Raw genomic sequence first — 125,504 nt, forward strand, 5'->3', positions numbered from 1 at the left:
CACTGCATTCCAAATTATTTTCCAAGTTGGAATTAAGCGTCATAAACATTAAATGTTTTGTTTTTCAATCAAACTCATGGATGGTATTTTGTCTCCCAGCTCTTTGGATCACTGAAATCAATCTCAGACACCTGGGATAAAAAGTTTGCCAGGTGAGCCCAATTAAAGGAAAACTACTTAAGAAAGATGTTCCACATTATTAAGAAGGCCACAGGTTTCAAGCAATATGGGAAAGAAAAAGGATCTCTCTGCTGCGGTGTTACGAACCCTGTTGTTAAAAATGCTCGTTTCATAAGGGTTCAGCAACATAAAAGGAAAATGCAAGGCAAAGAGCAGTTTAAAGCATTTATTTTTAGACTAACAAATGACTGCACAAACTCAAGTTCTCTCTCTCCGCATGTAACACACATTTTCTCTACACTAACGTCAACATAGACATACCAAACACTAACAAATAAAACAAAGTAGTGGCACAATACAAAGAACACCGCTTAAGTTGATCAGCCGGCTGGACATCATGACGCGCACGGAGTTCACCGCTGCTTGTCTCACCCTCCTGCACACTCCACTTATATGCTCAGCACGAGCCATCAGAGCAACGAACCACAGGTGCGCAGGGGAGGAGCCTACACTCAGAAAGAAACACCAATTAGAAGACGAGACAAACATACACACAAAAATACACAGGCAACACCCATAAGGCTGAGGCCGTAACACTTCTCCCCCTAAAGGAAGAATCAGATTTTCTTTTCTCTTCTCTTTCCTTCCTTAGAAGGGAAAAGAAAACTGATTCTGCATAAAATTACACAGAAAACTTAACTTAATCCGCGAGACAACGCATCTGCCACCACGTTGTCGGATCCTTTTTTATGACGGATCTCTAAATTATATGGCTGAACCATTAAGGCCCAACGCATCAATCGTTGGTTATGGTTGTACATTTTGCTCAGAAAAACCAGCGGATTGTGATCCGTATAAATGACGATAGGAGAAGAACTAGACCCCACATAAACGTTAAAATGTTGTAAGGCTAACAACATAGCTAAAGTTTCTTTTTCAATCGTTGAATAATTCAACTGATGACGGTTAAACTTAGCTGAAAAGTACGATACTGGGTGGCCTATTTCATCAGCACCCTCCTGCAGCAAGACAGCTCCCACTCCAACCGCACTAGCGTCGACCTCAAGCTGGAACGGACGAGTCACATCTGGAGCAGACAGTACAGGTGCACTGCAAAGGAGAGATTTTGCAGAAAGAAATGCCTGCTGGCACTCATTAGTCCAATCAAAACAAACTTTAGGACTACACAACTTGGTTAAAGAAGCAACCACACTCGAGAAATTTTTACAAAAGCACCGGTAGTACCCAACCATCCCCAGGAATCTACGTAGTTCTCTCCTCGTAGTAGGTACTGGGTAACTGAGGACAGCAGCCACTTTTCCGTCCAATGGCCGTACCTGACCGTTTCCAACCTGCTTCCCTAAATAGGTGACAGAAGCCTTAACAAATTCACATTTTTTTAGGTTTAACGTTAAGGAAGCAGCTTCTAATCGGCGAAACACGTCATGTAAGGTCAGCATGTGTTCAGCCCATGTAGACGAATAAATAACTACATTGTCCAAGTAGATATTACATTTAGGAACCTCGCCTAAAACTATGGACATTAAACGTTGAAACGTTGCGGGTGCGTTTCGCAGACCGAATGCCATACGTTTGTACTGCAGAAAAGCATCAGGGGTTACGAATGCGGAGATCTTAGAAGCGCGCTCGGTTAAAGGCACCTGCCAATAACCTTTCAGAAGATCTAACTTGGTGATGTATTTCGCACCCCCAAGACTGTCAATGCAATTGTCCATCCGCGGTAACGGAAAAGCATCAGCCACAGTGACGGAATTTACCTTTCTAAAGTCAGTACAAAAGCGTAAAGACCCATCAGCCTTTGGTACCAGAACGCACGGCGAGCTCCATGGACTATTACTCGGAACAGCGAAACCATTCTGCGATAAATACTCAACCTCACTTTTCAATGCTTCTCTCTTACTTATTGGGCAACGGTAAGCATGTTGCTTGATGGGTAATGCACTACCGACCTCGATATCATGCTGGATGACATTAGTACCGGGAGGAATGTCATTGAACAAAGTCGGGAAATTGTCTATCAGCTTCATTACGTCCTCTCGCTGTTCAGGCGATAGATAGGATAGTTGATCAGGAAGCGAAGATAAAACCTTAGAGTTTTCAAAACATCCTCCTCTTAAAGCATCCACAGATACATTCAACCCATCGTCCGCAGTATCGGTAGGCAAAGCATAAGCTAGCAATGAAACACGCTCAGTATTTAATTGTGGGGTCACCGGTTCACAAACCAAATTCTCAGTGTTCTCTTTTGGTTCGACACGACAAAAATATGGTTTCAACATATTCACGTGACATAAACGAGTTTTCGCCTCCGTTCTGGAGTGTGTAAGATATAATCAGTTTCATTCAACTTACTTTTTATCACGTAAGGACCAGAGAAACGCGCAGAGAGAGAAGATCCAGGAATAGGGAACAGCACTAGAACTTTCTCGCCTGGCAAAAACTTACGCACAACTGCTTTCCTATCGAAATGTTTTTTCATTTTCTTTTGTGACAGAGAAAGTGCCTCCTTCGCCACAGTACACGCATTGTGCAACCGTTCACGAGTATGTGATACAAAATCAAGGACGTTGGTCTTCGCAGACGAACCGTTACAGAGAAATTCCTCCTTTAACACTTTCAAAGGACCACGGACATTATGTCCGAACATAAGCTCTGACGGGCTAAACCCAAGCGAGTCATGTCGCGCCTCACGCACCGCAAATAAAACTAATGGAACTCCATCATCCCACTCATTCCCAGTCTCTATACAATACTTCCGCAGCACAGATTTTAATGTTTGGTGCCACCTCTCCAAAGCTCCTTGGGACTCAGGATGATAGGCACTTGATACCACATGAGACACCCCAAGAGCCTTTAACGAAGTACGGAGACACGAGACACAAAATTTGAACCCTGATCGGTTTGGACAGTTTTCGGCAACCCAAAAGTTGTAAAAAATTTGGTTAAAGCTTTAGTTACCGTCTTAGCCGTTATGTTCCGTAACGGGATGGCCTCTGGAAAACGTTTAGCCATGATTGTCAACAAATCTTGACAACCAGACTTAGCCAGAGGAAGTGGACCCACACAGTCAACTAGAACGCGCTCGAATGGTTCGCCAACTGCAGGAATAGGAAAGAGAGGAGCAGGCTATTCATCTATTCATAAGGGTTCAGCAACATAAAAGGAAACGCAAGGCAAAGAGCAGTTTAAAGCATTTATTTTCAGACTAACAAATGACTGCACAAACTCACGTCTCTCAAGTTCTCTCTCTCCGCATGTAACACACATTTTCTCTACACTAACGTCAACATAGACATACCAAACACTAACAAATAAAACAAAGTAGTGGCACAATACAAAGAACACAGCTTGAGTTGATCAGCCGGCTGGACATCATGACGCGCACGGAGTTCACCGCTGCGTGTCTAACCCTCCTGCACACTACACTTATATGCTCAGCACGAGCCATCAGAGCAACGAACCACAGGTGCGCAGGGGAGGAGCCTACACTCAGACAGAAACACCAATTAGAAGACGAGACAAACATACACACAAAAATACACAGGCAACACCCATAAGGCTGAGGCCGTAACAGCGGAAAAGCGTCAAATAGTACAATGCCTTGGACAAGGTATGAAAACATTAGATATTTCACGAAAACTTAAGCGTGATCATCGTACTGTGAAGAGATTTGTGGCTGATTCAGAGCACATATGGGTTTGTGCAGATAAAGGCATAATGGGGAAGGTTACTGACAGACAAATTTGTCAGATTAAATGTGCAGTGTGTGATTTTTAGCGGCATCTAGTGGTGAGGTTATGAATTGCAACCAACAAAAGTTACGGTGGCCGACAGGAAAATATAATATGTCATCGTCTGAGACAGCAGAGAGTAGCCAGTTCACCAAAGGATAAATTAAGAAATTATGTTTACTTAATTATTCAGTAAAACTATATGTTATTGCGAATATTATTGTTACTTGTTCATCATTGTGTCAGTGTTTAATGCGCTGAACTAGGCTTGCTTCCTTGCATGAAGAGCAACATAGTAAAAAAACGCGTGTGTCCGTTTAGAAACATGTCGGCACATTCAATGTAAGGACACTCGCGGTGTGTGTAGATAGAAACTGCTCATTCTAAGGTAATACAAATATAATGGTTCATTAAATAAGGTCTTTATACACCACTGAAAACTTATTTTTCAAGGTAGTGAGGAAACGCGCTCTGTAGCGCTGTGTGTTCGCTGTCGGCTACGCTAGAAACATGACCACGCAATATGTCGACCTCCATAGAAGGGGGTGCCCGTGGTTATGGAGATATAAATGTCTCATTCTAAGGTAATAAAAACAAAACGGTTCATTATGCAAGGTCTTTATACACCACTGAAAACATAGATATGGATCTTATATTGCAATTCTATCAATAGATCCTCAGAAATATTACACATTGCACCTTTAAGAGAGCAGCTGCTAAAATGCCATTACAAAGCAGAAAACAGTATTTGAAGCTGCTGATGCCTCCCACGAACCTCAATGTGTAGGATCCTCTAGAGGCTTACAGTTGTGCATAAACCTACTATTTGGCTACCCCTAACCAATGCTCACAAGCAGAAATGGTTGCAGTGGGCCCAGAAATACATGAAGAGTAATCTTCAAACAGTCTTGTTTACTGACGAGTGCCGTGCAACCCTGGATGGTCCAGATGGATGGAGTATTGGATGGTTGGTGGATGGCCACCATGTCCCAATAAGGCTGCGATGTCAGCAAGGAGGTGGCAGAGTCATGTTTTGGGCCAGAATCATGGGGGGAGAGTTGGCAGGTCCCTTTAGGGTCCCCTGTAGGTGTGTAAATGACCTCGGCAAAGTATATAGAGTTTATTTACATTTTCATTTTTTACATTTTTATTCATTTAGCTGACACTTTTATCCAAAGCGACTTACAATTGCTATATATGTCAGAGGTCGCACGCCTCTGGAGCAACTAGGGGTTAAGTGTCTTGCTCAGGGACACATTGGTGTCTCACAGTGGATTTGAACCCGGGTCTCCCACACCAAAGGCATGTGTCTTATCCATTGCGCCATCACCACCCCAAAAAAAGTTTATGACTGACCACTTTCTTCCATGGTACAAAAAAAGGACTGCCTACCGTAGCAAAATCATCTTCATGTACAGTATGACAATGCACCATCTAATGTTGCAAAGAATACCTCTGTGGCATTGACTGCTATGGGCATAAAAGGAGAGAAACTCATGGTGTGGCCCCCATCCCCCATCCTTATTGTGAATATCTCCTGTTGTCTGACAAGTTTGTTATGATTGGCTTTTCTTGACCTCTAAAGTGATATCTGATTAAGGCATAGTAGCAGTTATGGCTTGCTGGGCTTATTCAAGCTTAAAGAAAAAATCATTTCAATCTTGGGTGATTGTGTGATATAACAGGTGTTACTGGAGTTGTTTAGGAATTCTAAAGGGCTTATCCTGAGGGCTTATTCTCACCTAATACTTTAATACTCATTAAGGCCTGCCTCTGTGACTTCCACCATACGCCCTGATCTGCTACACAAGCCCCGCCCACACCGACCTGTCCATCTCAGCCCGAAGCCTAAAATATTGCCTAACTTTTTCTCTCAGCACTGTATTGAAATCCTTTATGCTTCTTTCAGGCATGTATCACTTTGTTTTTGTGATGTAAATTTGAATTTCAGGGTGCTCAAAACTGTGGTTTTAATTGATTACAGAAAAGATTTCTGTGGACGACAGTCAAGGAAACAAATAGAACTGACAGAAAGACAGTTACTCGTGCTGGTATGATCAAACCTCTATAACATTAAAAATTAAACTTTAGTGTGTAGCTCATCCTGCAGTGCCTGTGCTCCATGAATGATTCTTTAGTTTCAGTAGTCATGTCAAAGCAATAACTGAATCAGCATACTATCACCTGAAAAATATTGCAAGTATTAGATGCTTTGTTTCCAGTCAAGGCTTAGAGAAACTTGTGCATGCTTTCATCACCAGTAGAGTGGATTATTGTAATGGACTTCTCACTGGCCTTCCCAAAAAGACCATAAGACAGTTGCAGCTCATACAGAACGCTGAGCAGAACCAGAACATGAACACATCACACCAGTCCTCAGGTCTTTACACTGGCTGCCAGTTACATATAGGATTGATTTTAAAGTATTATTACTGGTATATAAATCATTCAATGGCCTAGGACCTCAATACATTGCAGATATGCTCACTGAATGTAAACCTATCACTCAGATCATTAGGATCACATCAGCTAGAAATACCAAGGGTTCACTCTAAGCATGATGAGTCTGCTTTATCTACTATGCTGGAACAGCTTCCAGAAGAGATCGGATGTGCTCCTACAGTCTCATTCAAATCCAGACTCAAAACACTTCTGTTTATCTGTGCATTTACTGAATGAGCACTGTACCACTGTTCGTCCGACTGTATTTTATTTTATGTTTTAATTATTCTGATTTCTTTTGATTATTTTAATTTCTTCTATGTAAAGCACTTTGAATTACCATTGTGTATGAAATGTGCTATATAAATGAACTTGCCTTGTCTTGCCTTAAATCATGTGTCTTGCTGATGGGAATTATGATTTTTATACCTAGAGGATGGTAATACACATTTTACCCACCCACAACAGCAATGCAGCGAGTTTTGCACTGGCTGGCAATCAACACACTTATTTTTTCTGCTTTACAATTTTCTGCAGGTAATTCATAATGTATGGAATGTAACATTAAACCCACTCATTAACCCCTTTCACACATACAGTATTTACCGGTAACAGATCATGCTGTGTGAACAGGACCTTTTCAAATATCCCGGTAAATTGGTTCCGGCAATTTACCAGAAAGGGAAGTTGTAACATTACCAGTAAATTACCGGTATATGTGCTGTATGAACGCGAAATGAAGATTACCGGTATTTGGCACATATGAGGTCAGAACGTGCTGACGTAAGAAGTGATTTGGGCCATTCATAAAATTGTGAAGCAGATGACGCGATTACTCAGCACTATTTACAAATGTCTTCAAATTGGAGTAAAACCGAAACTAAAGAGCTTCTCCTCGCCCGGGTGGATAAAGAGATTTGTGAACAACTGTAGGGGTCTCTTCTGGTTAATAACATCATCACAGAGTTTACCGGTATTTTGGAACTGATGTGTTAATGGTCTGTTACCGGTAAAAAGCCAGAACGCTGTTGCTTGTGTGGACATCATTTTTGAATGTACCGTTAAAGTAGTTCTGGCAATTTTACGGTAATTTACCGGGATTGCTGTGTGAAAAGGGCCTATTTACTTGCAGTGAAAGACTGTTCAACATTCAAAGTCTGTCTGCCAGTGATGTCATCATAACGGCCCTCTGATGTCATAATGATGTCTCCTCTCCGTCTCTCATTCTTCTGCTTTTATTCTTAATCATTTAACACCCTCAAACACTATTCTTTTGCTGCTGATTCCTTCAGTTAGGTCTTATTTTGTTGTAATCCTTTCCATTTTCATATAATTCCCTCTAAGGGCGTTTATCAGGACTTTTTCAGCATTGGGACATATTGTAGTTTTTCCTTGTATGTTCCCATCATATGTCTTGGATAAGATATTAAACCCACAATTTTGACGTATATGAAATCATATTATTTGTTTTCTTTTATCACAATTAAATGAGCACACAATGACTTTTACTTTGGTTTCAGAGGATTTTTGTCATTATCATGAAACACTGGCAATTAAGAAATATCACAGGCATTTCCCTAATCAAACGGTTTCAAACACGTCTCTTGGCAGTATTGATTTTAATTAGACTTTATCATGTTTTTCAAATAAGAAAGGGTCGGTTTCTCCAAGGCTAATGTGTCATGTATTCAGTATATGTCTGTGAGAGAGAGAAAGAGATGGAATCTGTGGATTTAAAACTGCAGTCTTCGTTCACTAAATTTAACATGAGTTTTCTGAAGTGTATCCATTTAAGCGTTGCGTCATCAACTGTACGCACCTGGGCGTCCATCTGTGTTTGTGTAAAATCCAATGAAGTGAAGGCTATAATGCTGCTGGACTGCTCTCCTGTGTCACTCCTGCTGTTTCAGTGTCATCTTTCATTAGAGCTGCCCTACACATGATCACGGTATTAGCAGGATCGGTTTAAAACACCGGCGGCCAAAACATCCAATGACACATGTCTCACTGCCCTACTGAGATGCATGTACAGATAGACAGGTTACCTTTTCTCTAAGCTGGGTGAGCTTTTAAGTCCTGGTTTGATTATGTGAGACGGTTAGTGTGGCCTTCATGTTTTGTAACATGGTTGAACCGTAAGGTTATAGGTTTTTATTAGATGACAAGACAGATAGATAGAAATACACAGAGAGAGAGTGAGAGAGAGATAGACAGACAGACAGATTGTTTTACATTGCTATAAAAGTTAAGCATCAACTTAATCAACTCATCAAAATAAGTTAAGCAATTTTCAACTTTTTATGTTATATAAGATTCAACTAATTTTTAAGTCAGTTAATCTAATTTAAGTTGAAACATCCAAGTTGATTGTACTTAAAACTTAAAAGAGAGAGAGAGAGGGATGGATGAATGAATATATATGGAGATGGATGGATAAATAGGATATATATATATATATATATATATATATATATATATATATATATATATATATATATATATATATGTGGATAGATAGATAGATAGATAGATAGATAGACAGACAGATAGATAGATAGATAGATAGATAGATAGATAGATAGATAGATAGACAGACAGACAGACAGACAGATAGATAGATAGACAGACAGACAGACAGACAGATAGATAGATAGATAGATAGATAGACAGACAGACAGACAGACAGACAGACAGACAGACAGATAGATAGATAGATAGATAGATAGATAGATAGATAGATAGACAGACAGACAGACAGACAGATAGATAGATAGATAGATAGATAGATAGATAGATAGATAGATAGATAGATAGATAGACAGACAGATAGATAGATAGATAGATAGATAGATAGATAGATAGATAGATAGATAGACAGACAGACAGACAGATAGATAGATAGATAGATAGATAGATAGATAGATATACAGATAGACAGACAGATAGATAGATAGATAGATAGATAGATAGATAGATAGATAGATAGATAGACAGATAGATAGATAGATAGATAGACAGATAGATAGATAGATATAGATAGACAGATAGATAGATAGATAGATAGATAGATAGATAGATAGATAGATAGATAGACAGATAGATAGATAGATAGATAGATAGATAGATAGATAGATAGATAGATAGATAGACAGATAGATAGATAGACAGATAGATAGACAGATAGATAGACAGATAGATAGACAGATAGATAGATAGATAGATAGATAGATAGATAGATAGATAGATAGATAGATAGATAGATAGATAGATAGATAGATAGATAGGAGTTTTAATACTCACACGCTATCAATTTGTAGTCAACCAGAAATGTTCTGCAGCTGCAACAATCCCCTTAATTTAAGAAATCCCTTCGCACAAAACACCCATATAATTATAACTAAGGTTTTCTTAACGGAAGGGGTTTGTTCCAGCTGGGCTTTATTGTTTAATATCCTAGAGTTGACAGTGACACACACGTGCTTTAACATCAGCCTCCCACCTAAACCTGTGTTTACTGGAGTCAGTAACACAATTTGCTCACACTCTTGTGAGTTGCGTGTGATAAGAAATAAATCTGTGAAGATGGAGGTGCTCGACCCAAAGCCCCTCACGAGGCCCAGCTGTCCGAGGAGCACGAGGAACGCCCGTCCTCTGCTAATCTCAGGCCTGCTCCTCCTGCTAGCGCTGCTGCTAATTGCTTGTGTCGTAAAGCTCTGTGACCCAAATAAGCCTTGCTCCTCAAAGCTTCTGGGATAAGCCCCACTTTACCTCACCAAACCTGCTTAATAAAACGTCTTATCCACACCAACCCCTCACCCATCATGCCTTCTGCTTCCTCTCACACATTTCTTCAGGCTAGAGAAGAGAGAGAGAAAGAACAAAAAAAAATAGCAGAGGATAATGGATGTTACGTTTCAACATAGAAGAAGCGTTGAGCTTGGATTTTGGATCAAATGCATCACTCTAGAACGACTGTAAACATCCATTAGTAGTGCATTTCTGTCAATGCATTTCGTGGTTTGTGTTTTTGTGTGGTTTGTGAAACTAAAGGATGAGTCAAAATTATCTTGTGGTATTCGACAATACAGATTAACCCGTGTTTAATGTGAAATACAATTATGGAAATACAATGTTAATTTAATTAGAAAGAGGCAAAAGCAATGGACTGACAGTGTTTGATTACATTTATTTTGTATTTGTGTTTATGAATTTACTGTTTCAACATCTGCATTCACATGTGTGCATTTTACATTTGTGCATTTTGCATTCACATCATGTTGGAATTACCGTAATTTCAAGATCCCAACTAGTAACAAATGTCATTGTTAAACTGGTGTGCTGGACTTTAAACTTTTACAAGGACAATTTAAACAAGGACTTTTATTTTGATAATTATTTTTGAGTGTTCCTTTGTTTTCCAATGGTTTCATGTTTTAAGAGGAAGTAGGCCATATTTCTTCAGTGCTTTAGTTGTGCAAGGTGCTCCATGTGGTTGCAGACTTCCAGCTTCATCTTGCCTATCAAAGCCCTTTGAAATGCAATATCTGTAAGTGATTGAAGCTGTATCTTCACATAATTACCTTATCTGATACTGGAGGAAAGACATGATCCCAAGAGTTTTGAGATTGAATACATTTCTCTGATTTGGTTATGATAAAGTGGATTTTAAGGATAAATTGCAAGCAATTCTCAATAAATGCTCCCTAGACTTAATCCTCCTGTTAATTGAAGAAGCCAGAAAGCAGAAGTCAGCTTTACAATCTCAGATTGAGAAATTGAAATCTGAGCTCACTCAGACAAAACCAGAGGAACACAGATTGTCTTTTGAAAATAAATTAAAAGAAGACCTTGATAAACTCAACCAAACTGAAACAAGGCAAAATAAAGAAATTTAAGCGAGACCGTAATGACTACAGTAATGTGTTTTATATACGGATGGGGTAAACACTGATGATGATGAGAACTATGATGAAGGTGATAGCACTAATGATCGTGACGAGGGATGGGAATTTTTTGTATGTGTATAGGGTGACCAGACGCCCTGAAAAATTCGGGACAGTCCTGAAATCTAAGCTGGTGTCCAGAATCCAGCTCTAAGTGTCCCGAAAATTATACTAAAGCAAAATAGTTATTAGTTATGATAAAACATTAAAAACTGTCCATGGAGGTTGAGTCGTCCTGCAGCGAGCCCCCGTCGGCTGCTCATTGGCTGCAGCATCTTGTTTGGTTATTTTTACAGATACCTTAGGCGCGAATTTAGATATGCATTGGTAAGCTCATTTTCATTCATTGTTTTGTTTCGTTGACATGGCTGGTGTACCGGACCCCCAACACGCCTCTGCAGGTACCGGGAGGACTGGGTGGGGAAGTATCCATAGTAGCCAACCCCCCCCGTCCCAAATTTTAGCCAATCTCTTCTGGTCACCCTAGATGTGTATGATGGTAATGCTTTTTTTGGAAGCTCGCCCCAGACAGCACAACCGCAGCACAACCGGAGCGGTGGAAAGCGGCGGACACCACCGATCACAAGGAGCCGGTTGAAGCATCGGCAGTAATTAATATCTCAAACATAATAATAATAATAATTCGTTACATTTATATAGCGCTTTTCTGGGTACTCAAATCGCTTTTACATGAAAGGGGGAATCTCCTCAATCACCACACATCCCCCTCTCTGATGATTGTGTCTATGTCCCATCCAAGGATCTTTCATTTTCTCCTACAAACTCAGGTCATTTGACACCAAAGTGGACCTCTATCAATTCTATAGGAGTTTACATTTGAAGGCCTGGTACTCCCAGAACGCACCAGCTACCTACTCAACCACCATGGTAAACTCTTCTTTTCGGCCTAAGTCTACCTGTTCACCTTGTACTACAAATCCCACATTGAATACCTTCACCAAAAAGGTGTCCTATGAAGTAGAAAAGCTTTACAGTAAAAAAAAAAAATCACACAGCATAATCTCACAAAAAAAAGAATCTCAAGCACTTAAATGGCTTTCGGAGAGAGATGATATAAACATAAAAAGTGCTGACTAGGGGGGTGCTTTCTGTGTGGGACAAGAAGAAGTATAAATGAAGCTCTTCGCCAACTAGATAATACTCAGTACTATTCAAAGCCCTAATCCAATCCAATGGACACTATGAGAAGAGAGCTGGAGCAATTGCTAAATGAGGCTAAATCACATAATTGGATCACTAAGAAAGAATATGACTTTTTGCTCTGTCAACACCTACGTTACTCTTCTTTTTATATTCTCCCTAAAGTCCACAAGAATTTGGAAAATCCACCTGGTAGACCGATAATCAGTGGGAATGACTCAATAACAGAACCTGCTTCCAAATTTGTGGATTATTTCATCAAGCCATTTGTTGCAGATTTGCCGCCTTATGTTCAAGATACTACACAGGTTTTAAAGAGAATTGAGCAAATATGTAATATAGGCTCCTGTATTATGGCCACAATGGATGTGGAGTCTTTATATAGCAATATTGTACATGACGCGGGTCTAGGCTTTAAAACAGATCTCTCATCCAGACCTGGGGCCGTATTCACAAAGAATTTTAAGGCTAAAAGTAGCTCCTAACTGGCGAATTTAGGAGCAACTCCTAAAAATAATGGGCGTGCCACTCATAACTTTAGGACTCCTAATTTTTTTCACTAAGAGTAATTCACGAAGCATTTTAGCCCTCAAAGTAGCACCTAAGTCTGGGACAGCTTAAAAGAAGTCGAGAGGACTCCTAACTCACTAAGACCTATTCACAAAGGATCTTAAAATCTCGCAGTCGTCCGGGGTTCGCGACACAAGCGGGAATGCTGCATTGATCTGCAAACAAATCCTCTCCCATGTCTCACGCGTAGTTTTGCTTGATATCCCAGTGTCGAATTTCCCTTTTAATATGTTTTTTTTTTTTTAGCACCAACTGGGCCAGCAGTAACTGATCCTGCGTCCAGTTGGGCTTTCTTTTCCGTTTTGGCGAGTTCATAATCCACCGTCATTCAACTATTACATTACTTCAATAGGAGCAACATTTCCTTGCTTTAAGTAGTCTATTTAGGCTATGACAGCTTGTTTCCGCCACAGAATGAAAAATAAAAAGGTAATTGCGACTTTTTATCTCACAATTGCGACTTCCTATATCTCGCAATTGCGACTTTATTTCTCACAATTCTGACTTCATATCTCGATAAAAGTTGCAATTATTTATTTTTATTTTTATTCAGTGGCGGAAACAAGCTTCCATAGGCCTACTAATAGGATGTCAATTAACCAAGCAAGTGTTAATGCAAGTGTCGTTTTTTATTATTGGGCAAGTGGCGGTTTCATTAGGGTATTAGGCTACCTTGATTTAATTTAATTGAATTCACCACTTTTCTCTCTCTCTCTCTCTGCCTTTTTAGAATTACACTTCACGGGGCCTGCACAAACATGTCATTATATATGCATTTCGATGACATTACTATTATTATTTTGTGTAGGACACAGACATATTTAGATGACGTAATTCCATGATTTGTTGCGTCTGTGTTATGTTCCGCATGATGGCCCTGTCATCTAACAACCAATCACCGTGATCATTGCGAGGAAACTCGTGCATGAGAATTGACGTCATCCATAGCAACGAAGACTCACTCTTAGTTTAGGAGTTGTCATTTTTCCTTACTAAGAGTAGGTCTGAAAGGCGTTGTGAATAACCTTTAAGAGAAAACTCCTAGCTAAAATATTTTAGTGTGATTCAGGAGTACTCCTAGTGGTAAAATAAAATTCTTTGTGAATACGGCCCCAGAACACTTGATGCCTCCCAGTGACTTTATTGTGTGACTTTATAGTGCAACTTACTGAGTGGACCTTAAAGAACAACAACATTTTTCTCTTTCAAGACAAATTGTATAGACAAGTAAAGGGGACCGCAATTGGTGCATGTTTTGCTCCCAATTATGCCCATCTGTTTTTAGGCTTGTGGAAGGAACTGTATATTTTCTCCCAAGATAACCCTTTTAAAGATAAAGTCTTGTGGTGGGGTAGATACATTGATGATGTGATTATGATGTTCACAGGCTCAGAAAAATAACTTGTAGACTTCCATGTTTATGTAAATATCTTAAATGAGAACCTTAAATTTAGTCTGGATTATGACTTACATGCCATAAACTTTCTAGATCTACAGATCTCAAAAGATAATGAGGGATTCTTACACACATCTATCTTCAGAAAGGCAACAGTTCGTAATACCATATTGCATGCAAATAGCTTTCACCCGCCATGGCTTACTTATAACATACCCTTTGGACAAATCCAGAGACTAAGGTGTATATGTGATACAGATCAGGATTTCCAAAATCAATCTATGGATATGCAGCGTTTTCGACAAAGATGATATCAAACCCAAACTCTCGTTCAAGCTCATAATAGAGCAAAATCACTTGAAAGGAAGAGCCTGCTTAAAGGATTAGTTCACCTCAAAATTAAAATTTCCTAATAATTTGCTCACCCCAATGCCATCCAAGATATCCATGTCTTTCTTTCCTCAGTGGAAGAGAAAATAAGTTTGAGGAAAACATTTCTGGATTTTTCTTCGAATAATGGACTTCAATGGCAACCAGCGTTTTGAAGTCCAAATCAATGCACAAGCAATAAATCATTGTACAGTAGGGATGGGAATCTTTAGGCAGCTCATGATCCGATCTAATTTTTTTCTTATTAATTAATCTTAATAACACTTAATATATGTATTTAATTACATGTGTAAATACATACTTTAAATTTTTTTTAAAAAAAATGTATATATATTTATATATATACTGTATATATAACACATTTAATTAAACCAATTACATGTTAAGAATTTTAAATGGGCTACAAACTAATTTAGCTTCCAAATATACAAGCTAGGAAATAAAGAGGAACAAAGAAAAACATTACAAGCAATAAACAAAGAGTGATTTCAGTATTTTAAAGTAGGCAGTCTCTACATTTTCCATTCAAGAGCTGGAGTAATTTTCCCCCTATACGATAAGCTGCATTCACACTAATGCACATATCTCTTTTGAAATTGTAAATGTAGTTTGTCCTGTTGGTTTAAGATATAACTGACCGTTTTTACATTAATTTTGCGTCAAAAGCAATTTGAGATGCAAGTACATTTAATCAATGAGTCGCTCACAGCCGCATGCATGAGTCGAGCACTCTTCACAAAGTGCGCGTAAGTATTTTAAAATGAAAGCAGCTTTCTCACTGATTTTCATATTTTTTATATATAAGCCAACTGAATTCCAAAAGACATAAATAATGCCTTTGTGGAGCATTTGTAAGGAAAATTCCGGCGGCCAAGACCGCGCACTTCAAGAGTAACATCAAAGCGGCAAAACCGCAATGAAGCCCGCGACTGTCCTTGTAATTCGCTTAAACCCCGAACTTTATGAATGCTTATTTTTCGGAAGGTTCGAGCGGTGTCGTGTGTGTGTGTGTGTGTGTGTGTGTGTGTGTGTGTGTGTGTGTGTGTGTGTGTGTGTGTGTGTGTGTGTGTGTGTGTGAGAGAGAAATTAGAAGCAAGCAGAATGCGGTTGTTTCTAAAGCACTCGAAGCGTCATCACACATCCGTGTTTAAAAACTAAGCTCAGACTCGATTCTGAAATTCTCTGAATCCATCCAGAATTGTTGGAGAGAGACTAAATAACACAGTATCACATACATAAAAAATAAACTGTTCTTTCCTGCATGCCAGACCTATGCGTAGCGTGTCAAGTTGATGCTTGATCTGCAGACTGCTTTTCTCTCGCGTGTCACGTGACCAGTATAATCGCAGCTTTTGTGGTTACAAAATCGCATTTCATGATATCGCGATATTATCGCAAATGCAATTAATCGTTCAGCCCTACTTTTTAACTACAATAGTTCGGATTGAGCTGATCTGCAACTCGCCGGGTACTACGTCATCACGTTGAAAGGTCACGCTCGAAACAAAACTTTTAGCTTTTAAAAGATTTAAACACACAGGATATGCACACGTCAGGACCATTTTAAACAATAATATGACACAAAGACATAAATATGTCATTCAACATACAATACAATTTGAACTATCCTCCTTCTCACGGTGACCTTTCAACGTGATGACGTAGTTCCCAGCGCGTTGCAGATCAGCTCAATCCGAACAATTGTAGTTATATATATATATATATATATATATATATATATATATATATATATATATATATATACACAGTATATATATATATATTATTTTTTTTTTAAATGACCTATCGTTTCGCTAGATAAGCCCCTCCCCCTGTGATCGTGCACAGCCGTTTCAAGCACTTATAAGACCTTTGAAAATGCATTAATTTGGACTTCAAAAGGCTGGTTGTCTTTGAAGTCCATTATTCAGAAATGTTTTCCTTATTTTCCTTATTCCTATAAGTTCCTCAGTGGAACTTATTTTCTCTTCCACTGAGGAAAGAAAGACATGGATATCTTGGATGGCATTGAGGTGAGTAAATTATTAGGAAATATTAATTTTGAGGTGAACTAATCCTTTAAGTCTAGACCCAAAAGAGTGTCTACTCAGAAACCCTATTTTGTCACTCATTACAGCAAGGAGGCTGTCCAGGTTAAATACATTATAAAGAAAAACTGGAACATTATTGAATGTGACCCGACTATATGGGAAATATTCACGGAGCCCCCTGGGATCAGCTTTAGGAGGGCCCCTACAATTAAAGACAAGTTATTAAGAAGTTACTCCCTGCTCCTAAATGTGAAACTTGGCTTCATCAACCCCCATGGAAACTTTCCTTGTGGTAATAGCAATTATTGTGAGAATATGACTAAAACTGACACATTTATGGATGTTTTCAGTAATAAGACTTACACTGTTAACAGTTTTATAAATTGCAATACTACCCATGTTGTCTATTGATTAGACGGTACTTGTGGCTGTTTTTACGTAGGCCTCACTAAAAGGAGACTAAGTAGCTGAGGTAGCTGAGCATAGGTATGCCATCTGGACAGGAAATATGATTATCCATTGGCCAAATATTATATAGACGCAAAACATGGGAGGGATTCAACATTACAAGTAGTCGGCCTTGAGGCTATTCGCCTTGATGCCAGGGCTGGGGATATAATCAAACGCCTTAAACAGAGGGGGGCATATTGGATCTATTCCTTGAGGCCCGCTAGTCATCAGGTCTCAATGAAGATTTTGACCTTTCACCCTTTTTGTAACTGTTGTGTTTCAATATTGACAGGGTATTGCTGTTCGTAAACGATGACTAGTTTTTGAATGCAATAGACCCATTTGCCATTTTTTGTAGCATTTTTGTCATATTGTGTGGAGTACACTGGATGTTTGTAGTTGTGTCACTCCTATTTTTCCACTTGGAGATCTCTCATTTGGTCTTGTGTTTGTATGGTTTAACCTCTGGCATTAGACATTACCTGAACTATTGCCTCTAGTGACCATTACAATGTTGCAAGAGTTGTGTGCCAGAGTGGCACACCTGAAATCAGCGCAACTAGAAGTATGACTTGATTCTGTCTGTTTGTTAGCAACACCCTGATGAAGGCCAGTGGGCCGACACACGTTGGTGTTTTAATGTTTTATCCATTAAAATAATAAAGGCTTTTAACTTCTGCATCCTACTGAGTGCCTGGACATGGATTTTTTCCAATTCTGTAAGTGATCGTTTGATTTTGTTTAGTGAGTATTATGAGTACTTTATTTCTGTGTTATGTTTTATAATTGAATGTGTTGGTAACTTTTGTAATGTAGCATTTAATTCAGCATGTTTGTTACCTTTTTCTACTCAAGTTTGCAAAGTATTAATCTATGCTGTTGATATACAACTGTATTGTTGTTGGTTCTTTGCCTTGTGTGTTTGAGAATGCTCATTTATTTGATGATTTATCTATTTTGTGAAATCCATGCTTGTGTTTTTTCTCTTCTTTGTAGTTTCACATTTTTCATGATTAAACTTCATAAATTGCACCTTCGTGGAGTTTATTGTTCAAGTGTTTAACGGCTGGATCACTTACAACCGTGAGGCCAGTGACAACTGGAAATGTGTAATTTAGTTTGATAAATCTCTGACTTTGTTGTGCCAGTAGCCACGTTTCCATCACCCTTCAAATTACGCAAACTGAAATTATGAATTAAAAATACGCCCAATGGAAACGCGTCAATTTTTCGAAATTTGCAAAAATTTATCGCAAAAACATTTTTATGCTCGCATGAGGGTTTTTTTCAGGCAATTCGGAAAATAAATATTTCGCAAAACGGCAATGAATGAGAGGTTTAGAATCCAAAGTTTTGCGCAAATCTGTAATGGAAACTCGCATATTTTCACGTTGGTTTTGGTTCATGTCTTTTATTTTGTAGTCATGGTTCCTTGTTTCCTGGTTTTGTCATGTGATTCCCTTTTCCTCATGTGAGCATGTCATGTGCTTTCATGTGTTTTAAGGCTTGTTCGACTTGAACCGGCGCTGCACAGACCGATCGGTTGATGACATCAAAGTACCGCGAGAGCGATTAGAGAGCAGACGGCTCCTTATGCTTTTGAATCGCTCTCGCGGTACTTTGATGTCATCAACCGATCGGTCTGTGCAGCGCCGGTTCAAGTCGAACAAGCCTATGTTCTCATTGGTTTGTTGTTTGATTGTTCACAGGTGTTCCTTGTTATCATTGGTCTTTGTGTATTTAAGCCCTATGTTTGTCCTGTTACTTTGTCGTGTATTGAAGTTTGAATGCTGTTCCAGCTTCCAGGATTATGGTTTCCAGGCAAGTTTCTAGTTTGTTTATTTTGTGGTTCATGCTTGGGATCATCACCATTATAAAAATCTGCACTTGGGTCCTCTACATTATTGTTTTCATCTGCTTCCATGTCAGCATCATTACAGCCATTGTTTTAAAACAACCAGAAATATTGTTAGTTAGCTGTATATGTATTTTTTATTTTCCCTGTAGTTTTACTTTTGATAAGTTTTAATAATGCAGAAAAAGTTTACATTTGATATGCAGTAAAACTTAAGGCAAAAATTGCATCAATATCAAAGTCAGATTCTTGTTGGCATCCTGAGTGTTACCATAGCAGCTTATTATTCCTGCATCTGAACATTCCAAATAGAATTTCTGAATTGTCGCGTAATTCCAACATGACATGAGCGTTACATTATGTTCTACGAAGTTCAAAAATAGTGTTACTAAAGTTATTGAAATGGAAACTACAACATCAGTACAAGCATTGTCATTCGAGAATGTAAAACTGTTGTTATCAATATTTTACTACGACAAATTTGTCTCTCCAATTACGTTTGTCTTTACAAGAACCAAAATAATCCACATGAATGCTATATGAAGTGCAGTAGTCTTCTGTGGTTGGTTAGACACGTTAACATGGAAGCACATTTCCGACACGTAAGAAAATAAATATATGCAGTTGTAAAACATAATTATGACACAAAGAGTCTAAAGTATGAAATAACGAGATGAAATTTCAAAATTGAGTATGTCATAATTAAAAATTTTTACATCATAATTATGACTTGGAATGTGATCATTTCGACAATCTTTTTTATATAATTATAAATTACAAATAAGTAAAATAAAATATGACTTTGAATGTCAATTATAATTTAATATGACATCATTATGACTATTTGTCATAATTATGACTTAGTATGTCATAACTACGAGTTAGTATGTCATTATGAATGTTAACCTTTTGTCATAACTATGATTTAGTCTGTCATTTTCTACTGTCTCATAATTTTGACGTACTCACAATTACACTTGTTATGTGAGTCATGATATTAGTATAGGCCTATGTCATAATGATATTAGTATAGGCCTATGTCATAATTTCAACTTAGAATGTGATCATTTTGAATATCTCATAACTTTTTATCCATAATTTGACAAGTCAAAATTAAGACTTGGTATGTCATAATTATTATTTAGTATGACATAATTACAACTTTTTATATCATAATTACAACTTAGTATGTTATATTATGTCAATTTCGACTTTTTATATCATAATTTTGATTTACTATGTTAATTTCGACTATCTCATAATTCTGGCTTTTTATCAATAATAGTTAGGCTATGAAAAGTCAAAATTACAACTTGGTATATCAATTATGATTTAGTAGGCCTATGTCATAATTTTGACTTTTTATATTGTAATTATGACTGTTATGACTCAGTATGTCATAATTTCTAATTTCCCCATCTAATTCATTTTTTTTTTTTTTTTTACTGCAAATGATCGTTTAGTAAAATTTCATTACAGCAAATCTCTCCTCAACAATCCTCTAAGCCAATCAGAACATCAAAGAATGTGTTGCAAGTCTCCTTTTTTTTCTCAGTTAGACCTTTTTTAGGACGCTGTTACACCGGAAGCACAGCTGCAGTGACGGATGTTTCCGGCCTCACACTCGCGCCCCCTTCTGGTTCACTGCCGCAACGACACGCTGTGAAGGAAAAGGCGTTTATCAGTGTGGGTGGGCTTCTAATAAATTCTCATATCCACCTTATTCCTGGCGAGCTTACTGCGTTTTGAATTATGGGTGGCACTTCTGGTTTGGGGAACTTCCATTAAAAAAAAAAAAAATAGTAAAAAAGAAACGAATCAAAATCATAAGGTTGCCCTACAAATAAAGCTGATCCGCAGTTTGACTAAATGAGGTATCAGTTTTCTTTCATGTTTTATTTAAGAATAACGTAACACTTGGTATTTTAACGTGACATGTTATAACAAGAATAGCAATTAAGTCACTGCATTCTTTTCCTCATGATTATTTCCTTTTGCATTCCGCTGTAATAGTATGAAAAAGCCAAAGTCAACATATACTGCACATTGGTGGTCTGTTCTCAACGATTTAATTTACGATATATGCCATTAATAATTCACTGGAACGCACAAAGAATCTCTCCTTTTTTTTTTCCCACAAATCCTCACGTCTCTTTCCAGGTTTGGTTTCACAGGTAAATACAATTTATTATCAGTAAAAATGACTGAAATCACTTTGAAATAGTATCACGCAATGCTGAAGTAGCTAAATAAAAAAAATATTAGACAGTGCTGAACCATGACATTTACACTGATTCTAATGCATTATTATGCCTATTTTGAGGCCATGATCTACAACAATGGCACCCAGATATTACATCAACAGTACCAATCAGACCTGGATCTGAATCTGGATCAGACCCAGCACCAAAACACTTTTGTAGTGAATCAAGAGTAAGGGGGTGTGTCCACTCATTATGGGGATGAGAGAGTGAGCAATCAGCAGTAGGGGGCGTGTCCTCTCATGATGGGGAGGAGAGAGTGAGCCAATCAGCAGTAGGGGCGTGTCCTCTCATGATGGGGAGGAGAGAGTGAGCCAATCAGCATTAGGGGGTGTTTCCACTCATGATGGGGAAGAGGGAGTGAGCCAATCAGCAGTAGGGGGCGTGTCCTCTCATGATGGGGAGGAGAGAGTGAGCCAATCAGCATTAGAGGGTGTTTCCACTCATGATGGGGAAGAGGGAGTGAGCCAATCAGCAGTAGGGGGCGTGTCCTCTCATGATGGGGAGGATAGAGTGAGCCAATCAGCATTAGGGGGTGTTTCCACTCATGATGGTGAGAAGAGAGTGAGCCAAACAGCAAAAGGGGGCGTGTCAACTCATGATGGGGACAAGAGAAGAGGCTTGTTCGACTTGAACCGGCGCTGCGCAGACCGATCGGTTGATGACATCAAAGTACCGCGAGAGCGATTCAAAAGCATAAGGAGCCGTCTGCTCTCTAATCGCTCTCGCGGTACTTTGATGTCATCAACCGATCGGTCTGTGCAGCGCCGGTTCAAGTCGAACAAGCCTATAGTTAACAATCAGCAGTAGTGGGCGTGTCCACTCATGATGGGGAGGAGAGTGAGCCAATCACCAGTAGGGGGCGTGTCCACTCATGATTGGGAGGATAGAGTGAGCCAATCAGCAGTAGGGGGCGTGTCCACTCATGATGGGGAGGAGAGTGAGCCAATCACCAGTAGGGGGCGTGTCCACTCATGATTGGGAGGATAGAGTGAGCCAATCAGCAGTAGGGGGCTGTCCACTCATGATGAAGGAGGAAAGAGAGAGAGCAAAATGGAGCTTTAAAGACAGACTGTAGAGAGATAGATGGCTGAGAGACATTACAAAGAGAAAAGCTCAGAGGAATATCACTGGGAAAAGAAGGATTATGATCAGGCAAGAGCTTTAGGACCCGCGTTAATATTAGAAAAGCTTTCCAACGCTGGAGAGACTGAAGCGGGAAGGCCTGAAAACGGACCCAGAGGTTGCATTGTTTCTGCTCCATTCGTGAGTAACATTGGTTTTGTGAGCTGCTGGCAACTAACAACCAACTCGGCTTGCTTGTATTGACTGATTTTCTGTATGTTTATTTTTTTTTGATTCCTTGTCTTTCGTTCATCATCTTCACTTTATTTTTCAATTTTAGGGGCGGAGCAATGAAGAGAGGGGCATATTTGTTTGGGTTGATTTCAAATATCAAAAGTGTTCAATAATGATTCGCAGAAATCACTTACTGCACGCACCTTTAATTTCCTTAATTTGCTAGGACGTTGGCATCCATCTAACTTCACTAGATTCAATGCATTTGAGCCAAAACAGCATTTGACCATTTGAAGTAGTGTGATTTAATGCACTGTCGTTGACATAAAAAACGTGTTTTCTCCTTCCTTTTAAAAATTGATCAGTCTGTTTATTTAATTATCTTAATTATGCACAGATTTAGCAGTTTTCCCTTGCTGTCAATGACTCCACAACCAGTTGAGTCGACCTCTGTTAGCGTCGCATTAGCAGAAAATAACAACGTGCAATAGACTATTATTATCTATTAATCTATCTATTATCTATAACTATCTTAAAGATCATCACCAACGCAAATGTTGCAGATTTATGTAACAAGATAAAAAACGAACAAGTCAGTATCAATAATAATAACAAAATAACTCGTGTCATTCAACAATAACAAAAACAACGTTGTATAATCAAAGAATTACATGTTCACTCGGTGTCACAATTTTATAAAACAGTCATTTTCCCCTCAGTATCACAAAAAGGTTTCCAGTGTTCAAACGTCACAACATTCATGCTGTCCATACGACATGACATTATCAGGGCGAACAGAGATAAAGGACCAAAATGAGCTGCTATGACAGGAAAATAACTGGCTAAATAATATTACAATTGGATACTGATGTAAAAATACACTAATTCAATATCAGGTTAAAAAAAATGTCAAACTAAAAGACAAACAAGCCCCATTCAGTGTTAAACACTTATTATCTCTTACAGTTCATGTAAATATCTGTGACACACACAGTATTGCTTGTTCATATACAGTCACTAAAACCTGTGAATTCCTGCATTCATCTAATGTTGCTTCATTGTCATCTACTCCTAATCCACAAGTCAGATATGATTAAAACACTAATATAATTTTCAGAAGCTGTATTATCATCAGGGTCCTTAATATCGACCTTAATATGTTAATAGCTTTACAACTAATCCGTCTCGTCAGAAACTCGAACACATGTACCCGTACAGTCACATCACCTCGCCTATTAAACTCTATTATTAGTGTGATCAACGTTCAGTAACTTCTTATTTACTTAGATAAAACATTTCTCAGGTAAAATAATACATTAAACTACAGAAAACAAGACAATGAAATCAATAAATAGCTCTAAAGTTATGAAATGACTTTGTATCTTGCTCTCACAATCCAAAGGCGTCACACATTTCAAACAAAACAAAACACATTTTAGTTATTATAAACAAAAAGGATGATTTTTATATCGTTTCTCTCTTTAAAAGCATGACCGATCAGCTTATAAATAAAATGATGCACATTCTCTCATACAGTTTTTTGAAATGGGTGTAAATTCAGACAGGTTCTCAGTTTGAGTTTTTTTCCTCTGTGCATCTCAAGCGTCTGGAAGATGTTGAGGATTTCCTCAGCAGTGGCGAGGAGAGTTGGGATACTTGTCCTTCAGGCTCTCCTTGAAGCTGCGGAAGAGGACGCGGTTCTTCCGGTTCTCCTCGTCCTTCCTGCTGTGAAACTCTCCCTGGACCTTGAAGCCCTTGTGCACCACAAACGCATTGCTCAGAACGGAGAACCGGTAACCAGCGACGTGAAGCTCACAGGCCTGAAGAGAAGAGAGTGAGGCAATCCGTGAGTAACTGAGCCATCAATGAATGAAGAAAATAAATTCATATTTTGCACCATAAGAAGGTTTTCAGGTCACATTGGTTATAGTCTACTTATTCTAAATATACAAATATAATATTCTAAACATTTATTATGATATTTATTTTTTATTGTCAGAGTTATATATGTATTAATATTAAATTAAAGCTAAGAATATTATATTAATTATTATTAATACATATACACAATTTAACAATAATTAATATAATATTCTAAATATAATATTCTAAACGCATATATGATGATAATTGAATAAATTATATCATGTATTATGTGTAGAATATTATATTACATATTAATTGTAATATTACTTTTTAGTGTAAGAGTTATATATATACAGTATATATAGAATGGTAACTCTTACAATGAATATTGTCAATCATAAATTTCAAGTGTCCCAGAAAAGGGACAAGAAATAATTACTTATGCAATGTAATTATATATTTTTTAATAAATTTGCAATTTGCTTTATTTATTTATTTTGCTTTACCATTATGGAGTGTATTATGAAGTGTAGAATAATGTGAAAAAAAAAGTTTAACATAAGGCAGCAACATAAAATGTTTGAATACATTCGCAAGCCACTGTATACACACACACACACACACACACACACACACACACACACACACACACACACACACACACATATATATATATATATATATACATGCTGTATAGATATTTTCATGTGTATTTAAAAAAAAAGAAAAAACAATGCTTTATTTTGCATGATTCTGCATTTAGCTAACTGATGATTTGTATAAACCCACTCACCTGACTGATCCGGTTGAAGCCGTACTGCCTGAAGCTCTCGTCGTAGAGAGGAACCGATCGAGCGCCGATGTAGAACGGCTCCCAGGGATCGGCCCAGTTTAAGGTGTACGCCACCTCCAGCGGCCCAGAGCTTCTGCTGGCCCGGTTGACCCACTGGGAGTAGTTAGTGGGAGCCTGACAGCGAGGGCACAGTTCATCGTAGAACGGCCTCACCTCCCCGACCTGATAGAGTTGCACCAGCTCTGGCTTCGACCCGGGCATTTTACGTGTGTGTCTGATCTCGAACGCTGGAAGAACGAGGACCTCGTCCGCAGCGGGTTCACGTCTCATTATCATGGTCACGAACTGGTGGTGCAAATTGGCACTGGGAATCATGTCGACGTCGATGACCAGGATGTAGGCCGAGTCTGTGCCGCTGCGGGCCACGTTTCGGAGAAGGTTGTTCGGGTACGAGACGTTGTTTCCAATGGCGTAGTTTTTATACTTGTCTCGGTGGGATTCGAGATTCGCAAAGACACCGGAACAGCCCTTCTCCTCGAGACCGGCAAAGTGCTCTCGATCCTGCTCTGGAAAACTGGCCATTTCTCCAGAAAGGCAAACCAGGTGGAAGTCAACCAACGCTTGAACTTGAGGGCAAAACAAGCTGAGGGCGTAGGCGAAGGCCGTCGCGAACTTGACATCTTGTCCGTGGGCGAATATAGCTATAGAAAGAGGATTCTGCCAGCGCTCAAGCAAATAGTTCAAATGGTGAAGGTTGTTGATAGTCGTGTGCGTGGCCAACGCCAGATGGTGCGATCTCGGATCTGCTCCTGGCTTCTGATTGGTGGAGAAGTCACTTTTGATTAGGTTCTTATACACACGATACTGTCCACTGCCATCGAAGATGCCGCCTGTGGATAAAGAGTATCTGAGATGTTCCCGTCTGGGGTTCTTCTCATCTTGGTTTGCAGTTTTTTTGGATCCGAACAGCTCTGAATACCTGTAGCGCTGCTGTTTGCCATGCAGTTTTGAAAGGAAAGACAGATATAAAAGCTGCAACAGTGCAACAATGAGAAGCGCACTGAGCACCACCTTAAACACTGAGCATTTTTTAGAGAAATGCATTACAATTACTGGTACCTTTTAGTGAATATCAATGAAATATTCTCAAATGGTGTCTATGGCTACAGTACACACAGATCAGCTAGGGTTAGCCAGGGCAACACTAGCTCTAGCTATGCATGCAGTAGACATTGCATTGACTTGCATTGCAATGCATTAAGATCTAGTGCATGTCAGATTGAGCGGGGATTGACTTGCATGTTTGGAAGCATGCGAAAGGACGCCCGTTAGACGCTTGTGAACAAGCAGAAGAGAACAGCGTCCGGGAAGAGCACGCACTGCGCATGCGTGGTTACCGTTCCGCTTACCGTAAACACCCTAGAACGGGCTCGTCTCTCTAAATGTGTTCTGGAATACGTCTGTGCGATAGTTTCGATTTTATAAACACTCCCTGTTATTAGCAATCATTCAAAATGTCAGTAAATACTCATTGCGCATCAAAAAGTAAGCGTTATTACCTAAATGCCACAATCAAAATGATTCAGTGCACTCAAATGGACGCAAGCGACGAGGTGGCCGAGTGGTTAAGGCGATGGACTGCTAATCCATTGTGCTCTGCACGCGTGGGTTCGAATCCCATCCTCGTCGTAAACTTTATTTTTTAATTTTGATAAATACGAGATTCCGGAAATCCTGCAATCTTATTGTACAATATGCTAAATATACTCAGCAAGCGCTAAGCTATACGAACAGATAGTACTTTCTGATTTTTCTACATGGTACCAGTGGCAGCTAATGGAAATGTTCTAGATAATGCCTAGGATTAAGTTTGAGGATGATCCTCACAAAACTTTTTCTGCAAGCTTTCTTCAAGGTAAATGTAAAAATACTTTTTAATTGTAATAATTCACAATTTATGTATAGTGCAACAGCAAAAATAAAGAAGTTATATATATATATATATATATATATATATATATATATATATATACACACACACACACACATACAGTAGCGGTCAAAAGTTAGGAAACATTACTATTTTAAATGTTTTTGAATTAAGTCTCTTGCTCATTGAGGCTGCATTTACTTGTAATATCAGTAATATTGTGAAATATTAGCTGCAATACTAAGCAGGACCACATGGACATGCCATCGGACCATTATACCAGTCTTGACCAGACTGCAAATATATACTATAATGATTAAACACACCAAAACACAAATGGAAAATAACATCATTCTGAATGTGTCGAGACTGAAGGAGGGTCGACGTCAGTTCCTCTGTCAAAGTGTTTGTGCTTGAGTGTTTGATAAAGACTTACCTTCTCAAAGTCCTATAAAAACACGCTTCTTCAGCAAATATCCATTATAAAACACTCCCCAGACATGCGACCATACAGAAATGTAAAAAATAAAAGCAATTAAATCATCGCCCGATTCGGATAAGATTTGAGGACGCTGATTGGCTAATTTTTATGTCATGTCATCAACATGTTCACAGCAATTGGCTAAACTGCTACATAAACCCGCCTCCTGTGGGCGATTTCTCTATAATATACATTGTTTCATGCACTTAACATGGTATATAAATATGGTAATCTTTCTGTATTTTAAAATATTACATGGAAATCGCATATTTATTTTAAAAACCCAATGACCGTTTTTCCAGTCAATTCGTGAGGCCAGTTTGTTAAAATATACTTAAACTCAACCCCATTTTAAATGTGTGCATTAAACAAAAATACAATTACATATATTTTGCATATAATTTTTTTACATTTAAAATGTCTAAATATGTGGTCACATTTGCAAAATTTCACAGCCAAAAGTATCTAGTGTCAGTAGTGTAATCGACCTCAAATATTTTCTTAAAGTACCTCCTCCTGAGAAATCATTTATTTACAGTATGGGGCTGCACGATTTAGTCAAAATATATAAACATTTCATCTCATAAAAAACAAACACATATATTGTACTGATTTTTTTTAGCGTTTAAGTGGACTCAAACTTCTTTTTAATTGTAATATTCCACATTTTATTCGCATTTTTTTTTTTATAAATCCAGTCAATTTTATTAGTTTATTCAATTGCTAACGCTATAAAAAATACATTACTAATGTAATAATACAATCATACTTGAAAATAAAAAAAATGAATATTTGATCATTATAATCTTTTTATTTCACACAAGTTAATAACTGATGGTGAACAGCCACACACACACACCCTTTTTATGTATTTTGCACCAACAAGTGTGTGAGCTTAGTGACGAACAGAACACGCAACACTGTGAAAAGATCTTGCTCAACTGTGCATTTTTAATTCAATAACCAAAACAACCACAAAAACAAAACAAACATAAGGCTTCGTCCTCAGACGTGACATGATAAACGATGGAGTAGATCTGCGGTCGACAGTCACAGATCCACGGTACGAGACAGTCGCTGGTCGTCACACTCAGCAAACACTAGTTATTACTTCAGTCCTAGAGCAGTGAAAGTCTAACCGTTTTTGAGTTTGGTGAATTTATGCAGTCCATTTAATCATGACACATCAATGGATGTTTAGTCTAGTTTTGTTGAATATTTATTTGCCATAAATGGAACTTAAAAGCGAATGCCGGGAAAAGTTTCTACACTCAGTGAAAACAAAGAAATGACACTGAAATGACTTGCTGAAATGAGTGTTTTATGTTCTAATATAATGAATGTACAAAATGTGACTTTCACTCTCTTTCGTGTGTTACGACTGGCATCTGTAAGACTAAATGGAAACATGCCAACTCAGTCTCTCCGCCAATATTAAAGCGCCAACGTTTTCCAAGCGGCATTGAAAGCAGCGACGCCCTACGAGACGAGCACTCCGGCGCCCCCTTTAGACCCTCCTCCTCCTTCGCTGTCTTTGGCTTGACTGGCGTCCGCTTTGCCCTGTTTCTCGTCTTCTCCCACTAATCGGATATTGTAGCGCTCGCGGTATTCCGTCAGCTCCCGTCCTTTAGACTGCATCTGTGTGTTCAGCGTCTCCACGATCTTCGAGATCTGATCGGACAGACAGAAACTGTGAGGACAAGCAGACATTTGTGGGTACGTCTACATTGATCCGGACACATTTGAAAACGCTCTCGGTCCACACTAGCGTTTTCAGGCGTTACAGTGTGGATGAGAAACTTTTGGAAAACGTTAAATTCACCTTATTGCGTATGCGTAAAACCTCACTGAGATGATACAGACGTTATCGCGCAATTCTTCTGACCCGGATCATTGTATTTAGCAAAATATCTTACCATTCACTGATGCGTCCAGGTCGCACTCGATCACCATTATGTGTTCGGTGTAAAACACGACTGCTCTCATGTTTTGCCGCAGGACAGCAAAAGTGAGAACATTTTCTGTCATCTTTGCAAGACTGTGATATGAAGAGTGTGCAAAGTAACGATTTAGCAACTGTACATACAGGCACAACACCGGTATAAACATGAATGTTACTATGGGTCACATATGCGTCACGACTAAACTTACATCACCGTTTTTAAAAACCTACGTTTTCACAGTCCACACTACAACACGAAAACAGCATTTTCAAATTTATGCACTTTGGAGAGCGTTTTAAAAAAGCTTAGTCTTCATTAATTAAAACGCAGTCGGTGTGGACGGAAGGCTAAAACGAGGAGAAAAAGATGCGTTTTCAAATGAAAACGTGTCAGTGTGGACGAGCCGCAGATTCATACCTGTTCTTTATTGTTTTCCAACGCTGGCAGAACTTCTTTGACGGTCCTCTCCACGAGCACACCGCCGACTAAACGAAAGCACTTCCGTGAGGGATCTACTTCCTTTAGTGTGTCAATGACGAGGCTGTGAAGAGGAAGTGATGAGCGTTACAACCACATGTGTCTTACACTGCCTTTAAGTATCAGTGCTTTAAACATGAGGTTTCACATTTTTGGAAAATCATCAGCTATGTATTTTTATGTGCATTTTGAGATATCGCATAAAAAGAACAACAATGGATGGTAATGCCAAGATGCGCATAATTTCTAAAAATGTAGGGATGCACGATATATCGGCCGCTATATGACCATTTATAATGTTATTGTATGCTTGGGACGTAGTGAGACTTGTTTTTATAATCAGAATCTTAGGCTAGTTTTCTGTAATTTAATAGTAATATAACACAATGTAACGTGTTATAAATGTACATGTTTATTAAATGCTAGATTTACATGGTTAATAACTATGGAAACAAGAGCTGTATGAATAATCGATAAAAGATGGCGATCACGATCCAAACACCCATGCGATCTTATTCCTAAACAACAGCGATTCACCTGTGTTTATTAAACATTTAATAATGTAAACACAGCGAACATTAAACAGCTTCACAAACAGTCTTTTCAACCACACAGCATCATTATTTGTGTTATAAATATTCATATCACAGAAGTACATGAAGTATATAAACACAGTCGTCTACGGTAGAGATCAAAATGGAGCAAATCACCTTTTTAAAGTAACTTGACGTTTCGAATAAAGATTGTATCGATTTCACCAGTAGGTGGCGACAAGTGACTGTTAAAAATGTTTGTCATCGAATCAGTCATTCAAGAGATTTGTTCAAATAAATACTGATTCATCCAGTAATATTCATGATTGAGTCATTGAATCATTCACTCAACCTGATTTTTAAAACAATTATTTGTTTGAATTAAACATTTTAAATCGACTGCAGCAATTACCATTTTGTCAGAACCTCTAGTAAACGGCATGTTATTTTGTTTAGTTGTCTGCGATTAGTGATCTCTATTTGAAACAATAAAATCGTGATTCTCAATTTAGCCAGAATCGTGCAGCTCTAATGGAAACGCGTCATTCGAGTAAGTGAAAGGGGTCCAATGTCAATTATGATTAGATGCAATATGGACTTAAAGCCAATGCATAATTCGGGCAGAGCAGAAATCAGTGCATGCAAGACATATTTTTATTAAAAGCGACTTATTAAACGCACCTGTGTTCATTGATCTCCATCTCAAACTCTGCAGCTTTAGAGGCCATACTGCGCTGCTCCTGCCTCATCCTCTGGAAGGTCGCCACCACCTGATTCACACAACACACACATATCAATCATGGATAATATTAATAAGCTAGGACATTGTGAAGCAGTGTGCCTAAATGGCTCGATCACTGTCACTCCAGTAGTTTCTTCTGTCCCACGACAGGAATAGTGACACACGATGCACCTTCCTTAAAGAGCCAGGAGGGCAAGTACTAGTTTCTAATGGGTGGAGACATTCAGCCTAACGTGAACTACACAGATTTGATGGTTCATGAATTTACAGTCTCTTTCATCTCTCGTGCAGCTCATCTGATATTTGCATTGAGTCTCAGTCTGTACCGACCACAATACACAGGACATCCCAAATACACGCGACTAAACCTGAACTCATCCATTACAAATGAGGGGCGTCGGACGATTTCAGGTTTGTTGTTTACAGGAGTTTCTGGTTTTGTCCCGCCGCGTTACTCGCTAGCAGCGAGGATAATATGTTCATGTGTTACTGTAATAAACCCAATTCGCCATTACCTGCTCGGCAGAAGGAGAGGACTGCTTTCCAACGCTTTTACCGCTCGTGCTGTTGCTACTGTTCGCCGCCATGATGAACTGCACCACACGAGTCAGGACCCCTAACGGTCACATGAGCGGCTGCCCGAGAACATTCCTGCCTGAAATGGCTACGAATATAAAATTAAAGGTGTTTAAAAAAACGTACACAAAATACCAACCAGATATTTTTACTCGTTTCTGATACCGGTTTCTTTTGAAGTATAATGTTGTCCTTTCACAAGAGGGGCTAATTTTGGACCTCAATCAAACCTTCAGAAGACGTTTATATGAGAAGAAATACAATCTTTTAAATTTGTAGGTTTCTATTATGTATATATTGGAAATCTCGTTTTAAAATTAATAGATAAATAATAAATAGATATCAATCAGATATCATCTTGCAGCGATCTGATTGGTCCTTCGTGCTGAGAAATGTAATTATCTTATTATTATTATGTAATTATCTTTAATACACCTGAATAATGATACTGAAAAACAAATCATGTTTGTGATACTGATAATTACACGTTAAGTAATTGAAATATGAAAATTACTATTTTGACCCATCGTAACCGTCCAATCAGAAGCAACATCCTGACCGTGAAGCCCACACGACACTTCTGTCCTTCTAATCGTGTATTATTTTTGGATTAAGACACGCAGTTTACCCAAACATAAGTATAATATATTGCAAATGACAGGGTTGTTCTTTAATTCACATTAGGTCGTGCGGTGTTAATATGTCAGCTGTACAGTTAGTCATTGGCTGGGCAGTGGATGAAACGGGCTTAAAGTGCAAGCTGTGATCAACAGAGAGCCAGTGAGTTTCACACGCTGCCGATGCGACTGTGTTCAGCTTCTCTTGCGGCTGCTCGCTTGACTGTGCGAGGGCAGGTCAGGTGAGTGTTTCAACATGCTGTTTTGTGTCACATCTCTTCTCAATGTCTTGCATTTAAAGTCACATCCACTTTATTGTTCTTTAAATGTGCATGACGTTTTGATGTTACTGTTGTATCTTTGGGAGGATACAACAGCTCATGCAGGCAAGGATCTCTCTCTCTCTCTCTCTCTCACACACACACACACACACACACACACACACACACACACACACACACACACACACACACACACACACACACACACACACACACACACAAACTTCGTGTAACTGCTCTGTTTACTTACTTAAGCATCACAGACGTAACACCAGAACATTTCCGGAAACCCACGTAACATTGTGCATTATGGGAAATGTAGTTAACTAAACAGCCTTGACCAAATACACAACAGTTACATAGATATGTTTTTGTATCATTTGTTGTAATCGCAAAAAAAATGGACCGCAGTAATGTTAGTTTCCACATGAAGGCGCAATTGGATATTGAGTCTAACGATTATTGGCAATAATGTATTTGGTAAAGGGTTAGTTCACCCAAAAATTAAAATTCTGTCATTATTTACTGACCATCATGCTGTTCCAAACCCGTGAGACTTTCGTTCATCTTCGGGACACAAATTAAGATCTTTTTGATGAAATCTGAGAGCTTTCCGTCCCTGCATTGACTCTACGCAACTGATACTTTGAGATCGTAAAACTAATACATATAAATTGAGTGGTTAAGTCCAAATTATCTGAAGAGACACGATCACTTTATATGATGAAGAGATTGAATTTAGGCTTTTATTCATAAACCTTCATCAACTCACACATCAGTTGTGGTAACCCGGAAGCTCAAGCATGAACCAATGAGATTAATTCTCATTACGCATCACGTTTGAACTTCACAAAGAACCAATGAGGTTCATTCTCGTGTTACGCATCACGTTTGAGCTTCAGCATGAACCAATGAGGTTCATTCTCGTGTTACGCATCACGTTTGAGCTTCAGCAAGAACCAATGAAGTTCATTCTCGTGTTACGCATCACGTTTGAGGTTCAGCAAGAACCAATGAGATTCATTCTCGTGTTACGCATCACGTTTGAGCTTCAGCAAGAACCAATGAGGTTCATTCACGTGTTACGCATCACGTTTGAACTTCAGCAAGAACCAATGAAGTTCATTCTCGTGTTACGCATCACGTTTGAGGTTCAGCAAGAACCAATGAGGTTCATTCTCGTGTTACGCATCATGTTTGAGCTTCAGCAAGAACCAATGAGGTTCATTCTCGTGTTACGCATCACGTTTGAGCTTCAGCAAGAACCAATGAAGTTCATTCTCGTGTTACGCATCACGTTTGAGGTTCAGCAAGAACCAATGAGGTTCATTCTCGTGTTACGCATCACGTTTGAGCTTCAGCAAGAACCAATGAGGTTCATTCTCGTGTTACGCATCACGTTTGAGCTTCAGCAAGAACCAATGAGGTTCATTCTCGTGTTACGCATCACGTTTGAGCTTCAGCAAGAACCAATGAGGTTCATTCTCGTGTTACGCATCACGTTTGAGCTTCAGCAAGAACCAATGAGGTTCATTCTCGTGTTAAGCAGCACGTTTGAGCTTCACAAAGAACCAATAAGGTTCATTCTCATGTTACGCATCACGTTTGAGCTTCAGCAAGAACCAATGAGGTTCATTCTCGTGTTACGCATCACGTTTGAACTTCAGCAAGAACCAATGAGGTTCATTCTCGTGTTACGCGTCACGTTTGAGCTTCAGCAAGAACCAATGAGGTTCATTCTCGTGTTACGCAGCACGTTTAAGCTTCAGCAAGAACCAATGAGGTTCATTCTCGTGTTACGCATCACGTTTGAGCTTCAGCAAGAACCAGTGAGGTTCATTCTCGTGTTACGCATCACGTTTGAGTTTCAGCGAGAACCAATGAGGTTCATTCTCGTGATACGCAGCACGTTTGAGCTTCACAAAGAACCAATAAGGTTCATTCTCATGTTACGCATCACGTTTGAGCTTCAGCAAGAACCAATGAGGTTCATTCTCGTGTTACGCATCACGTTTGAACTTCAGCAAGAACCAATGAGGTTCATTCTCGTGTTACGCGTCACGTTTGAGCTTCAGCAAGAACCAATGAGGTTCATTCTCGTGTTACGCAGCACGTTTAAGCTTCAGCAAGAACCAATGAGGTTCATTCTCGTGTTACGCATCACGTTTGAGCTTCAGCAAGAACCAGTGAGGTTCATTCTCGTGTTACGCATCACGTTTGAGCTTCAGCAAGAACCAGTGAGGTTCATTCTCGTGTTACGCATCACGTTTGAGCTTCAGCAAGAACCAATGAGGTTCATTCTCGTGTTACGCATCACGTTTGAGCTTCAACGAGAACCAATGAGGTTCATTCTCGTGTTACGCATCACGTTTGAGCTTCACAAAGAACCAATGAGGTTCATTCTCATTACGCATCACGTTTGAGGTTCAGCAAGAAACAATGAGGTTCATTCTCGTGTTACGCAGCACGTTTGAGCTTCACAAAGAACCAATGAGGTTCATTCTCGTGTTACGCATCACGTTTGAGTTTCACAAAGAACCAATGAGGTTCATTCTCGTGTTACGCAGCACGTTTGAGCTTCACAAAGAACCAATGAGGTTCATTCTCGTGTTACGCATCACGTTTGAGCTTCACAAAGAACCAATGAGGTTCATTCTCATAACGCAGCACATTTTAATGATATTAAACGTATTAAATTATTGTTTTGTCAGGATGTCGTCATCACTTCCTGTGGCAGCAGTTTGTCAGATGACTGCCACCCCTGACAAAGAGGCCAACTTCAGTGCTTGCACGCGATTGGTTGAGCAGGCCAAACAGGGCGGGGCTAGTATGGTGTTCCTGCCGGAGGGCTTCGACTACATCGGCTCGAGCCGCGAGGAGACGCTGGCGCTCTCAGAGAGTCTGGACGGTGACATCATAACCCGCTACACACACCTGGCCAGGTTAGTTAAAGGCCCACTAACTAACAAATGACTAACAAATATGATCCAGAAGTCGTTGTTGATGAGATGCTTGTCTGTGGTTAAGGAAGCTGGACTTGTGGCTGTCTCTGGGTGGATTTCATGAGAGAGGACATGACTGGAAAACAGACCGCCGCATTTATAACAGCCACGTTATCATTAACGGAAAAGGTACTTCGTCTTACAATGTGGTACTTTGGGTGAATCCAACGACAGTGTGTCCTAGTTAATATATTTGTCCCCAAAAATGGAAAATTAAGCCTATTTTACGGTCATTACAATCTTTGCACTCTGACTTTTTTTTTTGTAAATCTCAGATTATTAATGATTCGTTACTGTAATACATATTTTTTAATATTAATAATTATTATATTTATTAATTATTAAACAATAAGAAACTAACATATTTAATATTTTAGTGTTTATAAAAGAACTGTTATACATTGATTCTTATACATTAAAAGTAGAGAATACTACAATAATGTTTAAAAACAAAACATTACTGATATGATATTTGAATACTAGTTCAAATATAATAGTATTAATTTTTTTTTTGAGCATCAGTGCCTGTTTTCATGTTTTCAACAAAATGCAATAATTTAGGTTTTTAAGAATAGTTAATTTACAGGAAAAGATTAATTACTCTGGTACATAAAGGTATTATATTTGTTATTTTGCTAAATACTGGAATATATACTGTTGTTGAGTTCTTTTAATAATTTTTGAATAATTATCTTTAAATACAAAAATGTACTACCATTTATATTTAAATGATAATTTAAATATATTTTATTAATTTTCTGATTCACAGTAATGATTTTTTTATTCATTTAATTATTTTTTTATTTCCACTTCATCATTAGTGGTTGTTTTCATGGCAAGATCAAATTATTTAAAAACAAAATATAGGTGTGTAAATATGGTTAATTGTCTTGAAAAAAATGTCAATACAAAATAATATTGAGCGGCCCTAATATAGGCTTAATTTTCATTATAATAAATGTAATTTTTTGTGCAATAACTTAAACGTGCAGTGTGTAATGTTTAGCGACATCTAGTGGTGAGGTTGTGAATTGCAACCAGCAGAAGTTACGGTGGCCGACAGGAAAAGTTATTTTTTATTTTTTTTACAAAAGATAAATTAAGAAATTATGTTTACCTATTATTCAGTAAAACAATGTTATTGTGAATATTATTGTTACTTGGTCATCATTGTGTCAGTGTTTTATTCGCTGACTTTAGCTAGCTTCTTTGCTCGAAGAACAACATAGTGATGTTAAGTAAGGTCTTTATACACCACGGAAAACATAGTTATGTATATGATATTGCATTTCTGTCAACTGATCCTCCTAAATATTACACAATGCACCTTGAAGTGGTAGTATAAATCTGAATTGGCCAAGTATGCAAAGCATAAAATGAATTTATCACCATTATAAGGCATCCCACACGTGTATATGTAATGTATTTTAATAGTTACAGATATATGAAATGACACTATGTAGAAGCTTGTATAATAAGATCTGTGTGTGTTTTCCTGCGCTCAGGTGAGATCGTGTCGGTCTACAGGAAGGCTCATTTGTTTGACGTTGAGTTGACCAGTAAAGGTGTGTCTCTTAAAGAGAGCGCTTTCACAGTGGCGGGACCTCGACTGCTCCCACCGGTCCAGACGCCCATCGGGAAGGTACAACTGCAGGAACAGCTCACAGGCTTGAGTCTCATGCTCATTAGATTCGTTTACATGCAACCAAATAATACGTTAGTAGGGGTGTAACGATACCCTCATGTCATGATTCGATACATATCACGATACTGAACTCACGATAAGATATTATTGCGATACTCCAAGACGCATGGGAAAAGGGTAACAAAAATATTTACTGTTGATTAAAATGCTAAATGTGGTAAATCCCAGACAGCAACATAGTGTTGGCCCAGATCCGGCCCACATCCGGGCTGTGTGGATACCAGATGTGTGCCGGATCTGGGCCAACACTATGTTGCTGTCTGGGATACATTGGATGTGTAAATGAATAGGAGTTGGTGCTGGTAACCCAATGCAGAAGTGTAACGATACCCTCATTTCATGATTCGATACATATCACGATGCTGAACTCACGATAAGATATTATTGCGATACTTCAAGACGCATGGGAAAAGGGTAACAAAAATATTTACTGTTGATTAAAATGCTAAATTTGGTAAATACATTGGATGTGTAAATGAATAGGCTTGGTGCTGGTAACCCAACGCACCGGACAATAGTGACACCAGAATAAAAATATTCATGATTCTGAACCTGAAAACAGATTTATTTTAGATAAATATGCTTGCGCTCTCATTGACTAGATATATTTAAAATAATGTGTTTTTACTGATAACATCAGACATTCGGCATTATCAGGACCTACAAATATTCCCATATTGCATTATAATACATTATATTTAACATTATATATATAGTAGTGTAATGTAGTACTGACACTGAAAACTCTGAAAACGTGAATGTTTTCTCAGACAGTAATTTTCATTTTGGGTCGAACTATACACAAAACATATTGTTGCATTTTTGTATTGCGGGTTGACGGGTTGACGGCTCAATCGGACTGAAAAGCGTTAATCGATCTGACTGAGCTCGATCACAATGAAATTTCAATTGGATTGAAAGGGGCGTTTTATTCCTTTTCTAATCCGATCGAGAGAACATGTAAAAACATGAACGGATTGAAAACCGAAACTGAAAGCACTGTGCATGAGCACTGGCGTAGAAATAGCGTAATGATGCCCTGAACGAGCTGTTCTTCCTGTTGAATAAAGTGTCATATAAATGAGTGTCCCGCCGTTATTCTATAATTCTCCTTTCCCTCACTCAGCGTCTGTGAAGTGGAGCAGGACAACGTCCCACCGGTGCTTGTTTCGGATCATCCACAGACGACTGGTTTTGGGCATTTTTACAGTGTTATAAATATAGGCAGCACGACACAATGGTTCATGTGCTCATTTACTCCAAATTGCGACCAGAAATGGATAAATATTAAAGTCTGCTGTTTAAAACAAATAAAGAACCAATGTAGGAGAATGGTTATTATGCACAAACAGCAGGAAACAAAAAAAAATCCAATTTGAAGCTTGTGACATATAAACACGCACATCAACCCGATCATGTGTTTAGCGTTCATGTAAACAATACGTTGTGCTGATATTCGGCAGGTTGGTCTGGGCGTCTGCTACGACCTGCGTTTCCCTGAACTGTCGTCAGCGCTGCAGAGACGCGGAGCCGAGATCCTGACGTTCCCATCAGCCTTCACTGTGGCCACCGGAGCCGCGCACTGGGAGGTGTTCAGTCTGACGTTACAGCTGTTTAATTCGAAAATATTGACTTCTCGAATTTAATTGCATCTCATTTTGATATCATTTCTTAAAGGTGCAGTGTGTGATTTTTAGCGGCATCTAGTGGTGAGGTTGCGAATTGCAACCAACAGAAGTTACGGTGGTCGACAGGAAATTATGTCATCGTCTGAGACAGCAGAGAGGAGCCAGTTCAGCAGTGAGGTTTCTTTACAAAGATCAATTAAGAAATTAGCTAGGTTTACTTAATTATTCAGTTAAACGATATGTTATTGCAAATATTATTGTTACTTTTTCATCATTGTGTCAGTGTTTTATTCGCTGACTTTAGCTTGCTTCTTTGCACGAAGAGCAACATAGTGACGAAACGCGTTTCTCCGTTAAGGGCTTCTGTAGAAACATGTTGGTGCATTTCAATGGTCTGTGTAGACATTAATGTTTCATTCTGTTAATAAAAACATAACGGTTCATAAGGTCTTTATACACCACTGAAAACATAGTTATGTGTATGATATTGCATTTCTTTCAACAGATCCTCCTAAATATTACACAATGCACCTTTAAATCCTTGTAATCAGTTTTCAGTTGATGCATGATCAAAACTTAAAGGGGTGGTTGATAAAGATTTCACTTTTCTAACTTTAGTTTAGTTTAAGGACTACGCAAGCTCCCTCCTGGGTTTGTGACATCACTAACCCTAAAATTTACATAAATCCCGCCTCTGGGAACACACAACAAAGGGGGCGAGTCCATGAGAGAGGAAGTGTTGTTGTTGTACAGCACATTTGTGAGTCTGCTCAAGCTGTCACATCCGTCTTTTCACATTTATTGCAATACATACTGTAACACAAATGCATTTATGCATATGGCAGATGCTTTTATCCAAAGTGACTTACACTGCATTTCAAGGTACACATTTACATTCTTAACAGTTCTTGCTTTCCCTGGGAATCGAACCCATTACCTTGGCGTTGCAAGCCCCAAAACTCTACTCTTTGAGCTACAGGAAAGCAATATGCATTTACATTTACATATTTAGCTGACGCTTTTATCCAAAGCGACTTACAATTGCTATATATGTCAGAGGTCGCACGCCTCTGGAGCAACTAGGGGTTAAGTGTCTTGCTCAGGGACACATTGGTCTCTCACAGTGGATTCGAACCCAGGTCTCTCACACCAAAGGCATGTGTCTTATCCACTGCGCCATCACCACCCATATGTAATGGCATGTCACTCTGTAGGCATCTTACAACAGTTCCAACACAAGCGATTTATAGATTATCATGACAGAATATGCTAATCAAAGACTTGAAGATAGTTAACATACACACACACAGCTTCACTCACACGCACACACAAACACACACACACTCTTGAAGCTCCGCCCTCACACACACACACACACACACACCTGCTCTTGAAGCTCCGCCCTCTGTCGGGAGCAGCAGCTCATTTGCATTTAAAGGGACACACACAAAGTTTTTGCTCACCCTCAAAAAGGGACAATTTTAACATGCTTTAAAAAATGAATACCACCCCTTTAACCAAACATTACTCGTAGCGCCTGATCTTATATAAATATATATATATATATATATATATATAAAATTAAGATCAGAATTGCAAGCTTGTGAATCAAAGTGTATTCTCCTAGTGCAGTTGTCGTCAGTAGATGCACTAACCCGCTGTTCTCTCAGGTGCTTCTGCGGGCGAGGGCGATCGAGACGCAGTGTTTCGTGTTGGCGGCGGCTCAGGTCGGATCTCATCACTCGCGGCGGGCGTCTTACGGACACGCTCTCGCGGTGGACCCGTGGGGGGGGGTGATCGGGGACTGCGGGGGGGCAGATGTGGGCGTAACGCTGGCTCAGATCGACCTGCAGACGCTACGGGACATCAGGAGGGACATGCCAGTGCAGCAGCACCGCAGAGAGAAGGACTTTTACTGCAGCTTGGACTGAAACACACATATTTATGAATAATACACACCGATGCATAGTGATGATAATTCATGACTTATTAATGAATTGGACCCAGGTTGGATTAATGATTGACTGGGAAATTTCTCCTCAATCTCGAGTAGATCAGTTTTATTGTCATTAGTGAAAGACCGTGTAAAAGTCTCCATGAACTGATCATGACATATGGGCTAGAATTAGGCCTAATGTCTTTCTCTTTGAGAGATATATGAGAGCAAGCATTTAATAAAGAGAAATTTATGTACATCATGCCTTTTTTTGTGTGTCTTTGGTGAATCATAGCAGTACTTTATTTTAAAACAAGCCTGTTCGGCTTCTAATATAGATTTATATGGTCATATTAATTGAAATTGAAATCCTGATGTTGAAACTTCAGCTGCCCTAAGCTTTTTAATGCTTTTTAAAAAAATTATACTATAATATTTTTATAATTTTATAATAAATTGTTTGTTTTTATATATGTATGTATCTTTATTTCAAATTATTATTCTTATTAACTACCCTCTTTTTGTCCCGTTGTTTGTTTCATTTTGATTAGGTAATTATATTTTGTATTAAATTAATTTTTGTCTTATTTTATGATATAGTACTATCATCAAATTAATTAAACTTTACGTTATACTTTATTTTATTTGATCATTATTCTTATTACTTGCTCATTTGCTTTTCACTGCCGTTAATTTGATTTTATTATAATTTATTTACTTGCTTTAATTTAGCATTATTGTAATTTACTTAATGTTTTTCATAATTATTCTATATTATGAATCCAGCAGGTTACATGTACAATCATTATATTAATTTTTAAAGTAATTATTACATATTTGTATTACTTTTTACTTTATCAACTTCCCTTTTTATTGCTCTATTGTTTTCATTCGTCTTATTATGTAATTATGTTATTTTATAATAAATTAGTAATTTATATATTGTAATACCACAATATAGATTATTATCAATAGTTATATTATACTACTATTTTGTTCTTATTTTTGAAGAATTTCAAAATAATAATTCTTATTAAAACCCGTATGCTTTTCATTGCCATTCGTTGTTTTTATTAATTTATTAATTATATGTAATTTATATATATTTTGAGTTAGATTATTATGGTTTTTTAAAAAACATTATACATTATGAATCTAGTAAGTTGAATGTAAAATCAGATTATTGATTCTTCTCTTTGATGATGGAGGCGGCGGAGGGGAAACCGGAAGTGATTGTGAACACGTCAGTGACACAGGAATGGGCCAAAACAAGCATCACCAGAGCAGGATGACTGCGAGTTCCTGAGAGGAAACATGTCGTTGTGTGTGTTATTTGTGCGGGTGGGATGATTCGTGTGTTCAGAGGTCGTTTCGAGGCATTGCAGAGGTAAGAGCGTCACATCTGTGCGATCACAGCAGCGCGAGACTGTCACTCGTCACCACACGATCACAATTCACTTCAAACTCTCCATTCTCCAGCAGCTGTCAGTTATTTTGATCTGTATTTTCATGCAAACGGGTTCATATGTGCTGTTTTATAAATATACCCATGCATGTGTATTTTAATGATTGTGTGAACTGGGTTCACACTGTTATTTTCATCCAGTCCTTGAATAGAACAAGTTAGAGATGCGCGTGAGATGTCCTGTCAGCCCGCTACTTTATTAAATGCTGTGGGTTTTATTTGAGCTTTTGTAGATTGATGCATCTGTTTAAACGACATCTCATAAGATGGAGCTGCACACACATATTCAGGCTGTACGTGCTTCCCAGAAACATGTGTTAGTTTCTGTTCGAACTGTGCTCGTGTTCAAGTGACACTGTTTGCTGAGACTGATCATTAACATGCTTGTCACTGATGATGTTGAGGCCCTGTTGCCTTCAGTATAGAGTCACAGAGATGAGAATGTTTCTCAAAAACACAGAATCAAGCTTTTGGCGTTGTGCACAGAAATAAATTGTTTTGGCTTTGTACACTGCCAACATCACATGCATTCATGAGTTTGTTATTTAGAGGAAAAGTTCACTCAGAAAAGGAAATTCTGCATGTCTTTCCAAAAATGTATGACTTTCTGTGGAAGCTGCTTTCCGCCACAGAATACATTTTAGCTCACAATTCTGACTTTTTGAAATAAACTCACAATTGCAAGTTATAAAGACAGAACTGTGTGATATAAACTTGTAATTGTGAGTTATAAAGTCATAATTGAGATATAAACTTGGAAAAGACGCAGTTATGACACCAAACTTTTTGTTACCAGTGAAAATTCACAATTTTTGAGAATTGTGTTATAAAGTCAGAATTGAAATATATAAACTTGTAATTGCGAGTTATATAGTCAGAATTGCTGGATATAAACTCGAAATTGTGAGTTGTAAAGTCGGATTTGCTTGTCTTCCTCGGAAGTTCGTATTTACGAGTTGAAAAGTCGTGTTTTACGTCGTCAGGCGCGTTCAAGTCACTTTCGTCGTAGCAATACCTGCTCTTAACTAACTACACAAGGGTTTTAAACGTCTAGAAAGTGAAGAACAAAAAATGTGCATCAGGTGTGTTTTACTTTTTAACATGTTTTAATTTATGAAGCCACTGTAAACTATCGTTAAATATTATATTGCGATAAACTCACAATTCTGACTTTATTACTCCCTATTGCGAGTTTATGTCAAAAAGTCAGAATTGTGAGAAATAAGTCGATAATTACCTTTTTTTTATTTTTTATTCAGTGGATGACATTTCTCAACTCGTAAATACGAACTTCCCAGGAAGACTTGAATGCACTATTATTGCGAGTTTATATAACGCAATTCTGACTTTTATAAATAAAAAAAGTCAGAATCGTGAGAGTCGCAATTATCTTTTAAATGGTTTTATTCGGTGGCGGAAACAAACTTACATTCTTTCTTTTGTGGAAAACAAAAATGAATTGTCCATACAATTATATGTTTACAATTGTATAGTTAAATAATCTTTCTTTGTATGATAATTTATGGTTTTAAATTAATTCCATGCAATTACAATAAATGAGCATTGAAGCTGTCATACTTCAAAAGGATGCCAAAACACCATAAAACTATTATAGTAGTTCATATGAATTATGCATATTCTAAAGAGGTTTTCAAAATTAATGTAGAGAAAAACTGTACATTAAAAAGATATAAAAAAATAAAATAAAAATTATATTACAATAAAATAAATAAATACAAATTAAATGGATAAACAAAAATGACAATAAGAAATACAACAATTTGTAAATAAATAAATAAACAAATGATACATCTAACAGTATTCAGTGCTATAATGAGTAGAAAAATGTAATAATTACATTTAAAAAACTGAACATTTTGCAAATAACATGTAGACACATATTTTTGCCACATCTGCCAAATGGCCATAAATGTTTTACCTGCCATGAAATAGATTTTTTGTTGTTGCAAAAAGACACCAAAATTTTAGATACCAGTGCGAAATTCACAATTTTTAGATGCAGAAATTTAATAAAGTAATCAAGTGTAAAACAGATACATAGTCTTCACTATATAAATTAAACATACTTATTAAAGTCAATTTGTTTCATTCGAGAGCATACCCAGTGCATTATGGGTGTTACAGTTTTCCTACCTATTTGGCAAAAAGAAAGACAATAGCTTTTTTTCTCTGTTTTCTCTAGTCGGGTAGCACTGATTTAAAAAAAAATCACCTTTCTACTGCAAAGGCAGCCAAGTTATAATAGAAATCTCATCTTGCCAGTGCTGACGTGCCACATTGACCTTTTTGTCTTTATTCGTTGACATTAAGAGGCCAAAAGTGTTGAATAGAAAGCCTGTGCACATTATTTCAGCCATTTAATGTATTATGCCATGCTTTTCCGGTGTGATAATCTGTTCTTCCTTCTAAAAACAAGATTTCTGATGTCAGCAGTAAACACGAGCGTATTCCTCTTTCGTTTCCTCTTAAAAATAAAGGTTCCATAAGGCTTTTGTTTCATAAAGCTATAGAACCATTTTTGTTTCCTTTCAGTAAAAGGTTCTAATTAGAACCACTTTTTCTTAAACATTCTAAAAATCTAAAGAACCTTTCTCCATTATAAAGAACCTTTTGCAGAATAAAAAGATTCTGCATGGAACCATTGATGAAAATAAAGAACCGTTGTTTTTAAGAGTGTATGCGGCATGTGCCGATAACAAACCCATTTCTAAGTAGTGTTGACTGATCTCAGCACACGCTTTGCAGTTAAATCAGATAATATACGCTACAAACTCAGTGTTTATATTGCATTTTTAGATCATTGTAGAAGATATAATGTCCAGACGACACAGTATTACAGGATGTTTTTCTGCTGTATATCTGTCATCTTTACTAGCTGGTCAAATGGATCTAAAAACGCTGATTCATCTCCAAGCAACAGTCACCTAGGCGATCTTTCCATGACAACAGAGAGAGAGAGAGAGAGAGAGAGAGAGAGAGAGAGAGAGTGAGAGTGAGAGTGAGAGTGAGAGAGAGAGAGAGAGAGAGAGAGAGAGAGAGAGAGAGAGAGAGATGATGAAAGTTGTGTAAGAGTGTTTGTTTTATGAAACGCAGCAGTGTAATTCAGAGCACAGTTACATTTTATTCAGGACGTAATCATTTAATCCGCAACGGGTCACTGATAAACACAGGGAACAGTGGAGCCAAACTGTCCCTGAAACAGCTTGTGTAACTTCTCATAAACAACGGTTAGTATAGAGTAGGGCTGCAACTAACGATTATTTTGATAATCGATTAATCGGACGATTATTTTTTCGATTAATCGGATAAAAGTTTTTAGAGAATTTAATTAGATTGTTTGTATATTATAATTAAATAAAACCCTAAATCAGGGTATTTATGTGTAAAAGTGTACTTTAAAAAGTGCAAAAGCCACACATTGAGTTTTACTAATATAATCTTTATTTTTTACATTTTAAACCTTCATATATTGATAAATTAAATATAGAATGACTGAAAACAAGCATGTGAACGTAGTAGAGCCGCAGTAGATTGTGTTTGAAAAACAATTAAAACTTTATAGTAGACAAATGCTATAAAAAGAGAACGGAATGGAAGTACGCAGCAAGCTAACAGGCTTGTTTAAAAGGACCGGGAAAATGATGCATTAGTGCACAAGCATTCGCTGAAAACCACTGACTACAGTGACTAAAAAACGACTCGGTTACTAACGTAACCTCTTTACTGCTGCTGTTATTAACTGCCTTTATATTTAGTGCTTCACTTTGTAAACACCGTTTTAATTTCTTTGGTAGCGCTATTTTAATCCATAACTTATGTTGCGAGCGAACTGATTGCGCAACCTGATGCTCGAGACACAATAGATCTAGTGTGACTGTCCCGAAGTTAGTAAACAAAGCTGTTTACACAGTAGCATTGTTTTCTATGGAGGTAGTTTTGTTTCTTTATTATTCAATCAAAAAATTGCTGGCAAAAAGCTTGGTGGCGAGTGGCGAACATGACTTCTTTGTCAGAAAGATGTCGTTGGTGTAGACACTTGTCAATCAAACATGTCTGACCAATAGAGAAGCACCCGCCCACTGCGGAACGTTTGTGTCAAAATGATTCAATCAAAAAAATTTGAACTTCAAAACTTTTTGTACTTCAAAAAAAAAAGTGATTCAAACGAAAAAAAGTGAACTTCAAAACTTTTTTCACAAAAAAAAAAAGATTCAATCAAAACAATTTGAACTTCAAATTTTTTTCACTTCAAAAAACAAAACAAAAAACAACGAAAAAACACATTCTCTTCAATACTTTTTTTATTCAAGGGGTAATTTTTTTTTGCATTTGAACAGTTTTTTCTTTGATTGAAAATATTTTTTTTGATTGAAACAACTTTTTTGGAATTGAATGATTAAGACACAAATGTCCTACCCATGTATGGCCCAAACACAAAAAAGATTACTTCAATCAAAGAGAACATTTTCAATAATAAAAAAAGTGTTCAAATGCAATTTTTGGAGTCTCAAATATTTTATTTGCATTCAAAAACGATTTTCTATATTTGAAAATGTTTATCTTTTCATTGAAGTGACTTTTTATTGATTCTGTTGTTTGTTTGTTTGAAGCAACTTCTTTTTTGATTGAATGATAAAGACACAAATGTCCTACCTATTATATGGTCCAATCAAAAAACAATGTTACTTCAATTAAAAAGGTTGCTTTAAACAAAACAAAACGGACTTCTATCAAAGAAAACATTTTCAATCAAAGAAAAGCAGTGTTCAAATGTATTTTTTTGAGTCTCAAATATATTTTTGGATTCAAATACTTTTTTTCTTTGATTGAAAAGTTTTTCTTTTATTGAAGTGAAGGTTTTTTTAATTGAAAATATTTTTTTTGATTGAATAATAAAGAAACAAAACTACCTTACAAGTGTAAATGCATATGGTTGTTGAAACCACATGTAAATTTTACTCCTCCCAAAAATGCTAAAAAATAAACATGTGAGAGCGTGTTATATAGGCTATATGTAATGTTGTAGCCAGATATGACGGCGCTACTGCAACACGCATCACCGCAGATGAGAAGCTGACACCTGCCTCCGCCATCTCGCTGAATGCTGCAGAGACGCAGAGCCGCTATGCGGGAAGCACGTGACATAAAACGAGGCCAGCTATTGGCTATTCGCTACTTCTGCTGCTGTACTGGCTGAGTAAAACCTCCGGTGGCTCATTACTGCCACACTTTGGTCACCGCAGATTTAAAATATTTACGAAATGAGCCGCTTACGACAAATAAAAAGTAATTTAGCAACTAATCGATGACTAAATTAGTTGACAACTATTTTAATAATCGATTTTTATCGATTCAATCGATAAGTTGTTTCAGCCCTAGTATAGAGTGATTTTAGTTTCACTCAGTCAGCAGTTTCGGAAAGGTGTAGCCGGCTTGTAGGAGACGTTCTCGACTGGATCACTGCGTGTAGGAGAAGTGGAGACGTTCTCGACTGGATAACTGCTTGTAGGAGACGTTCTCGACTGGATAACTGCTTGTAGGAGACGTTCTCGACTGGATAACTGCGTGTAGGAGACGTTCTCGACTGGATAACTGCGTGTAGGAGACGTTCTCGACTGGATAACTGCGTGTAGGAGACGTTCTCGACTGGATAACTGCGTGTAGGAGACGTTCTCGACTGGATAACTGCGTGTAGGAGACGTTCTCGACTGGATAACTGCGTGTAGGAGACGTTCTCGACTGGATAACTGCGTGTAGATGTTCTCGACTGGATAACTGCGTGTAGTAGATGTTCTCGACTGGATAACTGCGTGTAGGAGACGTTCTCGACTGGATAACTGCTTGTAGGAGACGTTCTCGACTGGATAACTGCGTGTAGGAGACGTTCTCGACTGGATAACTGCGTGTAGGAGACGTTCTCGACTGGATAACTGCTTGTAGGAGACGTTCTCGACTGGATAACTGCGTGTAGGAGACGTGGAGACGTTCTCGACTGGATAACTGCGTGTAGGAGACGTTCTCGACTGGATAACTGCGTGTAGGAGACGTTCTCGACTGGATAACTGCGTGTAGGAGACGTTCTCGACTGGATAACTGCGTGTAGGAGACGTTCTCGACTGGATAACTGCGTGTAGGAGACGTTCTCGACTGGATAACTGCGTGTAGAAGACGTTCTCGACTGGATAACTGCGTGTAGGAGACGTGGAGACGTTCTCGACTGGATAACTGCGTGTAGGAGACGTGGAGACGTTCTCGACTGGATAACTGCGTGTAGATGTTCTCGACTGGATAACTGCTTGTAGGAGACGTTCTCGACTGGATAACTGCGTGTAGGAGACGTTCTCGACTGGATAACTGCGTGTAGATGTTCTCGACTGGATAACTGCGTGTAGGAGACGTGTAGACGTTCTCGACTGGATAACTGCGTGTAGGAGACGTTCTCGACTGGATAACTGCGTGTAGGAGACGTTCTCGACTGGATAATTGCGTGTAGGAGACGTTCTCGACTGGATAACTGCGTGTAGGAGACGTGGAGACGTTCTCGACTGGATAACTGCGTGTAGGAGACGTGGAGACGTTCTCGACTGGATAACTGCGTGTAGATGTTCTCGACTGGATAACTGCGTCTAGATGTTCTCGACTGGATAACTGCGTGTAGATGTTCTCGACTGGATAACTGCGTGTAGACGTTCTCGACTGGATAACTGCGTGTAGACGTTCTCGACTGGATAACTGCGTGTAGATGTTCTCGACTGGATAACTGCGTCTAGATGTTCTCGACTGGATAACTGCGTGTAGATGTTCTCGACTGGATAACTGCGTGTAGACGTTCTCGACTGGATAACTGCGTGTAGACGTTCTCGACTGGATAACTGCGTGAAAGGAGACGTTCTCGACTGGATAACTGCTTGTAGGAGACGTTCTCGACTGAATAACTGCTTGTAGGAGACGTTCTCGACTGGATAACTGCGTGTAGGAGACGTTCTCGACTGGATAACTGCGTGTAGACGTTCTCGACTGGATAACTGCGTGTAGACGTTCTCGACTGGATAACTGCGTGTAGATGTTCTCGACTGGATAACTGCGTGTAGATGTTCTCGACTGGATAACTGCGTGAAAGGAGACGTTCTCGACTGGATAACTGCGTGAAAGGAGACGTTCTCGACTGGATAACTGCGTGTAGACGTTCTCGACTGGATAACTGCGTGTAGGAGACGTTCTCGACTGGATAACTGCGTGTAGACGTTCTCGACTGGATAACTGCTTGTAGACGTTCTCGACTGGATAACTGCGTGTAGGAGAAGTTCTCGACTGGATAACTGCTTGTAGGAGACGTTCTCGACTGGATAACTGCGTGTAGACGTTCTCGACTGGATAACTGCTTGTAGACGTTCTCGACTGGATAACTGCGTGTAGACGTTCTCGACTGGATAACTGCGTGTAGATGTTCTCGACTGGATAACTGCTTGTAGGAGACGTTCTCGACTGGATAACTGCGTGTAGACGTTCTCGACTGGATAACTGCTTGTAGACGTTCTCGACTGGATAACTGCGTGTAGATGTTCTCGACTGGATAACTGCGTGAAAGGAGACGTTCTCGACTGCATTACTGCTTGTATGAGACGTTCTCGACTGGATAACTGCGTCTAGATGTTCTCGACTGGATAACTGCGTGTAGATGTTCTCGACTGGATAACTGCGTGTAGACGTTCTTGACTGGATAACTGCGTGTAGATGTTCTCGACTGGATAACTGCGTGTAGACGTTCTCGACTGGATAACTGCGTGTAGATGTTCTCGACTGGATAACTGCGTGTAGATGTTCTCGACTGGATAACTGCGTGTAGATGTTCTCGACTGGATAACTGCGTGTAGACGTTCTCGACTGGATAACTGCGTGTAGATGTTCTCGACTGGATAACTGCGTGTAGATGTTCTCTACTGGATAACTGCGTGTAGATGTTCTCGACTGGATAACTGCGTGTAGATGTTCTCGACTGGATAACTGCGTGTAGATGTTCTCGACTGGATAACTGCGTGAAAGGAGACGTTCTCGACTGGATAACTGCTTGTAGGAGACGTTCTCGACTGGATAACTGCGTGTAGGAGACGTGTAGACGTTCTCGACTGGATAACTGCGTGTAGACGTTCTCGACTGCATAACTGCTTGTAGGAGACGTTCTCGACTGGATAACTGCTTGTAGACGTTCTCGACTGGATAACTGCGTGTAGATGTTCTCAACTGGATAACTGCGTGAAAGGAGACGTTCTCGACTGGATAACTGCTTGTAGGAGACGTTCTCGACTGGATAACTGCGTGTAGGAGACGTGTAGACGTTCTCGACTGGATAACTGCGTGTAGATGTTCTCGACTGGATAACTGCGTGTAGACGTTCTCGACTGGATAACTGCGTGTAGACGTTCTCGACTGGATAACTGCGTGTAGATGTTCTCGACTGGATAACTGCGTGTAGGAGACGTTCTCGACTGGATAACTGCGTGTAGATGTTCTCGACTGCATAACTGCGTGTAGGAGACGTTCTCGACTGGATAACTGCGTGTAGATGTTCTCGACTGGATAACTGCGTGTAGATGTTCTCGACTGGATAACTGCGTGTAGATGTTCTCGACTGGATAACTGCGTGTAGACTTTCTTGACTGGATAACTGCGTGTAGATGTTCTCGACTGGATAACTGCGTGTAGATGTTCTCGACTGGATAACTGCGTGTAGATGTTCTCGACTGGATAACTGCGTGAAAGGAGACGTTCTCGACTGGATAACTGCTTGTAGGAGACGTTCTCGACTGGATAACTGCGTGTAGGAGACGTTCTCGACTGGATAACTGCGTGTAGGAGACGTTCTCGACTGGATAACTGCGTGTAGATGTTCTCGACTGGATAACTGCGTGTAGATGTTCTCGACTGCATAACTGCTTGTAGGAGACGTTCTCGACTGGATAACTGCTTGTAGACGTTCTCGACTGGATAACTGTGTGTAGATGTTCTCGACTGGATAACTGCGTGAAAGGAGACGTTCTCGACTGGATAACTGCGTGTAGACGTTCTCGACTGCATAACTGCTTGTAGGAGACGTTCTCGACTGGATAACTGCTTGTAGACGTTCTCGACTGGATAACTGCGTGTAGATGTTCTCGACTGGATAACTGCGTGAAAGGAGACGTTCTCGACTGGATAACTGCGTGTAGGAGACGTATAGACGTTCTCGACTGGATAACTGCGTGTAGACGTTCTCGACTGCATAACTGCTTGTAGGAGACGTTCTCGACTGGATAACTGCGTGTAGGAGAAGTTCTCGACTGGATAACTGCGTGTAGACGTTCTCGACTGGATAACTGCGTGTAGACGTTCTCGACTGGATAACTGCGTGTAGACGTTCTCGACTGGATAACTGCGTGTAGACGTTCTCGACTGGATAACTGCGTGAAAGGAGACGTTCTCGACTGGATAACTGCTTGTAGGAGACGTTCTCGACTGGATAACTGCTTGTAGGAGACGTGTAGACGTTCTCGACTGGATAACTGCGTGTAGATGTTCTCGACTGCATAACTGCTTGTAGGAGACGTTCTCGACTGGATAACTGCGTGTAGATGTTCTCGTCTGCATAACTGCTTGTAGGAGACGTTCTCGACTGGATAACTGCTTGTATGAGACGTTCTCGACTGGATAACTGCGTGTAGATGTTCTCGACTGGATAACTGCGTGTAGGAGAAGTTCTCGACTGGATAACTGCGTGTAGATGTTCTCGACTGGATAACTGCGTGTAGATGTTCTCGACTGGATAACTGCGTGTAGGAGACGTTCTCGACTGGATAACTGCGTGTAGATGTTCTCGACTGGATAACTGCGTGTAGGAGACGTTCTCGACTGGATAACTGCGTGTAGACGTTCTCGACTGGATAACTGCGTGTAGATGTTCTCGACTGAATAACTGCGTGTAGGAGAAGTTCTCGACTGGATAACTGCGTGTAGATGTTCTCGACTGGATAACTGCGTGTAGGATACGTTCTCGACTGGATAACTGCGTGTAGACGTTCTCGACTGGATAACTGCGTGTAGATGTTCTCGACTGGATAACTGCGTGTAGATGTTCTCGACTGGATAACTGCGTGTAGGAGACGTTCTCGACTGGATAACTGCGTGTAGATGTTCTCGACTGGATAACTGCGTGTAGACTTTCTTGACTGGATAACTGCGTGTAGATGTTCTCGACTGGATAACTGCGTGTAGATGTTCTCGACTGGATAACTGCGTGAAAGGAGACGTTCTCGACTGGATAACTGCTTGTAGGAGACGTTCTCGACTGGATAACTGCGTGTAGGAGACGTTCTCGACTGGATAACTGCGTGTAGGAGACGTTCTCGACTGGATAACTGCGTGTAGGAGACGTTCTCGACTGGATAACTGCGTGTAGATGTTCTCGACTGGATAACTGCGTGTAGATGTTCTCGACTGCATAACTGCTTGTAGGAGACGTTCTCGACTGGATAACTGCTTGTAGACGTTCTCGACTGGATAACTGTGTGTAGATGTTCTCGACTGGATAACTGCGTGAAAGGAGACGTTCTCGACTGGATAACTGCGTGTAGACGTTCTCGTCTGCATAACTGCTTGTAGGAGACGTTCTCGACTGGATAACTGCTTGTAGACGTTCTCGACTGGATAACTGCGTGTAGATGTTCTCGACTGGATAACTGCGTGAAAGGAGACGTTCTCGACTGGATAACTGCGTGTAGGAGACGTATAGACGTTCTCGACTGGATAACTGCGTGTAGACGTTCTCGACTGCATAACTGCTTGTAGGAGACGTTCTCGACTGGATAACTGCGTGTAGGAGAAGTTCTCGACTGGATAACTGCGTGTAGACGTTCTCGACTGGATAACTGCGTGTAGACGTTCTCGACTGGATAACTGCGTGTAGACGTTCTCGACTGGATAACTGCGTGAAAGGAGACGTTCTCGACTGGATAACTGCTTGTAGGAGACGTTCTCGACTGGATAACTGCTTGTAGGAGACGTGTAGACGTTCTCGACTGGATAACTGCGTGTAGATGTTCTCGACTGCATAACTGCTTGTAGGAGACGTTCTCGACTGGATAACTGCGTGTAGATGTTCTCGTCTGCATAACTGCTTGTAGGAGACGTTCTCGACTGGATAACTGCTTGTATGAGACGTTCTCGACTGGATAACTGCGTGTAGATGTTCTCGACTGGATAACTGCGTGTAGGAGAAGTTCTCGACTGGATAACTGCGTGTAGATGTTCTCGACTGGATAACTGCGTGTAGATGTTCTCGACTGGATAACTGCGTGTAGGAGACGTTCTCGACTGGATAACTGCGTGTAGATGTTCTCGACTGGATAACTGCGTGTAGGAGACGTTCTCGACTGGATAACTGCGTGTAGGAGACGTTCTCGACTGGATAACTGCGTGTAGATGTTCTCGACTGGATAACTGCGTGTAGGAGACGTTCTCGACTGGATAACTGCGTGTAGACGTTCTCGACTGGATAACTGCGTGTAGATGTTCTCGACTGGATAACTGCGTGTAGGAGAAGTTCTCGACTGGATAACTGCGTGTAGATGTTCTCGACTGGATAACTGCGTGTAGGAGACGTTCTCGACTGGATAACTGCGTGTAGACGTTCTCGACTGGATAACTGCGTGTAGATGTTCTCGACTGGATAACTGCGTGTAGATGTTCTCGACTGGATAACTGCGTGTAGGAGACGTTCTCGACTGGATAACTGCGTGTAGACGTTCTCGACTGGATAACTGCGTGTAGATGTTCTCGACTGGATAACTGCGTGTAGGAGACGTTCTCGACTGGATAACTGCGTGTAGATGTTCTCGACTGCATAACTGCGTGTAGGAGACGTTCTCGACTGGATAACTGCGTGTAGATGTTCTCGACTGGATAACTGCGTGTAGATGTTCTCGACTGGATAACTGCGTGTAGATGTTCTCGACTGGATAACTGCGTTTAGATGTTCTCGACTGGATAACTGCGTCTAGACGTTCTCGACTGGATAACTGCGTGTAGATGTTCTCGACTGGATAACTGCGTGTAGGAGAAGTTCTCGACTGGATAACTGCGTGTAGACGTTCTCGACTGGATAACTGCGTGTAGACGTTCTCGACTGGATAACTGCGTGTAGATGTTCTCGACTGGATAACTGCGTGTAGATGTTCTCGACTGGATAACTGCGTGTAGATGTTCTCGACTGGATAACTGCGTGTAGATGTTCTCGACTGGATAACTGCGTGTAGATGTTCTCGACTGGATAACTGCGTGTAGATGTTCTCGACTGGATAACTGCGTGTAGATGTTCTCGACTGGATAACTGCTTGTATGAGACGTTCTCGACTGGATAACTGCGATCGACTGGATCTCTTGCTGACATCACTTTGTCGTTGCTATGGTGATCTAAAGGCTTGCAGTGAGATGGAAATTTTTGCTGATGTCACCAGGGCAGGTGTCAATCACCAGATCTAAATCAGGACCCGTCAGAGCTGGCCAACACACTGCCTTTCTGAAACCAAAACCAGCCTGGAAAATTTATTTTCTCAAAATAATAAGGAAAAAAACAATAATAATCTGAATATTGTATTTAAAAATAAACACAAATTTGGTTGCAATACAATAAATAAGATTAAGTTAATAGATAAATTTAAAAAAAAAAAGAAAATTAAATAAGCAAATAATTGTGTAAATAATACATCAACATTACAGTGTTATAATTAGTAGAACATTTTATAATTAACTTAATATATAATATAACTAAAAATATCTGTATTATATTTATAATTTAAATGTTTTAAATGAAATAAAATATTTTTTTTTAGATATTTGATTCAGTTTTGATTTTACTAAATTGTGTGATGCATTATTATGAAGTCTGGAATACGGCCATCATTCAAGAGTATTTTGGTATAGTTAATTTAGTTTTATATTCTTTTTTTAATTCATATTATTAAAAAGAACAACTGCTGTTTTCATTACATAATACTTTGAGTGCCATTCGAGTTATTACAATAATTTATGATACTCCGCAATCAGCACATGATTTTTTTCTAGGGATGCACCGATATGAAAACTTTTTTTATATAAAGAAGCCGATAACTGCCGATAACCGATATATTGGCCAATAAATCTAAACCAAAATTTTTAAATACTTTTTGAGAGCCTGATTACAAAAATACCAAAAGTCTCACCATTCAATCCATGTCTCAAGCACACAATTATAATAATGTTCTCATGATAATTTGATGTAGCCTGTATGACAAACTGCACGTTGAACTGAACTGTATTTTCCTTTTTTGAAGTTATTCCAATCATATTTCAAGCAATTCAAAAGCCTCATGTTGAACAGTGCGCATCTGAAGCCTGGTAATCCATTATTTATCGTCTTTAATATATCGGCCAACTTTTCTTATCGGGCCGATAACGATAACATTAAAAATGTACATATATCGGCTGATACCGATATGGTGGCCGATTTATCGTGCATACTCTTATCTTTTTCATAATAATGCACCAGTGCACTGAATGTCCTCATGTTGGATGAGTTGTTATTGGCTCTATGATTTCCTCCCAATCCCTGAGAAAAGGCTCTTGGATCTCTGATCTCATAAAAAAACACTCTTATTGAAGTAAATGTCTTCAGTCAGATTCCTCCTTCACAGAGCTGCTGTTGTTCTCCAAGAGCAACTCGATTCCTGAAGCTCATGATTTTTCTGTAAAATTAATTTATTGCCTAAAACATCCTCTTCATTCAGTAATAAGCACAAGCACACATTAAAGGGAATGAAATGCATGAAGTAAACAATATATTTATATAACACAATTTATTTATTTCAGTTATATTGTTTATTATCATTCAAACCTTTATATTTATTGCTAACAAATTATTATTATTTAACAGAACAAATATTTATATTTATTTATATTATTTAGCAACATTCATATTTTTTTAAATATTATAAAATATTTAATAATTATTACAGACAAATAATGGTATTTTATACCATTTTTTAATGGTATTTCATTATGACAAATTTATTTTTTTACATTTTTTACATTTAGCAACATTAATAATTAATTATTTTTAAGTTTTACTATTATTTTTCAAACCTGTATGAATCAAATATTTATTTATTAACAAATTATTATTTAAAAACATATATATATATTTAATTGTTCTTGCACAAAATAATGGTATTTATTGATAATAAAGTAATAATTTTAATTTATTATTTTTTATGTATATATTTTTTAATGATTTAAAAGTAAAAATAATAATTTTCAAGTCGCACCGTCTTCATGTCACTTTGGATTATAAGTAGAATTTCAAAACATGGACGCTGCCGTTGTAAAGCTGGTTAATTATTTCCATCGTTATTATTAATGATTTCAGTCCAGCAGAGACTTGTGACTGTAACTCTGCACACGAGCACTCGTGATTCATCTTAGACCCACAAACTGAGATACGAGAAGCAAAACTGGAGAGAGAGAGAGAGAGAGAAAGAGAAAGAAAGAGTTAGAGAGATAGTTAGATAGAGAGTTAGATAGAGAGTGACAGTGAGTATAAAAGTATTAGAACAACAGTACGAAATCTTTCAAATCAAAAACACAGAGATCCTGTCAATCAAGAACTCTGTCATCAATATCATGAAGCTCTTAAAGTGTACAAACAAACTCGAAGAGCAAAACAGGAAGAGCACACAGAACAATTATTTCAAGCAATGGAGGAGTCGGTGAATACCAGTAACTTTTGGAACATTAAGAACTTTTGGAACATTAAGAACTTTTGGAACATTTGGAACTCTCTGGGAATAACAGGAAAGAACACACTCTGAAAATCTATACAAAACAACTGAAACAAGTCTTGCTTGAAATGAAATAAAAACCAAATTAGAAATCCTGAAAGAAAAAATGAATTTCCCATCAGATAAATCCAGCAAAGCATGTGGCATTGATGGAATATTAAATAAACCGCAATAATCAAATTGATCAACATTGTTTTGAATGTTATATATTTCCCCTGACACTTGAATCAAAGCCTGACTACACCCGTCTTTAAACAACTCGACAAATATGAGCCAAACAACCACAGCCTGGGGAAAATATTCTGCTCGATTATTAATATACGAGAGAGAGAGAGAGAGAGAGAGAGAGAGAGAGAGAGCAAGAGAGAGAGAGAGAATGAGAGAGCAAGAGAGAGAGAGACAGAGAGAGAGAGAGAGAGAGAGAGAGAGAGAGAGAGCAAGAGAGAGAGAGAGAGAGAGAGAGAGAGCAAGAGAGAGAGAGAGAATGAGAGAGCAAGAGAGAGAGAGAGAGAGACAGAGAGAGAGAGAGAGCAAGCAAGAGAGAGAGAGAGAGAGAGAGAGAGAGAGAGAGAGAGAGAGAGAGAGAGAGCAAGAGAGAGAGAGAGAGAGAGAGAGAGAGCAAGAGAGAGAGAGAGAGAGAGAGAGCAAGAGAGAGAGAGAGCAAGAGAGAGAGAGAGAATGAGAGAGCAAGAGAGAGAGAGAGAGCGAGAGAGAGAGAGAGAGAGAGAGAGAGAGCAAGAGAGAGAGAGAGAGCAAGAGAGAGAGAGAGAGTGAGAGAGAGAGAGAGAGAGAGAGCAAGAGAGAGAGAGAGAGAGAGAGCAAGAGAGAGAGAGAGAATGAGAGAGCAAGAGAGAGAGAGAGAGAGAGAGAGAGAGAGAGAGAGAGACACTGAGTGTGTTTGGTGGTCCAGAAGGAGCCTGTGAAACTTTATTCTCGTAATGAAGCGGACGGCTGTGGTGTTGTGAGAGTTTCTCTGGAATAACTGTAAGTCACAAGCTTCCTCTGTCTATTTTTGTCCCTTATTTGACCATTTATTTTTGTACCACTACATCTAATATCAATGATCAGTTTTTGTGTCATTTTCAGAGTAATTTCAGTGGGAGAGTTACTGTCAGTGAAGGAGTGCAGTGTTAAACAGTGAGCATTGCTCCTGACTCAGGGTTTAATACAGTAAAGTCTACTCTGAATGACACACACACACACACACATACACACACACACACACACACACACCCAGAGCGTCTGAACACTTGCTGCTGTCATTTACCGTGTTGTTTTCACTCACTCTCTCTGTGTGAATACACTGCGCTCTGTCCAATAGGAGGCAGCACTGATTCAAAACATTGTCAGCGTATAGAATGTTTGTTCGATTGTTTGTTTATTATTATAATAGTAAAGCCTGCATGGCATTTATTTATTTATTTATTTATTTATTATAATAATAATGAAGCCTGCATGGCATTCATTTATTCATAATATCTGTTTATTATTATTATTAATAATAATAATAATCATGAAACGTGCATTTATTATTTTATTTGTTTTTATTTTATTTATAACAACGACTAATAACAATGAAAACTGCATGGCATTTATTTATTCATAATATATATTTATTATTAATAATAATAATAATAACGAAACCTAATGGCATTAATTTATTTGTAATATCATTTATTATTAATAAAAACGGCATTTATGTATTTGTTTGTTTATTTATTTATAACAATGAATAATAATAATGAAACCTGCATGGCATTCATTTATTCATAATATCTATTTATTAATAATAATAGGATTAATGAAACCGAATTTTATTTGTTTGTTTGTTTATTTATAACAATGATTAATTAATAATAATAAGAATGAAACCTGCATGGCATTCATTTATTAATATTTGTTTATTAGTAATAATAACAATGAAACCGGCATTTATTTATTTATTTGTTTTTTTATTTATTTATAACATCAACTAATTATAATAATAATGTAACCAGCATGACATTCATTTACATAATAATTCTATTTATTATTATTGTTCCTCAAACCTACACTAGTAGTAATATGTATTTATTATTTAATAATAACAATAATTTTAATGGAGGACTATGAATGATCTTTAAAAAACAAAATGAAGGAACAAGTTATCAATTTAATAATTATTCAAACATAAAAATGTAAATAAAAAACTAACTTAATAGACGTGTAAAATGGTTTATTTAATTCATGTTTATATAGTAGATACTATATATATTTTTAATACTTTAATATGTTTAAATATGTTGAAAGTTTAAAACATGTTTTATATGTTTAAAATGGACAGATTAAAGTAAATCATGTTTTAAAATGTGGTTAAATAAAAATAATAAAAAACATTAATAAATCCTTTAAATGTGTAGGAATTTGTTTAATATGTATTTAAATGTTAAATATGTTAAAAACATATAATGTATTATGTTTAAATTGACTAAATAAAAGACCAAAAAACTATTTTTATGTTTTGAAATGTTGTTAAATAAAATAATACAATACATTAATAATTTAAATGTAGATTTGAACCATTTTGAAAAAGATTTATTAAATAATTGTTTTACTAGTTCATTTAACTACATTATTAAACGGTTTTTGGTACGTCTATTAATTCGTCCATTTAAAATGGCATTTTTCCATTTGTATGTTTGCCTGATTAAATTGATAACTTGAAGTGTGTTTGTGGTGAGGGAAGTGTGTCTTCAGTGTGTCTTTGCGGAGCTCAGTTTGCTGAATCATGTCACCTGACTGTCTGCTCTCTCTGTGTGTGTGTGTGTGTGTGTGTGTGTGTGTGTGTGTGTGTGTGTGTGTGTGTGTGTGTGTGTGTGTGTGTGTGTGTGTGTGTGTGTGTGTGTGTGTGTGTGTGTCTCCTCAGGGTGTTGTGTAGCTATATGGAGTCTGAGCAGTTGTGTGTGTGTCTCCTCAGGGTGTTGTGTAGCTATATGGAGTCTGAGCAGTTGTGTGTGTGTCTCCTCAGGGTGTTGTGTAGCTAAATGGAGTCTGAGCAGTTGTTCACCAGAGGCTACGGCAGGAACAGCTACAACAGCATCACGAGCGCCAGCAGTGACGAAGAGCTTCTCGATGGAGCCGGCGTCATCATGGACTTCCACACAACAGAAGACGACAACCTTCTCGACGGGGACGCGTCTCCAGGTAAACCACACACTGCACCCATACACTCCTCCATACACTCCTCCATACACTCCTATATACACTTTTCCATACACTCCTCCATACACTCCTCCATACACTCCTATATACACTTTTCCATACACTCCTATATACACTCCTCCATACACTCCTCCATACACTCCTCCATACACTCCTCCATACACTCCTATATACACTCCTCCATACACTCCTATATACACTTTTCCATACACTCCTATATACACTCCTCCATACACTCTTATATACACTCCTCCATACACTCCTATATACACTTTTCCATACACTCCTATATACACTTTTCCATACACTCCTATATACACTTTTCCATAAACTCCTACATACACTCCTATATACACTTTTCCATACACTCCTATATACACTCCCCCATACACTCCTATATACACTTTTCCATACACTCCTATATACACTCATCCATACACTCCTATATACACTCCTCCATACACTCCTCCATAAACTCCTCCATACACTCCTATATACACTCATCCACACAGTCATATATACACTCCTCCATACACTCCTCCATACACACCTATATACACTCCTCCATACACTCCTATATACACTCCTCCATACACTCCTATATACACTCCTCCATACACTCCTCCATAAACTCCTCCATACACTCCTATATACACTCATCCACACAGTCATATATACACTCCTCCATACACTCCTCCATACACACCTATATACACTCCTCCATACACATCCTCCATACACTCCTATATACACTCCTCCATACACTCCTAAATACACTCCTCCATACACTCCTAAATACACTCCTCCATACACTCCTATATACACTCCTCCATACACTCCTATATACACTCCCCCATACACTCCTATATACACTTTTCCATACACTCCTATATACACTCCTCCATACACTCCTATATACACTCCTCCATACACTCCTATATACACTCCTATATACACTCCTCCATACACTCCTCCATACACTCCTATATACACTCATCCACACACTCCTATATACACTCCTCCATACACTCCTCCATACACTCCTATATACACTCCTATGTACACTCCTATATACACTCCTCCATACACTCCTATATACACTCCTCCACACACTCCTATATACACTCCTCCATACACTCCTCCATACACTCCTATATACACTCCTATATACACTCCTCCATACACTCCTCCATACACTCCTCCATACACTCCTATATACACTCCTCCATACACTCCTCCATACACTCCTATATACACTCCTCTATACACTCCTCCATACACTCCTATATACACTCATCCACACACTCCTATATACACTCCTCCATACACTCCTCCATACACTCCTATATACACTCCTATGTACACTCCTATATACACTCCTCCATACACTCCTATATACACTCCTCCACACACTCCTATATACACTCCTCCATACACTCCTCCATACACTCCTATATACACTCCTATATACACTCCTCCATACACTCCTCCATACACTCCTATATACACTCCTCCATACACTCCTCCATACACTCCTATATACACTCCTCCATACACTCCTCCATACACTCCTATATACACTCCTCCATACACTCCTCCATACATTCCTATATACACTCCTATATACACTCCTCCACACACTCCTATATACCCTCCTCCACACACTCCTCTACACACTCCTCTTTACACTCCTATATACATTCCTCCATACACTCCTCCATACACTCCTCCATACACTCCTATATACACTCCTCCATACACTCCTCCACACACTCCTATATACACTCCTTTATACACGCCTCCACTCCATAAACTCCTCCACACACTCCTATATACGCTCCTATATACACTCCTCTATACACTCCTATATACATTCCTCTATACACTCCTCCATACACTCCTATATACACTCCTCCACACACCCCTATATACACTCCTATATACACTCCTCCATACACTCCTCCATACACTCCTATATACACTCCTCCATACACTCCTCCATACTCTCCTATATACATTCCTCCATACATTCCTATATACACTCCTATATACACTCCTCCATACACTCCTATATACACTCCTCCACACACTCCTATATACACTCCTCCATACACTCCTATATACATTCCACCATACACTCCTCCATACACTCCTATATACACTCCTCCATACACTCCTATATACACTCCTCCATACACTCCTCTATACACTCCTCCACACACTCCTATATACACTCCTCCATACACTCCTATATACACTCCTCCATACACTCCTATATACATTCCACCATACACTCCTCCATACACTCCTATATACACTCCTCCATACACTCCTATATACACTCCTCCATACACTCCTCTATACACTCCTCCACACACTCCTATATACACTCCTCCATACACTCCTCCATACACTCCTACATACACTCCTATATACACTCCTCTATACACTCCTCTTTACACTCCTATATACACTCCTCTATACACTCCTCCATACACTCCTCTATACACTCCTCCACACACTCCTCTTTACACTCCTCTATACACTCCTATATACACTCCTCTATACACTCCTCTTTACACTCCTATATACACTCCTCTATACACTCCTCCATACACTCCTCTATACACTCCTCCACACACTCCTATATACACTCCTATATACACTCCTCCATACACTCCTATATACACTCCTCTATACACTCCTCTTTACACTCCTCTATACACTCCTCCATACACTCCTCTATACACTCCTCCATACACTCCTATATACACTCCTCCATACACTCCTATATACACTCCTCCATACACTCCTCTATACACTCCTCTTTACACTCCTATATACACTCCTCTATACACTCCTCCATACACTCTTCTATACACTCCTCCATACACTCCTATATACACTCCTCCATACACTCCTATATACACTCCTCCATACACTCCTCTATACACTCCTCTTTACACTCCTCCATACACTCCTCCACACACTCCTCCACACACTCCTCCATACATTCCATTTACACTAGGGATTTACACTAGAGATGCGCCGATACCGATAAACGATAATTCTTTATGTTTCAAAGCTGATAACCGATATATTGGCAGATAAATCTAAATCTAAAATTTTTATATAATTTTTGAGAGACTGATTACAAAAAAAGTCTCACAATTAAAAAAAACATGTCCCAAGCACACAACTATAATAATGTTCTCATTATAATTTTATGTAGTCTATATGACAGATTTGCATTGCACATGTTGCACTGAACTGTATTTTCCTTTTTTGAAGTGATTCCAATCATATTTCAAGCAATTCAAAACCATCATGTCGAACAGTGCGCATCTGAAGTGTCTCATCTGAAGAATATAATCCATTATTTATCGGCTTAAGATAATCGGCCAAATTGTCTTATTGGGTCGATAACGATAACATTGAAAATTAATATTTATCAGCCGATATCGATATGGTGGCCGATATATCGCGCATCCCTAGTTCACACCTGGTATTAAGATGTGTTTTGGTCTATCGGATCACATGTGGACGACACTAAACACAGCTGTAAATAAGTCTAAAACACTTTGAGCTCGTCCACTGAGTCCACATGTGTTTTCCAAGATTAAAACACATTCGACCGGACTGGTTTCGTAGTGGAAACACTCATGAGATCGAATGTGTTCAAACCGCCTCAAAAGAGCGTCTTCTCTCCGTCTACTGAACTAATGAGAAACATTATGAGAAGAGCTCTAGACAGACGGGGTTTAAGTTGAATAAGTGTGAACGCTGCTGTCTGAACCAAACAAAAAGATGAGTCTCGATCCGCTTCCAAACGAACTCTGTTGCGGTTCGACTGAAATATGAACACAAAACGGACCACAGACATCTAAACAAACCAAAAACAGGATGTGATGTCAAAAGATGCGACCCTAAAAGGACAGAACGCTCAAGCACACCTGTTTTTCTCATTATAGGCTGCGTCCTAAATCACATACTCTCCTGAGCAGGTACTTATTTTGAAGTAAATACTTCACAACAGCTAAAAAAGTGTGTTCTATAATTCGTCATGTTGTCATTATCATGTGACCTGCCAGCATCAGTTGCGTCTTTCACTAATCCTCTCCTGTGGCCTCATGGGATAGTAAAGTGTCCATCATATGCACACTTCAGAATCTCACTGGAAGAAGTGGGTCATCCTGGGACTTTTGCGGATTCTTTTATAAGGACTGTGAATTCAGACATGCTTCTTTTGTCACATACTGTTTTTCACCTACTATACAGTAGGAGTAATGTGATTCTGGATGCAGCCGCAGCAAAAAACGAGTTTTCCTTTCCACTGCACTACTTTTACATAGTTTTTCTATGTAAACGTGCGCTAGATGGACGTGTTTGACTGTTGCTCTCGCATCTTTTGCAGCGTATTGCGCGTGACAAAAAGGTAAAACTTTTCAAAAACACTTCACTAGACCTTGCACTTTTTCCCAATTCCACTGCTAGCGCCTCACATTTACGAAGCAAAACAGTTGTATTATATAATTATATTTTTATCTTATAGTGAAATATTACAATAGTAATATTTCTTATTAATAAAAATGTTTAAGGTTTTATTTAGTATTTTTTAAAATGTTTTTTATTTAGTTTAGTAGTAGTATAATAAGTATAATATTGATAATTACAAATAGATTGTTTTTCCCCAAATCATGCAGCTCACCAGGGCCGGCCCGAGGCATAAGCGAACTAAGCGGCTGCTTATATATAAGCACCACCAGGCCACCATGGGGCCCCCCAATCGAGTTAAAAAAAAAAAATGTTTTAGATGACTTAAACAAGTGACATAAATGAATGAATGAATGAATATGAATGAATGAATGAATAATTCAAGACAAGAAAATTCTGATTTCATGATCAATATACCTGCCAACAACTGCTGCTGTGTCTGCCAGCGTTTAAGTCATGCGCATAATCTAGACACCTCGCGAGTGCATAGACAATTCGTGCGCAACTGCGCATAGTACGGTCTCGGTTTAAGTTGGAGAAAATAGCCGCTGGGGAACTTAACCTTCTAGGTGTAAGGGTAGCAGTTTGAATAAATAATAAACATAGCAGTTTGATAGCAGCTCTTCTCCACTTTATTATACTGCGCATCAGATCACTAACTCCGAAAACCCGCCACACTCCAGTACCAAGTGCGCACTACCCATTCCTATCTACGGCAAGCCCCGAGGGGAAAAATAGATTGCATACACACATACAACAAGCGCCAGTACATCATTACCGGTATTATAGTAACAGACTTTGTTGGATTCTGTCATGTACAATCCAACAAAGTCTGTTACAATAATAATAATAAAAAAGATTTTGAGGACAGTTACACTGTATTGAGACAGTTGAGAAATAATAATATTTTTACAGTTTTCAACAATAATTGTCATTGTTGAACCCTTGCTCTTATTATGTTTCTGATTTCTCAGTTTTGTCGTTATTTTAGGAAATAATTTATTTTATATGTTTTGAGACAGTTTGTTTTAAGAAGTTTCAAAGAGTTAGTAAAAGAGTAAAGTAAAGGTTAAAACTTTTTTATTTAAGTAGGCATCTATTTTTTATTAAGTATTTATTTTGTATTAATACATAACCTCACTGTATTCATTTATAATGTATCATTATTGCGTGACATTTGTGTCAATAATCGTCAAGCACAGGTGACTCCGCGTAGTGGGAGGGGGCCCCCAAATCAAATTCTGCTTAGGGCCCCCAAAAGGCTCGGACCGGCTCTGAGCTCACTGTTCATCGCTGCATATTATAATTTGTAAACGTCTTGTCAGCTGACATCATCAGGCCCTCTTATTTTTGTAGCTCCTCCCCTCTGACCGCACGGCTCCATTATGGTATATATTTAACAATTTTGCTGCGTCTCAATTTGCCTACTTAAACTACGCCCTAAAAGTATGTACTCTTTTTGTGAAGAAGAAGTGCATACTTTTGAGTGTTTAGCAGAAGAGTAGACAAGCTTTGGGACAAACATACTATCACGTCATAAAATAGGTTGCTCTCGGTCGTTTAGTTACACGCATCCTGTCACGTAAACTGACCTGTCAATCATCCTGACAAAGATAAAAATCTCCACTTTAATTTTTTTTAAATTTCTTTCATGCGGACACTCCTCATATTAATGCATAATGATGCATTTGAAAGTTAACGGCCAAACGGATCTTTATAAAAGTTCACGTTGTTGTTGCAGATGAAATATAACACGGATAACCTTGCATAAACATTTAAATCAGCTTAGAGGTTGATTATTAGTCGCTCAAACCCTTTTATCTAAACCTCTCTACTTGACCGTCGGTCGCGCACATCCGCCATGTTTTGTAGTTTTCTGAACACTTTTAACTCGTGTTTGTAGTTCTGAACTGAATCTTTCTCAAAAGTGCAATGGGTTGTGGGAAATATTAGCTGTTCTAGTGAGCACAGATCCACATTTCAGAAATAGTTGACCATCCGGGGACTTCAACACACTATGCTTTGGGACACACTTATTTCACATACACACACACACTATTTGTTCATGCTGAATATTTAGTTTCAATCAGAAATACACATTTTTACGCAGTAAATGCAAACCGTGATTGTTGTTTTCTACAACATTATGTTAATCATGTCAGTATAAGAAAAGTCTGCATTAACGAACCACACCTCACGTGGTTATTATTATTATTTATTTTAACAGACACCTCTTAGAGTTATTATGTTCACTCATGTTTTTGTAAGAAGTCTCTTCTGCTAACAATGGCTGCATTTATTTGATTAAAAATACAGTAAAAACAACAATATTGTGAAATATTATTACTATTTTAAAAAACTGTTTTCTATGTGAATATTTAGCAGAATGTAATTTATTCCTGCGATCAAAGATGAAAATTCATCATTAATCCAGTCTTCAGCATCACATGATGAAATCATTCTAATATCATGATTTGCTGTGTTGAAATGTTTATTTTTGTGGAAACATCTTATCAGGATTATTTGATAAAAATAAAGTTCATAAAAGAACAGCATTCATTTGAAATAGAAATCTTTTGTAATATTAAATATGCATTTACTGTCACTTTTGATCAATTGAATGCATCCTTGCAGAGTAAAAGTATTCATTTCTTTTTTGAGTGGAAGTGTATTGGGTCAGGGGTTCTTTTGGCACAAACGCACTGCCGTTGCTATTGTGTTTGTGACTGTAGGACCCAGAGCTGCTTCTGTGAGTGTGTGTCTTTATTAGAGCAGTGGCTGAAGATCATGCCTTTTAAAAGAGTGCATTACACACAGAGATCTTGTATGAGTGTGTTTGCTGCGTGAGATCTGTTCCTCATTAGTAGGTTCATTATTCATGAGTCTGGCAGACCTTTGTTGAATGGACCAGCAAACACAACAAGAGTCTCTGTGAAACATGGAGGTGTCACATTTCATTCAACAATCTCTGCTCTGTCAGACTCTCTCAGAGACGAGTTACTGTCCGCCACGGGCCGGCGCTGAGGGAAGCTTCGGGGGAAACCAGGTACGGCTCTGGATTTGTGGGGAGGAAAATCTAATTGCAAGTATTCTGATAGAAATTGAAATTATTACTATTATTATTATTATTATTAAATAATACTAAATAAATAATTACTAAATAAATACAGCATATGAAATATTGCTATTGTAATATTTAAATAAAAAAAGAAATATTTAAGAAATACAATATGAAAATATATTTTTCGTACATTACAACTGTAAAATTATAATACTAATATTTATGGCTGTACAATTTGAACAACATTTTGTTAGTATATATCAATATGTATGTAAAATAATAGTTATAATTATTATTATTATTAAATAAAAGAATAAAATAAGAAATATTAGGCTACTCTCATAATATTTCACCAAAAGCATCTAATAATTATTAAATACAATATGAAACATTGCTTTTATTTTATTTTATTACAACTGTAAAATCACAATACTAATTTTAATAATTTATGGCTGTTTTAATTTAACTTTTTAATGCACAATTTGGCCAAAATTTTGTCAGGATATATCAATATTGATATAAAATATAATAATTATTGTTGTTGTTATTTTTAATAAATAATGTATACTAAAACGAAACACTTCAAACTAAAGAAAAATATTACTATTGTAATATTTAATTGTAAAATAAAAAATATTGTATTTAAGAAAAACATTACATTACTTTTATTTTACATTACAACCGTAAAATTACAATAGTAATATTTATGGCTGTTCTTTATGCACAATTTGCCCTAATATTTTGTGAGCATATATCAAATAAATCTTATATGGATGGATATATAGTAATCATAATAATAATTGTTGTCGTTGTTATTATTAAATAAAATAATATATACTACAAAATAAAAATATTACTATTGTAATATTTCACTGTAAAATAAAAATAAAATTAGTATTTAAGAAAAACTATAAAATAACATATTTTACATTAAAACTGTAAAATTACAAAACTAACATTTAATGGTTGTCTTTTAAACGTTAAATCATCAATTTTATCCATATTCCCTTATGTTAAGACATGTTACCTTCACAAATACACAAATAGCGATTTCGTTTTTTAATAATTGTTCAGCCCTACAACCATAGAGAACTACTTTATTAAACAAGGGGAAATCAGGTGAAAAACTGGCATGACTGAAGGTGACAGTCAGACCGGAAACATGTGGATATAAAGAAATGCCCCATGGGAACCAGTTTAACTGCCCTGTCACCTTGAAGGCGGTGTTTCAGTTGACTGGTATCCACTTACTCCGGTTGTTGCTGTATGTGAGTACGTGTCAGATGTTTGTTGCTGTTTATAACCTCGGTGTGATGATGAGGGTTTCTGGAGCTTCACCCTCACAGGTGTTCAGTTTCAATACTAGGCGTGTGATCATTTCTGAACCAGAAAACACTAACAGGACTGAGGCGCTTTGATTTAAACACCATAACAAAGCCTATGGGTGACCTCATCACATAGGCCAGACAGGACTATTGCTAAAGGTAAATGGTGATTGTGGGATGTGTGAGTTTGTGTCAAGTCAAGTCACCTTTTATTTATATAGCGCTTTTTACAATGCAGATTCAGTGTTTCCCCTACCATTGTTTTGGGGGGGCGCCCCGCCCCCCCAAAACGACCCCCCGCCCCCCCTAAAATGCTGACGAAATCCAGTCATAAAAAAGGAATTTAGTGTATAACGCGGAATTTCACGGAATTTGTAAATTTGAGGAAAAAATAGAAAGCAGTTCAGTACACTTGAAATCAAATCGCGATGTAGACTAGTGTGTGTGAATATTAAAACACAAAGACTATTTAAATACGAATCCTGCATGTTCTGTGTGAATGAATGGTGCCGCCGACGCGCAGTTTCATTTACCACACACACACACACACACACACACACACACTGAAGCACGTGTGACGCTTGCGCTATTTTTTGGCCTATATGAAGACACAAACGCATGAACTTCCTCTCCAGGCTCTAGATCCACTCTGAAAGTCACTTCGTAATAGGGTTGGGAACCGAGAACCGGTTCTTATGCAGAACCGGTAGTGTTTTTGGTTCTGATGCGATGTGTGGACGAAGTGCTGGGAGCTTATCCTTTAATAGCGACGTCTCACCACATAAATATTAAAATTGTAATGAATGCAGTGTCCCTCGCGCTATTCGTATAACAAGTTAAAAAAAATTGCGTCAGATATCAACGCAGAGAGAGAGAATAAGACAGTAGAGCTGCACCATTAATCTTTAAACGATCTCGATTCAAACACCCACGCGATCTTATTCCTAAATGACAAAAACTTCACACCGGGACATTCAAATCTGTTTGCGCTGTCGCTGACATGAAACATCTAACGTTAGCTTTACTTTCTGTCTTTTCAACAACACAGTATCGATATTTCTGTGTTAAAAATATTCAAATGATCACAGAAGTACTGAGATAAAAGTTTATAGTTCGAGAATAAACACTGATGTTAAAACAGTTAATCACCTTTTGAAAGTCGCTTCAAATAACGAAAATTCGCTTCAGAATTTACAAAATGTATATAATGAGCGATTACATCATGAATGCCTTTTTTCAAAACGTGTTTTTGTCTTATCCTGAATCACTACGGTAAGGCTGTAATAAGCGTTTAGACTCAGACTACTTTACACTGGTCGGTTCGGCACTGCTGCGGAGTAGCCCAGTGCCTGCGTGACTCACTCGCGTCATTGACATAAACATAGAGAAGTAGCTCCGGCTACAATGTTCTTCCGCAAGACGGAAGAACTAACTGCTAGACTAACTGCTAGAGCACTTTAATCCAGTAAGGAAACAAGTGAAGTTTCACAGAAATCAATCATTCAAACCGATTTAAAAAATATTATGTTTCACCTGTCTGGATCTTACATGTGTGTTCAAGCATATTCTACCCCTTCTGAGAGGGTATTCCACTGCTGGATATACAATAAGATATAGGAGAGGTCCCAAATTATCCTTGAGAATGCAACATTTTTTATTTTCCTTCAGAAAAAAATATTGCTAAATAATATGTTGCATTTGTTGACATTGCCAGTCTGTTAAACTCATTTGACAAGTAGGGCCTATCAGAAATAAAACACAAAAAGGATTGTGTATTTTCCCCGTACTACTATTTGTATTAGTTTTAATAATTTTTATTGAATGGGAACCGGAACCGGAATCGTTTGGCGGAACCGGAATCGGAACCGAAAAATTTCTTACGATTCCCAACCATAGACAGTATGTTCCCAACCCTACTTCGTGATCATTTAACCGCTTCATTTGAGAACAACTATCATCATGACATAAACACACAGAAACTCAAAAGGTCTTCACGGCAACCCGTCAAAATAAAAGTTCGGTTTAACTTGACAGAAATATATTACTGTTGTACATTAGAATTTAGATATGTCCCAATGTAATAATACACTAACACTAATCCAAATAAATTATCATCAAAACTGAAATTTTTAAGGAATAATCCATGTTTTAATTTTAACAGTAAAGCTCATTGTGCAGCAAGTTATTTGACAAAAAGTTTATTTAATTTCACATGATTAAAATTGATGATAAATGATACAATTTTTGTTTTATGTCTTCATTTTATTACCAGAAAAAACACAACACAGAATTAGTGTTAGTGTGAATTAGCGCAGAATTAATTAGTGTGACATTTTTTTTCATATATTTTAAAAAAAAGTATTGTTTAATGATTCATAATACATGATTTCAATTAATTAGACATGCATTACACCCCCCCCCCCCCCCCCTAAAAAAGAATCCTAGGGGAAACACTGAGATTGTTTCTAAGCAGTTTTACCAATTTAGTTAATTTATATATACAGCCGCTCTGGAGAAAACAGTGATGTCATCGTCCAGCTCAGTTCAGTTCTCATACAATGGTGTCAATGCAGGCATATCAATAATATTGTTGAATATTAAATGTCCCTAACTAAGCAAGCCAAAAGCCAAAGGCGACAGTGGCAAAGAAAGAAAACTCCATCAGTTACTGAATGGAGGGGGGGAAACAATCAGAAATTGTTAAATTATTAATTATTAATCACAAATGACGAAAAAGCCATGGAAATTGATTGGTCTAAGGTTTTGAAATTGTGTCTATATTATGCAAATGCTTTTGTTTGCTGCTTTCATGTCATATCTAGGCTGAAATATCTCAGATACCTAAGAAGTACTTCTTATATGCCCAATGATTTATACATTTTGAAGTCATTCGTAATATCATTTTACCGTTTCATGACAGAAACAGACCATATAGCCTACACTGTAAAAAACAGACAGTGGCTGGCTGAGACAGGCTATTAAAACGAGCTCGATGTGTTTTTGTTTAATTGTTATTATTGAAAAAAGAAACAAATTCACATACAAAATGGGCATTGAATAAACAATATTAACAATTATCAAAAGGCAGACATAGTTGTAAACTACAATAAGTAGGCTAGTACGCAATGAAGGCTCAAATCAAACCGAATGTGTGCGCGTGTGTCGAACGTGCTGACGTCATCGGCTGCAGCATTGACGCACAGGAGTGACGCAATCACGTTGCTGTCTTCTCAATCTAACTCACTCAGCGCTGCTGATCATGGCCGCCGCTCTCTCTCCGGCTACTCGAGCGCGCCTGTGACCCGAGATCGCGATGATCGGTGTGGAGGAGGTCTCCGCAGACCCGTATCTCCCGTACGACGGTGGAGGGGACACGATCCCCCTGCACGAGCTGAGCGGCAGAGGTACGTCACTATCCGACGACCGCGGACCGAGACGCTCATCGCCGATAATCGATTATATATACAGTTATATATAAATATATGCGTGCGCGCACCTCACGCTTCATGTGTGTTATCAGTGTCAGTAAGCTTTGAGTGCGTTTGCTGACAGTTGACAGTTTTTCACACGTACTTATATGTGTGTCTTATTACATCAGAGGGAGTGTGTTGCAATGAACTCATAATAAACGTTTGCAACACAGGTGCAATAACGCACATAATGCGACATTTCACTCGTCTCGATTTTTTTATGTGCTTTATCAGAATCAAAATGCGTTTTATTTACCATTTGATTCGTTGTGACATGCGTGTATTTTGTGCATGCGTATTTATGGGTTGCAAGACTTGTTTTGGTACACCAAAATCAGAATTATATCGTTTAGATCTGCTGATGGCTTTGGGTTTGTGTAAGGGTTTGGTTTAGGGCATAGCAAATATCATAAACTTAGTAAATGGACACTGTAGCATCTATGAGTGTGTTTTACACCCTTATCTCAGGAGATCTCAAGGTGTGTGTTATGTATTTTTGTTGTTGTGTCCTGGATTATAGGGTAATTAGTGAACTTAAACCATAAAAAAGCCTTTTCATTGCTTATTTTACTTACATTTATTTTATTTAAGCTAGTTGCCAAGGCAATATCAAAACTAATACAAAAATAGTAATAAAACTGTACTATCTCAATAATACTAAAGTAACACTGAGTTGTTGAATTTCCCTTTCATTCATAATTCATAATTCCAACAGGAGAGACTTGTTGCTCTCTTTTGTGTGAGTGCTGTAATGCATTAAGGATAAAAGTCACATGACTTGAAGAATAATCCATCGGTTCTAAGGTCAGTGGATATTCGGGGCTTTAGCCCAAACTAAAATTAGACAGCAGCCCCTCATGGACGACTGCTGTCACATATACCAAAACAAACCATCAAACAAAATAGTCCAGGCCTGGTCCTCTCTCTATCTTCACTGTCGTCGTTCCTCCTTTTATGCTTTTGCTCCTCCGTGAGAGATACGAGACCGGAGCATCGCGCAGGTGATGCTCATTATAAATCACGCAACTCATCCTGCTCGCCACACTGTCCTGTTACTATAACTAACATTACAACAACAGCATATCTTGGTTCTGTGAAACACCAATGTTACTCGCGTATGGAGCAGAAACAGCGCAACCTCAGCGTCAGTTTTCAGGCCTTCCCGCTTCAGTCTCTCATGCGCTGGAAAGCTTTTCTAATACAAGGCTATATATATTTATTTTTTTTACTTTTTTTTTATTTGCCCTGCTAAAATTTTCACTGACCCCACAACAAAATTAATAAAGTAAAAGAAAAGAAAATGGGCCCATAAAACAAGCCTAGTATTGTTCTCGTTATTTTTGATGCATAACCATAATAAATAAGGTTATGACACCAAACGCTACTAGATTAACTAATTTAAACAGTAAGTAATAAAATGGGAACAAATAATTAAATTGCGACTAATAGCACAAATAAATAAAACAGGACAAACATATAATAAACAGTGCTTTTCATGTTTTTCATGTAGGTTTAAACAGGAGATTTTGGGGTAGAGAAATTGTAATCTAATGTATAACTAGATCAACTTTTATTTATAAGAACTTTATTAACTTTATTTTAAGTTAATCAGTGAAGAGCAGTTAAAGATACATAAATAATGTTTTGAAATGTTGAAAATTGAAAACGTTAAATACTGTTTTTTGAAATTATTTAAAAAATGAAAAGATACTTTAAATGTGAAATTAAAACTGCCAGGAGGTGGCAGCGCGTCACTCGCGGATAAAAGAAAATGGGAAAAGAGGCGATTAGCTGAGGTGACGTGACGCTAACAGACAAACGGCAATTAGTGACGTCAGCGGCAATCCACCTGTCACTCAAGTGGGCATGCCCCTTATTATGCAAAACTTTATGGCTTAACATAATTGAAACCGATGAGTTATAAAAAAAATTCACCCCCTCACAGTTATCATGAAGGGCAAAATTAGCTATATAGACCAAAACCACTTTTTGTACCAGGCTGTAAACATTTTTTTTTTTGCTGTAAAGTTGGCCATTTTAACATGGGAGTCTATGGGATTGACTCTCTTTTGGAGCCGGTCTCTAGTGGCCAGTCGATGAATTGCAGTTTAAGTCACTTCTGTGTTTGATTCAAGAGAGAGACTGGAAGGTTGCTGCTTGCATCGCACATCTGCGGTTAAAAACGGAAACTCAGAATTGATTAATCATGCATTGGAGAATATTTTTTTTTTTATCCCCTTCCTGACTGAGCAGATCGTTTCAAGTCAGTACTTCGTTGCACGCCACAAATCCTGCAGGCATTGCACAACTCATAATATATATATATATTGATAATATATCTGCTTCTGCGTTGCCTGTTATCAGACCTGGATGAGGAGCAGTGTGACTCGCTTAATAAAACATCTTTAAAAATGGCGTCAGGTAAACTCGATAATCCGTGAGCAAACGCCACAGTTCACAGTTTACCGAGTGCAGACGAACACACAACACATACACTTCTCACCTCACGGGGTTAATTGGACGTCCCTTTAAAATGTTCGCTTTGGCTGACGGTCTCAGTGTAATGTTAAATTGAATTGATATACTGCTAAATGGTTAAATTGTGAAGCTGTTTTAAAGATATAAAAGCTTTTAAGACTTAATGGCTTCACTCATTCTTTTTTTGTCTTGATTTTCAGTTGAAAATCCCTAAAACTAGTTAAATTTACTTGAAAAGCATCAGATTTTAAGACTTGTGATCCTATTAGCTGTTGATTTATTAAAATGATTAATGCAATATTAATGAAGTATTAAAAATAAATATAAGTGTATTTTGTTTCTCTCTGCACTGGCAGATTTTTTTTTACTTATATTTCACTTGTTTGTACTTAAAACATAAAAAGAACAAATTACACTCGTATTATAGCTACACTGGTCTGATGAAATAAAGGTCACGCTTCATACAGATGTCTTTTGTTGTTTATTTTCGTATCTCTCTCTCTCTCTCTCTCTCTCTCTCTCTCTCTCTCTCTCTCTCTCTCTCTCTCTTCAGTAGACACCTGTGAAAACTACAAGAAATAAAAACATATATTAAAAATATGCATTTCTCAGTCCTTTACAAGTGTCTCGTGCCCGATGTCCGATGATATGCAAGTGAATGTCGCAACAGAAATACAACAAATCTAATTAACATCATTAATAGCACAATGCACATCACATCGTGCACGTAAAGTAATATAAAACAACATTATGAAATGTACATAAAGTTAAATTACCGTGTGCGCCTCTCAAACATGCAGATTATGCAATTCTTTTCCAGATTACATGTCGTTTCTCTGCATCCATGTTTGTTCTGACCCAAAATGACACAGACCCGCTCCAAACTGAACCGGGTCATGTGACGCATCACGTTTTCTATGTAAATCTTACTTAAAAAAACCCTAACTTTAAACACCTCAAAGGTCATACATTATAAATATCGTCTTCTGAATATCACAATTGTTTTTAAATTCAATGAACTCAAATTGACACAAATTACACAAACATAAATGCACATCTCATCAAAAAAAACATGTCCTTTGACAGTTACACGTATTAAAGACATATTCTCTAAAAGTAACTCTTAATATCGTATGCTGCGCTGCTTAAGCAAATGCATCTAGTTTTGAGAATTTTTAGATGGACCTGTAAAACAAGGGGGAAAACACTAGTTTCTATTTTTCATAGTAACGCTTTGGTTACTTTTGCACTGCTTTTTGCTCAAAATAACAGTATTTTGGTGTATTTCTGCATGTTTTAGCTCATTTGATTATGCTTTAAGCTGCCGATTAAAAAAAAATGCTTACCACATTTTACCATGCTTAAACTGATTTCCTCCTGTAAGCAGTGCAACATTGTGAAAGAGGCCAGTGTAAAAGTCTCATGTGTGTTTACACTGTTGTAGGAGGAATCATGGACACGCTAAAACATGCAATTGTGTTCAAAAAGAGCAGATGATCTGCACAGGAAGTAAATGGACTTTAACATGCAGTTTTGTGAAAGCTTGAATTGCAGGTTTGTCTTGTGACGGCTCTTCCTCTCACACAAGCACGCGCTCAGTGAAGTATGTCTGCTGTTGTGGCCCGAGGGTCTCTGCTCTCTGTGAGTCAGCGGGACGCTCTGGTTCGCTGTACTCGTGTTGGATTCGGCTCGGAGGGGGACGTGTGTGTCTGGTTTAATCTCTTCGGTTTGTTTGAACGCATTAATCTTGTTTCTCTAGAGAGTGTTGAGGGGATTTCTGGCAGTCAATTATTTAATCCCTTCAAATTCATCTTTGATCACCAAAATTACATATTTAAAAAAAAAAAAATCCTTTGAAAAAAATTCTTCATGCCTTAAAGGTGCAGTGTGTGATTTTTAGTGCTGTAGCGGTGCGTCGATGACGTTGACGCTTCGACGTCAAAATTACGTTGATGCTAGAGATGCGCGGATGGGCTATAATTTCATCCGCAACCGCATCACAAAACTCATCATACGTCCGTCAACGTTTTTGACCAATTTTCCCGCCCGCCATCCGCTGATACAAGGCGCTGATGATGACACCCACGAAACTAGAAACCGCCCGCCACCCGCCCGAATTTAATTTAAAAAAAAAATTTCGTCACGTCATCCGCCCGATCTGCGGTTTATCCACGGAGTCCGCGGCTATAACCGCCAACCGCGCATCTCTAGTCGACGCCATATTTTTGCGCCGACACTTCTTTATTTATTTATTTTTTGCACCGTTTCCGGCTGTACAGCTCGCCACCACACGTGGGAGACCGAAACATTCCCTAATGGAGGACGAAGACAACTAGAAGTGAATGTGCTTTCCATTAGATGAATCACACACAGTAAACAAACCCTTAACAAAAAAAAAAACTTTGCAATTTAGACGCGCAAACTGGGTGCCGGTGCGGTGAGACGTACATGCTCAGGCAGATTCGGCTTGAAGTCCTTCATCCTCGGTTGCGGCGCTGCGCGCGCTGTTACAAAAGAAGCCATGCACCCAGCCAAGCGAAATGGGGTCTTGCTGGTCCTGCGCAGCCAACGCGTCATTTTTGCCGCGCGCACCTTCGCGCTCGTGCGGACGCGGCGAGTTTAAACAAGGCTTTACTCCGTGTCAGCGCGCGCTCTGATCGGTAAAGGAGCACAGACCTCTCGTGAATCATCTCCTGCAGCAGCCTCTGAAGCACCACTAACTCCGCCTACGTTTCCCTCGTAAGCTGATATTAGTATTTAAACATTCTCTATGATAAAAAATGTTTGTAAAAAATATTTTAATAACACGTTTTTGGCGGTTATAGAGTTCTAATGACAGTGTTCAAATACATAACATTAGACTAACGTTAGCCAGCTTATAGTATCATGATTCAGTACACTAGTTAGTATTTATTTGAGATACATTATGGTTTTTTATTAATCGAGCAGCAGAAAAATAATCTTTATATTAATCGTCCAATTAGTCGTTAGATTAGTCGACTAATCGATAAAATAATCGTTTAGTTAATAATTGTTTACCCCAGCCCTAGTGATTTTTAGCGGCATCTAGTGGTGAGGTTACAAATTGCAACCAACAAAAGTTATGGTGGCCGACAGGAAAATATGTCATCGTCTGAGACAGCAGAGAGGAGCCAGTTCAGCAATGAGGTTTCTTTACAAGGAGAAATTATGTTTACTTCATTATTCAGTAAAACTATGTTATTACAAATATTATTGTTACTTGTTCATAATTGTGTCAGTGTTTTATTCGCTGAACTAAGCTTACTTCCTTGCACGAAGAGCAACATAGTGACGAAACGCGTTTGTCCGTTTAGGGCTACTGTAGAAACATGTCGGCGCATTTCAATGTAAGGACACCCTATGTAGATAGGTATGTAGATAGAAACTGCTCATTTCAAGGTAATAAAACAGAACGGTTCATTACGCAAGGTCTTTATACACCACTGAAAACATAGTTATGGATCTTATATTGCATTTCTGTCAATAGATCCTCAGAAATATTACACATTGCACCTTTAAAATAGCTTGAATGTAACTTTCTATGAATATGCAAATGAGCCCCGCCTCCACCCACTCACACAGCTCAGAGATCCACTCGTTGACGATCACACGTTGATCTGATTGGTTACAAGGTAGTTTGTGACGTCAGAAACACCAGCGATTTCAAACTGTGTTTTTGAGACTGTCTTTGGTTCACTGCAGTTTTAAGGAGAAAATACTCAGCAATGCTGTCGACTTATGAATTTACACATTGTTTGTCTTAACAACAGAGACATATAAACAACATTAAAAGCTTGATTTTTACCACAGGGGGACTTTAAATATATTTTGAGTTTATAGATTCTCTCGATATTGTTAAAGATTTGAATTTCTCCTTGTGATATCTTAAAAATGGTGACTGTCACATGACTAATTGATTGCAGTATAAAAGGAGTCTGAGTGGAATTTTTTTTATGTTATAGGCATTTTTCTAAAGTTTTTTCTAAATTCTCGAGTGCCTTGGCTTTGTATATTTTTAATAGCTAATGATCTTCAGTGTCATACTCTACTAATCATCTGCCATTGAGTTCTAACAGATTTGATTAATAAATTAATATAAAATAAAATAATAATCATAAAATAAGCTATCAATATTAACACAACATGAATATTGATAAATTATATTAATATTTAAAAGTATTAAGTGAAATAATTGCTGTCAGCTATTAAAAATATGAACACTAATTGATAATAAATCTATTTATTTCACAAAGTATAATTAATAAATAATAGTAAATAAATAACAATACAATACAATAAGATATTAATATGAACTCAAAACAATACAAAATATGAATTAATATTGTATCCATTTTAAAAGGTATTAAAATGAAATAATAGCCATTATCTATTATTAAAGAAATTAAAGTAATTAATAATCAAAATATATGAATTAATAAATAATAATAATAATAATAAAATAAGCGAAGAATTCACACTAAACAATAATATTATTCATATTTAATTAGTATTAAAATAAGCTGTTTATGAAAAATACACAATAAATAATAAAATTGCTTATTGCTAAATAATAAATAAATCGATAAAATGACTAATAATATTAATAATGACAAATTATTAAAACAAACTATTAGCTGTTTAATATTAACAATATTAATAATAATTAAATAATAAACAAAATACATAATTAATTAAAGAAGGTATTAATATTACAACATCAATGAATCAAGTCAAGTCAATTTATACAGCGCTTTTAACAATGTAGATTGTTTCAATGCAGCTTTACAGAGATAACTAAGGAAACTAAACTTAAGCATCTAGAGGGAACTAAGACTCGCACCAGGATTTTATTTGTCGATTTCTCATCCGCTTTCAGCACGATACAACCTCATACTTTAGTAGAGAAGCTGTTAAGTTTTGGTTTTGATTTTAGTATTGTTGGTTGGATCCCTGATCGCATTAAGAGAGTAAGGGTTAATGGTTGTTTATCAGAGTTATTGTATTCATCCACAGGGTCCCCTCAGGGATGTGTGCCTTCTCCACTCCTGTATATGCTATATACCGATGATAGCAGAAGCAGGCATGAAAATAGAGTTGTCAAACTTGCAGATGATTCAGCTATTGTCAGCCTTCTTGGTGCTGGCGAATGCGACCATGGCCCTGTGGTTGAGGATTTTGTACAATGGTGCAACGATGCATTCCTGCAAATAAATGTGCTAAAAACTAAAGACATGCTTATTGACTTTAGGCGTAATCAAACTGACTTGAAGAGAACAACTATCAAAGAGCAGGAGGTTGATGTTGTGGAATCATATAAGTATCTGGGGTGTGTGATTGACAACAAGTTGAATTTTAATGTTAATGTGGAGATGATTTGCAAAAGGGGCCCAGCAACGTCTGTACTGCCTACGGAGACTGTCCAAATTTAAAGTTGATAGGTCCTTGATGATTTTATTCTATAAATCTTATATTGAGTCGGTTTTAACATTTAGTATGTTATGCTGGTATGGAAGTCTTGGTGTGAAGGCAAAGACTGCTTTGGTGAAAATAGCAAATACTAGCAGTAAGATTTTTAGGAAAGCCCGATCCATTTTAATGGTTACTTCACATCCTCTCTATTCTGAGTTTCAGTTTTTACCCTCAGGATCTCGACTGAGATTTCCCTCGGTTAGAAGTAACAGGTATAAACATTCATTTACTCCTCCTTCAATTTCTCTGTTAAATTTGGGTATGGTGGGAGTAGGTGGAAGGAAGTAGTTGTTTGGGTTTTGTGTGGGTACGGTGTGTGTGTGTGCTTGTTTTAGTGTTAATTTTTAAAGGTACCTTTTAACTTTTACTGAAATTATTAATCTATTGTAAATTGTCCTATTGTATGCTGTCTTGCTGTAAAAACAATAGCCCTTCGGGGACATATACAAATAAAGTAAGTGACGGAGATTGTTTTGGCTTTTCAGCAGCGCTAGGATAAAGTTATTGTCTAGCTAAATTATTAAAATAAGAATTGCTATCTGAATATTAAAAATACTAACAGTAACTAATAAATAATAATATTGGTAGAATTATTTCAATATGATTTCATGCTTTCTTTTTTTGCAAATGAGTCATGCTTTTCTTGGGGTTTTGTGCCCTTATTAATAACAGATCTGCAGCCACACACACATTTTCCATCTCATGCTAGTCTAGATGTTGATCTCGGCTGAGTGCGGCCTGTGTTTGTCCTCATCACATGATGCATGCATTTATATTTGCAGAATGACATTTCATGTGCTATTTCTAGGTTTACAGTAGCTTTTTAGCTGTGAGTTGTTTTCTGAGTCACCGGGTAGATTTGTGTCTACAAAAGGGAAGTGTGCACAAGTGAGTGTTTCTCTAGCGCGCGCGACTGTGTGCAGTAGCTGTGCCGTGTGTCGCTCGGATCTGTGTGGTAAAGCTGATTATCTGATTATCAGCTGTTGTGCTGCGGTTACGGGCTCACCGGTATCGAGACACGATGACCCAGATCTCGGCCTTCATTGGGTCTGCTACTATTACATCAAAAAATATGTTGTAATGAGTGTTGAACGAAGGTGCAGTTTTGGACCGTCGCAGAGTTTAATGACTTGAGTTGAGGTTTGTTCAATTCACTAGCCTCAAGTAATAGCCACTAAATAACAAGGGTGTAACGATTCACTCGTCGAATCATCGATCTCAAATCCCGCCGATGCAATTGCGCATATATCTCGGACATTGGACTTTTGAATTGTTTATTGTTTGGATATAAACATTGATGTCTATGGTTGTGCAGATCACCTTTTGAAAGTAACTTGGCGCTTCAAATAAAGATTGTGTCATTGCATAGTTACACCAGTAGGTGGCGACAAGTGACTGTTAAAAATGTTTGCCATTGAATCATTCATTCAAGAGATTCGTTCAAAAACGCTGATTCATCCAGTAATGAAACAAGTGAAGTCTTTAGTCATTGAATCATTCATTCAAACTGTTTTTTAAATAGGTGGCAGCAATTAATATTTTGTCAGAACCTCTAGTAATTTACATGTTATTTTGTTTAGTTGTCTATTCATGATCGTGGGAGAATCGCAATCTCTGTTTGAAACAAAAAAATTGTGATTCTTAATTTATCTAGAATCGTGCAGCTCTTCTATATATACGTATTTAAAGTTCACTTTCAAGTTTCTTGGTGCAATAAACTTAAATAATCCTATGAATGCATTAAAACATACAGAATCGATTCATTAATTTTAAATTTGCAAATATTGAATCGTTCTTATGAATGCTGAATAGGGCTGGGTATTGACACAAATTTCACAATTCGATTTCAATTTACAAGCTTGCAATTCGATTTCTATTCAATATTGATTATTTTGGATATCAGGTACAATACATGGCAAATTTACTCAAGGAAAAAAAATCTCTTTACTAACGCTGTAAACTATGGGTGTCGGTTGAAGCCTATAGGCTTCATTAGCCTACTATTGAAGGTAAGAATTAACTGATTTGAAAAACTTGCCTGATTTATTCAAACATGCATTAAATATTGAAGAACATTAAAAATTATAATGAATATGTAATATGGTGCATATATTTAGCAAAATGCTGCTCTAGAGTTCATTTTTCTAGCTGACTAACGAGTTTATGGTCACTGGATATGTTTTTTTTTTAGGTAAATGTGACGTTACATGACATCGTTTACAAGCTGTTTTTCTGACGTCTTTCCGCGGTTGAAACACTGATTGAGCGATTCCATGTAACATGATACGGATATCGATAAGTTGTTCTCTGTCTATCAACACACTTTCAGATGCTCATTCATGTTTATTTCGTGCTGTTACTGGTATTATCAAGGCGGAAGAGAAGATCATGTGCGCTACTTCTCTTGTTTTTAAGTTTTTGAACTTCATAAGAAAATTGACGTAATTTGAAATCTGAGAAGGTTTCATATCAATAGTAACAAAACACAAAGATTATTGCGATTTATTGGATGGGATGCGCGCTACAATGTTCCATTCATTCATCAACTGAAAACAGGATGACTAGCCTAATCTTTTTTTTCTGGATTTAAGAATCGGTATCGGTTCGTAAAAATGAGAATCGATTAAAATCGAGAAATCGATATTTTTTTACCCAGCCCTAATGCTGAATCCAATCAATCCACTGTCTGCCCATAGATTCCCACGCCTACTAAGTAGTCGTCTAGCAGACATTTTGAGTTGATGTACAGTGTTTTTCCCACACTAACAGCTCACTCCTCCTCGTGTGTGTTTGTAGGGTCGAACTACGCCATGTCTAACGGGGGGGGTGGAGGCGGGGCCAGTATCTCCACGCACCTCCTGGACCTGCTGGAGGAGCCCATTCCCGGAGTGGGAACCTACGACGACTTCCACACCATCGACTGGGTCCGGGAGAAGTGCAAAGACCGAGAGCGCCACCGCAAGGTAACCAGCGCATCAGCTGTTCTTTATCTGTACGATATGAACCTTTAGATCAGGGTTTGAGTAGTTTTACGTCACACTATTGTATGTGTATGTTTATATATACACAGTATAAGGGCCCTATCTTGCACCCAGCGCAATTGACTTAGTACACCGACGCATGTATCATTCCTATTTTGCACCTGACGCACAGCAGACTTTTCCCTCCACAGACGCACATCGCTAAATTAGGGAATGAACTTGCGCAGTTTCAGAAAACAAATCCGACACAGACCAGCAAAAACCTAGTCTGAAGTCAGTGGCGCGTTCAGATGCTATTTAACTGTGCGTTCACACCGGACGCGAATAGCGCGTCAAATTCGCGTCTACCGCGTCTAGTTTGACGCTTGACCACTTTGTGTTAATTCGCGTGTCAAGAGTGAAACTGACGCGCGTAAAAACAAAAGTTTGAAGCGAAATTTACGCGCGTCATGCGGGTCAGAATCGAACCCCGTTGGCGGCCATCTTTTTTATGTTGATCGAGCATTCATCAGAGAGTCACCCATCTGTATTTGCTCTGGAGAGCAGAACGGCGGCGTAGGGGTAATCGTCGCCGTATTTGTGTCCATCAGACCCTTCGAAGGCGAACCCAGTGTGGCGAGTTTCACCATTGGCTCGCTCCAGGAGCTGCGCCTGGATGACGGCGGCTTTCAGCGGTACTTCCGCCTGTCCCGCGCCCAGCTTGATGACCTGTTGTCCCGCATCGGAGCGAGGAGCACCCTCGCCCTCATCCACCTAATCTGTCATTTATTTTTGTTTTGATGATAAATGGAGCCAGCCTCGAAAAGTGATTAATCTGTCCTGTGATTTTTCTCTCTCTCTCGAACAACACTGTCCAGACACGAACTTATGCAGTATGTTGGTTGTCTTTACATTAATAATATTTCATATATCTAGATATGGAATAAATAGCATTCAATACAAAATGAATATGTCTCATATATTGAAATCAAGTTTTATGTGATAAAATATTTGCTTTGTTGTGCATTAGAACCACAGTCATATTACAAAATAATTTATTGAAGCCTCCAGATACTTCACCACATGACAGCAGCATGCAGCTAGGCTCCTGATTGGTTAACGCGGCGCGAATTGACGCAGAAGTTCAGATTTTTCAACTCGGGCGGCAGACGCGAATTCGCGTCAAACGCGTGAATGCACAAATAGCACTAACTAAATCATTCGCGCGTAACGCGCTTAACGCGCCAGACGCTTAATTCGCGTCTACCGCGCCGCAGGAATTTTTTACGCGCGTAACGCGTCTTTGCATTGACTTAACATTGAAATCACTCGCGCCTGACGCGCTATTCGCGTCCGGTGTGAACGCACCATAAGGCCGCATGCTTGGCCATAATGTAGCGTGTGCACAACGCGCATACACTTTGCTACCCTCATTTACACAGATGCAGCAGTTACCATTTTTGCAAACCGTAATTATTACATAATTAGGAAAAATATTACCACACGAGGGAAATCATTGTGGTGTCCATGAAGATGTGAAAAAATAGGCACAAATCTAGCTTACACATTTACCCAAATTATTATACACCTGTTTAACCGAAGCTAATTTTGGTGGGTTTCTCCCATCGCCATACAATGTCCTCATTCGGTCCCCTCGGCTGTGAACCGCTCCTGGCGTCCGTCTGGCAAATCCGCCATCATAATGGCAATCCGCCATGGAACAAGCGCGCCTGCTTTTAAAGGGAATGTTAGATGACGCTCTGATTGGTTTATTGCACGTTACGCGCAAACCACACGCTATGAGTGATGTAGCTACTTCAGATTAACACATTTTAGATTTGCGTCAGGCACAGGAGTAATTTATCACGCTGATAAAATAGCAACAGAGAAATCCGCCCACAAAGTTACTTGCGTTTCGTGTTTCAGATCGTTAAAATAGGGCCTTATATGTGTATGTATGTATCAATATAGTTTTTTATTTATTTTTAAATCAAATTAATTAAATACTTCACACATGAAAGGAACTTAATCTAATTTTATTTATTTATTTATTTTTTAAACATGAATTACATTTTATTTTTGTTTATTTACTTATTAATGTTTTGGGAGGAACTTGAACTCAATCTTTATTTATTTAACTCCCAATTTTTATTTATTATTATGTATTGCTTGAGTATTTACATTTTTTATTTATGTACATATTTATTTTTGGAATATTTTTGGAACTCCATCTCTACATATTTATTTACTTTATTTTTTGAAACCTTGAACTATCTCTCATTTTTATTTATTTATTTAACTCCATCTCATATGTATTTATTATTATTATTATTATTATTATTATTATCTTTAGTATTTATTTGTTATTTATTTATCTACATATTTATTTATTTTTCAGGAAATTTGAACCATCTTTTTTTATTTTTTTATTTTTGGAAATAAACTCAATCTCTATTTTATAAGAAGTATTTTATGTATTATGATTGTTTTATTATTTGCATATTTTATTTATTTATTTGTGTAAATTTGATGCAAAACAAGAGATATAATTAATCATAACAAATGAATAAAATAAAAGAAGTGCTTCACATTATGGAGTATTTAAGTTAAAATAAGTCATGCGACAAATGCGACTCAGTGCAAGCGTAGTCACATTTAAATAAATGGGGTTTTTTTTAAGGCAAATTAACTTCCTGCTGAACGGGAAGTGATACTGTGGTTTTAAAAGTGACCAGCTACTGGGAGTCGAAACTTTTCGGCAGGTTTTTTGCATCTTTATTTACTCATGTTTTGTTCATCCGTGTAGATAAACAGTAAAAAGAAGGAATCAGCATGGGAATTCACAAAGAGTCTGTACGACGCCTGGTCAGGGTGGCTGGTGGTCACGCTAACAGGACTTGCATCAGGTAAACACCACACACACACACACACACACGCTCTTGTACTATCACAATCTATTTTTGTGAGGTCGTTCAGTGACACGATGCAATCTCTAGCTCCTTACCTAACCCTACAGATCACACCTGACTGCCTAACCCAACCCTTACCCTAAACCTGCCCTTAATAATAATCCCTAAAACCCAAGTCATGAGCCTCAAATGGGGACTTTAACAGCGTCTCAGAAAGTGAGGACCGGCCAAGATATCCTTACTGTACTCTGTTTGTCCTCACTCCGATGGTCTAAAACTCAAACCGGTCCTCACAAAGATATTCATACAAGTACATAGATACACACACACACACACACACACTGCTTTTCTCAAACTCACTTTCACACATCTATCCACCCACTCACTCATTTGCACACGGTCGTCAGATGCTAGCACAAGCGACGTTGTAACGCATATAAACAAATAAAAAAACTCATTGAATAAAAACATTTTGAGTCGAGCTAATCTACAGAGACTAATCTAAGAGTTACAGTTATGTTCATTTAATCATACTGCTGGTTAAATATTAATCTCTAGATTTAGTCCCTAGCTGTTAAACTAGTCAAGATATAGAGGTTATTATTGCTGTCGTTAATCTTAATGTTAATTTAATCCTGTTTTTTTTACCCACAGGTTTGATAAAAATACTGCAAGGGGTCAGTGGCCCGATATATAAATCGTATTTAAAAAATGCCAAAATATACTCTAGATTTCATAATATATTGCTGAATGAGGCTAATGTTGTGGAGTCTTTTTAAAATAAATCTTTTTTTTAAAATATTCTATTAATGTATATATCGTACAGTGTTACTGATAGTACAGAGAGTTTTTATTAAACAGACCTGCACACAGAAATGTTCCTCCACAGACCTCAATCTCGTGGTCACTTAACACGAACACGCACCCACACACCGACACACGCACACACACACATTTTTGAGTCATAAGGTTTAATCTTCTGAACACATTATGCTGAACTCAGCTTATTTCTTAATTCACCCAGAGCTAGAGCATTTGCATTATTTGTCATATGTTTATTCAAACCTACATAAAGTAAACCTATTACAGAACAGTAACTTCACTGTAAAAATATTTGGTAATTATTTTATCATGTGGCTTTTATTGTACCTCCTGTATCATGGTGGTGATCAGTGCACTTTAAAGGGATAGTTCACCCAAAAATGAAAATTCTGTCATTAATCACTCGCCCTCCTGTTGTTCCAAACCTGTAAGTCTTTTGTTCATCTTCAGAACACAACTGAAGATATTTTTGATGAAATCTGAGAGATTTCTGTCCCTCCATTGAGAGCTGCACAACTGAAACTTTGATGCTTCAAAAAAGTTAATAAAAATATCGTAAAACTAATCCATATAAATCGAGCGGTTTAGTCCAAATTTTCTTAAGAATCTCGATCGCTTTATATGTTCTTCAATCTCACTTAAAGTATATCTGGGCCTTTACCATTATATTGAACAAGCCAATGAAATAAACTGTAAATAAGTTGTAAAATATACAGACACCAATAAATTATTGGTTAATACCTGAAATATTATCACCATATTTTTTTACAGTGTATTTCTGGCAACCACAACTGCCGTTGTTTTTTTGTTTGTTTTTTATCTTAACGGGGTCATGAACTGCATTATTTTATTGTTTCATAATGTTTCCTGTGGTGCACTTATAATGTTAGTATGATTTTTACATCAAAAATTGTCATAATTTAGAAATAAAAGGCATTTTCCCTAGTCTGATTTTAGCCCTCTGATTTGAATGCTCTGTTGGAAGGGGCGTGTCTGTGTGAGACTTCAATGTAAACGCCCACTGCTGTGATTGGCTGTGAGACTTCAGTATAAACGCCCACTGCTGTGATTGGCTGTGAGACTTCAGTGTATAAACGCCCACTGCTGTGATTGGCTGTGAGACTTCAGTGTAAACACCCACTACTGTGATTGGCTGTGAGACTTAAGTGTAAACGCCCATTGCTGTGATTGGCTGTGAGACTTCAGTGTAAACGCCCACTGCTGTGATTGGCTGTGAGACTTCAGTGTATAAACGCCCACTGCTGTGATTGGCTGTGAGACTTCAGTGTAAACGCCCACTGCTGTGATTGGCTGTGAGACTTCAGTGTAAACGCCCACTTCTGTGATTGGCTGTTAGACTTCAGTGTAAACGCCCACTGCTGTGATTGGCTGTGAGACTTCAGTGTATAAACGCCCACTGCTGTGATTGGCTGTGAGACTTCAGTGTAAACACCCACTGCTGTGATTGGCTGTGAGACTTCAGTGTAAACGCCCACTGCTATGATTGGCTGTGAGACTTCAGTGTAAACACCCACTACTGTGATTGGCTGTGAGACTTCAGTGTAAACGCCCAGTGCTGTGATTGGCTGTGATACTTCAGTGTAAACGCCCAGTGCTGTGATTGGCTGTGAGACATCAGTTTAAATGCCCAGTGCTGTGATTGGCTGTGAGACTTCAGTGTAAACGCCCACTGCTGTGATTGGCTGTGAGACTTCAGTGTAAACGCCCAGTGCTGTGATTGGCTGTGAGACTTCAGTGTAAACGCCCAGTGCTGGGATTGGCTGTGAGACATCAGTGTAAACGCCCAGTGCTGTGATTGGCTGTGAGACTTCAGTGTAAACCCCCACTGCTGTGATTGGCTGTTACCCCTTTTCCACCAAGGCAGAGCTGGTGCTGGTTCGGAGCCAGAGCCTAGTTTCAAAACGGTTCTTTGTTTTTCGACCACCAAAGTCCAGTTTCGAACCAGTAAAAGTGGTTCTTAAGTAGCACCAAATCATTGCTGGTCTAGAAGTAAGAACCGCTTACGTCAACGGCTGGGGGCGGGGTTACCGTGACCAAAAAGACAAACAGAAACTTGTGACCGCCATTTTTTAAATAGCAGCTGATCGTGCTAATAGCAGCTCGATTGTAATCTCCGTTAATGCAAGTTACGGCGAGCTGTACGAACGTGCTGGATTCGCCGTGTTTGGATACCGATGTAGGTTTGCAAAGCCATTAGCATAAATAGTAACGCAACGACCGCCATTGTTGATGGAAGGCTTGTTCGAGATGCATCGGAGCGGCATGGACTGATCGGAGGTGCGGGAGTGTTTGGAGAGCATACGACTCCTTCTGCTTTTGGATCGTTCTCGCAGTTCGAGATTCACAGTGCCGAACCATCTCGAAGAAGCCTGGTGTGTTTGTGTGTGCCGCGCCAGCGTTGCTGGGCAACATGAGATGTATACAGTGACGTAAGATCTGGCTCTGTGATGGCTCTCTAGCCTGAGGAAAGGCAAACCGGTTCTTTGAAAGCTCGTCAGTCGAACCAACTCCGAACCGGCACTAGCTCTAGCTCTGAACCAGCACCTGGTTCTTGTTGGTGGAAAAGGGGTAAGTGAGACTTCAGTGTAGACTTCAGTGTAAACGCCCACTGCTGTGATTGGCTGTGAGACTTCAGTGTAAACGCCCACTGCTGTGATTGGCTGTGAGACTTCAGTGTAAACGCCCACTGCTGTGATTGGCTGTGAGACTTCAGTGTAAACGCCCACTGCTGTGATTGGCTGTGAGACTTCATTGTAAACGCCCACTGCTGTGATTGGCTGTGAGACTTCAGTGTAAACGCCCACTGCTGTGATTGGCTGTGAGACTTCAGTGTAAATGCCCACTGCAGAGAGTGACAACAGAGAGTTATTTTACCACTTGTAAAAAGGTGCATTATACCACTCCTTTAAATAACAGATTATTTTCATCTTACTCAGAGAAACTATGTAAAATAGAAGTTCACTGGTTTTATTTACTAACACATGGACAAAGAAAATCTGACTGTACATGAATCATTACATATCAGAAATCAGAACAGGCAATTAGAATTAAAACGCATAAATACTCAGACGATCTGTAATAAACAATATAATAGTGACCACGTAATAAAAACATTACTCACGCTTGTGTGGTGCGACATTACTGTCGGATCCAATATAGTCGGCACAGCATTGTCTTTTAGTTTCAATCTTTCTGAAAATCCTGCGTCGAATTGTAAACGAATCCGCGGTAAAAAAAATACAATTAAGTGAACAAATGACCAAGTTCTTACTGACGAGGTCTGGAACTTCATTTAAAAAAATAAAGTTAATCCACTCTTTCCTAATGTTGGGATCAGAGGGAAGGCAATGAAAAGACTGTTTTTCCACAACTTGTCACTGCACAGTGTCTTGTTGTCTTCTGAGCCATCTTTATCGTTTGGTTTTTGCATTGACCTGCGCTTGTGTCTCTCGTTATTTACCAAATACGTGCACGAATTAGTGGGCGGGGCGAATCAGTGGGTGTGGCTAATCAGTGGGTGGGGCGAATCAGCGGGCGGGGCTAATCAGTGGGCGGGGCTAATCAGCGGGCGGGGTGAATCGGTGGGTGGGGCAAAACAGTGGACGGGGCGAATCAGTGGGCGTGGAGAATCAGTGGGCGGGGCGAATCAGTGGGTGGGGCGAATCAGTGGATTTGGCGAATCAGTGGGTGGGGCGAATCAGTGGGCGGGGAGAATCAGTGGGCGGGGCATATCAGTGGGTGGGGAGAATCAGTGGGCGGGGCGAATCACTAGGTGTGGCAAATCAGTGGGCGGGGAGAATCAGTGGGCGGGGCGAATCAGTGGGCGGGGCGAATCAGTGGGTGGGGCTAGACCGGGGATGTAGAAGCAGGTGATGGTCTTCTTCTTCAGAGGTGGTGTTTAGCTACCATATTACATAATAAAGTGGCACATTCCTAGGCCTTTCACGATAACAAATTTTGCTGGACGATAAATTGTCCAAGAAATTATTGCGATAATATTGATAATAAACGATAATATTGTCAGTCTGAGACCATTTTCATCTAAAATAATGATAATGGCATAATAATGCAGGTACACCTTTTCAAAGATCAATAAACTTTTATTTCTAAAGACTATTGTGAAAGTTCTGAAAACGTAAAACATTTTAAATATCCACAATAAATGAATAAATGTCTCTTTGGTAGAGTGGGAGAGAGACAAAACAAACAAGCATGCAAATGGAAATGATCGCGGCCGGAAAAATTATCAAGCTCATTTTTTTTATTGTGCGATTAATTTATTTATTGACTATCGGCTTCAATATAAGCGTTTTTTGGACTAATGAGAAGTTTTGAGCTCTGAAACTTACAGGATGTTTTTATAATACAATGACATCTTATATTTCAAATGATCAGAGGAATTTAGATTTCTCAGTTCATGACCCCTTTAAATTGAATAGGTTATATTTAACTTTCTATATCACAATGGTTACAGGGATCTCAGTAACCGTGGATCAGTCTTTCAATAGTGCTTGCTGCTTCATTAGTGCATGAAGAATTGCATAAATGCCTGTCTTCATCCTTGTCCCCTCAGGAGCGCTAGCTGGGCTGATCGACATCGCGGCCGACTGGTTGAACGATCTGAAGGAGGGCGTGTGTCTCAGTGCCATGTGGTTTAATCACGAGCAGTGTTGCTGGGGCTCCAACGAGACCACGTTTGCTGAGAGAGACAAGTGTCCTCAGTGGAAGACATGGGCTGAACTCATCCTGGGTCAGGCCGAGGTATGTGTGCTACTTTACGTATACCACCGCTCAAATGTTTGGGGTCAGTAGGATTTCTTTTTGTTGTAAGAAATTAATACTTTTATTAAAGGTTCAGTAAGTGATTTCTGAGAAATGCTGTCAAAAATGGCAATCAACTCCCAAACAAACAATTTTGTAAATATGTTCTGTGTGTGTACTGAAAAGAATATTGTGTTTGTACATATTCCTGGTTGTGTAAAAAGGAGATAGAACAAAGTGGATTGGACTGATCCACGGAGCAGCGCAACACTCTAGTAGCCAATCAGGAGGAGGGGGTGAGTCCACTCATGCTGGTGAAAGATAGTGAGCCAATCAGGAGGAGGGGGCGTGTCCACTCATGATGGGGGAGGAGAGAGCCAATCAGCAGTAGAGGGTGTGCCCTCTCATGATGGAGGAGGGTAGAGAGAGCCAATCAGCAGTAGGGGGGCGTGTCCACTCATGATGGAGGAGGATAGAGAGAGCCAATCAGCAGTAGGGGGGCGTATCCTCTCATGATGGAGAGAGAGCCAATCAGCAGTAGGGGGGTGTATCCTCTCATGATGGAGAGAGAGCTAATCAGCCGTAGGGGACGCGTCCTCATCATGGGGAGGAGAGAGTGAGCCAATCAGCAGGAGGGGGCGTGTCCACTCATAATAGTGAAAGATAGCGAGCCAATTAGGAGGAGGGGGTGTGTCCACTCATGATGGGGGAGGAGAGAGCCAAACAGTAGTAGGGGGCGTGTCCACTCATGATGGACAGAGAGCTTATCAGCAGTATGGGGCGCGTCCTCATCATGGGGAGGAGAGAGTGAGCCAATCAGCAGTAGGGGGCGTGTCCACTCATGGGGGAGGAGTGAGAGCGAGCAAGAGGGAGATTTGAAGAAAGACTGTAGAAAGAGAGATGGCTGTGAGACATTAAAAAGAGAAAAGGTCAGAGGAATATCACTGGGAAAAGAAGGGTTATGATCAGGCAAGAGCTTTAGACCCGCGATAATATTAGAAAAGCTTTCCAGCGCTGGAGAGACTGAAGCGGGAAGGCCTGAAAACTGACGCTGAGGTTGCGTTGTTTCTGCTGCATAAATGAGTAACATTGGTGTTTCACAGTACCAAGATGCTGTTGTTGTTAATTTTGATCAAAAGTGACAGTAAAGACATATATAATGTTAAAAAAAAACGATTTAAAATAAATATATATATTTTAAACTTTCTATTTGTAAACTAATCCTGGAAACAAACACATCAAGCAGCATAACTGTTTTCGACATTGATAATAATCAGAAATGTTTCTTGAGCAGCAAACCATCATATTAGAATGATTTCTGAAGGGTCATGTGACACTGAAGACTGGAGTAATGACACAGGATCACAGGAATAAATTGCAGTTTACAATATATTCACATAGAAAACAGTTATTTTAAATGGTAGTAATATTTCACATTATTTCTGTTTTTACTGTAGCCTAGGTGAGCAAAAGAGACTATTAAAAAATCCTACCAACCCCAAACCTGTAAAAATGAGTGTACACCAGATGATTTCATCATGATGTTCGTTTGTCTTTATTAATGGTTCTTGTCTTTGTCGTCTAGGGTCCCGGCTCCTATATCATGAACTACTTCATGTTCACGTTTTGGGCGCTGTCCTTTGCCTTCCTGGCCGTGTCTCTGGTGAAGGTGTTTGCGCCGTACGCCTGCGGGTCTGGAATACCTGAGGTAATCCTGCAGGGCAATTACTGACAATAGACGCTTGTCTTCAAAACAGGTTTTACCTGATATTTTAAGAATAAGGATTTTTCATTGGGTAACCTGCTTTTTTAGTAGGCCATTATTGACGTGTCACAGATAAAACCTAGCGTTTTTATATGATTATTATTATTATTATTTAAAAAAAGCTTATTATAAAAGGGTAACACGTCCTGAATTAAATTTATATATTATAATTTTTTTTTATTGTCTTTCAGTTTTTGTAAAAGTTTGTTAAAATGCTTATATGAAATGGAACTGCTTGCAAATCAAATTCACAAGTTTGCAATAATAAAAGTGTCAAACTGTCACGCTTTATTCATGATGTTGCTTAATTTTATGCCACAGACAAACTCCTTGTGAGTGTGTTATATGGAGCAGTGAATGGTGTGTGCGGATTAAGATATTCTTAACAGGTCAGGTGACCACTGAGAATGAAACAGTATTAACTCTGGTTTTGTCACTGTTTCTATGGTTACCAAAAGTGTTATGTAAGTTTTACAACAACACTATTTCTTTTCATCAATAGAGAGCAAGGGTCATGAAAAGAGGCGTGTAACCTTTAATAAATGTAAATCAAAATTGTATGTGAGTTTCTTTGTTTGTAATTTTTTAAAATATATTTTATAGCTTATTATATATGTAGATATACAGTAGTCAACATTTGAAGTGGATCAAAAAAGTTCATCAAAGTTGTCCTAAGACAAGAACGGATATTGTTCAAAATTCATGTATAACTTTGGATGAAAGGATTTGATCCACTACTATATATGTATTCAGCAATTTCAAAACATAGTTATATAACTAACTTTTTTTATTTATTTAAAAATTAAATGTAATTTATTTATATATATATATTTTACTAGTTGTTAGACCCTGACATTTGTTTTTTAAAAGTGTGAAAAACATCAACAATCCATATAATTTTCAATAGCAGAATGAGAGATTAGCAAATTTAGATTTCAAAATGCGATCGCATCCAAAATAAAAGTTTGGGTTTACATAATATATGTGTGTGTACTGTGTATCATTATTTTGTATATATAAATACACACATATGCATGTATTATGTATTTAAGAAATATTTGCAATTTATATACTGTATATATATATATATACAAAATAATTATACACAGTACACACACGTATATTATGTAAACAAACTTTTATTTTGGATGCGATTAATCGTTGCCCAGCCCTAATTATGTGATGCCTGAAACTGCCCACTTTCACACAATACTTGAAGGTATTTTAATATGTTAATTGGTAATTCAAAATGTATTTCTGGTGTTTTCTAATCCTGCCTTTCTCTCTCTTCCATCTGTCAGATTAAAACCATCCTGAGCGGCTTCATTATCCGAGGGTACCTGGGCAAGTGGACCCTGATGATAAAGACCATCACTCTGGTTCTGGCCGTGGCGTCGGGCCTCAGTCTCGGGAAGGAAGGGCCGCTGGTGCACGTGGCCTGTTGCTGTGGCAACATCTTTTCCTACCTCTTCCCCAAATACAGCAAAAACGAGGCCAAGAAACGAGAGGTCAGCCTTCATTCTGATTGGGTTGCGTCAAAATCTGGATATTACCTACATATGTAGACGGTAGGGGTGTAGCGGTTCACAAAATTGACGGTTCGATACGATACAGTGGTGTCGCGGTTCGGTGCGTTTTCGATACAGCAAAAAGAAAGAAATGCCAGAGAAATTTCCTGTTTATGAAAATTAAAATTATTTTTAAATAAGTGTGAGTTTGAATCTTGAATCTTTTAGTTTTATAAATGGGGGTAATCTTTGAAGGATGAACAAATAATGTTTTGGTCGTCACATTAAAAATAACATTTAAATATGCTAATATTTGAGTTTTGAAGTGCTGGAAAAAGATGTGTGATGTACTTGAAAGCATTTTACTATTCCTGCCAAACGTTCATGGTTACAGTTAGTGTTAGTGGTCGACCGATATTGGTTTCTTCATGGCCGATGCCGATATCTTACAGAACAGGGTGGCCGATGGCCGATATAAAGCCGATATTTTTTTATATATATACTCTATATTTATTTTAATCAATATTTAATAAATTTGAAATAAATCAGAAAAAAAATCCTTAGAAATAAACATGCTTATACTTTAGATGGCAACTTCTTGAATCTGCAATCCTATTACAGTATTTCCCACAAAGTAATTGTTTAAAAATATTTGAATTAAAAAAAAGTAAACACTTTAACAGGGCACTTAGTAATCTGGTAATTTCGTGCGCACTGATAATCCTATTTTTTCAAATAAAGACAAGGTAACGCTAATTTTACATGAACGATAAAACGATATGAACATGACACCTGGATATAGCACAGCATATTTTAAAATGAAGGATTTAAAGTGTTTCGATGACGTCTCCTGTGAAGCTGATCTTCTGTTCACATTCACTCACTTCACACGGACCGACTGTCACTCGCAGTCACACGTTTATGCCGGCTACAAATGCACACTTCAAAAGATATCACAGATGGATTCGATTAAATCTGCAAGGTTTGTGAAATTAAATGTTTATTAGATATTCAGAGATTTGTTTAAATGATGTAGATGCGCATTTGCTGAATGTTGACGGTAAATGAGAAAGTATTTTAGCCTGATTGTTTGCCTTTTCTGTTACAAATAATGTAAAAGCAAACGCTTTACTTTTTCACATACCATTTACTATCTTTGTTTACCAGTTCTTTCTAACACAGTATTAGATATGACTGACTGAGATTGTGATTCGTAAACTAATGAAGACGGAGAATGTGAGTGAGCACTGTGTCATTCTCTTCTCAGGCGCACCACCCGTCAAAATATAAGTCTGGGGCGCCGTCAAAATAAAAGTCACCTTTCCAACACATCGGCTAATCAGAAAAACGTATCGGCTGATGCCGATATTTTAAAAATGCCAAATATCGGCCGATATATCGGTCGACCACTAGTTAGTGTTACTACAGTAAATCCATGGTGAATGTTGCTGATCTGTGAACTTAAAGCCTGTAACTAGTTCATTCATGGCACAATGTTTCACATCAGCGCTGTCTGATCCGTTAATAACACTAGATCTCGCAGCGATGTTATTACTTCAGTGGAGAATTCAAATGCTTTCTTCACTGGATCTCTTAGCGCTGTAGTAACAGTGTCGCTTGATCACGATCGGCTCGCGCTGCACTGTTGTTGCTGGTCCAAACTGATAAAAGGTCCGTGAAGCACAATATAATGAGTAGCGCAGTTTCGTTCCGCTTTCATTACGTTTGCCATTTGATGTTGCGTAACGTTGTGGTGGTCGCGCGGATTTTGGTCCAACGAATCGTTCAGTTTGTAATGCGTACCGATTACCGAATACGAATACATGTATCGTTACACCCCTAGTAGACGTGGTTAGGTGTTGGGAATCGATTCCAATTCTGGAATCTTATAGTCTGGGTATCACCAGACCAAGCTCAATCTTTTAAGATTGAACAATATTCTGGGTACTCTGCTCTGTATTTTCTACTGCACACGAGGCGTGATCAACGAGCATAGTTCAAATGACTCTGTACGCAATTGGATAGTCCTTCAACCAATCAGACCAACGATCCGGGTGACTCACTTTGCATTTGCAGAGCGACCCGAAAACGCAAGACAGGAAACGTGTCAACAAACGTGTTGGTTTGTAGCATTGATCAGTGGTTTGCAGAAGCAGCAATGGCATCGGGTGATTTTTGCAGTTTGTGCAAAAAAAAAAAAAACATGAAAGTGAGTGTTATTTACGCCCACTCGAGCGATTTGTTTGCTAAACTAAAGAAGCCATTGAGCATCGTCGAGAGGTTAAAAGGAATTGGATTGACGGTCGCTTGTCTATCAGCAGCGTGTTAAACCCGCCAATAGCGCGCCAGGTGGATAAGCCAGTTTGTGATTGGTCCCCGCAGGATTGTAACGGAAGCAGGATTGAAAAATGTACAGGTTTAAGCCTGAGCTGCAGGGCCACATCAAACCTCCGGCAGATCGGGCTGGGTTACCCAGTCTAGGAATCGGATACTTGATATAAAATTTTGATTTCTCTTATCGATGCCCTTTTTGAGCATTTCAATATGACTTTTAACAATTCAATTCACTGTATTTTGTGCTTCAGTGTGTAACTATATTGGGCAACTATTAAGTGACAGCAGCTAAACACTAATAAACACTAATCAAACAACAAAAGACAGAGAAAATTAACTCTTTCTTGACTGAATATCCTTTTTTTTCTATAACTGAGTAATTATTTTTGTAATGCATATTTTATTTATAACGTGCATTGTTATTTTACATTTACAGTTTCTGTACCTGAACATCTTAATCTTTGTTCATTTGTATCTATTTATTGCGATTTGCTAATTTTTGATTTGTTCTTTTTTAATGCTTTACATTTTATATTAATAAGGCTAGTTGTTTTTCTATGGTATTTTTAAACCACAACCTGTTTTGTTTGTTTTTTTACCTTACAGGGCTCCAGAGTGCGACCAATTGGTCGCATTTTGCGACCATTTTTCCTGCCGGTGCGACCAAATATTTATTTAGGTCTCACTGGCGCGACCACAACGTTGCCGAGCAGCGAATGCAAACATTCGAACTTGCACTTGCCAGTCGCGGGCCGATCTCGATCACGTGACGCTGTTACTAGGAGTGAAAAAAATCCATTGACTTCGCCTCCGAATTAATAACAGCATCGCTGCGAGATCCAGTGAGAAACACTCCAATTCGGCGCAGAGTTCTCAGTTATAAACCATAGATATCAGATCAAACACTGCGCGGAGACCAGGAGAAACACTCATAGAAGGCTTTCAGTTCACAAATCAGCAACATTCACCATGGATTTATGCTAATGTAGTAACTCTGAACATAACTATAGTATTGTGACCGAAATATTCAAACGCTTACAAGTACTACACATCTTTTTCCAGCACTTCAAAACTATAATATCAAATGTTATTTTTAATGTGATGACCAACACATTTTTTGTTCATCCTTCAAAGATTGTGCTAAAAACTAAAAATGTTAAGATGTAGGAAAACTCTTATTTAAAAATAAAAATAAATTACCGTTGTAAACAGTTGGATGCTTATTGGCTATTTTCTCCCTAACATACATTTTTTCACTCGTTTTGCTTTTTAATTGATATTAAGACATTATGAATGATAATAATTAAAGTCCCCGTGAACCGGAAGTTGCAAACGACATTTCTCCAGTGTTGTGACGTATTTCCGAGAGAAACGGAATACTAAATGAGGCAAAATAGTGTGCGTGGCTTTTTTTCCAACTAGCACCTGATTGGATCTAGAAAAGTAGGTGTTTCATTCAAACACACAGGCAGCCTGTGTACTGTCAGTTGGAGGGGCGTGGTTACGGATGTTAAGCAGACACCCAAACCGTCAAACCTACGTCATCAGGGAAGGTCCTCCAATGCAGAGGGGAGGGGAAATTTCAGATTTTGATTAAAGATTACGAAGCCAAAAAATTTTTTTGTGTGGATTGACTTGCATGGATGAATTGTTCACCACAAAACGATCAATTTAGGCAAACAAAGTAAGTATGGTCAATTTTGAATTCATGGGGACTTTAAAAGTTAAATTCATCTACACCCTAAATTAAGCGTAGTGCTTCATTGTCAGCCCCAGTGCTGCCAGATATGTGTTGTATAACCCAGTGTCTCGGTGCGGCGGCCCTCAGATGTTAGTCTGGAGCCTGTGAACTTAAAATAAAACTGCATATTGTAATATCTGTATGTTAAGTCTATTTTTAAAGATTTTGTCAGGATTACCGTTATTTTGGGGGAAATTTGAATAATTGCATTGCAAGCTGATTTAAGGTGTGCCCCTAAATTTTCTGCTTGCACTCCTAAAAAATCCAGTCAGGGGCTACAGCGCTCCTAGTAAAAAAAGTTAGTCTGGACCCCTGCCTTATTGGAATGGTTAAAACTGAAGCGATACCCTAACGCTGATCCGTGTGTGTCCGCTCTCAGGTGTTGTCGGCGGCTTCGGCTGCTGGTGTGTCGGTGGCGTTTGGGGCTCCGATTGGAGGAGTTTTATTCAGTCTGGAGGAGGTGAGTCTCCCTTCCTTCAAATCTCACAAGACCCAGTTCATTTCTCTTGAGTTGGGATGCCAAACGCAGTATAGATTTACACTAATGTTCAAAAGTTTTAAGTATGCTTTTGGAAGAAGTCTCTTCTGCTCACCAAGGCTGCATTTATTTGATCAAAAATACAGAAAAAAGGTGAAATATTGTTAGACAATTTAAAACAGCTGTTTTCTATGTGAATATATTTTTAAATGTAATTTATTCCTGTGATCAAAGCTGAATTTCCAGCATCATTACTCCAGTCTTCAGTGTCACATTATCCTTCAGAAATCATAATAATAATATGATTTTGATGCTCAAGAAACATTTCTGATTGTTATCAATGTTGAAAACAGAACCATGATGCATTTCAAAAGAACTGCATTTTAAAAACAACAGCATTTATTTAAAATAGAAATACTTTGCAACATCATAAATGTCATTACTGTCATTTTTGATCAATTCAATGCATCTTTGCTTAAGGTATTTTTTTTCCAAATAAAGAAATAATAGACTATCGATATTGACCAAACTCATTTTTAACTCATGAATAGTAGTGATATAAAAACTGTATGTAACGATATTCTTAACATTTTGGTGACAACTATACACACACACACACATATGTATATACATATACACACATACACACACGATGTATATATAAATATATATGAAAGAGCTTCATAAATAAATAAACACATGTATAACCTTGATGAAAGGTTTTGATCCACTTCAAATGTTGACTATATACACACACACACACACAGTGTATATATGGATGTATATGAAAGAGCTTCATTAATAAATACAAAAATACTCTAATCTATATTCAACATCTATATTCTCAGGTCAGTTACTACTTCCCGCTGAAGACGCTGTGGCGCTCGTTCTTCGCTGCTCTGGTGGCGGCGTTCGTGCTGCGCTCCATCAACCCGTTCGGGAACAGCCGGCTGGTGCTGTTTTACGTGGAGTACCACACGCCCTGGTACCTGTTCGAGCTGTTCCCCTTCATCCTGCTGGGGGTGTTCGGGGGCCTGTGGGGGGCGTTCTTCATCCGGGCCAACATCGCCTGGTGCCGACGCCGCAAGTCCACGCGCTTCGGTACACACACTGCGTTACACCCCCTGTTTGGGTTGTTTTACCTTTTTACTATTGTGGCATCATTGTTAGGGGTGTAACAATATATCGAGTCACAATATATCACAATACAAAAATGCATCAGTATGTATCGTGGATAGTGACACTTGTGTAAAGTTTTCAGAGTTTTAGTGTCAGTACTACATTAAACTACTATATAATGAATAATAATGCAATATGGGAATATTTGTGGGTCCTGATAATGCTTATGTTACCAGTAAAAAGTTAAAACATTATTTTAAATATATCTAGTCAATGAGAGCGCAAGCATATTCATCTAAAATAATTCCGTTTTCAGCTTCAGAATCATGCATATTTTTATTCTGGTGTATTCTTGGAGTATCGCAATAATATCGTATCGTGATATGAGAGTATCGTTACAACCCTAATCATTTTTATAACATTACAGTTAATATTTTAAATTAGATTTTATTTGTATAATTTCTCCTCCTTTTAATTGTAGTTTAGGTTTATTAATTTTTATTCGTTTTTAAAATATAATTTTTTAGTTTTTCTTTTAATATTTTATTTCAAAAGAACAGCATTTATCAGAAATGGAAAGCTTTTGTAACATTATACACTACCATCCAAAAGTTTGAAGTCAGTAAGAATTTTTTTGTTTGGACAAAAATTAATTTATTTAGCAAGGATGAATTAAATTGATCAAAAGTGACAGTAAAAAAGTTTACAATGTTACAAAAGCTTGTTATGTTGTATCTTGTAATGTTAAAAAATAAAATAAATACAGCTTTTGATCATAGGAATAAATTACATTTTAAAACATTCACATAGAAAACGGTTATTTTAAATTGTAATAATATTTCACAATATTACTGTTTGTTTTGTATTTTTAGTCAAATAATTGCAGCCTTGGTGAGCACAAGAGACTTATTTAAAAAAATATTAAAAAACGCACCTATCCCAAACTTTTGAAAAGCGTTTTGTATTTAAGTTTTTTATTTCAAGTAATAACATTTGTTTTTTATTTAACGACTGATTAGCGTTTCTTCTGATCTTGGGATGAAATATGACGAGGGGCTGTTTGCATAAACCTCTGACACTAGTCTTACAAGTTAGACATCAATGTTTTTTCTTTAAATCTGTTGCATAAAAATGTAGATTAGCCTAATTTGATACCGAAAAGTAAGACTGACTGCCCATGACTAATGGCTAGTGGTCATACTATAACTTATGACACGGTCTTAACATAATGTCTATGCTTATGCAACCGGCCCCTGGACATGTTTTTTAGGCAAGTACCCGGTTTTTATTTCAAGTAATATATTTTTTTACCCATAGTTTTAGTTTTTTAGTTAACGATAATACCCCTGATTAGCGTTTCTTCCGGTCTTGGGGTGAAATATGATCTGGACATGTTTTTTAGGCATGTAGCCGGTAGGTGCTCGCAACACCGGTTTCATCACTTGCCCACCGCGGCACCGCAAAAAAAAAAAAAAGAAGTTATATTTAAAAATATTTAACGCAATTACGCAGTATCCGTTAAGTCTTGCCTATTACACACACACACGACCCACAGAAAAGACACACATCAATATCGAGTACTCTTTCGGGCTTGAACAAACCATAACACACACAAATTGGGCCAAAATGTCAGTTTTGTCGTGTGCCCTCATAAGAGCAGTCTTAAATGATTTAAATATAGTCTTAAATGAACGTCGAGCTTTGTGAGAACATGGGACGCGTGTCAAATCGCGTCTCTGTCAGCGGCAGCTGGTCTCAAAAGTGTCATTGATGTTAATCAAAGAACAAAGGTAAGAGAGTAAATGACTCACTCAGACCCAGATTTCGATTTCAACCCATGTTCTCAAGCAGTGAAAAATAGAGGACACTGACAACGCGCTGACAGACTGGACCGAGCAGGTAATATTTAATATGAAACAAAGTCTCAACTTTCAAATTTGGTCAGTCAAAGAAAATTAAACAATAAATAGGCCTACGGTTTTGTGGCTCTTTAATGTGTCGTGACAGATTGCCTCAGTTAAAGCCAAGTTCAAACCCACCGACGTTAATCTACTTCTGAGTGCTTTGTCAGACAAAAATGGTGGATTTTGATTGGTCAGATCGCATGTCAATCAAACTCCCTGCAACCGATGAATTGGCGCTCATTTAAAAGTGAAACTAAAGTGCACACTGCCGCACCAGCTTTTTATAAATGATGTAAAAAAAAAAAATTTGTTTCATTTTCAAATTAGCGCCAGTTCAGGGCACAATAACAAAACCGTTCTGCTCCTCACGGCCGCATCGTTATGCATGCCCGTGCAAACCCGCGCATTTTACGTTTGCCTTTAAATTAGCGATTTAAAAGCCCCCGTTGTCACACGTTGATTAACCGGTGGGAAAATATCATCACCGTCACATCCCTAGTACCCGGTTTTTATTTCAAATAATAAATTTTTTCCCCATAGTTTTAGTTTTTTAGTTAACGATAATACCCCTGATTAGCGTTTCTTCTGATCTTGGAGTGAAATGTGACCTGGACATGTTTTTTAGGCAAGTACCCGGTGTTGGAGGTGATCACAGTGGCGGCCATCACAGCTATCGTGGCGTTCCCGAACCCGTACACGCGCCAGAACACCAGCGAGCTGATCAAGGAGCTGTTCACGGACTGCGGGCCGCTGGAGTCGTCCCAGCTCTGCCAGTATCGCAGTCAGATGAACGGCAGCCAGGCGTATCCGCAGGGAGCGGACGCCACCACCACCCCGGGCGTGTACTCCGCCATGTGGCAGCTCAGCCTGGCACTCGTCTTCAAAATCATCATGACCATCTTCACCTTCGGCCTGAAGGTGAGAATACAGCGTTCGCCGCCTGCGTTCGTTTCGCTGGTTTAATACCCATGTACTTCATAGCATTTTCAATACCACAGCATTTCAAACTGAAACTTAATTAAACGACACGCTTATTTGAAGTATTTGCAAAACAAATGTACATTTAAGCCATGTTTCAGGGCTCTGAGTGCTACTGGTTTTGTTTTAAAATTGAATCTTTATTCTAAGAGAATCTTAGAGGAACCGAAATTTTTTCTAGACTAAAAGGAACTTAGAATTTACATATTCATTAGTTTTTGTAAATGTATTTTTTATGCAGTTTCCGTTTTATTTAAATTTTAAGAAAACACACACACAAAATAAAATTGACACGTTCTTAATTTTATGGCTATAACATTTTAATAAAATCTGTCATCTTATTATTTTTTAAATTTTTTGTTGTTTTATTTTTTTTATTTAATGGCCATAACATAAAAAAATATATTCTTTATTTATTTTATTTGTGCGTTTAACAGATCATAGATTTATTTTTAATACATTTTTACATTTTATGGCCGTAGAATGTATAAATGTGTATTTTATTTGTGTTTTAACATCTCAGATTTATATATTTAATTAATTTAAATTTTATAGCCATATTATTTAGGAAATACAAGTGTTTCTCTTATTTTATTTGTTTTTAACAGATGTTATCAATAAAGTCACACCAACTGTAATCGAACATTGTGTATCCACTTAAAAAAATATATGGTATTGCTAATAAAGACTTTACAGTAAAAAATTAAATTATTTATTTTTTACCCAAGTTACACAAAAATGTTTTTTTTTATACATCACTAATATTTACCAGTCCTTCTATATGGTGAAGGCAAGACTCATGAATATTAAATATGTGTACATGACATTTGCATATTAGGTCCAGTGTTTCCCCTAGAATTTTTTCCAGCAGCGGTGCTGTTACGTGCCCGAGGTTGTTACCAAGCCGCGCGTGGTGGGGTCCGGGGGCATGCACCCTGGAAGAGTTTTTTTTTTTTTTTTAACCCTTAAACCATGACTTCTGGCAAGTTTTGTGGATAGAAATGGACATTTTAAGAAAAACAAATATGACATACCATCAACTGATTCAAGGCATGATTATTGCAGCACGTACCTTGAACTGCAGTCACAAACAGAAACCTTAATTTTATAATTTTAGACAGGATTATTCATGTTTTTCTTTTGTGTTCATTTTCAGCTTGGTAGAAATTGTTTAGGGGAAAAATGAAACAGCACAACCCAGAAAAAGATTATTTACAATTTATTGAAAATTTTATGTTAATGGGAAAGGCCACACCCAATCTGTGAGCACTTAATTTTTCTGGGCTTTTTATAGAAGATCTCTAAGGCTCTTTGGTAATTTAATGATTGTGGGGGTATTTTTTGTTTTTGCAAGAAGTCTTATGCTCATCTAGCCTGCATTTATTTAATTTAAAAAAAAACTGAAAAAACAGTAGCCTAATATTGTGAAATATTATTACATGATGTTCTTTTTAACTTTTTATTAATCAAAGGATCTTTGAAAAAAAAGAAAAGAGCATCACATATCATATTAGAATGATTTCTGAAGGACACCAACAAGTTTAGTAGACTCATCTGAACAATTAAATATGATTTAACGTTAACTATCGGGACTATGAGCAGTAGGTGATACTTCCTCGTCCTCATGGAGAGCGCAGTTCGTACCGCTTTCTCCTTTCCACAAGCGCTTGCTCTCCCTTGGCGTCTGTCGTTGCTATGCAACCATGAACAGAGGCCCGCTTGGGAAAAAGAGCGCGCCGGCCGCATTTGAAATAATGAATTTGCACGCGCAAAAAACGCGCCATGTGAACGGCCCCTTATGGCAACGTGACATTAGCCTAATCGAAAATATTTCCATATGTGGCTCTTTCCTCCTTGTTTACAAGTGGATTCAGAGCCACCGCATGCAGCGCCGCCGGTCGCCATGTCTCAGTGTTTTTAGGTGTGTAAGTGAATGAAGAGAATGTCGTGATATTACTGATCATGGAAAGATTTTACAGCGGCGCTGCGCCGCTGCTGAATACATTGTAGGGGAAACACTGAGGTCCAACTGATTTGCCACAAAGCAGAATTTCGAATCCTACTAATTGCTCTTGGAAATGTGATCGGCCGCTTTAAGAAGCCTTCAAAGCACTGTGAACGTGACCAAATTAATATTCAAGTAGTGAGAATTGCTGTTGCTCCATTTACACAACAACTTTGAGTGGGTGTTACCACAAAGTATCAACAGTTGTAATTATAACACTCCTTTTCACATTACAGTATTAAGAACATGATGTTTATATGTTGCAATAGTAAGCACAGAAAATGTGCTTAATTGTCATTAAAATAATGTTGCACAAAATTGGTCCTAAAACAGGCTTCACTACTGTAATATCATTTTCAACATAACAATAAAAGAAATGTAATCAAGCAGCCTGACACTTAGACCTTATATTTGGTTCACCGCTGTGTGTATGTGTTGTGCCCAGGTGCCGTCGGGTCTGTTCATCCCCAGTATGGCCATCGGTGCGATCGCTGGGAGGATCGTAGGCATCGCTGTGGAGCAGTTGGCGTACTATCACCACGACTGGTTCCTCTTTCGAGAGTGGTGTGAAGTGGGCGCCGACTGCATCACTCCGGGACTTTACGCCATGGTGGGCGCAGCGGCCTGTCTGGGTGTGTATGCATGCAGGCATCTGAGCTTTCTGTGTGTCTTTAGTAGGGTTGGGAATTGAAATCGATTCCCTACTTGAGGTCAGGAATCGGATACTTGTTGTAAACATTTTATCGGTTCCTTTGTGAGCATTTCAATATAACTTTTATGTGATGCAGGCATGTGTAACTCTTAAAGTGACAGCAGCCTAATATTAACTCTATAATAACACTAATCAAACAACAAAAGACAAAGAGAAAATTCACTCGTTGTTGACTGAATAACTTTTGTAACTATATTTGTAATGTATATTTTATTTATGAAGTGCAGTGTTATTTTACATTTGATTACAGTTTTTGTACCTGAATTTTTTCAGTTGTATCTTTGTTCAGTTGTATCTATTTGTTACGATTTGCTTATTTTTTATTTGTTCTTTTTTAATTACGAGTGTTTATCGTCTTTAATAATGCTTTACATTTTATATTAGTAAGGCTAGTTGTTTTTTAATGGTATTTTTTAAACCACAGGCAAAAGGTCCTTGCACACTTGGTCCAAAATTTTCGCACGTTAAAAAATAAATTGACCTTACGTTTACGCACTGCCTCCGAAACTTTCGTCCGTCATAAAAAAATTCGGATCGGGTTCGATTTTCTGCGTTTTTCTCATCCGTAGCAAGCATTTTGAGAGGTGTTTTGACAATTCAGAGCCAACGAATGACGAATATGCAAAAACGCATATGAAAATTTCAGAATCAGTCAAGGACCTTAAGTGTTTTTTAGCCTGTGGATTTTTGTTCATGATATTCAGCTACAATTAAATTTTTTGCAACAGAACCAAATGTGAATTATATCAACAAAAAAAATTCTTTTTATTTTTTTGCCTTATTGGAATCGAAATTCGGAATCGATAAGAATTGGCATCGAAATTTGGAATCGATAAGAATTGGAATCGAAATTTGGAATCGATACGAATTGGAATTGAAATTTGAAATCGATAAGCAGAATCGAAATAGGAATAGGAATCGTTAAAATTCAATCAATACCCAACCCTAGTGTTTTGCAGTCTGCCTAACCTGTGTGCGATGTAGGTGGCGTGACCCGTATGACGGTGTCTCTGGTGGTCATCGTGTTCGAACTGACGGGCGGCCTGGAATACATCGTTCCTCTCATGGCGGCGGTGATGACCAGCAAATGGGTGGGCGATGCGTTCGGCAGAGAGGGGATCTACGAAGCCCACATCCGCCTGAACGGATACCCCTTCCTAGACGCTAAGGAAGAGTTCACACACACCACGCTGGCGCGGGAAGTGATGCGTCCGCGGCGTAGCGACCCGCCGCTAGCAGTGCTGACGCAGGACGACATGACTCTCGCCGAGCTGCAGGCCATCATCTCCGAAACCAATTACAACGGCTTCCCCGTCATCGTCTCCAAAGAGTCGCAGAGGCTGGTGGGCTTCGCTCTGCGCAGGGATATAACCATCGCCATAGGTAACAGGAACACATGCACAATCATGAATGCTTTCAGCTCTTAAATGCTAGGCTGCTTGATTGCAGTTTCTCACATTTCTTTTTTTTTTTTTTTTTGAATGAAAATAGGGCTGCACGATTAATCGCACTGAAACACACTCGATTTTGGCAAAGGCTGCGATTTTATTGTATGCGCAGTTTATTGATCGGTAGTAAATGCTCCATCTGAACAACAGAGGGCGTCTCACAGACACACACACACACACCACATATCCCTCTGCACACTAGAGGCGTCTCTCACACACACACACATATACCACATATCCCTATGAACACCAGAGGGCGTCTCAAACACACACACACTACATTTCCCTCTGAACACCAGAGGTCGTCTCACACACACACACACATATCCCTCTGAACACCAGAGGGCGTCTCACACACACAAACACACACACACCCCATATCCTTCTAAACACCAGAGGGCGTCTCACACACACACACACCCCATATCCCTCTGAACACCAGAGGGCGTCTCACACACACACAATACCCATATCCCTCTGAACCCTTGAGGGCGTCTCAAGCACACACACACACACACACCCCATATCCCTCTGAACACCAGAGGGCGTCTCACACACACACAACCCATATCCCTCTGAACCCTAGAGGGCGTCTCACACACACACACACACAACCCATATCCCTCTGAACACCAGAGGGCGTCTCACACACACACAACCCATATCCCTCTGAACACCAGAGGGCGTCTCACACACACACACACACAACCCATATCCCTCTGAACACCAGAGGGCGTCTCACACACACACAACCCATATCCCTCTGAACACCAGAGGGCGTCTCACACACACACACACACACATACCCCAAATCCCTCTGAACACCAGAGGGCATCTCACACACACACAACCCATATCCCTCTGAACCCTAGAGGGCGTCTCACACACACACACAATACCCATATCCCTCTGAACCCTAGAGGGCGTCTCACACACACACACACACACCCTATATCCCTCTGAACACCAGAGGGCGTCTCACACAAACACAACCCATATCCCTCTGAACACCAGAGGGCGTCTCACACACACACAACCCATATCCCTCTGAACACCAGAGGGCGTCTCACACACACACACACACACACACATACCCCAAATCCCTCTGAACACCAGAGGGCATCTCACACACACACAACCCATATCCCTCTGAACACCAGAGGGCATCTCACACACACACAACCCATATCCCTCTGAACCCTAGAGGGCGTCTCACACACACACACAATACCCATATCCCTCTGAACCCTAGAGGGCGTCTCACACACACACACACACACCCTATATCCCTCTGAACACCAGAGGGCGTCTCACACAAACACAACCCATATCCCTCTGAACACCAGAGGGCGTCTCACACACACACAACCCATATCCCTCTGAACACCAGAGGGCGTCTCACACACACACACACACACACACATACCCCAAATCCCTCTGAACACCAGAGGGCATCTCACACACACACAACCCATATCCCTCTGAACACCAGAGGGCGTCTCACACACACACAACCCATATCCCTCTGAACACCAGAGGGCGTCTCACACACAAACACACACACACACCATATCCCTCTGAACACCAGAGGGCATCTCACACACACACAACCCATATCCCTCTGAACACCAGAGGGCGTCTCACACACAAACACACACACACACCATATCCCTCTGAACACCAAAGGGCGTCTCACACACACACACCCCCCATATCCCTCTGAACACCAGAGGGCGTCTCACACACACACACCCCCCATATCCCTCTGAACACCAGAGGGCGTCGCACACATGAACGATTCTCATGTTTGGAGAGATGTTTGACGCGTGTTGCTTTTTCAAATGCAGGTTATAAGTGACTCAAACTCACAGTGTTTCAGAAGGAGCAGCGTTTACAGAGCCGATCATCAATCACAAGATGCGCATACAAAATTAATTGCAGCCTTTGCGATTTAAAAATCGCGATAAGCCAACTCGATTTAAGTGCGATTACATGTAAATTGCGATAAATCGTGCAGCCCTAATTAAAAATTATATTAAAGTATATTATAATTTACTGTATAACGCAGAACTTGTCAAATTTGTGATGAATAAATAAAAAGCAGGTCAGTACATTTTAATCAAATAGTGATATACTAGTGTCTGTGAATATTAAACCGCAGAAAGACTATTTAAATATGAATCCTGGATGTTCTGCGTGAATGGCATGGTTTAATTTCCAACACACACGCGCACACACACACACACACACAGACACACACACACACACACACACACACACACACACACACACACACACACAGAAGCACACAGTGTTCTTTTAGAAGCCTAACATTGTGCAGGAATTTCTCCCATCTAGCGGTGAAATTGTATTTTGCATTCAAAAGAATTGTGCTCTCCAGCGCCTCGCTTTTTCAAATGCGTGTTGCATCTACGGAAGCTGTTATGTACCAAAAAGCTATGACAGGATGTCTCCTAATAGCACTTTGTCGAGTTTTCCTTCGGGTGAACAGGTTTGTTATTTCAAACAAACTGCAACTTGACACAACGAACAAACGAATGTTAAAGTATGAATTACTGACTGACTTGCCGGAGCCGTGAAGCGCCTCTCACCGCTCTGACCCTCCGTTTCTGCTGCTTTCAGTCACGTGACGCTGGCTCTGAACGAAAACGCGTTGTGGAAACGTGTTGGCCTAGTACTTTTTTACCCTCTCTGCTATTATAGTTTTTCAAGATGGCGGAGCGACATGGAAGCCTCCGTGGACCTACCCGTCACATGTATATAAAGATAATAAATTCTTCGTTTAAAAGGATAAGTCAGATAATTGGCAGAGGTATTGGTACACTATGAGGACATATTTATGAATAAAAATATTGTTTTTAGATAACAAAATACCTAAAAAACTACACATTGTCTCTTTAAGTTCAGGTTCAGGGTTAGCATCTAGTAAGTGTCTTTACTACAAGTATGTTCATGTGAAACAGCACTGTAAAATAATTGCTGCCAGATGACATGAAATATGTTGTTTCTTCTCTTTCCAGAAAACACCCGCCGTAAGCAGGAGGGAATAATGCTGAACTCGCGGATCTATTTTACCCAGCATGCCCCAACCCTCCCCGCAGACAGTCCGCGGCCGCTGAAGCTGCGCAGTATTTTAGACATGAGCCCCTTCACCGTCACCGACCACACGCCGATGGAGATTGTGGTGGACATCTTCCGCAAGCTCGGCCTGCGCCAGTGTCTTGTGACGCACAACGGGTGAGTGACCTCGGCACACTGAGTCTCTCTCCTCCTCCTGTGCTGTCTTTCAAATGGAGTAAACTAACATATGTCCCGTCAGCAGACACACACACACACACACACACACACATCTTCTGCTGATGGGATTCATGGTGTCATTCATCTAGGAACTTACACACTTTTCACACTCGCGCTGCTGCGGTCCTGACAGTATCTAAACGTGGGGATGCACAAATAAGTAGCATTTTCTTTTTCTTTTTTAAGTTTTTTTTTTCGTTTAAGTTTATTAACAAGTGTGTCATTAGATTAGATTGACAATCTATAAGTATAAACACAATTAGAGTTCGATGAGAAGTTTGGAATAATTGTTTTTTTTTATGCTCACCAAGTTAAGATTTGCATCACAGGAATAAATTATATTGTAAAAATATTAAAATACCAAACATTCATTTTGAATTGTAATAATATTTGACAATTTTTTTACGGTTTTATTTTATTTTTGATCAGATAAATGCAACCTTGGTGAGCTTAAGTCTTCTTCCAAAAACATTTTTAAAAATTAAGTATTCAACACTTTTAAACAATAATGTATTCCATAAATCAGTTTTAAATCTGTGATTTAGCAATTTATTTATGCCATTATCCAAAATGGCTACTGTGACTTTTTTCTTTTATATGTTTGTATGCATGTATGTATGTATATATATATATATATTAGTGCTGTCAAATCGATTAATCGCATCCAGCTTAAAATTTTGTAAATATGTGTGTATATATACATATATATATATATATGTGTGTGTGTGTGTGTGTGTGTGTGTGTGTGTGTGTGTGTGTGTGTGTGTTTATATCATATATTTACAGACTTTTATGTGAGATGCAATTAATCGTGATTAATTTGACAGCACTTTTTTTTTGCTATACATATATATATATATATATATATATATATATATATATATATATATATATATATATATATATATATATATACTTAGCAAATACGAAGATATATATTCAGATATGTATTGAATATTGTCAAAGGTTAAAAAATACAGTCTTTCCTTTAATGCACACTAAAATAATTCGTCAGATAAGTTTTTGTTACAGTCCTGAAAAACTAGTAAGGTATAAACATAATCATATTTTGCGTGTCATGTTTATGTGTGTTTAAAGCGTGAGTTTCTCCTCATTGCAGCTAGAGGGAGTTTTAAGCTGAAAGGGACTCAAATAAAGCAGTTCCTCCACAGAGATCCCGGAAAATGCTCAGGAAGCGCAAACAGTTTCCCACCAACAACAAAATAAAAGCTAAACAAATCGCAGAGGAAAAGCTCTGTTAGCAAGATGCAGAACCAGACCGTTCAAATGCTTTTGCAGCCAAAAATGCACCTGATAATAATAATAATTGCACTGGCTTTAATGCAAAATACAACTGTCCAATAGTTTATACTTTGCATTAAAGCTAGCAATATAAGTTATTCATCAACACTTAAAGCAAAACGCCCTGAAACTTGTCATACGTCTGCATTGTTTCATGTAAAACTCTTGTACACATTAGCGATACACCAAAATCTGAAATAAGTAATAATCAATACTCAATTAGTAATTAATAATCAATACTCAAATAATACTGTATTGTATGTAAACACTTAAATTGCACGAGGCCGTTTTTTTTTTCATCCGTTTTTTAATTATATAATTCTCTCCAATCTCCACTCCGTTGTTGAAATGTATACATTTAAACATAGGCTATAATAACTCTATTAATGACAGATTTATTCAAACATACATTACATAATGAAGACGACAGGTTTAGTAAACTTTGTACGGCAAAAAGATGCACTGACTGAGTCGAAGACCTTATTCTGAGTTACAGATAACGGTACCATCTCCAGGAAAAAATAATAATCCGACTGCAGAAACCATTGAGTAATTTTTGCTCCTGTACGGTAAAGTCAATAAAGTTGCTCTCTTAATCCTTAATTAATCATTTTTATTTCACACACATGGTGGCGGCTAATATTTGTCATTTACATTACATTCAGTTCATTTGTTTAATTGCTTTGTTTAATTGCAGATTATTTTGATGATCTCAGTAATTTTCTGTTGATATTGCTTCTGTTGTCTTGTTACTCTTATGTTGTTGTTGTTTTTATTTGTTTGTACTTAAGTTGTCGGTGTAATTTTTGTTGCTAAGTGATGGTCGTCACGGTGTGTGTTGCAGGATTGTATTGGGCATCATCACAAAGAAGAATATTTTAGAACATCTGGAAGAGCTCAAGCAGCACGTGGAGCCCTTGGTGATTAGCCCCGCCCACTTCACATGTTAGACTCCGCCTCTTAGGAGGGACGCATGAAACTTGAGTGAAAAGAAAGACAGTTCTGAGTGGTTGCCCTAAAATAAGTCCCAATCTCAGCTAGTTATAGATTAATACAATTTTATGTTGTTGCATTCAAGTTGGCTAAATGTTTTCTCATGTCTATTCACTTTCACTGATGTCTGCCAGAGGTTTTATACCACATAACTCTGAAATCAGTCTCATTTTGAAATTAAATGCACAAACGTTATTGTGCGACAAAACTTGAACAGCAATCCTCTCAGGGTGGTGGAACTGTCCTACATGCGGGGTCCAAAACTAACTAAATTAAGTTGCTCGCTGGTGTCACTTAAAAAAAAAAAAGGATCATCAAAAGGCTTATTGAAGCCAAAATAAAGCCTGTGTTTATGTGGAATAGGATATTCAATGATTTTTTTTTTTTTACAATGGGACTTTTTTTTTCATAAATACTTGGTGTTGAGGTTTTTTTCAAGATTACCAAGATCCTTTGCACCAATTAATTTGCGACCAGTAACTTTCTCTGTATTAAAGTTAAATAGGGTCACCATTCATTTCACGTTAATGTCATTATATTTTTAAACAACGGTGACCTAAGTGAAGTTAGTATACGGCCTCATTTACATTACATGGTTCAAGTGACCCAATTCCGACTTTTTTTTATCATTTCTGGCACTGATCCGATATTACCTACAAACGTATAAGCGGGAAAAAAGCACATGGATTCTGATTTTCTCAGATCAGTTTCAGGCCTCATTCATATTTGGATTTAAATGTGATATGAATCAGATACGTGCATTTGCGTCTGCCATGTAAGCGTGCAGATCGGATATTCCCCTGGTGAGGAATGATGTCACAATGGAGGATAAAGACTCCAGCCACTGTTTTGCTGACCTTTAAAGATGGCGCGGAAAGCAAAAGCTTGTATTATTTCGTCTGCATCCATTGTAAATCGTGCCGTTTTTACTTCCTTTTCGGCCTTTTCCGGGTCAGTACGTCTACCTTGGGTTTTTCGCCAAGTTTAAAGTCTAAATGCAGATATCATATATGGGCCGCTTTTAAAAGATGTAAAAAAAAGAGGATCTAGTCTACGAATCGGAATTGGGCATCAAGACCTGCAGTGTAAAACGCGGCCTGAAACACCGTGATCTGTTACATTTTGGACCCTGCTTCCAGGACGTTCTTCCTCTGCAGACGTCACGTCTCTTGTAAGACTTGCTTTCACACAGATTGTTGCTCCTGCCAGCGAGGAAGAGTAGTCTGTCACATTAGAAATGCACCTTTATGTAGTAGACCTCCCCTTTCAGTTCTGCATTGTGCACGTGTACTCACTAAGCACATCCAATACACATGCCGTGATGTCCTTCATCTAAATTTGATTTCTGTTTGTTTTCCTTTTTGCTTATTGCTAAATTCCTCCCGGGGTCGCCTGGTCTGCGTCCGCTGGGCTACAGATCGATGACATCTGACCCCTCGCGCAGCTCCGCCCCTACACGATCGGCGAGTAACTGTCGTGTGTAGCGGACGATTTTCTCGTTCACCAGCATTTATTATCTCTTCATCTTTGTAGTCACAGTAGCTGTTACTAGGATGCTGTGTCATTACCATGTGACTCCCGAATCTTAGCACTTCCTGTAGTATGTAGTTAGCAGTACCTGTCCCCTAAACCAAAAGTCCTCACCTGTCTCAAGTCACACCCTGTCCTCTTTCAGTTGTCTGATTTTCACTTTCTTCCTGTCCGCAGACATTTCACAAGCATTTCAGAAAGGTTTGACAATCGTTTCACGAGCGTTTTACACCTCTAGTTTGGATGGATTCTCGCATTTCCGGCTCTCGTCAAAATTGTCACACCTTTTATCTGTGATACAATCTGTCATCAAGCTTAATTTGCTTTTTTCGAAAGCAAAATCAAGAGCGTATTTAAAGTAAAATGAACATTCACATTTCAAAAGTTTATCAAGAGAAATTAGTGTTTGGGTACAGATACCGTATCCATCTGGAGAAGAAAAAAACAGCGTTGGAGGTAAAGCGTTACAAATAACATGTTACATAATCACAATATGTGACTAGCAGCCTGTTACTTCTAAAAGTATTGAGTTATTTTTTTGAATTCACACTTTTTATGCACTTATACACTAATAAACATGCAAAAACAGTGGAAAAGTAACAATGTGGTGTAGTTAATTGTTTACATGTAGTAATTTGTTTTAATATTTTGAGTAACGTAACACGCACTGTAATGCGGTAATGTCACTGTCTTTTGAACGCCTATGTTTCAAAAGTTTATCAAGAGAAATTAGTGTTTGTTCACAGACACCTTATTCGTTTAGAAAAACAGCATTGCAGGTAAAGCGTAACAAATCACACGTTACGTAATCACATTGTTTTAGAAGTAACTGACTGTTAGGTACGCAAAGTATTGAACATTATAGAGTAAATTATAAAAAGTAACAAGTTACTTTTATACACATTTACACCACTAAATATAAATATACAAAAGCAGTGGAAAAGTACCAATGTAGTGTAAATATTCGTTTTAAATACTTTTTAGTAATGTTTACATTTTGTAATGTTTTTAATACTTTGAGAAACGTAACACCGACTGTAATGCAGTAATGTCACTTTGAACGCCTATATTTCAAAAGAGAAATCAGTGTTTGGGTACAGACACCTTATTCGTTTAGAAAAACCGTTGCAGGTAAAGCGTTACAAATAACGTTACATAATCACATAGAAGTAACAGGCTGTTAATTACACAAAATATTGCGTTACTTTTTTAAATTTACACTATAAAGTCCAAGCTATTTTTAAATGCTTTTACATAATTCATTACTTTATTAAAAAAAGCAATTCATTACAAGAACACTTATTTTTTCTTAAGTAATACTTTTGTAGGAGTATTGTAACACCGACTGTAATGTAGTGACATTGAACACGACACTTTGTCTTTGCTGCAAATGAGTGACCTAACACTACAAAACTGATTTATTTACTAATATTATTATGTATTATTATTATTATGAATAACATGATGTAACACAAAACTAGAAAAGCCATATTGCAATAGTACTCTTCAAGTGACGTTCCCCAACACTGTGAACTAATAAAAGTGCACGATATCTGTGCATCCTTTAAACATGCTCTTGAATTTGTGTTGGAAAATTAACTTCACTTTCTTGTTCACCAAGGCCAGAGTGTGTGGATGAGATGGAGACGTTCACTCACTCTGTTTCACTTCTGTTTCGCAACACTTGCTTCTCACTGTGTAGGTGCTGTCGGCTCATAGAAATAACGTAGCGTTTCCTGCCCTGAGTAACACGGCATAATCTTCCACACTCTCTGCCCTTCTTCAGACCAGAGACTGTCAGCTGTCTGTTGCCAAGACTGAGCCTGGACTCCTCACAAATTACAGCAAAGATTTGATTCTGGGTCAGAACGCCAATTCAAGCCGTCTCTGAGAATAGAGTTGTACAAAAATCTCATTGGGACCTTCCTGCAAAACTTGGCAACAGAAAAAGATGTCAGTGCTCTCCGCACTTGTCAAAAAAATGCACATGGTAAATTTCTCTACCTCTTTCTGTCTCTCTTTTTTTGTAGGCGCCTCCTTGGTGTTATTACAAAAAAAGATATCCTCCGTCACATGGCCCAGATGGCAAACCAAGATCCCGAGTCCATAATGTTCAACTAGCATCCTCCTCTTCCCGAAATGAGGAAGATGAGAGTGAAGAGGAGGTCCGGCTACTGGACAATTCATCCCTCTGACCACACGCCCCCCATGGTTCCCTAAACCGCCCCGGTAAACACTAAAAACACTCTGCCAGTGGGACCCGAACCTGGTCACATCCTCTGGTTACTTGCACAAGACTCCAGAAGGAGACTTTCGAGGACGCCGCTTGGGAGATTTTTGGGTCTCGGAGGAACTTTCTTTAAACGCTAACACTAACTCTCACACGCGCATGCAAAAAAAACATCCACCCGCGGTCAAGACACCTTAACTCCCGCCTTCGGGTCCTGCTTATTTGACCTCTTAGCCTCCAGCCTGAGAAAACGTGTCCTAATGAGGTGAAAGGTCAAGATGAACCGCTCGAAATGCGAGGAGGGACCTTCACCGCCGGGACCCCTCACCAAAACACCCCAAAATGGACTCTATAACATTGTTTACTTGTAGTGTGTGTGTGTGTGTGTGTGTGTGGGAGAGATCCGGCAAAGAGATCGTGTTTGAACGCACCACAACATTCCAATCGGGATCTGATGCTGTGAAGCCGAAGAGATGTTCAGCGTCCCGTACGCGTGGATACGTCGCCAATGCAAGTGTGTTCAATATTGCGAGATGATCAAAAATACAAACGTAGGTTTTGCGCTACCTAGTGAAAGGACGTTGGAGGAGAACAGGGTGAAACTCGTCTTCATTAATCGTCTTCATCCTCGACACTACGACGGCCAGTCTGAAGTGCAATGGGACTGTGGTTCATGAGCCAACCAAGGTCTTTGAGTGCCCACGCTTTATGAAGTTTTGTGCTTTTGGTTACTGGGAATGAAAAACAAAGACTTTTCTTTTACAGCTGCTATCCTGGCTACTATATTTAAATGTATTTCGCAACTAACTCTTAATAGTTTGAAAATAAAAAATGTGACTTGACCAACTGTTTTTTTTTTAAAGTTTGCAAACAAGCATAAATGTTCAAATTGGTAAATGTTGGCTCCAGTGCAGTTAGAAAAATCACTATTCTCTGTATGTTCATATTTCATTATTGTGATTATAATGGTCTCTACTGCTGTTCATCCTTTCATAGCTAATCAAATGTTTGAAGGCCTTGAAATTAAACGATAAAATCACAAATTCTATATATATATATATAATTTGACGGCCAAGAAAAGGCTAAATTATAAATCTCAGAAATGACCAGGTCGTATTTCTATTGAAGCTTGTTTCTGCCACTGAATAAAAAATATAAAGGTAATTCTGAGTTTTTAATCTCACAATTCGACCTTATTTCTCTCGCAATTGTAAGTTTACATCTCGTAAATCCGCCCTTTTTTCCTCGTAATTTTGACTTTTTTTCTCAGAATTGCGACTTTATGGAGATTAGTTGCAATTACCTTTTTTTTATTATTATTAGTCTGTGGTGAAAACAAGCCTCCATATATTTCATCCCAAAATGAAAAAGATGCATTTTGCATAAAAACAATGAAGCCTGTTTTAAGACCATTAACAATTTGCAGTTTGATCAATTTTCATGACTGTAAAGCATATTTTACCCGCATATTTTCTTCACTGTAGTGCAAGAAAATCTCGTTCTTATTTCTGAAATCAAAATAACCATCTGAACATTGATTTGTGCATAAATTGTGTAAATTAATTGTCTCTAATGTCTCCAAATTGCCAATGTCAAAATCCGTATGACATAAGTGGTCCAAAAAGCAGGCTTCATTATGGCTAAATATTTTTTCTTCCAATTTTGGAATGATTTGGAATTTTTTTTGTTTAATCTTTTTTGTATTGAAAATATAAAACATGTAAATACAGGCTACTTCTAAACCAACTGGAATGTTTTTGGAGATGCCAAACCCTTCAGATTCGGGTACGACTACACAGTTTCTTATTGGCACTGGAAAAGCGATGATGATGAGATGTGACTGTTAGGAATCAAGCTCTAGCTCATGTGTGATAACTGCTGTTGGCTCCTCCAGTTTGTTTTTGTTTTTCAGGAAATACATGGCACAGTTTTGGCAAATTTGACTCTTGTGGTAACCATTTGCTGTGCCCCGTTCTCTGTCAAACTGCATATTCTAACCTACCAGTTGCACTACATCATCTGTTTTCCTGAAATGACATTTTTAAATTGCATATTAGCATGTCATTTTTCCAAAACAAGGCCGAAGTGTTGTCTTGTTACAGATTTGGTGAAGTTATGTCTTTTGCTTTCGTCTCATGGTGACCCTTCCCCTCTGATTGATGTGATGGGTGTGGGCGGGGCCTCTGTGTTCGCATTAACCCTTGATGTTCCTCTGTTAATCAATGAAGAAAACAAGTTGTTCTATATTGATCTCATTTTTTTAATTTATACTAGTGCTAGAGTTGTACAATATGGACAATTTTACGTATGATTGATGGTTTGATTGTACATTAAAAGACAAATATGTAAAGATTAAATTGTTTTAAATGAAGTATATCCTGTGTTTGCACTGCATTGCTTTCTCACTGCGTGAGGCGATGATGACGGACCTCGATGAATCAAAGTTGAATATTCCAGTCAGGGAGTATGAAATCCATCAGCTTCAACGTTCATTTAATGAGATGTCATAAGTTAAATTTGCTTTTGTAATGTTTTACATAACATATTTGATTAGAGACTATAGTTTGCTCAGATGCAGATGGGGAGTGTTTCAGAAACATGTTTGAAAGTTCATTTTGATTATGATGATGATGACAGTGGCAAAGAAAAGGTGATGTTTCATTTAATAATTAAAACTACTTATTTGTCGAAATACTCGATTCTGATTGGCTGGAATGTGTGCAATAACACCGTTTAGTGCACACAGGTAGTTAATCGAATCACAGTTATATTGATGCGCTGTTTTCGAGCTTTCGATACAAAAGCTTTAACGCTCATCCGTGACTTTTAATAATAATATAAGTTTCACTGCTGAACCTCTACATTTTATTTCTCAGCAACGAGGGGGTTACATCGCCATTTTGAAACTCAAAGCTTCGTTGTAAATAGACGATAAACAGAAGCAGGTACGAATCTCTCTCTCTCTCTCTCTCTCTCTCTCTCTCTCTATATATATATATATATATATATATATATATATATATATTCCGCCATCATTCATTCAACTAAATGTAATCTTACGCACTATCTCTGTGCAGGCAGAATGCTAGATCTAACAAGCCTGACGAAAATAACCGTTAATTTTACCTTTCCGGTCCAATATTGCGCTGCAAACATCAATAACAGTTAAAAGTTGTCAATGCTGCCAAATTACCATGGCATAAACAGGATAATCCATGGTTAGCTTTGCATTAAACGATTTTAATGCACTTCACGGAGGCAAAGACACTCCTAAGAATTGTGCTTCCATTTAGCACCCACATGAGTAATTAATTAGTCTACTAGTAGTATATTAATATAAAAAGCATCAGCATGCCTGTATTATAGAGGTAATTAAACCTTACTTGTAAAAAGAAATATTGGACTATGTGCATGTTTGGGGCAACTGTATGGTCTCTATGGACATGCAAGTGGTAACATAAAAGGGAAATTTTGCACATAATTTGAATAGTAATCTGTAAGGAAAGTTCCTCATAATCCACGTATAAGTGATGCATGTGCACAGCACTGAGAGGTTGTACGCACTGGGAACACATGTATGGTTTCTCCTGTGGTTGCACAGGTCATTAGCAGCAGCGCCAGACTTTCCTGCCTGGGGACACAGTGACTCAGTTCACACGCACACACACACACACACACACATTAAAACTACAATGCGAGAGAACTGCGTAAAGGTTTCGAAGGGGGAAAGCACTGTGATGAGACACAAAAGCATAACGTTTTTAACTGGTTTCTGTTCTGTTTGAGTACTGTTTACTTTTAAGATCATGCAGCTCATTTTAATTCTCATTACAGAATGGATATTATGAAAATCTCAGATTCTCATCTTGAATATGAATGAACAAATTGAACTACTTTGTCAAACTGAATAGTAAACTTTCACCTTTAATGGATTGCATTCCTAAGCCTTATAAAATGTTGTATGTATGTTTACTTGCATGTGGTGTCTGTTTTCCAGGAAATGCAAATTTATAATTTTTCATAAAGCAGAGGTGGTGTGAAAGCTATTTTTTAACTAAGCGAAATACACATTCATATTTATTTGTGAATTAGATTTGCAATTCATTGAAATGAAAGTAAAGTATAGACAGTCATAATTTATAATAATCAGCTTTCATTTGATGATTGTATAAAACAAAACATCTCTCCGATGTTTGTTTTAAATGCATCTGTGGTAATCAACTGATAATTTTCTTGTGAATTTTCATTGTGTGTGTGTGTGTGTGTGTGTGTGTGTGTGTGTGTGTGTGTGTGTGTGTGTGTGTGTGTGTGTGTGTGTGTGTGTGTGTGTGTAGAGTTGACTAAGTTTGAAACCTGTGTCATTTTCCACATTGTGTACAAAGGGACTTTTCCCGTGTGTATTTGTCCCTGTTCCCAGAGGAAACCTCTTTCACTCGTCTCGCATTTAAAGGCCTTCATTTGAATGGGTTTCTCAGAAGAGCTTTCAGCCTCTTTTCATCTGCAAATGTTTTGCTCTCTGAACATGTAAATGGTTCATCGCAGTGTTTTTGCAGATGGAAATGTTACCACATGCAACCATGCTGTCTTTCTAAACTAACTTGTTTAACCCTTCAAGGTTAAAAGATTCAAATCAGTTTCAAAGATAAATACAAATCCTGCCCTAATTAAAAGAAAACAAGTTGACAAAAAGATTAAAATAATATTTGGTAATAAAATAGTATAACAAGATATTTTAGCTATTTTTTTGTAGGCCTGCCATTTTTGACTGGGAACACTACACGTGTGACTTTGTGCCATACTAAATAAAAGCATTAAAAAAAAACTATAACACTTGTCAGGTCAAAAATGGCGGCCTGCTAAAAAAATTGCTTATAAATCCCTCACTATGCTAACTTATCACCAAATATTAGATGATCTTATTGTCAACTTGTTTTTTTTATACACAATTTTGTGAAGGCTGATCATTTTTAACCGGGGACACCACAGGTGTTACAATGTGGGGAAAAACGCTCAAAAACTATAAAAAAAAATTGGGAAGTTGTTAGACTCTGGGTGAGTAAAGTCAGTAAATTTTAGTCCAATGCAATAACATTCACAAGCTTTTTCAGGAACGGGAAAATTCTCTCCGGGTCAAAATGACCCGAACACAACATGGTATTAGTGAAGGCAAGTTTATAACATTTAAATGACCTGACGTCAGAATGTGTTTAGAGGTGGGCCTTTTTTTAAATGCTAATGGTTAGCGAAATCTTTACCACATTTAGATAAAAAGAAAGCCATCTGTTAGCATTTGCTTGCTTGTAGGCATTCAGTTTGAGAAGTTCCAGGAGAAATCGTGTTTTGTGTGTCCATGCTTACCTTGACTCGTCGCTTTTAAAGAGGGTTTGGTTTGGTACTGTGTCGTCAGTGTTTGATTGGGTTGTTTAGGGACATTCCTTCCTCGCGAACTTGTGTGTAAAGAGTTTTTTTTTTTCTATAAATCACAATTCTAAAAAGTTATCTTTCAAGTTGTTTAAGTTCACAATTGACGTTAAAAAGTCAATTTCACAGGGAAACACTTTCGCTACATAATGCACAATAGAATCTCTTTGGAAACTTTTTACTTTATCAGACTAACAATGTTTTTATTTAAAATTGTGTTAAAATTGTGTTGGATTAATGTTATATAAATGGTTGTGCCTGCATGAAGCCTGTCCAAACTTGTTAACCTTATATTCAGTTTGGGGTCAATAAAGAGGGTCTTCGGTCATAAAGGATTAGTTCACCTCAAAATGAAAATTTCCTAATAATTTACTCATCCCAATGCCAATACTGGTGAGAGAGTCCCCAGTATTAGGTGTAGGGTTAGGATCATAGATATAGATATAAACACTAGATGTCGCCTTGGCTACGGCAGTTCATTAGAACGAATGCGTCAATAGAGCCGCCATCTTGAAACAGGGGAGCCCCTCATCAGCGTCAATGTAGGAAACGGTCTAACGGAAATAAAATCTATTACAATCTATTACAAATAAAAAAAATTACAAAATTTCACATTCTTGTGAAATGTAATCCCTTGCTGTCTGGTTTTTAGATTTCGTTTGTGTGAACATCCAGCCCGATCTCACGGCAATTCGTACGAATTTTACGAGGTGGCTAATTCAAACGAGTTAGTACAAATGACTTACCCCTGATCCCGCCCCTAAACCTACCCATCACGTGGGTTTAGACAAATCGTACAAATTCGTACGAGTGAGGTCGTGAGATAGCGTTGGAACATCCATACGCAGCACAAAAGTCCAGCATCATCCATGAATTCAGCGTTACCTAGATACTTCCTATGACAAGACCCGTGTTCCAAGATGGCGGCGGTTTCAATGCATGCTTAGAACCCCAATGTGACATCTAGTGTATATATCTATGGATAATAGAACCCCCCCCCCCCCCCACACACACACACACACACACTTCAAGCACTTCTTAAGGGCTCAGACCAAAACTCTTACGATAACTGAAAAGTTTGGTTTCTCTCCCGTATGCATGCGTTCATTGCGCCGAGGCTTTCAGCTACTCAAAACTGAGATCATTTACAGGGAACCTATTACACAAAATGCACTTTTACAACGTGTCTGAACACTGATGTGTCCACAGTGTAAACAACCTCTTATACTGGTAAAAATACACCCAGCTTTGAGCTGAAACTTCAGACACATTCTGGAGACACCAGAGACTTGTGTTACATCTTGTAAAACGGTATAATAGGTCCTCTTTAAAGTTAGCTCCTGATCTTGTGAATGGTTAATACATGCACATAATTGCCTCTTAATCTAGAACTTACTTCATCCTCTAAAACCTCTTCTTTCCTGCTGTCTTTATCATGATGACACGATGAACAAGAAAATAAACAGTCACCACAAATATCATTTGAAGAAGAGGACAAAGTCAATGCCGGATGAATTTATGATCACGTTTTGCCCTAAATTTATTGACTTGTTTTCTATATCATTTGGTAAGTCACTTGAGACAATACATAATCGCCGTTGTGAATTCAAAATGTCACTTACATTACCAAAGTAGTTCCCCAATCGATCTTCCAACTATATATATATTTGAAATATAATCTTATCACTCTAATTATTTTCATAAAAGTCATTAATATTGCTTTATGAGCAAACGCTTAACAGCATTTCAACAGACGTTTTACATGTACATACAATTACAATACATATAACATTAAATTGCATATTTTGAGTGATTTATATCACTGCTCTATACTAATGAGTAAACAGTTGCACAATTATTATTATACTCCTACAAATGTATATTTGTTCAGTGAATCTATGCAATATGACTGCAGTCCCGCACTGTTACATTATTACTGCAATCGAAGTCTGAATTAAAAAATGAGCTAAATTAATAAAACAAAAAGAAAATCTACTAGTGTTCCAAGGTTTTAAAAAATAATCATGATACAGATTTGGTCCAACATGAGGTCAAGTGAATAATTAGTAATTTTTCATTTTGCACCTTATAATCAGACATATGCAAATCAATGAGCACACGATCGAGGGCATCAGTCACATTCAGTAAATGACTATAGCATTTTATTCATGCATTTTAACAGTAGAACAAATAT

At 38.3% G+C, this 125,504-nt stretch overlaps 4 protein-coding genes and 1 non-coding gene across 12 annotated transcripts; 3 read left to right on the plus strand and 2 right to left on the minus strand.

The window, feature by feature from the left end:
* Nucleotides 1-23,038: 23,038 nt before the first annotated feature.
* Nucleotides 23,039-26,740, minus strand: b4gat1 (beta-1,4-glucuronyltransferase 1). Its single transcript, XM_077227492.1, has 2 exons — nt 25,350-26,740; nt 23,039-24,510 (listed from the first exon to the last, which is right to left on the minus strand). Exons 1-2 carry the CDS (start codon nt 26,451-26,453, stop codon nt 24,319-24,321), a joined length of 1,296 nt encoding a protein of 431 aa, XP_077083607.1. The 5' UTR covers nt 26,454-26,740; the 3' UTR covers nt 23,039-24,318.
* A 216-nt stretch (nt 26,741-26,956) lies between these two features.
* trnas-gcu (transfer RNA serine (anticodon GCU)) lies at nt 26,957-27,038 on the plus strand. Its single transcript has one exon. It is a non-coding gene; the product is annotated as a tRNA-Ser (tRNA).
* A 1,653-nt stretch (nt 27,039-28,691) lies between these two features.
* pfdn2 (prefoldin subunit 2) lies at nt 28,692-32,107 on the minus strand. Its single transcript, XM_077227494.1, has 4 exons — nt 31,971-32,107; nt 31,395-31,483; nt 30,121-30,244; nt 28,692-29,431 (listed from the first exon to the last, which is right to left on the minus strand). The coding sequence occupies exons 1-4, from the start codon at nt 32,040-32,042 to the stop codon at nt 29,240-29,242; spliced, it is 477 nt and encodes a 158-aa protein (XP_077083609.1). The 5' UTR covers nt 32,043-32,107; the 3' UTR covers nt 28,692-29,239.
* Nucleotides 32,081-41,462, plus strand: nit1 (nitrilase 1). The gene is made up of 6 exons (XM_077227493.1): nt 32,081-32,890; nt 35,641-35,871; nt 35,957-36,060; nt 37,437-37,573; nt 39,100-39,225; nt 40,935-41,462. The coding sequence occupies exons 1-6, from the start codon at nt 32,832-32,834 to the stop codon at nt 41,193-41,195; spliced, it is 918 nt and encodes a 305-aa protein (XP_077083608.1). The 5' UTR covers nt 32,081-32,831; the 3' UTR covers nt 41,196-41,462.
* Nucleotides 41,463-42,434: 972 nt separating this feature from the next.
* Nucleotides 42,435-120,263, plus strand: clcn3 (chloride channel 3). 8 transcript variants are annotated; one of them, XM_077227539.1, is made up of 15 exons: nt 42,435-42,587; nt 60,540-60,715; nt 83,848-84,014; nt 86,818-86,917; nt 92,337-92,524; nt 94,110-94,232; nt 95,591-95,797; nt 100,252-100,332; nt 101,199-101,451; nt 103,999-104,291; nt 106,802-106,988; nt 108,053-108,451; nt 111,558-111,774; nt 113,981-114,056; nt 117,690-120,263. In XM_077227539.1, the coding sequence occupies exons 2-15, from the start codon at nt 60,556-60,558 to the stop codon at nt 117,852-117,854; spliced, it is 2,616 nt and encodes an 871-aa protein (XP_077083654.1). In that variant the 5' UTR covers nt 42,435-42,587; nt 60,540-60,555; the 3' UTR covers nt 117,855-120,263. The 8 variants fall into 8 exon arrangements, with proteins under 8 accessions (XP_077083654.1, XP_077083659.1, XP_077083657.1 ...); XM_077227544.1 differs by lacking the exon at nt 117,690-120,263 and adding an exon at nt 115,547-116,256; XM_077227540.1 differs by lacking the exon at nt 42,435-42,587 and adding an exon at nt 58,318-58,516.
* Nucleotides 120,264-125,504: the final 5,241 nt, after the last annotated feature.

Source organism: Siphateles boraxobius, unplaced genomic scaffold, assembly GCF_051911475.1.
Source record: "Siphateles boraxobius isolate OS27281-9 unplaced genomic scaffold, OSU_SipBor_1 130, whole genome shotgun sequence".
Classification (NCBI taxonomy): Eukaryota; Metazoa; Chordata; class Actinopteri; order Cypriniformes; family Leuciscidae; genus Siphateles; species Siphateles boraxobius.

Bases quoted from the DNA above. Each gene is read 5' to 3' on its own strand.
- b4gat1 (XM_077227492.1), bottom strand. From the start codon at position 26,453: ATGCATTTCTCTAAAAAATGCTCAGTGTTTAAGGTGGTGCTCAGTGCG. The intron at 24,511-25,349 runs GTGAGTGGGTTT...TCTTCTCTTCAG, and splicing joins GCTTCAACCGGATCAGTCAG to GCCTGTGAGCTTCACGTCGC.
- pfdn2 (XM_077227494.1), bottom strand. From the start codon at position 32,042: ATGGCGGCGAACAGTAGCAACAGCACGAGCGGTAAAAGCGTTGGAAAG. The intron at 31,484-31,970 runs GTAATGGCGAAT...TGTGTGAATCAG, and splicing joins CCTCTCCTTCTGCCGAGCAG to GTGGTGGCGACCTTCCAGAG. The intron at 29,432-30,120 runs GTATGAATCTGC...CTGTCCGATCAG, and splicing joins TGGAAAACAATAAAGAACAG to ATCTCGAAGATCGTGGAGAC.
- nit1 (XM_077227493.1), top strand. From the start codon at position 32,832: ATGCGACTGTGTTCAGCTTCTCTTGCGGCTGCTCGCTTGACTGTGCGA. The intron at 35,872-35,956 runs GTTAGTTAAAGG...TCTGTGGTTAAG, and splicing joins CGCTACACACACCTGGCCAG to GAAGCTGGACTTGTGGCTGT. The intron at 39,226-40,934 runs GTGTTCAGTCTG...CTGTTCTCTCAG, and splicing joins CCGGAGCCGCGCACTGGGAG to GTGCTTCTGCGGGCGAGGGC.
- clcn3 (XM_077227539.1), top strand. From the start codon at position 60,556: ATGGAGTCTGAGCAGTTGTTCACCAGAGGCTACGGCAGGAACAGCTAC. The intron at 60,716-83,847 runs GTAAACCACACA...GTGTGTTTGTAG, and splicing joins CGACGGGGACGCGTCTCCAG to GGTCGAACTACGCCATGTCT. The intron at 114,057-117,689 runs GTGATTAGCCCC...CTTTTTTTGTAG, and splicing joins AGCAGCACGTGGAGCCCTTG to GCGCCTCCTTGGTGTTATTA.